We start from the raw sequence: 144179 nt of genomic DNA, 5'->3' as shown, positions 1-144179 counted from the left end.
TTTTTGCTTTTGTTTCTTTTGCCTTCGTGGATGTATCTTGCAAGAAGTTACTGTGGCCGAGTTCAAAAAGGGTGTTGCCTGTGTTCTTCTCTAGGATTGTGATGGAATCTTGTCTCACATTTAGATCTTTCATCCATTTTGAGTTTATCTTTGTGTATGGTGAAAGAGAGTGGTCTAGTTTCATTCTTCTGCATGTGGATGTCCAATTTTCCCAGCACCATTTATTGAAGAGACTGTCTTTCTTCCAATGGATAGTCTTTCCTCCTTTATCGAATATTAGTTGCCCATAAAGTTGAGGGTCCACTTCTGGATTCTCTATTCTGTTCCACTGATCTATGTGTCTGTTTTTGTGCCAGTACCACACTGTCTTGATGACCACAGCTTTGTAGTACAACCTGAAATCTGGCATTGTGATGCCCCCAGATATGGTTTTCTTTTTTAAAATTCCCCTGGCTATTCGGGGTCTTTTCTGATTCCACACAAATCTTAAAATAATTTGTTCTAACTCTCTGAAGAAAGTCCATGGTATTTTGATAGGGATTGCATTAAACGTGTATATTGCCCTGGGTAACATTGACATTTTCACAATATTAATTCTGCCAATCCATGAGCATGGAATATTTTTCCATCTCTTTGTGTCTTCCTCAATTTCTTTCAGAAGTGTTCTATAGTTTTGAGGGTATAGATCCTTTACATCTTTGGTTAGGTTTATTCCTAGGTATCTTATGCTTTTGGGTGCAATTGTAAATGGGATTGACTCCTTAATTTCTCTTTCTTCAGTCTCATTGTTAGTGTATAGAAATGCCACTGACTTCTGGGCATTGATTTTGTATCCTGCCACGCTACCGAATTGCTGTATGAGTTCTAGCAATCTTGGGGTGGAGACTTTTGGGTTTTCTATGTAGAGTATCATGTCATCGGCGAAGAGGGAGAGTTTGACTTCTTCTTTGTCAATTTGAATGCCTTTAATGTCTTTTTGTTGTCTGATTGCTGAGGCTAGGACTTCCAGTACTATGTTGAACAGCAGTGGTGAGAGTGGACATCCCTGTCTTGTTCCTGATCTTAGGGGAAAGGCTCCCAGTACTTCCCCATTGAGAATGATATTTGCTGTGGGCTTTTCATAGATGGCTTTTAAGATGTTGAGGAATGTTCCCTCTATCCCTACACTCTGAAGAGTTTTGATCAGGAATGAGTGAAGTAAGCCAGTCGGAGAAGGACAAACATTATATGTTCTCATTCATTTGGGGAATATAAATAATAGTGAAAGGGAATATAAGGGAAGGGGGAAGAAATGTGTGGGAAATATCAGAAAGGGAGACAGAACGTAAAGACTGCTAACTCTGGGAAACGAACTAGGGGTGGTAGAAGGGGAGGAGGGCGGGGGGTGGGAGTGAATGGGTGATGGGCACTGGGGGTTATTCTGTATGTTAGTAAATTGAACACCAATAAAAAATAAATAAAAAAAATAAAAAAAAATAAAAAATTTTTTTTTAAATTTTTATTTATTTATTTAAGAGAGAGAACAAGCAGAGAGACAGAGAGAGAGAGAGATAAATAGACTCCCCACTGAGCAGGGAGCCTTATACTGTAGTCTATCCCAGGACCTCAGGATCATGACCTGAGCTGAAGGCAGACACTTAGCCGACTGAGCCACATAGGTGCCCAACTGCAGTCATAATTATTGGTTCTCAGATAGAAATCTCCTGGAGAGGCTGAACTTCAGATTCCAAGAGCCCTCCACAGAGCTACAGAATTAGAATCTCTAGGGGATGGGCTTAGAGATATTTAATTAACCATGTTCCACCTCTCCCCCACCCTTCCTTAAGTTACTGATAAAGGTAATTTGATCACCCCTGCTTGAGAAACACTGTGGCAAATGCCTGACAAAAGTGTACGGCTTCCTGCCTTGTTAATTTTCCCCATTCTCCCTGGAGTGAGGTGGGATCTCATTGTGGTTTTGATTTGTATTTCCCTGATGGCAAGTGATGCAGAGCATTTTCTCATGTGCATGTTGGCCATGTCTATGTCTTCCTCTGTGAGATTTCTCTTCATGTCTTTTGCGCATTTCATGATTGGATTGTTTGTTTCTTTGGTGTTGAGTTTAAGAAGTTCTTTATAGATCTTGGAAACTAGCCCTTTATCTGATATGTCATTTGCAAATATCTTCTCCCATTCTGTAGGTTGTCTTTGAGTTTTGTTGACTGTATCCTTTGCTGTGCAGAAGCTTCTTATCTTGATGAAGTCCCAATAGTTCATTTTTGCTTTTGTTTCTTTTGCCTTCGTGGATGTATCTTGCAAGAAGTTACTGTGGCCAAGTTCAAAAAGGGTGTTGCCTGTGTTCTCCTCTAGGATTGTGATGGAATCTTGTCTCACATTTAGATCTTTCATCCATTTTGAGTTGATCTTTGTGTATGGTGAAAGAGAGTGGTCTAGTTTCATTCTTCTGCATGTGGATATCCAATTGTCTCAGCACCATTTATTGAAGAGACTGTCTTTCTTCCAATGGATAGTCTTTCCTCCTTTATCGAATATTAGTTAACCATAAAGTTGAGGGTCCACTTCTGGATTCTCTATTCTGTTCCACTGATCTATGTGTCTGTTTTTGTGCCAGTACCACACTGTCTTGATGACCACAGCTTTGTAGTACAACCTGAAATCTGGCATCGTGATGCCCCCAGATATGGTTTTCTTTTTTAAAATTCCCCTGGCTATTCGGGGTCTTTTCTGATTCCACACAAATCTTAAAATAATTTGTTCTACAAATGTTGGAGAGGATGCAGAGAAAAGGGAACCCTCTTACACTGTTGGTGGGAATGTGAACTGGTGCAGCCACTCTGGAAAACTGTGTGGAGGTTCCTCAAAGAGTTAAAAATAGACCTGCCCTACGACCCAGCAGTTGCACTGTTGGGGATTTACCCCAAAGATACAGATGCAATGAAATGCTGGGACACCTGCAACCCAATGTTTATAGCAGCAATGGCCACAATAGCCAAACTGTGGAAGGAGCCTCGGTGTCCATCGAAAGATGAGTGGATAAAGAAGATGTGGTTTATGTATACAATGGAATATTACTCAGCCATTAGAAACGACAAATACCCACCATTTGCTTCAACGTGGATGGAACTGGAGGGTATTATGCTGAGTGAAGTAAGACAATCGGAGAAGGACAAACATTATATGTTCTCATTCATTTGGGGTATATAAATAATAGTGAAAGGGGGGGATCCCTGGGTGGTGTAGCGGTTTGGCGCCTACCTTTGGCCCAGGGCGCGATCCTGGCGACCCGGGATCGAATCCCACATCGGGCTCCTGTGCATGGAGCCTGCTTCTCCCTCTGCCTGTGTCTCTGCCTCTCTCTCTCTCTCTCTCTGTGACTATCATAAATAAATAAATTTAAAAAAATAGTGAAAGGGAATATAAGGGAAGGGAGAAGAAATGTGTGGGAAATATCAGAAAGGGAGACAGAACATAAAGACTCCTAACTCTGGGAAACGAACTAGGGGTGGTGGAAGAGGAGGTGGGCGGGGGGTGGGGGTGACTGGGTGACAGGCACTGAGCGGGGCACTTGACGGGATGAGCACTGGGTGTTATTCTGTATGTTGGTAAATTGAACACCAATAAAAAATAAATTTATTTAAAAAAAGTGTACAGCTTGAGCTCTTTGACACTTGCATCTTTGTAAACAATACAACTTTAGCAGTCTAAAGCCAAAAGTATGAAGATCCAACTGTGGAATGTTAGGTTTTGGTGAGTTGGATGGTGGGGATATCTCCTCAGATAGCTCCTGATCAGCAGAGCTGGGCTCATTTGTAAGTCACTGGGAAGGAAGTTGTTTCTCCATCTTTCAATCCATATTTCTGTTGTCCAAATATCTGATTTGGGTGGTCCCTACAATGGTGATAAAATGGGGAGTTATGACATTTTGGGAAATGAGTCAGGAAATATTGACACATTTAATTCCATCTTAGAAGCACCATGCCTGTGTCTGGAGAGAACGTGATTTTATCATCTGCAACATACCATAGCAACCTGGAGAATATGAGGGAAGCAACTTGTCATGTCAAGCAGGAGGGACATGTTTATGGCTCATCTTTTGCCATGCGGTGACTAATTTCCTCATAGGCCAGCAAAAAAATAAGCCCAAACTGCATGACACTTAGTGGAAGAAAAAATTTTTTAAGATCTTATTTATTTATTAATGAGAGACACAGAAAGAAAGGCAGAGACATAGGCAGAGGGAGAGGCAGGCTCCCTCCAGGGAGCCTGATGCGGGACTCCATCCCAGGACCCGGGGATCATGCCCTGAGCCAAAGGCAGACGCTCAACCACTGAGCCAGTCAGGTTTCCAGTGGAGAAATTTTTTAAGTAAAAAGTTGTGACCCATTGATTTTATGTTTTTTTGTTCTGTAAATTGATACATTTATGCGTAATGAAGGGGCACCTCAGATCGACTCTAGAATTGGGTTGGAGAATCAGTTTTCCTGAGGAAACCTATTTTTTCCACACCTTGAAATTATGGCCAAAGAGTCCCTAAATGCATATTAATTAGTCTCTAAATCAATAGTAGAGTATGTGTTGGTGGGGTGGGCAGGGTTACATATAAAAATTATTAATGAGCTTTTTTCCAGTGACATAGAGTATTTTAAAGATGCTGGCTAAAATTAGGCAAAAAGAATTCCTAGGTGTGTGGTAAGTATAAGTGCTTATTTATTTGTTTGTTTGTTTATTATTTTCAGGAATTTTTTTAGTAGAAGTATTTAAATGGCATTACCTGAAATATCTAAGAGTACAGGAAAACAGCAGCTTTCATTTACATAGAATGAAGCATATTTTTTATATATTTTATATTATATATTTTATGTAACAAAATATATTACATTTTATACTTTATAGATTGTTTATTTGCCTATAACATATTTTACATTTCATATTTATATGTTGCATATTTTATATAAAATATGTTTTAATTTATATTAAAACAAATACAGGTATGTTTTAGAGTAGACAGCAAAGTTCAAATAAATATTTTAGGAAAAAACTTAGATTTCAATGAAATATTATTTTTGCAATGGATGTCCTAAGGATTCAGTCACTCAGATACTAAAACACAAAAAATAATTAACTTAAGTGAAAAATCACAAGACAAGTATAGTGCATGAACATAATTTTGTAGAAAAAGAAAAATATATATGTATCTCAGAAAATGGTTACCTTTCATGGTGGAATTGGGCAATTTGGATGATTTTTATTTTCTTTTATTTGCCATATTTTTATTTTTCATATTTTCCACTAAGAACATGTATATTACTTATATAATCATAAAAATATATAATTCTCTGCCAAATTTTCCATGTAGCTCTATATTTACTTAATTATATTTATAAATTTATTTTCTACATGATGTTGCAAGCTCCTGGTGAAACCATGAGCAGAGCTATTCAGGATTCAGCAACAATGACTACCAGGGGACACCACTTCCCATCTTTAGAGCTGCTATTATGCTCCCACTTATGATCTGGCTCTCAAGCTCTGTTTGCACTATTCCCAGCAAACACTCCTCCGGCTAAAAAAACACTCATGAATGCATGGCTTTTTCATCATATAGTAAGTAACTGATGTTAATTCCAAGGAACCTTGTGAAGCAGTCTTGGAAATATTTGCTCTAGCATTTCATAATAACAGTTCTCGATCTCTTTTAAGCTTTCCACACTGGGACGGACTGCAGAGTTCAAGGGTATCTCTCTCTTTGCAAAGTGTAAAAAATAGGAGCTCACCCAAAGAGTAAAATGAGTTAGTTGGAACCTCCAAAATTCTGGTGCTTGTTAGTCATGTCAAGTGCCATGTCTTGATTCTCTGCACCCGGAGAACTTGCTAGAAGTAGTGGCAATGGCCATATTTCACTAAAGCATTATGAGGAAGGTACCACCAGGGACAGCCTCCTGCTTTGGAAAAGATGGTTAAAATCAACTGGAAAAACAAATTCCTTTTTCCCTCCTCTTAAGACTTTGATTAAGAGTGTTTATTCTTGGATGATTTGGATTATGGGAAAAGGTATTTCAGATGTTGATGTGGGGCTGGATACAGAGATGCTGGCTTTCAGCTTAGGACAAAATTATACAATACACACTTTTGTAAGAGCTGCTTAATCCCTCCTAGTTAGGGATCTTGCTAACTAAAAGCAGACTTCCTTATTGATATTGATGACTAATGCCTTGGTAGTCATTACTTAACGTTTTTGTCTCAAAAAATTTTTTAGAACAACTGTTTTCAACAATTCTTTACAGTGGTATGATGGAGAGATGATTTCCTTCCATTTGGAAGGCATGAATCCAAGTACAAAAAGAGAGGTGAGTTTCCGGGAGGCAGACCAGTGGTCAGGCTTGACCGCTTAGAGAATAGCCCACCCCTTTCTCCCCAGGCACTCATTCATATTGTGCACACCTGCCCCACCCCAGCATGGTAGAGCAGAGTGCTTGCACACTGGCTGGAAGTTTGTGTAGTGTCAGCATCGCCACTGGAGCCTGATGCCAACTCTGTTTCAAGATCAGAGTCTCCCAAGAGGGGAGACGAAGACTGCTACCACTGGATACATGTGTTCTGTGAGAAGCTTCAAGTCTGTTGTGTGATGAATGTCCTTTCTTCAATCTCCTCAACTTGATTTTGACGTTGACATTACAGGTGAGTAAATTGAGGCTCAAGGAACTAAGGGAAGAGCCTGACATGTTTGTAGCTGACAGAAGTGAATTCAAGTTGAGTTGTTCTGCAGCCTGAGCTACTCCATGCTATCTTGTTTTTTTTCTTTTTTGTAATTTATTTTTTATTGGTGTTCAATTTGCTAACATACAGAATAACACCCAGTGCTCATCCCGTCAAGTGCCCCCCTCAGTGCCTGTCACCCATTTCACCCCCAACCCCCGCCCTCCTTCCCTTCCACCACCCCTAGTTCGTTTCCCAGAGTTACCTGCACCCCGATGTTTATAGCAGCAATGTCCACAATAGCCAAACTGTGGAAGGAGCCTCGGTGTCCATCGAAAGATGAATGGATAAAGAAGATGTGGTCTATGTATACTGTGGAATATTACTCAGCCATTAGAAATGACAAATACCCACCATTTGCTTCAACGTGGATGGAACTGGAGGGTATTATGCTGAGTGAAATAAGTCTATCTTGTTGTTTTTAATTTGACTTTTTAAAAAATATATTTTATTTATTTATTCATGAGAGACAGAGAGAGGCAGAGACACAGGCAGAGGGACAAGCAGGCTCCCTGCAGGGAGCCTGATGTGGAACTCGATCCCCGGACCCCAGGATCACGATCCGAGCTAAAGGCAGACACTCAGCCACTGAGCCACCCAGATGCCCCTTAATTTGCCTTTTAAAGAGAAATAAAAGGAAAACAGAGACGGATCAAGGCAAGAGAGGAGTTAACTGGGCAAGACAGTTGGTGTTCTTTTACACAAAGATTAAATTCTGAAGATTCTTCTTTGACCTTTGGAGAGGCTTAAACAAAGTTATGAGCAAATTGTTTGCAGCCATGCCCAAACTATGTACATATAGGACCCATGCAAGAATCTAAGCAGCAGGGCCATTTCCTCATCTGTACTTGAAATTGGCCCATCCATATCTCATGGTGCAAAGTTCTCCCAAGACCAAGCCTGGAACAGATTTGTTGATGACCAAGCACCAGGATTACTAGTACCATCACAATTGTTTTTACAAGCTCTGACCTTTGGGTAGGTGCAATAAGAAAGGCAGCCAGAACTTCTTCTCTACAACTTGAATGTGAAAACCATTAATTTGGTTCCTCTGGGCAAGTAGTCCTAATTGATCAAGACTCAAAAAATACAGTCTGGATTTTTTTTTTTCAGTTAATCAAATGTGCAAGTAATTAACTTTTCTTTATCGTAGAGCCAAAATAACTAGAGTGAGGGTGAACAGAAAATTTCAGTGATTCTGAGTAACTCAGCAAAACATAGTTCTCTGTGAGGATCAGAGAACCTGGGAGCAGGCACCCCAACATAGGTGCCCATATGTAACCTCCACAAACACAGCCACACAATTCTTTCATTTTTCAGGATCCTGTGTAGAAGCCACACGTGAAACATGGGTTCTGTTTAATACACCCCGGCTGTGGAAGCCAGTGCTGGGTATGAGGGGGACATATCCGTCCCTCTGGGCTATGGAATATAGAAAAAAGAAGCCAAAAGAGGCATGGGAGAGTTTCCTGCAGTGGGGGAAACTCTGAGAGGTAGGTAGAGGGAAAGAGCCCTATGCAAAGGTAAACTCTAGAATCAAGAGGAGACCAGACTAACTTTATCTTGACAAAGTTAAAGCCATAAAGCCTCTGACCCCCCAGGCATTCTAGTATATCCCCACTAGAGTATGATGACCACAATTGGAATTTAACATGGACACAATGTTTATCTAATCTATTGCCCATATTCCCATTTTTTTTCAATTTATCCAATACCATCACCTCTGTTTCTTTCCTGTGGCTCAGGATTTATTCCAGGATCATACCTTGCATTTAGTTGTGCTGTCCCATGAGCTTCTTTGAATCTGAAATAATTTCTCAGGACTTCTTGGTCTTTAATGACCCTTAAAGGTTTGAAGCAGATGGGCCACTCTGCAAAATGTTCCCGACTTCAGATTTGCTTGGAATTTCTCCATAATCAGAGTCCAGTTATGGACTTCTGACAGAGTACCACAGAGGCAACATTGTGTTCTCCTCAGTGCATTGTATCGGTAGACACACACAGCAGGTTGGCCTGTGCCAATGTTATTTCTACTGCAAGCAGACATATGAGCTCCATATGTGAGATTCGCAATCTCTACAAGAGGATGGCCCAAGACCTGGATCAAGAGCTGGAGAGAAACACCACCCACTATCACAGGAGATCCTCTTCCATCAGGACAGGGCCGCAAAAAGCTGGGTGGCAGCTGTGTCCAGCAAGGGAAAGTTCCAGCAGCTAAGGCAAGAAAATGATCCCAAAAGGCAGATGCTGGCCATCATGGAGGAACTGCCAGCCTTTCCTGACTGGTCCTCTTTCTCCTGCTGCTCTCCTCCTACAGAGGCTGGCAAGTGTGCGGGGGTCCCCGGGGTCATCATGCCCGCAAGAAGGAGAATGGTCCCACTGTGAGGGTGCAGGGATCCAGGTGGGACTGGACACAGGGCAGCCTTTGCCTGGAGTTCTGTGAATAATGTCTGATTGCTCTTTCTTGAGGGAAGCTACTATTATTTAATGCCATGACTGCTTTCATTGAAACTTCTGGTATAACTTAAGTTGGTATTTTTAAAATACAGATTCAGTGATATAATTCTCATGAATACATATTTCGTCATCATTGGACTCTGTGGAACTAGATAGTATTGCATTTTTATTAAAATGAAAGGTCCACTAGGACGTGCCATCATCTCAGTCTGACATGAGAAAGACACTTAAAACAATGAAGTCCGTTTCTGTGTCATGGAAGCTGTAAGAAGGAATTTTGATTTGTTTAGAAATTTTTAGGAGTGTAGCCCCACATTCTTTGATTATTTTAGGGGAGTTCAGATTTCCCAACCACCATTTCTTATTTTCTCATTTTTAAGTCTTTGTTGTTTTATTTTTTATTTTTTGCCTCTGTTTTTTTAAAATATTGTTTGTTCTTTAAATGTTTCTAATATTTAGGAGATAAAATAAAAGTTTCTCTTGATAAAAGTTCCCCCTTGATGGCAAATAAACACACACACATTCTCACACACGTACACACAGGAGGGAGCACAGCTCAAAGGTGACCCTGCAGTGGAAAGCTATGAAACCTCTTTCATTCATGATTTTATTTTATTTTATTTTATTTTATTTTATTTTATTTTATTATTATTTTTAAGATTTACTTATTCATGAGAGACACACACAGAGAGAGAGGCAGAGACACAAGCAGAGGGAGAAGCAGGCTCCATGCAGGGAGCCCGACATGGGACTCGATCCCGGGTCTCCAGGATCATGCCCTGGGCAGAAGTCATTCATGATTTTATTTGGGTCCTTTCTCTTTTCTTTTTGATCAATCTGGCTAGAGGTTTTATCAATTTTGTTAATTCTTTCAAATAACCAGCTCCCAGTTTCATTGATCCGTTCTGTTGTTTTGATTTCCCTAACCTTTATTTCAGATCTAATATGTATTATTTCTCCTCTCTTGTTGGATCGAAGCTTTATTTACTGTTCTTTTTCCAGCTCCTTTACTATGTGTCAGGTTAGGTTGTGTTTTTCCTGCTTCTTTTTAATTTTTAGAGATTTTATTTATTTATTTATTCATGAGAGACTCACAGAGAGAGGCAAAGACATAGGTAGAGGGAGAAGCTAGCTCCCTCCACGGTGCCTGATTCTGGACTTGGTCCCAGGACCCCAGGATCACAACCTGAGCTGAAGGCAGACATTCAACCACTGAGCCACCCAGGTGTCCCAAGACTTTTCCTGCTTCTTGAGGAAGACCTGTATTGCTCTATACTTCCCTCTTCTGACCACCTTTGCTGTGTCCCAAAGGTTTTGGACAGTTAGGTTTTCATTTTCATCTGCTTCCATGTATTTTTTTAAATTATTCTTTAATGTTCTGGTTGACTCATTCTTTCCTTAGAAGGTTGTTCTTTAACCTCCATGTATGTGTGGTCTTTCCAAACTTTTTCTTGTGGCTGACTTCAAGTTTCATCACATTGTGGTCTGAAATTATGCACAATATGTTCTCAATCTTTTTGTACTGGTCGAGGCCTGATTAGTGGTCAGGGGGCACATGTACCCTAATGTTTGTAGGAGCAATGTGCACAATAGCCAAAATACGGAAAGAGCCCAGATGTCCATTGACAGATAAATGGATAAAGAAGATGTGGTCTATATACATACAATGGAATATTACTCAGCCATCAAAAGGAATGAAATCCTGCCATTTGCAAGGATGTGGGTGGAGCTAGAGGATATTATGCTAAGTGAAATATGTCGAGCAAAGAAAGACAAATATCATATGATTTTAGTCATGTGTGAAATTTACGAAACAAAGCAGAAGAACGTTGGGGAAGGGAAGGAAAAATAAAAGAAGATGAAAATAGAGAGGGAGAAAAACCATAAGAGACTCTTAACCGTAGAGAACCAACTGAGGGTTACTGGAGGGGAGGGTGTAGGGAGGGATGGGGTAACTGGGTGATGGGCATGAAGGAGAGCATGTGATGGAATGAGCATTGGGTGTTGTATGCAACATTAAATCACTAAATTCTACCTCCTAAACTATTAATACACTATATGTTAACTAGCTTGAATTTAAATACAATCCAAAAAAAAAGAAGAAGAAGAAGAGAGAAAGAAGAAAAGCAGGCAGCACTCTGCATGGAGGGGATGCTGTGAACTGCTTGGCCAGAGAAAACCCAAGAGGACGTACAGCCTGTACTCTGAGTGCTGTGACCAATGGGTGGAGGCTGATTGGGGGCAGGGCTGCCTCTGTCTGGGGGCCACAGGAAGCAGCTCACTTGCAGGGGAGACAGACCTCAGGGGACACTGTATGATCTGGGTGATAAACCCAAACCTGAATATGTGCAAACTGTAAAGAGTTAGAGATTATGTAGGTTGGTACTTACGAGATAAAACTTTTAAAAATATATTTTTAAAACCACAGAAAAAAAAGAAAGGAAATAATAGGATAAAACAACAGAGGAGAGGAGAGGAGGACAGGACAGGAGAGGCACAGATACCAGCGATGAGGAAAGGCTCCTCCTGGCTTCTTTAAATTCCACTCCACAGATGGGATTTGGGAAAAGGCTACCATCCCAGAACATTCTCTGAGTCCTCTTTCTATGTATTTTCTTGCACTTGGTTATTTCAGTCCATAAAATATCCTGGACTTCTCTAAGGGTCAATACTTTTAATTTTATTTTACCTCTTCAGACCTGGTTTTTGAAGAATACTTTTTTTTTTTTTTTTTACCCCTTTTCGTCACTTTTAAAAGACCAGCCACTTGTAGTTGCAGAGTACCTCTGAAGGTATGTGATTTCACTGGAGAGACACCACTGCCCCCATACTCACACCTTGTCCACTGATGCTCTTCTGGCACCTTCCAGGATCTGCCTACTGGGCTGTGATGACAGGTGCCTTGTTCCCTTGTCAGTATTGGGTTCGGGGAACTGCCTCTCGTGGCAGAGTCCCAGGGGATGGACAAGAGGACTCTGAGCCTGGCTCTGCCACAGAGATACTAGGAAGCCACCCACTGTTTAAAGTGATAAAAGGAGGCAAAATGATCCCAAATACAAACTGCTCCATCCTCAGGGGCCTACTTCTGAAGATGTCTCACTGGAATGGGTACCTTCCACTGGACATGAGGGGAGGCACAGGCTGGAGATGGAGGGCCTCATGAGGGAAACAGACCAGGTCACTGTATCACCCTGTAGCAGAGTCATCCCCTTCCAGGAACACCTGCAGTAAACAAGGACAGGCTGGCCCCACAGAGTCCATGAAATTCTAACACCCTGGTTGTCCTAATAGATTTCTCCTGAGTTAGGACTTCTGGGGACAACCAGGGTCTCAACCCCCAGTGACCAGCCTGCCCACAGGAACCACACCAATGAGGGAGGGAGCCTCAGAGGAGGGAGATCCCTGGGACCTTTGCAGACAGGACCAGGAGTCCCAGCAGCAGAGGGAACATGAGATCGAGAATTGGCCTGGCCAGGGCAGGAGACCCTAACTCTCTGCCCTGACTTCTCTTGTCCTCAGAAAGGAATAGGGCCTGGCCCTGCCTTGACCCCCTAGGTTCCCTGGAGGACCCCGGGGGACGTGGGTGCCTCAGCTCCAGGCTGGTGCCTAAGCTCCAGGCACCTCCCCCAGTGCTTGTGTGACTGAGATCACGTTCTCCTTCAGAGCAGTTAGGGAGAACTGTTTTCAAGACCCTGCTGGGCTCCCCTCCCCCAACCAACTGACATGCCCTGGTTGCCTGGAACTTGTTTACTTTAGAGATGGAACTCTCCACAGGGTTCTGAGTGGGCAGTTGTGACCCACAGGACGCTGGCACTCGGAGCCAGAGCTATGGAGCTCTACACAGCCTTGGAGGGCCTGGCTTCGGCCACCGGATCCACTTTCCAGCTGGTCCTGGAGTGCCTGTGGCAAGCGCTGCTGGTGATTACTGGCAGCTGGGGACACAGCCCACGTGGCCCTGTGTTTCCCTGGGCCATGCTGCTGTGTACCGTGGGGCTGGTTTTCCTCGTGAAGAGACGACTCACTCCCCGAAGAGGGAAGGCCCTGGGCAGAAGCTGCTCTGACCCCCATGGAGTCTGTGGAGCCCCCAGTGAGAAGAGAGTGGCCACCACACAGACAGATGACGCCCACAGGCCTCCCAGGGGGGAGGTCAGTCCGCCCAGGTTACAAATCCTGTGCTTGTTGGCATTTAATAGAAACCTGGACACGCTGTTACTTTGGAACACTCTCAACTTTGTGAAGATGACACAGAAGAGACAACGTCTTCAACGTCCCCAAGTTCCTGGGGACAAACCCATCCTAAGATCCTCAAAGGAGGCTGGGGACCAACTGCCGAGCGAAGCCCAGAAGGACGTGAGGGAGAACGTTCACTTTCCAGAAAGTCCAGATCTGCTCCACAGTGAAATTTCGAGATGCAGGCAGAGAGGACAGGACAAGGAGCGAGAAGAAAGGCTGGAGCAGGGGGAGGCAGGCATGAAGCCGGTCCCGAGAGGTCCAGCCAGCCGGTCCCCACCCAGTGTAGACCCGGGCCTGCAGGCCGTCCCCTCGCCCCACCTCCCTGCGAAACTAGGGGGGGCCGAGAACAGGAGGGTCCAGCCAAAGAGAGAAGCAGGACGTGGTGATCACCCCGTCCAGCGGGCAGCCGTTGACCTGAAGGCTGGCCCTGACGGTGGCGGCCTCAGTGTGTCCCCTCGACGACCCAAAGGGGAGCCTGGGGACACAGCCACACAGCCCCGGGCAGAAAGGCCGGAGATCCCAGAGCTCGTCCGACAAATACACAGTCTCCAAACCCGGGAGGCCTCTTTGCAGGCACAAAATTCCCAGCTTGAGAGTCAGATTCAGCAGCTGAAGCTCACCCTTCAGAAGCAGGAGGACGAACAGGACCAACACACCCGGCAACTTCACCGCCAATTGTTTCAAGAGGAAGCTCAGTGCCTGGCGATAGAGAAGCGCCTGGCCGGCCTGTATAGAGACCTCAACTGCACCTACCAGGTTCGCAACCTCCACAAGAAGATCGCCCAGGACCTGGCTCAGGAGCTGGAGAGAACCACGGCCCACTATCACCAGGAGGTCCTCTTCCATCAGAACAGGGCCTCCAAAGGCTGGGAGGCAGCTGTGTCCAGGGAGAGAAAGTTCCAGCAGCTGAGGCAAGAGAATGCCCGCGAGAGGCAGAGGCTGGCCGTGTTGGAGAGGACCTGCCGGCCTTTCCCGACTGGCCCCCCTGCTCCTCCCGCAGCCCCCAGAGGCTGGCAAGTGTGCGGGGGGGCCCCGGGGTGGTCAGGCCCCCAGGAAGGAGGAAGGTCGCACTGGGAGGGCACAGGGATCCCGGGCCCCTGCGGGTGGGACGGGGCTCGGGGCAGCTGGGTCCCGAACAGCCACCCCCCCGGCACAGCCCCGGCCTGGAGTTCTGCGCACCAGGCCTGATGCCCTCTCTCCAGCGAGGCTGCTCTTGCTCAGCTCGGGCCACAGTCACGCTGAGCACGACAGCATTATGACCTTCCTGCTGTGCTGTGGCCCAGAGCTTGGTTACTAGTCTCCTAAGTACGTAGGTTCCCCATCGGATGCTTTAGAGTTCTATACTATAGGTGTGATATTTTGATTTTAATTAATCCACTATGACTTAAGTCAATATCCTCTTAAAATTGGCATGGATAGAGACGTTCAAAACAAGACCACTTCTGTGCACTAGAAGTAACTCAATATTGATGTGAATAAAATGTGGTTGGTTTTCAAAACAATGAGAGAAAAAAAACAAACACTCAAAATGTGTAAAATTGTTAGTGTAGTTATAGACTCCTGTTGGTAGTCCTGAAACTCATATTTTAGTCCTAAATTCAAATTTTGGTCCAAAATTCATAGTTTAGTCCTAAATTCATATTTTAGAGTTAAACTCATATTTTTGTCCTAAATTCATATTTTAGTCCTAAGCTTAAATTTTAGTCTCAAACTCATATTTTAGTGCTAAATTCATATTTTATTCCTAAACTCAAATTTTAGTTCAAAATTCATATTTTTGTCCTAAGCTTAAATTTTAGTCTCAAACTCATATTTTAGTCCTAAATTCATATTTTATTCCTAAACTCAAATTTTAGTTCAAAATTCATATTTTAGTTCTAAATTCATAGTTTTGCCCTAAATTCATATTTTAATCTTAAATTCACATTGTACTTCTACATTTTTATTTTTTTAGTCCAGAATTCATAGGATTAGTTCAGTCGTAAATTTATAGATAGGAAAACTTAAGAATTTACAATCATTTCTTTATTGTTCTGTAATTTCTTAAACTCTATTGTTTTGCTTAAGATATTGTTTGTTGTAAAAAAAAAAAAAAGATACCGTTTGTTGTTTCACATTGGTGAATTGGATGCAGTCCCAATTGCTAAGCTTTCTCCTCGTGGCAAACACACACTTCCCTGCCCCTGGGTGTGCACGTACACACCCTCTGATGCAGAATCTAGACACTCTCAGCTGCTCTGTGAGTCCCAGAAAATGTAAAACCAGAGTGGAAAATTATAAACATTGATTATTGATAAATAAATAATAGGAAAGGAAAACCGTGTGTGTTTACTGTGTGAATAGAGGACAGACTCCCGGATCTTATTCCCAGGGAGCAGAGGCCCTCGTGTCCCAGCACAGACCCCAAGCAGGAGCTCTCCCCCAACAAGGAGCAGAGGAGACAGAGGCCAGGGGACAGTCCCGAGCTGTGGCAGGGAGGAGGCCAGGACCCGGGAGGGGGGCCCCCGGCCTCCAGGAGCAGGGGTGCTGGTCCCAGCCCTGGGCCTGCAGGGAGGAGAGGGAGGTGGCCCCGCTGAGCCCCGTGGGGGGCTGTCCCAGGAACGGGGAGATGTGCCCCTCTGTCTTCCAGTCCCCCTGGCATGGCAGGAGCAGGGCAGCCACCCTGGGGCCGGGGAGAGCAGCAGGGGAGTCAGCCTCGGGCACAAAGCAGGCACACAGGGGTCCAGAGCGATTTGGAGAAGGACCAGCGCCCGGGACTCCGAGGATCCAATGTGTGCGTGTGTGTCACTGTCTCATCTGCGCCCACATGTGCAGTGAGCATCCAGCAGCTTCTCCGATGGCTTTGGCGCTGGTGGAGTGGGTGGGGTGCGTGTGGGATGGAAGCCACAACCCAGGGAGGCCCGTGGACCCCCAAGGTTTCCTCCTAGTGACTGGCGAAGCCCGGGAATCAAGAACAAGGCAATAAGGAGGAGGATTGTCTGCCCTGCAGAGAATTCCCAATGGGTGGTGGCTGGCGGGGTCAGGGGCCACACCCGGAGGGACATTCAGGCTGAGATGCAGGGGACAGGAGGTGGTCCGGGGCGGGGCGGGGAAGGCGACAGAGGCTCTAGGCAGAGAGCCCAGGAGTAGAGAGGCTGAGGGCTGTGCTCTTGGGGGGCAGGGTCAAGGAGAAGGGCCGCTGCACACACCTCTCCCCAATGCAGGGTAGAGACACCAGGGGAGGGTTTAGACCTGGGACAGGGGGTGCTGGCTGGGCACGTGTGTGATGTGTGTTCTACAGAGATCTCCCTGGATGTGGGGCCAGGGGAACCTGGGAGGGGGAGGGAGGGCTGGATTCTGGAAGGAGGCTGACTCTGGGCTCCTGCAGGAGGACAGACTGGGACCAAGGTTGGGCCGTTGGGGGGTCAGAGGAGAGGCAGGAAGAGAGACTCAGACCTTTTCTGAGAACCCCGTGTGTGGTCCGGGTGTCCCCACATCACCCTTAGCAAAATCTCTGCAGGGGGACCCTGGGGAAAGTCAGCAAGGCCTGTACCCATCCCCCTATGGGAGGCCTGGCCTCCAGGGAGGCGAGCGTGGAGTAGGCGTGTCCTCGTGGGCTCCCCCCAGGCCCCACCGTACCTGAAGGCCCCCGAGAGCCGGTGGTCTCACCTCCCAGCGGCCCCCACACGGGGACCCCAAGGGCAGCTTCCGGAGGGCTCCAACGAGGACCCCCAGGTGGGCACATGAACTCCCTCAGTAGAGCCGATGCTGCTACGCGTGGGAACCACGACAGTAAGAAATGTCCTCCTGCCAAGTCCCCCGCAGCAGAGGGGAGAGACTCAGGGACTGCAAGTGCTCGTGAAGGGGGCATGTGCACCCATCGCTGGGCTCTGGAACTGTCCCTGCTGCGGGTGGGGTGGGGAGCAGAGCAGGAGGGCTCCCTGCAGGAGGCGATCTCTGAGCTGAAGACTGAGGGTGAGCAGGACTTACCAGGTGTCTCCCACTTTAAAGAGCACAGGAATTTCCTGAAGACCTTGGGTATAGAAGGATTCTGATTCCTCGGGTCGTGGAGCTGAGACCCTGCACTCCCCGTGGGCTGTTTGTGCTGGGAGCAGACCTGGAGTGGCAGGGTCCTTAGATGAGGATGGTTCGGGAGCGGGGGACGCTGAAGGGAGCGGGGGCCTTTCTGGCAGAAAGCACAGCACAGGCCACAGTCAGGGCCCCTCACAGCCTCGTCTGGGTGAGCAAGGCCAGATGTGCAGTTAGCTCCCAGGAGCCGGGGGACTCCGAGCTGGGAGGGCAGGGGCAGGAGGCAATATAGACTCTGCCCCGTGCACCTGCGCCGTGCCCACTCAGCCTGCCCAGGGCCTGTCCTACACGGTCCGTCGCATCCCTCTAGAGAACTTGTCTCTTGAAACCACAAGCACCTGGAATCCTGGAATCCTGGGTGGCCTATGACCTTCATATCTTTTGAAAATCCTCTGTTGGAGAATTCAGCTATCACTGAGAAAGCAGTAAAACCATAGGACAGGGCAGCCCTGGTGGCCCAGCAGTTTAGCACCGTCTTCAGCCCGTGGTGTGATCCTGGGGTCCCGGGATCGAGTCCCATGTCGGGCTCCCTGCATGGAGCCTGCTTCTCCCTCTGACTGTGTCTCTGCCTCTCTCTCTTTCTCCCTGTGTCTGTCATGAATAAATAAATAAAATCTTTAAAAAATAAAAAAATAAAACCATAGGACAGATAAAGCCAGAATCCTGACACCTGGACCCTTGATCCAGCTTATCCTAGTCTCACAGAGGACCCGAGCTGAACCCCCTTTGAGGCTTCAGGAGTTTGAAGTCTGCACATGCACATGAAACTATCCTGTTGGTTATACCTCGTAGTAATGTCCTGAAGAGCAACCACTGTCTTCAGTGGGAGGCTCTGTCCAGAGACCCAGAGGCCACCAGAAGCCACATGGTGGGACAGCTCACAGGTTCAGGGGCCACACCCAGGCCCCTACCTTACAAGTAGAAGCACAGTGAGAAGCTTCCCTGTTTCTGAGATTCCAGGGCCTTCTCCTTCTGGGGTCCCCCCACTGTCCATTCCTCTCCTGGGGGCCATGAGGACATTGTTCGGCCCTGCTTCCAAACCTCCCCAGGCGACACAGCAGGGACCATGATGTAAGGGCTCAGCCTGGCCACTGACCCATCCTGCCCACAGTGGGCCCCTCCTGGGAGCAGGGCCTGGGCCTGGGTCTCCAAGCTGCCGTGTGTGCAGGGGGCACCTCCATCCTGGGTCAGCTCCTGGGAAGTGCCGCCACTGCCCTGGGGAGAAGGAGGTCTCAGGGGCAAGACCCAGGCCTCTGTCCCCAGCAAGGGCTCGCTGCATTTCTGACCCAGGTTCCTCCTGGGCCTTGGAATCCCAGGCCTGAGGCCCCTCCTGCCCAGAGCATCCTGGGGCTGAGTCTGGAAGGGGCTGCCTGGAAGGGGCTGCACACACCAGGAGTCCTCCTGCCTGAGCACGTCTGCAGGGCCAGGAGGGAAGAGGGGAGTTGGTCCTGGCAGGAGCCCCCAGCCTCTGGCTCCCAGGAATGGCACCCAGGCCTGAAGGAACCAGGGCCTCATTCAGCAGGTCCATGGAGCGCTCACCGACCCCCTGAGGGCACCTCTGCACCAGCCCCCCCCACTCCACCCCCCTGCACCAGCCCCTGAACAGCCACCTTGGCACAAACTCCCTCGTGCAATTTTATCTGTCCTCTCCATGGAGGCCCATTTAGGGTTGGCTTCACAGTTGAACTCTCTCCCCTGGCTCGGTTGCTGATGAAATTTCCAGGCTGAATCGTCAGGTCAGGCTGAACAAAACCTGACAGATGAGAGTATTTGTAGGATCGAAGCTCACAGGCACTTCTGTTCCCCACGCCTCCTAAATATCTCCTTTCAGGAACTTTTCTCCTTTCCAGTAATGACGATGCTGAGTTCTATTAACTAGCTTTCTGAGAAAGATGAAACTTGCAGGGCAGAGTATTTGTGGAATTAGAGAGATGCGGAAGGGCCCCAACTCCCAAGCACAGAACAGACTGTTCCACCACACATCCTGCTGGAATACAGCCAGTGAGATGTTCCCAGGTGTGGATCTCAGTGCCAAACCCCCCCCAGTCTTCAGGTTCATGACCTTAGAGTGAGGACACTAAATCCTGAGGCCCTGCAGTCCATTGACATAAAACTCCACCAGAACTCTGGCTTTGCCACCAAAGGCTAACCCCCCGGGAAGCTATGTGAGTGCCTGTGCCCTGAGTTAGGATTTGAAGGGTCCTCCATCCACTGCTAGGGTGACAAACCGAGTGGGCTCCGTCTCCCAGGACACATGGGAAGCACACCCTTCTAGAAGGGCAGGTTATTCCTACCCCTCCCAGAGCGACAAGGCTGCTCCAGGCTCCATCATGGACTCCAAAATATCAGATGAGGAGGAAAGGCTGCTGGTCACCCACAGGCCCTGTGTGCATTGACAGTGAATAGCCCAAACCCATGGATTGGCCTCTAGGGCCTTCATTTCTGGACCCTTGCTCTAGTGTAAAGCATCTGCTCAGGAGGTTTGCCCATTGCTAAGTGGGTTTGTTTGAATTCTCTTATTGATCTGTACAAGTTATCTATAAGTTCTGGATCCAAGTATTGTACTACTAATCATTGATCATGTTCTGGAAATTAGAAGAAATCATGTATTATAACAGAGCATTTCTATAGCTTTGCTTCAATGTATCCACCACGGAGCCCCAAGGGATGAGATGACAGTTGTCGCATGGAAGCTTCCTCTTGACACGGCGACTCAGGAGACCTGTCTACTGTCATATCATCAAAGTGACAGATGGTGCCGCACAGCAGCCAAGAGCCCTGGTCCCTCTGCACCTCTACTGCAGATCGCTGTGCCATGACGGGCTGCTGTAAAACTGGCCCTGACTTGTTAAAAGGCACACATTTCCCGAAGAGAACAGAAACTTAGTGTGGATAATGAATGTATCTGCCACAGGATATTTTTCACCTGAAAGAAATTTTCTAGTCTTTCAGACAAAGATGGTGGAAGTGGGGGGAACTGGTAGGGGATCCCCTTTCCACTGTCAGCCAACAGCTTTACAGGCTGGGCACCGGCTGACACTGGGCTGGGTGGGAAATGGGCCCCCATGTGAGGATCTGGAAGGGCTGCTGCTGGAAGTCTGGTCACAGTCTGCCCACCAGGAGGAGACCTTGAGGTCTGGAGGGCACTGGGGTGGGTCAGAGGACTCGTCACTCAGGCCCCACAAGCCAGCTGCACAGCTGGGATGAGACTCCAGATTTCCCAAGTCCAGAGTCTTCCTCACATCTTCCCTTTATGTAAATAACTTTGACTTTGCCAGATGAACCATACAAACTGCCACGTATTTTGTCTTTTTCTCCATCATACTCACGTCAGTAAGAGCATCGAACGACTGAGGAGCCCCATTTATAGAACAAATCAATCATAAGGAAATGAGTAGTAGGTGGTTCGATCCCATCCTGCAGAGACCTTTTGGTGCTGGTCCCACTCATCACTCCCTCTCAGTGTCTCCTCAAGACAGACAGACAGGGTGGCTCAAGGCCCAGCATCAGTCAGGACCTGAGGCCCAGAGGAGACTCACGGTATCAGGCCTCTTTCTCTTGTACGTTACTTACACCGTGGAGATAGCACAGTGTGTGTCCTTCACAGATGCTCTAATCACAAAGAGATAGATCAAAATATGGGAACTTGTCTCATCCAGCCTGGCCTTAGACGGCCAACTACTCTTACTTTCAGTTTTACCTGATTCCAAATACACAGCTCCTTAGGAACATAGGGAAGCTGTTCCCAGCCCCAAAATGTGGGATTTATCAATCATGTACTGTTTATTCTTGTGCAATCAGCAACATCATTTCTGGAAATGGACTTTTGAGACCGAATTAATCTGTGTCATTTTCCTAGCGGCAACTCTGCTTCTTTGGGCAAGTCCTCCTTTCATACCAAACTTGGGTTATGGGAAGTTTGGGTAAACAAAGCTCTTATGATTAATTAGTATCCAATTAGGCCAAGGTTTCATGTCTGTGGAAGTCAAGGCCTCTTTCTCCAACCTCTGGGAAGAATTAAGTAGATCAGGCCTCTGTTTAAAAGCAACGTTCATACTGGCTACCCACCCATTTAGCTGCTGTTAGTGGCTGGATGTCCACAGAAAGCTACTCAGTATTTTTGTTGGCCTTCGCTGCCAATGGAAGGTCAAGATTGGCCACCAGGGACCTAGGTCCTTCCTCTCTGTGTCTGCCTTGTAGGAGGTTCCCACATCATTGAGACACTTCATCCTGACCCAGAGGGAAGGTCATGACACTGCTCTCTGGGTGAAAGGTCATGACATTGTCCTTCCCATCATCAGCCTGTTTCAAATAACAAAGCGAGAGCCTCTGTACTGATAAGCATTTGTGCCTAGTTTATCCTTTCCAACTTTGTATTATGAAAATGTTCAAATATACAGAAAAAGTAAAAGAAAAAAAGAACGAACATTTGTATACTCTGTCATTATATTCACCAATTGTCCAAATTTTGTAGCACCATTTGAAAATGAGCTACACCATAAAGACTCCTGCATGTATCTCTGAAGAATAAGTACATTCTTTTTTTATTATTATTATTATTCATGGGACACAGAGAGAGACAGAGACCTAGAGAGACAGAGACACAGGCAGAGGGAGAAGCGGGCTCCATGCAGGGAGCCCGACGTGGGACTTGATCCTCGGTCTCCAGGATCAGGCCCTGGGCTCAAGGCGGCACTTAACTGCTCAACCACCTGGGCTGCCCAAATAAGTACATTCTTTAATAAAACCAAGTTAACATTATTACAAAGAAATTTTATATTTCTTTTAAGTTATTGATTTAATTGAAGTAAAATTGCTCAGAATGTTTCCTTCTTATCCTTTTAAAGTCTATAGGATCTGTAGTGATGCTTCTATTTCATTCCTGATGTGGTAAGTTATGTCTTCTCTCTCTTTTTCTGGATAACTCTAGTTAGATCAATCAATTTCATAGATTTTTTTTTTTCTCAGAGAAACAGCTGTGGGATTCTTTTTCTTTTTTAAAATTTGCATTTCATTGATTTCTCCTTTTATGTTTATTATTCCATCTTTTTTGAGAGGGTTAACTTTTTTCTTTTTTGTCATTTCTAACATCTTAAGGTAAAAGTGCAGATTTTTAAAAACTGTGTCCTAAAAATTTTAATATATGTGTTTTATTTTTTACTTAGTTCCAAATATTCTTAGTCCCCTTGTGATTTCTCCTCTGACCCATGGGTTCTCTAGAAGTATGTTGTTTAATCCTCAAATATTTGGGAGTTTTTGAACTATTTCACCATATCCTTCTTCAATACTTGTCATTGTCTTTTCTCCTTTTACATTAGTCGTTCTAATGCAGGTGAAGTACTGCTCATGGTGGTTTTGATTTGTATCTCCCAAAAGACTAATGAAGCTTAGCATGTTTTTATGTGCTTATTTCCCATTTATGTATCTTTTTATAGAAATGTCTATTCAGGAGCACCTGGGTGGCTCAGTGGTTGACTGTCTGTCATTGGCTAAGGTCATGATCCCAGGATCCTGGAATGGAGTCCCACATCAGAGTCCCCGCAGGGAGCCTACTTCTCCCTCTGCCTATGTATCTGCCTCTCTCTGTGTGTCTCTCATGAATAAATAAATAAAACCTTAAAAAAGAGAGAGAAAGAAAGAAATGTCTATTCACTGAGGTTCCTGGGTGGCTCAGTCAGTTAAGCACTGCCTTCAGCTCAAGGTCATAATCTCAGGGTCCTGAGATTAAGCCCTGCATTGGGTTCTCTCTGCTTGGTGGTGAGTCTGCTTTTCACCCTTGCTCTACCTCTGTGCTCGCTCGCTCTCTCAAATAAATAAATAAATAAAACCTTTTAAAAAAGTCTATTCACATCTTTTTTTTTAATTTATTTTTTATTGGTGTTCAATTTACTAACATACAGAATAACCCCCAGTGCCCGTCACCCATTCACTCCCACCCCCCGCCCTCCTCCCCTTCTACCACCCCTAGTTCGTTTCCCAGAGTTAGCAGTCTTTACGTTCTGTCTCCCTTTCTGATATTTCCCACACATTTCTTCTCCCTTCTCTTATATTCCCTTTCACTATTATTTATATTCACCAAATGAATGAGAACATATAATGTTTGTCCTTCTCCGACTGACTTACTTCACTCAGCATAATACCCTCCAGTTCCATCCACGTTGAAGCAAATGGTGGGTATTTGTCATTTCTAATAGCTGAGTAATATTCCATTGTATACATAAACCACATCTTCTTTATCCATTCATCTTTCGTTGGACACCGAGGCTCCTTCCACAGTTTGGCTATCGTGGCCATTGCTGCTATAAACATCGGGGTGCAGGTGTCCCGGCGTTTCATTGCATTTGTATCTTTGGGGTAAATCCCCAACAGTGCAATTGCTGGGTCGTAGGGCAGGTCTATTTTTAACTGTTTGAGGAACCTCCACACAGTTTTCCAGAGTGGCTGCACCAGTTCACATTCCTTTTTTAATTAAAGTTTGTGTTGCTGTACTGTTGATTTGCAAGTGTTCTTTGTATATTCTGGACACAAGTATTTTATCAGATATATGATATATGAATATTTCCTTCCATTCTTTGGGTTGTCTATCCACTTTCTTGATTTCATCCTTTGAAGCACAAACTTTTTAGTTTTGATGAAGTCCACTTTGTTTCATTCTTTTGTCTCTTGTGTTTTTTGATATTATATCTAAAAAAACTATTGCCTAATTCAAAATTACAAAACTGTCTTATATTTCTTTCTAAGAGTTTTATAACTTTAAATTATATCTAGTTCTAATTGTGAGCTAACTTTGGTGTGTGGTATAAGGAAAAGGCCCACCTTTATTCTTTTGCACGTAGACATCCAGTTGTCATTCATCATTATGCCAAGAAAACAAATTTTCTTCTAATATACAAATGAAAAACTTGATCATTCATCATTATGCCAAGAAAAAAATTTTTTCTAATATACAAATGAAAAACTTCTTAATTTTTTAAAACCATGGGACATTACCTCTAGAAGTCTGCTTATAAGTACTTAGTCCAAATGTCCTCAAACAGGTCAACTGATTTATCGAAGGCCATCCATGCACCAATTCTGGTTGGTGCACCCAGGATCTGCACCAACCTTGATCCTCATTGTGGTGGTATTTGGAGATGGGGCCTTTGGGAGCCAATTAGGTGCAGAGAGTGGAACCAAAGTGATGGGAATAATACTCTTATAAGAAGAAGCAGGAGATCTCTCTCTCTCTCTCTCTCTTCACCATGTGAAGACACAGTGAGGAGACCACCATCTATAAATCAAAAAGAGAGCTCTCCCCAAGAATCCAACTATCCTGGCACCCTAGTCTCAGACTTTCAAACTCCAAAATGATGACAAATAAATGTTTGTTGTTTATGCCACCCATTCTGTGGTCATTTGTTATGGCAGCCTAAACTGAGAGCCAGCTATGTAAAAATGGCTTTGCCTTTCTTAAAGCCTTTTTCCTTATCTATAAAATGGGATAACTACATTAACCCAAGGTTTGGGGAGGATTATTTAAAATGAGTTATATCAAGCCTTGAGTACACTGATGTGCTCGGTCAATGGAGCATAACTATGGCATGACCCAAGGGTGAGAGACATAGCTCGTGAGTTGGATGACAGACCTTCACTCACTTCTTAGCTCAGGGGAGCTCTTTCCTGAAGTGTGCACACACACACACACACACACACACACACAGGGGGGTTTCTAAAATCAGCAAGATCCCAGTCTTGGATGATAAAGCCTGAGGATTCCTAAGTCACACTCCCAACCTGGAGACATAGGTCAATAATCCTGAGACATAACATTTTAACCCTTCTTCTGCTCTCCCTGCTGGAGGGGCAGCCCAGGCAGTCCCACAAGGGGTGTAAATCTCTCTTCTGCTGCTCCACGTGGGCCATTTCCAACTCTGCCACATACATTCTCCTGTCTGTCCAGAGTCCCTTACTCACATGGCTGAGACCAGGCCCAAGCCATTATCCACCTGGTCTATTGTTATCACCTCTTAGTTGATGGCTGCACCCCCAGGTCCTCCCCAGTTTTTAAGTTACATCCCCACTTGAGCAACCTTCCAAAATCCATGTAAAGTGTGATCCTGATAGCTTCTGCTTTCAGAAGGCCCCACCTTCCATTTCTACCATTGAAGGTCATTATGGGACCATCATTCTGAGAGAGAAACTCGACAAGTTTATCAGGGGCTCCTTTTTCCTCTTAATTCAAAATCCAAGTTTTGTGGTATGTCTTTCAGGTGATCTACTCTGGCTGGTGTTGCAGCTCCACTGCTTGTCACCCCTCATGGAATTTCAGACTTTCCTCAAACTAAACTAGATGGACCCTCCTCATGCACCTAGCTATGCCCTGCCTCTGGGCCTTCCCTCGTCACTTTCCCTGCACCTAGTTTATCCTTACCACTCATCTTCACCCACATAGCACACATGCTATTGTCTCAGCTCAGGGTCTCCTGTTTTCAGAAGGTCCTTCTTGGGGCCCCACCAGACTTAAGTGCCCCTGTCGTGATCCCAGAGTTTGAGCCTTTGACAGGTCCTTACCAGCTGGCCAACTGCCTTATCAGAGGACAAGCTTCTTGTGCATTACTACTCACTGCAGCCTTAGACTTAGCACTGCACAGTCAGTTAGTACAATTCTTCTTAAATGTATGTTGGTAGGAGGGAGAATCTCAGTTTAGGAACTAGCTGGGTAGGAACTAGCTGGGTAGAAAGTAGACATGCTCACTATGTCAGAAGAACTGTTGAGTGGGCGAGAAGACAGCCAGGGGGACAGATCAAAGAGTCTCCTGGGAGAAAACTCAAACTGTGGGAGAGTTTCCAGTGACAAGCTGTTTTATGCCATTGTTTGTTGGACTGGTCACCTTCTACTTTCCAGAAATCTCAGATAAGAGCCTGGGAGAAGGAGGGGGTAAGGGACGGCCCTGGGAGGAAACTCATGGAATGGAAAAGCACTGCATGACTCCCAAGTTCTCTGAGGATAAAGGTTTTCCCGCTGGGTCATTCAGCCCACGCCACACATACCACATGCCCACACACGGCATGCACCCTCTGTTCCAGCACATTTCCAGCCAGGTTGCACAACCTCTCCAAGTCCCATTTTCTTGACTAGCATGGAGTGACCAACATAGAGCCTAGAACATAAGCTCTCATTAAATAGCATTATTGTTCTTTTTATTATTATTATCTTACTTTGAGGACCTAGAGGCATTGATGCTCACATGATGAGAATCATTATTTGTTATGCAACAGTGGAAGCAGGTGATTAATGTATGTGCATAGATATGCCCAGCCACTTGGTGTAACTGTAGGGAAAGGAACACCAAGACCACACCAAGGAAAGATCCTTTGAGGCACCTACATCAGTAAAAGCAGCATCTCATCTCTCTCCAGGAGGCTGCTGCTATGATAAAGTGTCCTTTTATCCAGGTCAGTACAAAATCCAATCCCCACTGATCTCTTTATGACAGTCTTTGGGGGAAGGCAGTGGTTGCTGCTATTTCTGCTGTCAGAAGACATGACTCTTCATCTCTACCATTAGGGATTATACATGGAGCTATGTCTGAGAGTGAATACTTAGTAAGCTCTGAGAACAAGAAACTGTGCCATAGAAATGCCAAAAATGGCATTCCACTTTCTCATCAACACTCCTATCACTGTATTAGCCAATTAAAAGGCAATTCCTGGCTTAAAGTGTGATTCTTGTCACCACTTTTCAAAATTTAATCTATTTCACAGAAAATCTTCTTTAAAGTAACAAGGAATTTCATTATAGGAAAATTCTTAAATTAAGTTATGCTGTACAGGGAAAAATAACACTATATGTCCTTCAGACAATGAAAAGAAAATTATTGCCCACATTTTCATTTTTTAATGGCATTTTGCTTTACTATTTCGTTGCTTTTTGACATCAGAAAAATTGTCCTTACTTAAAATTTAAAACAACTTCTTTGTCTATACAGAAATTCAAGAACAGATTCAAAACAACTTAGTCTTCTAATGGTTTGTTTGGTTCAGCCATCTGAATGCGATACTTGTGTTAAAGTTTAAGTTTGGTCATTTTATTTGGTCATATTAACTTAATAAATAAAAATACTGATTAATATTTTAGCTATTTTATTAAAGATATTACAAATGATTACTTTTTTAAAAGAAAAAATAAGATTATTTGAATAAATTCCGGCCAATAATCTATAAATTCTAATTGAATGAAAACATAGAAGTCTTTGCCAGATTATGTCATTGAAGGGAATAGCTGTGTTAATAGTTAATATTTATGAACATATATCATACTTTTACATAGAATTATTTTGTTTGTTTCTTATTTATTCCTCATAGCAATCCTATTAGATGAGTAGTATACACACTTGTTAGCATTTTATAGATATGAGAAGTGAGAGTTAAAAAGTTTAAGGAACATACCAAAACTTACAGGTAAAATAAATGTATTAAGTACCTATGTAATGTTCTAGTCATTGTGTTGAGCATTTAAACTTCCTCTTGCCTCCTTCCCTCCATGCCTTCCTACATCATACCTCATCCTTCCTTCCTTCTCTCTTTCATTCTAGCAAATATTTATTGAGGGACTACTATGTGCTGGGCATGTTTTCAAGCACTGGATGCTAGTGATGAACAAGACACACCCAAGGCCTTGCTTTCATGGCATTTATTCTTTTACAGAAGATGTCATATATATGTTTAAGTAAATCAATATGAACAAAGAAGATGGCAACAAATGCTGTAAATCAAGCATATAATGTTCATTGGTGCCTATTTTATGCTAATTAGTCAAGGCTAAGCTTTCTGAAATAGTGACAGTTGAAAGATAGGAAGAAACCATTGCAAGATAGGAAGAAAAAAATTCAGACAGGGAAGCCATGTTTAAACCTCTTAGTAACCTTATGAGATAAGAATTATTATTCCCATTGAAAAGAAAAATGGTTGGCCAAATATATTAAGATACCCAAAATTATAATCACGAAACCAGTATGCTGGCAGTGTTGGCATTAATCACAGACCTGTGTAATTTCAAAGTGTTGTTTTGGCCATAATACAAAACTACTGTCCATTTCATTGATTTGAGGATATCACACTTGTACATATACACACACATGCTACACAAATGAAGTGTACAGAAGGGGGTGGAGCACAGATATAGTTGTGCATACATAGGGACATGTGTTTACTTATATCTGTAGAAGTTAACGGATGCTTAGTTCTGTGTTAAGAATATTTGTAAAACTTTTAAGCATTCTTTACCTTGCATATATTCAAGTGGTTGACTGCCTCTTAGAGAAAATATCATGCATAGATCAAGCAAAAGATGCCAATATGACTGGAGCTATTAATAAAAAGAATAGGACTTGTACAGGAATAGCAAGTTAGCAATAAAATAATTTATTTACAAACACCTACCTTTACCTTCTTTGTAAGTCTTTTATATTATAAGCAAAAAAAGAGTGTAGTGCTCAATCACTTGCTTAAATATTTGTTTCTTGAGAGGAAATGCCTAAATCATTAGCTAAAGAAGGAAGAGTTCACTGTTCTCTTAGAAAAACAAAGCAACAGACCATTGGTATGTTCCTGGAGTTCAGAAATGTAAGGAAGGTTGGTCTGAAAGCATACGGTATAAAATTAAGGATCGAGAGCACTGTGCATGGCCATTCCAGGATTCAATCATTGCAAAGGCATTAACAAACATTGTATGAAGCATCACTTATTTCCGTTACCTCTCTGAATTTTTTTCACAAGTGGATATTGGCTGCCGGCAACAACCAGGCATTTTACATGGACTTCTGCCCATTGTTCTGTTTTGTCTGGAAAAACCTTTCCCATTCTTCTATTTTCCTCTCAGCTTATACTGAACATCTGTAGGAAGGGAAAAAAGCCAAGGTGTGCTGGTTCTCCTTTGTTGAAGGATATTTTATTTCTCTTTTTTTTTTTCAAAATTCAATCTGGGTCAAGATATATCATATGCATTTAGCATTTATACTTCTAAAGTTTGTAGAGAGAGGCGCCTGGGTGGTTCAGTGATTGAGCATCTGCCTTTGGCTCCAGTCATAATTCCAGGGTCCTGGGATCCCGTCCTGCATCTGGCTACCTTCAGGGATCCTGCTTTTCCTCCTGCCTATGTCTCTCACAATAAACAAATTCTTTAAAAAATATATTATTTTATTTTTAAAAATAAAGTTTGTGGGGAATCAGAGGAGGACCTATATAAGACAAAATATAACAGAAACCACCCTACCAGTTTGTTGTTGCTGTTACTATTTTTAGAATAGTTTAAGGTTCACAGCAAGCTTGAAGGGAAGATACAGAGATTTCCCATATACCCCGTGCCATTACGTATGCATAATCTTTCCCATCATCACCCCTACCACCAGGATAATACATTGGCCCCAAATGATGAATCTGCAGAGACATCATTATCAATCAAAGTCTGCAGTTTACATTCGAGTGCATTCTTGGTGTTTTACATTCTATAAGTTTTGGCAAAGTGCATAATGACATGTATCCATCATTATAGTATCATACAGAATAGTTTCACTGCCCTAAAAATCCTCTGCCTATCACCTATTTATCCTTCCTCCCCACTTGACCCCTGGCAGCCACTAATCTTTTTCTGGGTTTCCAGAGTTTTGCCTTTTCCATAAAGTCATACAGTTGGAATCATACATTATATAGGCTTTCCAGACTGGTTTTCTACACTTAGTGATATCCATGTAAGTTTCCTCCATGTCTTTTCATGGCTTGATAGCTTATTTCTTTTAAAAGCTGAGTAATATAGAATTTATCTACTCACCTATCAATGTCCACTCTGCTCACCTATCAAAGGACATCTTAAAAAAAAAAAGGACATCATAGTTGTTTCCAGGTTTTTGCAATTATGAATAAAACTGCTATAAACATTTCTGGGCAGATTTTTGTGTGGACATGAAATTTTCACCAGTTTGTTTTAAAATGTGGTTTTTATTATTATTCAGGTACCAAAACATCAGGAAATGATGGCTTTTACAAAGATAGGTTGTTATTTGTAGTTCCCAAGAAAGGTGGGCATGCCATGCCATGCAGGGTCACATGGGGAAGCACCAGGGTCTGTTAAGATGCAGAAAGAATGAGGGGAACACATGGGCAGAAGACTTCATTGTGGCGAGGTAAACAGACTAAGTAGGTTTAGGATTGGCTAGTTTGGATGGCTTCATTGGGCTCCGGGGTATAGGGACCATCTTCTGTTGTCTGGTGTCTGGCTCTGGGGATGATTAGGGCAGAGGAATATTGCCTCCTAAAATCTAAGAGCCAGATAGAGCAGGTGTTTGGAGTATGGGTTCTGCTCTCCACTGGTAGGTTTGCATATGAAAGGCACACTCCCAGGCAAATTCTTTGTTATCTGTAAGGATTTCCTAGCCCTGGGAGAGGCAGCCTCTCCCCAAATCAACAAGGCCCCATATGCCAGAATATCAAGAAAACAGAAAATAAGAGCATAAAACACAAAATGTAGCAACAAAATAAAATGAAAGTGTATTTGTTTTCTATTGCTTTATATCCAATGATCACAGACTCAGTGACTTAAAACAACAAGAGTCATCATTTCACATGATTCCAGTTAGGAGGGTAGGTGTATCCACAGGCCACCCTTGGGTCTACCTACAGGGACCTCTTGACAGGACAGGCAGCTCAAACATGGCTACTTGCTTCTCCCAGGCCAGCAGGAGCATGTCTCGCTTTGACTTCTTTCTAAGATCTTATGACCCAAAGAACATATCTGCTTAGGCAAAGCCTACCCAAAGGAATAGCTTTTTCATTAACTCAGGTGTTTAGGGACCTTAGCTGCAGCTGCAAAGGTCCACTCTGCAATGTACTGTCACACAATCACTGAATGATAGTCTCTTATATCCTCAGGTTTTACCCACACTCAAACTCAAAGATGTAGGTCAATGTGGATCATCTTAGAATTCTGCTTGCTACAGAAGAAAATTACTCCTTTGGAGGAAAAAAAATTTAAATGTGCTCAGGAATATTTTCTCCTTTCCATTTGAGATATATTCTGCATTTGAAATGAATTTGTCAGGGCACCTGGGTGGCTCAGTGGTTGAGCGTCTGCCTTCTGCTCAGGGTTTGATCCCGGGGTCCTGGGATCGAGTTCCACATCGGGCTCCCTGCAGGAAGCCTGCTTCTCCCTCTGCCTGTGTCTCTGCCTCTCTCTCTGTGTCTCTCATGAATAAATAAATAAAATCTTTAAAAAATTAAATGAAAAAAAAATAAAAAATAAGTAAAAAATAAAAAAATGAATTTGCTGAAAATGAGTATCAAGTAATATATGGTCTCTCAGCAGACAGAATGGACATTCCCTTTGAAAGATCACCTAATTCCCATGACTCATCTTTTGAGTCTGGCCTTAGAACCACCAAAAATACAAATATCCCAGAGGGTTGGTGATGGCCTTCAGAAAAGTTTACCTAATGGCATCTGAACATCAGTATCTAAGCAGCAGATTAAATGTTCTCCCTTAAGGGAGTTGGGTGCTGCTATGAATTAAATGTTTATCTCTCCCTCAAATTCATATGTTGAAGCCTAAGCCTCTCAATGTGATGCCATCAGAAAGTGGGGCCTTTGGGCAGTGATTACATCATGAGGTCCTTCTCTGCCACATGAGGTTACAGACTAGGAAGCAGGCCCTCACCAGACACTGGATCTGCTGGTGCCTTCATCTTGGACTTCCAGCCTCCAGAACTGTGAGAAATAAGTATTTGTTGTTTAACCCCCACCCCCATCCCACCCCCAGCTACAGTATTCTGCTGTAGCAGCCCAAGCTAAGACAGGTGTGAAAGGTGGACTTAATGGGACAGACATTGGATGGCACATGAAAGATGTGGTCTTCCCCCACTCTCTGAGGTTCCCATACATGCATCCTCAGATGCCCTAAATTATCCAAACTCTGGGATAATTTGATGGTCACACTGGGATGACTGCTGCTAAGAATACTCTAAAGGTGGTAAGAAAAAAAAAAATACGGAAGGAATGGGGAGCGGTAGCAGTCCGTGCCCACATTTGTTGTGCAGGAGATTTAGAGTTTCACTCTTTCTCAGCTCTGCTTCCAGAACTTGAGGGCCTCACTGTGACTGCTACATTCAAAGTGTGGAATGCTATTGTAGGTTATTTCTGAAACCTCCCATAAAGAACACTGGATGTGGTAGAAAAAAGCTGTGTTCACTTCCTGAGCATGTCTGAATGGCATTGTCCCCTTCCCTCCGTCCTTGAGCCCATCTGAGAGGCCATTTCATGATTAGTCTTAAATAATTGGGGGATATTAGGTCAATGCTGGGTTGAATCCAGAGGTCTAACAGGGTTGAATTCAATTGAAAAAGTTTTTATTGGTTCTGGAATTGTCAGACTAAACCAATGGTTCTCAATAGGGGATACTTTTGTCCCCAAGGGGACATTTAGCAATGTCTGGAGACATTTTGGGGTATCACAACTAGAGAGGTGTTCCTGGCATTAGTGGTGGAAGTCAGGGTGCTGCTAACACCCTACAGTGCACAAGATGGTCCTAGAGACAAAGAATTATCCAATCCAAAATGTCAATAGTGCCAAGGTTGGAAAACCTCAGGCTTAACCAAACCCCTGGGTCTTCCCAGCACTGTGTTACCCCCACCAGGGCAAAGCATATCCTCTGATGCAAGGGCATGAGAAGGCTGAGTTCCCAGAGCTACGGATGCTTCTGCCCCTCCTCATCCCCCTGCCCCAAGGAGGTGCAAATGCTCCCTGCTCCCCAGAGTTGGCTACCTAGGAGCCTACCAAGCAGAAAGCTCAAGACCATACATCTAGAACCCATCCCATTAGAGGAACTCCAGATAGGGCATAGACAAGGCTGAGCAGGGGACACCAGTACTACTTTCACCCCAGGTCTGCAGGTAGGAAGGAAGCAAGAGCCCAGAAGTTGAGCTGATTATCATCTTCTTTGGGACTGCATTTCCTGTCTGTTGGCAAATTCTGAATAAGCACGGTATACATTCCTGATTTGTACTTTCAGGAGAAAAAGCTACCGATCAGTCAAATGAACTGATAGAAGGGATTCTATAAAAGGAAAGAAAATGTACTTCTATGTTATGACAGAAGTGAGTCAATGCAGGAGGCCTAAGCTTGAATCCAACATGCCTTACAAACAACCTTATTCTGTACACTTGTGTTAGGCAAGAAAAGAAATAGGTAATATTTAACTTTGGGGAGGAGGGCGTGGGGAGATTGTAGACGGTGAGAGCACAGATCCTGAGTGTTTGCATTCATACACATCTCTGGGTAGGGGCAAGGCTCCTAGCTCTGTGACCTTGGGTGTGCTGTAGTGGCTTGCGTGATTCCTTATCAGCTGTGTGTCCTTGGACATGTTGCTTCACCTTTCTTTGCTTGTTTCCTTGTCTGTCGATTGGAGATAATGATAGTATGTATGCATAGGGTCATGGAGGGAAAGAAGGGAAATAATTTATAAGGTGCTTAGAACAGAACCTGACCTCTAGTTAAATGCTGTTGTCAATGTTGTGTTTTTTTTTTCCAACCATAACACCCTGTGTATCAATGATCTTTTTCCATTGCTGCCTACAATACAATGTCATAAAAATTCTGGCCCCAAATGCTGACTCTGGAGACAGTGCCTCATTCAGAACCAGCAGACACGGAGCTGTTATATCCCCTTTTCTGGGCTTTCTAAGCAGTCTGCACCTGTAAGGATTTTCATCAACAAAAGTGAAATGCAGAGGCCTTTGATTAGGCTGAGCCTTGCCAGAAATTCAATTCACTGGACTCTGGTCCAATGGATTTCATCAAGATAAAAACCTTCTGCATAGTGAAGGATACAATCAACAAAACTAAAAGGCTACCTACAGAATGGGAGAAGATATTTGCAAACGACACACCTAATAAAGGGTTAGTATCTAAAATCTGTGAAGAACTTATCATATTCAACACCCCCCCCCCAAAAAAAAAACAATAAAAAATCAGGTCAAGAAATGGGCAGAAAACATGAACAGACACTTTTCCAAAGGAGACATCCAGATGGCCACCAGACACATGAAAAGATGCTCAATATCACTCATCACCAGGGAAATACAAATCAAAACCACAATGAGATATCACATCACACCTGTCAGAATGGCTAAATTAACAACAGAAGAAATGACAAGTGTTGGTGAGGATGTGAAGAAAGTGGAGCCCTTCTGCAATAGCACTTTAGATGAGATTTTCCATCAAGGTTTTCATGGTTCCCAATAGATGGAGTGTCACTTTCTTTATTTGTGCTTCTTCTTCTTCCTGTTACTCTTGAGTATAGATTAATACTCTTGTTTTATTTGGGGGAAGGCTAGTGTTTGGAGAAGTTTCTAGGAGTGTGCAGATAGTGAGTGATATTCAAAGCCCCATTTAGCCATGGGGAGACAGAAGCCTGGGGAGGTGAGGCACTCATCCAAGGATTGGCCAGCCTGGTGTGGTGCAAGCAGGGCCCTCCACTCCCAGGCCAGTTAACCTCTGGACACACAGAAATGACAGGTTGATGGTGACCAGCCATTGGTTCTGCTCTCTTCTTGGTAAGAAGAAAAGTAGCCCCATGGGAATTGCTGAGAGTGGTTACGTACAAGCAGTGGAAAAAAAGCACAATTTCTTTCCCGCCCAGCCCATTCTGCAGGTCAGGTGCTGCCAGGACTGAGGACTGTCATCTTCCACCTTCTCAACCACATAAAACTAGGTTCCAATCTGTCTGCCTTCAAAATACTTGGTGCCTTCCCTCTTACTTCTATGTTTGTGGTCACATAGCCTCCTCTGCTGGTGGGAAGTGACAGGAGTTTGTCCAACAGGGAAAATGATGTACGTCCAGTTTCCACCTGGCACAGTTATTAACAGCACCCCTTTATTTTCAAAAACTCCCCAGTTTAGAAAATATTATCTTATTCATCTCATCACATTTAACATCTCCAGAAATTCTGCAGCTGGGATACATCTTGGAGTATGAACTTTGGGGATGTTAAGTGTGGCTATGGGGAGGACATGCTGAAGCCTGGATATCTCTACCTGAGTAAGATAACAGAACCAGTCCCTGCTCAGACTGTCCCATGTGAGCCTGGCTGTGGGACCATCCCTGACACCCCCTAGCCTTCTTTCCCTGTCCAGTATTAGTCCACTGATGTAGCCAGAGGTGGGTATACACATGCCAGGTACAGGGGGTTGGTTCCCACTAGTGAGAGAAGGATGGTAGGAAGGGCTGGGCACTAGGTGTTGCTCAGAATATGATGACTAAGGGGTTCCTGGGTGGTTCAATCAGTGAAGTGTCTTCCTTAGGCTCAGGTCATGATCTCAGGGTCCTGGGATTCAGAGCTAGGTCAGGTTCCCTGCTCAGCAGAGTCTGCTTCTCCCTCTGTCCCTCCCTCCACACTTGTGCTCTCTCTCTCTCTCTCTCACTCTTGCTCTCTCTGTCTCAAATAAATAAATAAAATAAAAAAGAATGTGATAACCAAAATTCCATGAGAAAAAGAAAAGAATGGGATCTCCGCCCTCAGGCAGACATGGTGATGGTGGTGGTAGGGAATTCTGATAGATCTCTGAGGTGTTTAGGGGAAGACTAAGCATGAGGTACATATATCATGCCTTGCAGATTCCATAGCTCAGCGCCTCAGTGGATTTACTGCAAGGCAGCTTGCATTAATATCGTACCATTAATATCCTTGCATGGCTGAAAATGGGCTCTAAATCTTTGAGATTTGGGTGGGACTTTAGGAGGTCCCTACATGGGAGCAGTGATAAACCAGCTCCTGCAGCAGCCGAGCCAGATTCCTGTCCAGAAAAAAAAGGGGGGGGCTTAAGTGGGCATTAGAGTGGTCTCTCCTCAAATGAGCCATCTAACTGCATGTGTACAAAGCAAGCGCCTCCTCCCAAATGCCCACTTCCATTAAGTACTTTCGTGAGCCTGACGCTCCATGGAATGAAAAGCTTTAAGCACATTTTAAATTTCAGATTCACTCCAACCTGTCTGAGGGGTGGGCAATGTCCACAAACACATGCTTCAGGAGAGATAGATGCAAGGAAATGGAGTGTTTGAGACAGAGCTGTCCAGGAAGGACAGGGGAGTCGGGCAAGCTTCCCCAAAGCCAATGCAAAGCCCTAAGGATTGGAAACAAATGGTATTTCCCCCAGCTAGAGATAATACAGCACTCAGTTGCTAGTAATTAGTGGGTATTTTGGGTACCATCCTTCCACTACCTGGCCAGACGAAGCCCCATGGGAGGCAGGGACCCTGTGTTCTGTATCACATATCTCCCTCACCTAGTTAAGGGCCTGGTACCTGGTATGCAGCAAGAGTACTGTGGGCTGGCTGCCTGGGTCCCACACATGGGCAGGAACTGATAGCTTTCCCCTGCCTACCTGGCCAGGTGTGTGCCCTCCAATGGAGTGGATATAGGGAGTGAATTCAGATGACCAGGGTCTCACTGGGGGCATGGTACAAAGGAATGTCTGGGAAGACCACATCACCAGTGCCAGATGGCCGAGGGGCCTGTGTGGACCGGGGCAGGAGCTTCCCTGCAGGGAACTGTCAGCCATTTGTGCAACCAGATTTGTCTAGCTGCATGTGGCAAGTAGCCCTGGAGATGACCAGAAATATTAGAACAGCAGGCCCTGAAGAGGACAAAGTTTCCGCGGAGATTAATGTGACACACCATGTGATAATCATGTAATATATAGTGTTACTAATGTAATATGTAATGTGTGCTAACGTGATATATTATCCACGTAATGTGTCATGTAATCACGTGATGGGTCATTAACATAGTATATAATGTGTATAAATGTAATGTGCTAACCACGGAATGTGGAGGTTGTTAGTATAATATGCAAGGTGTGTCACTGAGATATGTAATGGGTATTAGTATAATGGGTAATGTGCTTGTGCTTGTGTGTGCATGGGTGTGCATGCATGCATGTATGTGTGATTGGCTCCCATTTCACGTGGATGAATGAATCATGTAATATGAGATGAATGAATCATGTTATATGTAATGTGTTAATGTAAGATGTAATGGATATTAACAGAATGTGTACTATGTTGATGTAATATTGTTACTGTAATATGCAATGCATATTCATGTTATGTGTAATATGTAAATACTGGAATGTGGGACAGCCCGGGTGGCTCAGCGGTTTAGCACTGCCTTCAGCCCAGGGTGTGATCCTAGAGACCTGGGATTCAGTCCCACATTGGGCTCCCTGCATAGAACCTGCCTGTCTCTGTCTCTCTCTCTCTCTCTCTCCCCGTCTTTCATAAATAAATAAATAAATAAATAAATAAATAATAAAATCTTTTTAAAAATGTAAATACTGGAATGTGTAACCTGTTAATGCAATATGGGAAGTGTAATAGTATAATACAAAATGTGTATCGGTGTGATACGTAATGTGGTTAGTAGCATGAAAGGTAACGTCCATTGGATGTAGTTACAATGACTGAAGACCCAGCACATCCCAGATAACCTATCTGGCCCAGGTCTTTTCTCAAAGACTGGATGGGGACAAAGTCACAGCTGCAAGGTCTCAGGGAAAGACCTGGACTTTCCATAGCCAAGGGAAAGTCCACAGGATGTGAAATGGGAGCCAATCACACATACATGCATGCATGCACACCCATGCACACACAAGCACCATCATATTGTCAAGGAACAATAACTTGTCACTTACTTTTCTCTCTTTGATAAAAATTATTTTTCAGGGCTTTCAAAAAAATGAATACTTTAAAAGCCCTTTCAAAAGACTAGACTTTCTAGTTGTCTTCTAAAAGCAGAGGGAGGACATAGACAGGTGGTTGAGAGACAGTTGGACGAATAGATAGATGAGTGGATAGATAGATTGATAGATCAATCAAGATAGATAGATAGATAATAGATACCTTATTTATGTGTCTGTGACATGTGTGTGTCCTATGATTCCTCTTTATTAGGGTTCTCACCATCAGCATTACTGACATTTTGGGGGCAGGTAACCCTTTGCTGTGGGGGCTTCCTGTGCACTATAGGGAGTTGCCAACCTCCACCTCCTAAATGCCAGGAGTACTCCTCTGGCTGTGACAAACAAAAAGGTCTCTAGACAGTACCAATTGTCCCCTGTCAAATTAGTGGTCAATTAGTGGTCAAACTGAGTTGAGAACCCCTACTCTGCACTCTCAGGGAGAGCATAGCAACAACACATTTAGGAGCATAGACCCCAGAGATGGATTTTCCCGTTCAAATCCAGACTCCCTCTGGAGCAGCTTGAGATTTTGGGCAAATTAACCATTCTGTGCTTCGATGTCCTCATCTATAAAATGGGGCTGATGATCCCAGCTCCAACACCATACCCTGGCTCTCAGCACTCCATGAGTTAAAATGTGTAAAGCATGGGCTGCACACCCTGACACAGAGTAAGAACTTAGCTCTTGTTATTCTAAATCCCCAAAGAAACAGGAGAGGAAAGTTAAGTGTGTTCTGCATCCATAAACTACCAAGAATAAGGAGCATGGGAACAAGAAGATCCGGGCATGTACTTTGATTCTTAGCCAGAAACCCCTTGTGTCTGCAATCTGATGGAGTTCATGTGAAATGAAATCTTCCTTGAATTAGAACAGGATTTATGAAAACACTAATATTTCAACGACAAGAGAGTGCCTAGCAGACAATAGAGGTACAGCGCTTGGCAAATAGCTGATACTGTTCATGTTGAGTCTTTTGATCATTTTTTTTTAATAATTACTGGCATGGCATTTACTGCAGGGTTTTGTCTTTACCCAGACCTTTCTCCTACCCACTCTGGTGGAGGGCCTCCACCACTCTCCCCTGATAACTGTTAGCAGAGTCAGACACTGAGAGGAATCATCCTCAGCTATAGGATGGCTTCACGGCTTCATTTTTACTGGAAAATTGGAGAAGTCTGATAAGGTAAGAATGTGGGTTCTACGTTAAGGTCACGGCTTTCTTTTTCTGTTGCATTCTTGTGACTTTGCAAGGGAAAAGCCAGCATTTGGTGGATGCTGAGTGACAAGGAAAGCATCCCCAAGCCTGCGAGGTGGCTATGAAGTCACAGAATCCAGGCCTCCATGAGATGCACAGAGGTCTCCTTGGTGCTGACTCTACCTGTTTCAGACCCCAAGGATGAGAGAGGGCTCTGTGAATGCCCTGTCCCTGGGGAGGCTGAGTGACAGAAGCATAAAGGATTGTCTTCCTACACAGAGCCTTTACTTTCCATTTGGTACAAAATTACAACCCTCATTATTATCATTAGATAGGAGCAAACAGGATGTTGCAGGCTGTGTGTGTGTGTGTGTGTGTGTGTTTAAAAAAAAATACCCAAATTCCCCAATTAGTGATAAAAGCCTTGACTTTTCCTCGAATATACAATTCCTAGGAAGAATGAGGAGCTCATCAAAGGTCAATGTCACCGTCTGGACTCTGACTGACTTGGCAAGTAAAACATAAAGAATGCCGGTCTTTAATACAATCCACCGCTTTGGCATGTAGATGAAAATTAATTAAAAGGATGCAAAATTTATCCTTGTTGGCAAATCTGCTGGTGATCAACTTTGAAACTTTTGTGGCTCCTTTCTTTCCATTTATCACCATTTGTCATATTCTGCTTCCCATGTTTTTGGAAAGATGACCAGATGGAAAACAGGCTGCAGCCATCAGGCAGGTGAGAAACAGATGGAAGGGATAGAAACCAGAAAGCCCGTGGGCGAGGAGCCTGCCTGGTTCAGGCGCCAGGGCCCAGGTGGCTCCAGAGGACTGTCCCTATGCTGGTGGGAGCTTCACTCTGTTCCTGTCACATTATCCAGAATGGGCCACATGTCACCTTTAGCTAGGGAGAAGGGTGCCAGAGCCTTCAGAAAGGGAGGGCTGTGAGCTAGGGTAGGCCTCCGGCTGCAGGCAGAGCTTCCAGGTGAGTCAAGGTGAACTCACCGGTCTTGCTCAGGTATTTGAACCCTATCTGCTCCCTTCCATCTACTTGTCTACCTGTTGTCTTTTGTCTTTTCAAGAAAGAGAAATGGGGTGCTCTGTATCCCCACTTCTTTCCCGAGTGCCTTGGTGGTAAATATAGACATGCCCATTGAGTCACAGCAAGGCAAACATCAAAGGTGTCCCTCATACCTCTCAGTACCAGAAGCCCACCACGATGGCTCCTCCAAAGGCGAGCTCCTGGGTGTAGCACAAGGCAGTTTGCCTCACTCTCAGTGGGTCCCCGGCAAAGTCTTTCTGGATTTGATATCGTTACTTATCAATATCCCATTAGGAAGAATTGGCTCTGATGAAATGAAATTAGGGCCTTGTGTCTCAGGAAAAACATCTCTGAAATGCAAAACTGAAACTCAACTTCTCCTGTGGTGCCGGGTTTCTTCTCTCTCTACCCAGGGGCCAGATGCTTATGTCGCAGATCAGAAACAGTCTCAGGTCACACAGTGAATTGTTTTTCTTCGTGTCATTTCCTTCCTTTGAGTGGGGCAAGAGGTGCTTTCAGGTCTTCCGTGACCAAGGGGATGGCAGGATATAGGGCTGGGAGACACTGTTGGCGGAAATAGGGTGGAGACAAGAGAAGCAAGAAGGGACAGAGCCGCAGATCCAAGACGAAAGGGGAGGGTGGATGACGTGGACAGTGGGGGGCTCTAGAGGTGGTTGCAGGGTCACAGGGAGATGGTCCCCAGCCTTCTATTTGCAGGGGCAGATTTGAACTCTGAAAACCTTTGTCCAAACACCAGCTCTGTCCTTCCTAATTGTGGGCTCTTCGGTGAGTTACTTAGTCTCCTAAACCCCAGGCTTCCGCACCAGGCACTCCCAGGCCCAGAGGAGGACACCATGTCCTGGAAGCCCCTCGACCTTGCAGCTCCCAGCTGTGGCAGCAGCTGTCCTGTCATGATTACCAGTGTGAGGTTGGCCCTGAAACTCGAGGCAGAAAGAGATTCAAATTGGCTAATGCTAGCTAATCGGCTAACAATGCTCTTGCACTTAGACACAACTCTACTTTAACAAATTTGAAGAGCGGTATTTTCAGCTTTAGGCTTGTGTCTCATTGACAATTTGTAAGTTGTGGCCAAAGTGAGCAATGACATTGTTCTAAAAGGATAGAACTTCAAATCATGAAGTCAAAGTTTGAGAGGGGGCGGGTAGGAGGAGGAGAAGAGGGAGGAGGGAGAAGGAAAAAAAAAGGAGGAAGAAGAAGGGGGAGGAGAAGAAGAAAGAATAAAAGGAAGAAACACAGCTATAGCACTCAATCTGGGGTCAATTACTTTGCCTTCAGATTCATTAAATCTGGAGAGAACTGTGTAGAGATGCCCAAAGGAGAATGGCCGTTCCATGGAGAGCCAGATAAGAACCAGATGGTCAGCTTCCTCAGTTCGCCCTGCGGCTCATCTGGGGAGCCCTGTGTGCATGAGCACGTAGAGAGGCTGCAGCAGATGGGTGAGCACGAACACTGTGCCCAGTCGGCCAGTACAGGTCTACACGAGAGCCCAGCGCATCCAGTGCGTGCGTGCCCAGTAAGACACTGGGATCCTTCGAGGGGTTCTGTGGGAAAAGATTCTGGACAGCTGCGTTTGGGAAATGCAGCACACAGTTCCAGTGCTTATTAGCACATTAGAGGTTCTGGTAAGTCTCGAGGCTAATAGAGATACTGAGGAACCCCTGGGGACCCCCTGAGGAACTGGGATTCCTTGGTCGCACTTTGGGAATCACTGAACCACAATGCAGAAAGGTATCTCGTGTTCGTATACCACTTCGAAGTGTACAAAAAGTTTTCACCTGTTATAAGCTTATTATGACTTCTTCCCATCTCACAAAGGATGCTTCGTGACCCCTACACCTCCTGTTCCACAAAAAAAGAAACCGAAGTTCGGGTGTTTAAGTAACTTGTCAAGATCACTAGTGAGTAGGAAAGCCAGAGAAGGGCTCCGTCTCCTAACCTTTTTTTGCTGTTAGAAGAACAGATACAGGGTCACCCGGCGGGCTCAGTTGGTAAAGCATGTGATTCTTGATCTCTGGGATGTGAGTTCAAGCTCCACGTTAGGCATAGAGCTTACTTAAAAAAATAAAATAAGGGGACACCTAGGTGGCTCAGCAGTTGAACGTCTGCCTTGAGATCAGGACTTGATCCCGGAGTCCCAGGATCGAGTCCCACATCGGGCTCCCTGCATGGAGCCTGCATCTCCCTCTGCCTGTGTCTCTGCCTCTTTCTGTGTGTCCCTTATGAATAGATAAAATAAAATCTTAAGAAGAAAAGAAAAGAATGCATAAAGGTTAATACAAAGTGCCAGAAATGCCTCTGTTCCCAAAGGGTCCATCTGCTCTCCTGCTCACTTATCCAAGACATATTGCTCCCGGATGTTAAAAGACAGGGCCAATCTCTGAGGCCCCAGACACCATAAAAGGGGATTGGTCTAGTCTCTCAATGAGAAATGCCTAGCAGGGGTTAGTTGACTTTGATTCTTCTGTCAAAGTCTTACTTAATTGGCTTCCTCAGAATTATCACTGAACAAAGATAATGTTTGTAAACATGGATTTTTGGGTAGTGCTAGTAAGAGTCACTCAAGAAACACTTTTTCTCCTGTTAAATTACATACACCATATATTTCAAGAACTCACCATATATTTCTTTTTTTTTTTTTAATTTTTATTTATTTATGATAGTCACACGAGAGAGAGAGAGAGAGAGAGGCAGAGACACAGGCAGAGGGAGAAGCAGGCTCCATGCACCGGGAGCCCGACATGGGACTCGATCCTGGGTCTCCAGGATCGCGCCCTGGGCCAAAGGCAGGCGCCAAACCGCCGCGCCACCCAGGGATCCCTCACCATATATTTCAAGTGCAATTTACTCACATTACTTTTAGGGCAAGTTATTTGTATCAATTGAGTTGGTGCCAGGACCAAGGCCAGGGGCATATGCTAGGATGCATTCGCTCATCTCTACAATGATTCCACCACAAAGGTTTCACAATTCTGTTTTGTCAATGGAATAGCTCAGGCTGAGAAGAGATTAGCGTTTGTCCAAGATGACACAGTTAAAAATCAGAATTTGATCCAGGTCTGCCTGGTTTCTGCCTTAGCTTTTCACCCCTCACCACGCAGCCAGCGTCACACGGCTAAAGGGAAGATGAGCGGAGTCTGAGGTGCATCTTCCAGGAGCAAATGTGTACACAGGGTGTTTGGAAACCACCTTCCAATGTGTGCTCCATTTCCATTTCCTTATAAGAAAGATCTTGCTCTAATCTGTCAGATTGTGTCTCATCTGGGTCCCAGTGGTGTTTTCCTGGGAACCAACAGGAGACACAGTGTCCTTTGTACCCTGTGTCTGTGCTCAGTTGATGCTGCAGAAGGCTCCACAGCACCCCTGCCACCCCCATCCTACACGCCTCCAGCTCCTTGGACCTGTCACCTCTTTTAATAATTGGGATTCCACCTGTCATGATCAGAGCCCTGAAAAGCCAGCCTGGAGTTCTGAGGCCTTCAGCACACAAACTGGAGGGTCACAAGTCAAAGAAATCTGCTCTGGCAGAGTGTGCCAGACATTGTGTAAGATTCTGGGGGGGGGGGTGCATAAAGAGTCTCAGGGTAAGCAATTTTGATCATTTGGGGCTATTCTGTGGAGTAAGACCTTTCAAAGATTCTTTTAGAAGTTGGCAACCTGTTGAGACAAAGGTCCTAAGGAGACATCTTTAAATGTATTCTTAATGTCAGTGGAGGTGGAATTATTAGCTTCTCAAGCGGGGTTCTTAAATTTTAGAAATGCAAAACCACCTATGAGTTTGTTGCATATTCTTGGGCTGTACCTCAGGAGAGTCTGATTCATGACCTCTGAGGGAGGGCCCAGAACCCGGAGTCTTGACAGACACCCTGGGGGATTCTGAAGCAGAGGATGCTTGGCCGTGTTGGAGAGGTTTGATCAGTGCCCAACAAAGCCTCCAGACTTCTTTACCCACCATTGATGGTGGTGGGGGGTGGGGGCCACAATTTTTTTCCCCTCTGGGAAACAGGTATGAACCTTGGACACATTGTGTGTCCTGGGCTAAGCAGATGAATTTGCCATTCTTCTTACCGTTCTCCACTTCTTTCCTGCCTACTGTGGATTCAGGAAGCCCACTGCATCTCACATCCCAGGATTTAGTTACCAACGGCTTCCGATTGCAAGGTCTGATAGAAACTTGGTTGGCTCAAAAAGTCTGAAATATTTTGAGATAGAGACCCCTCTTTCTTCCACACACGAAGAATGCTGTGTCTTTCAATTGGAGCATGCATTTAGGAAAAAAAAAAAAAAAAAAAAGACAAAATAAAAGGGGCTGATTTTTTTTTTTGAGTGTGCATTTGCAATAGCTGGTGAGTCACATAGGAGCAATCTAAGAAATCTTTCTTCAAATGCCGTGTAAGTGTAGCCCAGCAGAAATACTCTACTCAGCAGTTTTCTGTATCAAGCATTCTCAAGCTTTGCTCCAAGAAACTAAACTGGTTAAATGACACATACTGCAGGGCAAGGGACTGAACCTACAAAGTCCAACCCTTTCTTTTCCATGTAATTGGTGCCCCCTAGTGGTGGAGAGGATTTTCCCTCATGCACGAGGTGGAGGGTCTCCGAAGCTGATCCAATCTGCTAACTCTGTCCCTTGAATTCAGGTTTTGCAGTTATGCCTCCAAGTACCTGTGAGACCACCAGGGACTGAGGACTGAGATCAGAGGCGGAAGACACCGCTGCTCTGTGGACACACTATGCGCTAAGCATTTCCCACCAGCAGTCTCATTATATCCTTCAAATCAGCAAGAGGTCTAAAGTCATTCTATTGGTAATTGGCAAAGCTAGGGTTTGAAGCAAGGTTGGCCTGACTCCCAAGCTCATGCCTTTTGCCAGCACACTGTAGAAGCAGCCAGAAGGGAAGGGATGGGATGGGCCTGCTGCCATCAGTACATCGTGGAGAGGGAGAGAAGCTCCACCACCTGGGCCTCTGCAGGTAACTTTTGGCCAAATCAAGCTGAAATGCAGGGTTTTCCCCTTTACAAGGCTCCTGATGCTTTCCCTAGCCCCTTCCTGAAATGAACTACAGACTGTACCAGAGAACCTGTGAATGGAGAGCCCCCAGGACTCAATTTCTCCTGAAATGTATACTCCTGAGAGCATTTTGTTTTCAGCACCTGCTGACTTGACATGGGTATTTTTCCCTCCTGCTAGAAAAAAAATCCACCCATAAAGAGATTTTTCCCTTATTTTCCTTCCCACATTGCTCATAACACACAATGAGTTATTCCTCAAATCCTACAGTAACCCCTTTGATGGTCTATGTCTGCAAGGGAAATTGATTTCACATTGAAACATATGCCCAGCCTCCTGCAGATTCTGGAGGCCACGTGTTATTGGACTTGAATTGTTGAATTGTAATTGGAACAGATTGGGAATCTGATAAAACATTTCACTCAACCCATCCTGATAGAAGGGGTGAGGACCAGGACATTTCACTCAATAATGTAGAAACTGGAGACTAAGTGGTGTGACAGCCTTAAACAATAGGAGCAAAAGTCCAAAGCTAAATGGCCTGTGTAAAACCTGAGGTTTGTTTGAAAGTCTTCATAAGTCTACTTCCATGAGTAAATTTAGTTTCAGGGGGAAAATGCTGGAAAGTAAGCTAGCGTCACTGTACTTTGATAAGACAGGCATATTGAGGCTGAGGACAACTTGGTACTTGTGCTAGGCTCTGCCTTGGAGGGTGCCAAGGAAAGCTGGCTGAGTCTATCTGCCCCAAGATGGGTGGAAGTCACAGAGGCTGAGAACACATAGATCCCACCTTCCCGAGGTCCAGAGCAGCCACAGGATACAGGGTCCTGCCTCGGGAAGCTACTGTGAAATCATACGCATCTGTGTAGCTGTTGTTCCTTTCAACAGCACAAGACATAGCTTTGCTGTAGGTAGTACTGTCTCTAGAAAGACATGCTGGCTTCTCGACACTAACAGACACATTTGGAAAGCCACGCCTTATCTTTAAAGGAGGTCAGACCCAACCAAGGATATAATTCTAAGGAGGCATTGAGAGAGGTTTTCTGCTGTGTATGTCAGAGTGGGAAAATCTGCACATGAAAGATTTGTCTTTCCTTCAGTTATATTTGTTGAAAGCCCAGTGGCTGTTGGGTGTTTAGAGGTGGCAAAGCTCATCCCACACCCAGAATGAGGGTCTATAGTGCAAACCAGACTAAGAAAAGATCTGGAAAAGATCTCACTGATTGACCAAACCCCAAGCTAAATTCCATACACATTCCTAAACCACAAACAGAGCCAGTATGAAGGACAAGACAAATTATCAACAGCAATGATAAATTAAAAAAAAAAAAGCACCACAACCACCAGTGGATTTGTTAGCTAGAATCAAAACTCAAAACTGTATTTTTAAAATCACTGGACATGGAATAAAATTAAGACACTAAAACATTCCTAGAACTATACAGGCACCAGTATGAGCTTATTTGGAACAAAAGCTCAGCACACAGAAGCTCAGAATATTTTGCCCTAAAGATCCCCAAGACATCATTAGGACACAGTAGCTGAATATCCACAAGAATCTAAACTGCATTCATTGCAGAGGACTAGCTTTTCCCTTTAAGTAACAAAATCACCCTTGCAGGGTCCTATGTGCTGGGGATTTAGATTCCAGTTTGCTTTTTAAAAAAATAAATTTATTTTTTATTGGTGTTCAATTTGCCAACGTATAGAATAACACCCAGTGCTCATCCCCTCAAGTGCCCCCCTCAGTGCCCGTCACCCAGTCACCCCCACCCCCCGCCCACCTCCCCTTCCACCACCCCTAGTTCGTTTCCCAGAGTTAGGAGTCTTTCATGTTCTGTCTCCCTTTCTGATATTTCCCACTTATTTTTTCTCCTTTCCTCTTTATTCTCTTTCACTATTTTTTATATTCCCCAAATGAATGAGTTTGCTTTAATGCTTCTAAACAAGATGTGTGTGGATGTGTTCATTGTTTGTATGGGATCCTCCAATCTCCCCATGAAGCATTTTTTATTTCTGTTCCCTGAGCTCACATCTGTAGTTCTCTGCATTGCCAGCCACCCACCACTCCTCCAAAATAAGTTTCCAGGAAACATCATCTTCCAAGAAGCCTGAAAAATTTTGTTTGTTTCACAAACAAAATTGCAATAGCATGGAGGAGTCCTTTTCCACCATGGGCATTCCTCGAAAATATTGTGGTTCTATTTGACCACCCCAATAAAATGAGTATTGCAATAAAATGAGTCAAATGAATTATTTGGTTTCCAAGAGCATATAAAAGTTACATTTGCATCCCACACTGTAGTCTATTAGGTGCGCAACACCTGTTTGTCTAAAAATGCAATGTGCGTACCTTAATTAAAAATATATGTTGTTAAAAAATAAATAAAAATATATATTGTTGCTAAAAAATGCTAACCATCATCTGAGCTTTCAGTGAGTCATAATCTCTTTGCTGATGCAGGGTCTGGCCCTGATGTTAATGGCTGCTCACTTACCAGGGTGCTTGCTGAGGGTTGGGGTGGGCACGGCAATTTCTTAAAATCAGGCAATGAAGGTTCCCACATAGACTGACTCTTCCTCTCATGAAAGATTTCTCTGTAACATGTGATGCTATTTGATAGCATTTACCCACAGCAGAACTTCTTTGAATATTGGAGTCGATCTTCTCAAAACCCATGGCTGTTTTTGTCAGCTAAGCTTATGTAATATTCTAAAACCTTTGTTCATTTCAACAATCCTCACAGTATCTCTACCAGTAGTAAGTTTCATCTCAGAAACCACTTTTTTGCTCATTCATAAGAAGCGGCTCCTCATCTGGTCAAGTCTTATCATGAGATTGCAGCAAGTCCTATCTTCAGGCTCCACTTCTCATTCTGGTTCTCTGGCTATTTCCACCACATCTTTAGTGACTTCCCCCACTGAAGTCTTGAACTCCTCAAAGTCATCCATGAGGGTGGGAATCAAATTTCTCCAAATTTGGGATGCCTGGGTGGCTCAGTGATTGAGCCTTTGGCTCAGGGCGTGATCCCAGGGTCCTGGGATCAAGTCCCACATCGGGCTCCCCGCAGGGAGCCTGCTTCTCCTTCTGCCTATGTCTGCCTTTCTCTGTTGTCTCTCATGAATAAATAAATAAAATCTTTTTAAAAATTTCTCCAAATTCCTGTGAATGTTATTTGACCACTTCCCATGAATCATGTATGTTCTTAATGGTATCTAAAATGCTAAATCCTTTCCAGAAGTTTTTCCATCTACTTTACTCAGATCGATCAGAGGAATTGCTGTGTATGGCAGCTATCACCTCACAAAATATATTTCTTAAATAATAAGACTTGAAAGTTGAAATTACTCCTTGATCCACGGGCTGCAGAATGCATGTTATGTTAGCTGATGTTAAAACAACATTAATCTCATTGTCCATCTCCATCAGAGCTCATGGGTGGGCAGGTACATTGGCAATGAGTAGTAGGTATCAATACTGGGCTTAAAATATTCAGTGAACCACGACACAAACAGTTGGACTGTCATCCACACTTTGTCATTCCATTTATAGAGCATGGGAAGAGTAGATTCAACATAAATTTTTAAGGGTCCTAGGATTTTCAGATTGGTCCATGTGCACTGGCTTCAACTTAATGTCACCAACTGCATTAGCCCTAACAAGAGAGTCAGCCTGGCTTTGAAAGTTTAAAGTCAAGCATTGACTTCTCATCTCCAGCTATGAAACTCCTAGATGGCTCTTCCGATAGGAAGCTCTTCTGTCCATACTGAAAATCTGTTGTTCAGTGTAGCCACCTCCATGGATTATCTTAGCTCGACCTTCTGGGTAACTTGCTTTGCAGCTTCTACATCAGCACTTGCTGCTTCACCTTGCACTTCTATGTTACGAAGATAGCTGCTTCCTTTAAATCTCATAAATCAAATTCTGCTAGCTTCCAACTTTTCTTCTGCAGCTTCCTCACCTCATTCAACCTTCACAGAAGTGAAGAGAGTTAGAGCCTTGCTCTGTATTAAGTTCTGGCTTAAGGGAATGTTATGGCTGGTTTGATCTTCCATCCAGATCACCAAAGCTTTCTCCGTATCAGCAGTAAGGCGGTTTCACTTTCGTATCATTCGTGTGTTCACTGGAGTAGCGCTTTTGTATCCTTTGGGAACTTTTCCTTTGCATTCGTGAATTGAATAACTATTTGGTGCAGAAGGCCTAGCTTTCGGCCTCTCTCAGCTTCTGAGATGCTTTCCTCACTAACCTTGATCATTTCTAGCTCTTGGTTTAAAGCGAGAGATGTGTGACTCTTCCTTTCACTTGAACACTTTGAGGCTCTTAAGGGCTATTAATTGATGCAATTTCTTTTTTTTTTAATTGATGTAATTTCAATATTGTTGTGTCTCAGGGAAGAGAGAGGCCTAAGGAGAGAGAGATTGGTGGGGGAATGGCAGTCAGAGAAGTCAGAACACACACAGCATTTATCAATTAAGCTCATTGTCTTGTATGGACACAGTTTGTGACACCCCTAAATAATTATGATAGCAACATCAAAGATCACCATAACAAATATAATCAAAATGAAAAAGTCAGAAATAGTGTAAGAATTACCAAAATGTGACACAGGACACAAAGTGAGCAAATGCTTTGGAAAAATGGCACCTACGAACTTGAACAACACAGGGTTGCCACAAACCTTCAATTTGCAATAAAAAAAAAAGGGAATATGTTTGTCCTTCTCTGACTGACTTACTTCACTCAGTGAAAGGGAATATAAGGGAAGGGAGAAGAAATGTGTGGGAAATATCAGAAAGGGAGACATAACGTAAAGACTGTTAACTCTGGGAAACGAACTAGGGGTGGTAGAAGGGGAGGAGGGCGGGGGGTGGGAGTGATTGGGTGACGGGCACTGGGGGTTATTCTGTATTTTGGTAAATTGAACACCAATAAAAAATAAAAATAAAAAGGGAATATGTACAATAAAGAGAATCACAATAAAATAAGATATGCTTGTTGTACTTTACAAAAAAACAAGAAAGGGCAAACATCAGTTATCTTCTTGTTGTGCCCTTCAACATGCTATTCACCTTCATTTCTCTAAAGTCACTGCTTGGTGATCAACTCACACAGACTGATGTTTTCATGTGAAATGGGCTGATAAATCAGGAGAATGAGTCTACTGGGGGCTTCCCAGGATGATCAGAAAGGGAGTCAAAGAGTCCTATAGCACACAGGTGAAGATTCACCAGAGAATGTGGTCATTACAGTGACACTATCTATGAAATTCTGACAGGAATACTTAAGCCATTCCTTTCTGCTTACCTCAAGTCTCAACTTCAATCTTCTCAATTCTAGAGGCCTTTCCCACCCCCACCTCCTCAACCCAATGCCCCAGTTTTCTTCCGAGAGCATAGAGCGGAACTGTTTCTGGAAACTCAGAAGAGAGATTCTTACTACATAGCTACGAAAATTATTGTAATTTCTTGAAGTCTGTGTTGGGAGACAGTATGGTCAATACTCTCTTTGTTTAAATAAGATAATGCAAATCAGATGCAGAATTTTTAAGCTTTTGAAAATGTCTAACATGCATGAGAGGTATTTGTGCAATGAAGCACTGTAAGAATTTTTATTGATGGCAGCTTTGCAATTAAGTGTGTGTTCACTAAATATGGAAGCAGATGAGAATTAACAATAAAAACTGTTCCAAGGGAGTTGCCATAGCACAAACTGAGTAGATTATACTGGGCTGGTGCTTTAGGTTTTGGCATGGGCAGCTTAATTATTTCAGAAGAATTTCCTTGATTTCTAAGGCTTGTCTGAAAAACACAACATTTCTTCAGATCTAATGATTTATGGATCCCCTGGTATGGGCAAAATATGTCTTTAGAACACCTCACTCAAGGTCCTAGTGTCTTATTACCCATTAGGTGGATTTTTGTTCACTAAGTGAAAGCCAAGACACTCAGATCTCCCAATTGAAGCCCCTCTGCTCCAGCTATCCCAAGTCTTTTGATATTTCCAACATGCTTTGCTGATTACTTGTTCTGCATCATTATTATTAAGTCATACTTCCCTCTCTCTGAAGAATATTCACCTGCCAGTTCTCCACAAATTCATTTTTTAACTTTAAGATTGAATAGAAAAGAGTTTTCAAAAAGTGTTCCTCCGTCTTCTCCCACATAATTTTACAATTCATTCTTTATCTACTGCCTCCAGAATTTACAGAAATAATTTACAAACTAAAATACTGATCTTCCATATGTCTTATTGAAAACTCCACCTCAAATTTTGCGTATTTCAACTGTCTAGTACTTTCTTGGCAAGCAAAGTCTGTGTCTTTTTAAAAATAAACCCATGTCAAGTATAATCTGGAATCAGAAAAGAAAGACCTATTGTGTTGGACATGACCTACCAATTACTTGAAGTCTTGATCGCTCCACTCTCATGTTGACTTCCAGGATCATGCATCATTGTCAACAACACACAACCCTTTTTTCATATTGCCCTTTTTAAAAAATCCATTCTCTAGACTCTACATCATCTCCAATTGCTGATCTATTCCTCTGGTATCTTTATATTACATCACAGCTACTCTGAAGAGTTGTGTAAATTCACTCTTCGCTTTCTCACTACCTATGCTCCCTCCAAACTACTCCATTCAGGATTTTGGAAATTACTCTGGTTAAGGTCTCTTCCATCTCACCAAGTCCAATGTTGATTCTCATACTGCACCTCATTAAAACTCTTCTCAATATTGGACATGATAATAACTCCCTCCTCTTTCATCTGACTTTCAGAGGACTATACTCTCCAGATTGTTTTCCCACCATCTCAATCTCAGTTCACTGGATGGTACTTCCTCCCCTTCCTGACCTTTGAGCACTCATAGTCCTGACTACATTACTTAGACTGTTCCTTTGAATTTACATCAGATCCTAACTTAAAACCTCTTAATCCTAGAAGCAATTCTCAATTGCCCCAATATCTCCATTTTCCTAAGAGCATATAGGACTTTGTTTCTGGACCACCTCTCTTTCATCTACACTTATTCTCCAGGTAATATTTTCCAGTTGCATACCTTTAATTACCATCTATATGTTGATGGCTCCCCAAATTACATTTCCATCTTCAACCTGAAACTGTAACAATACGCAAAAATTGGCTTCTTACAAAAGCATACCAGGCAATACAAGCTGAAAACTTGAGTAAATAAACATTGTTTTACATTAATATACATAGTGCCAGTGAACATTTTTTATTTTATTGAAATGCAATTAATAACATATATTATTGGTTTCAGAGGTAGAGTTCAGTGATTCATCAGTCTTATATAATACCCAGTGCTAATTACATCATGTGCCCTCCTTAATGCCCATCACCCAGGTATCCCATAGCCCCACCTCCCTCCCCTCCAGTACCCCTCAGTTTGTTTCCTAGAGTTCAGGGTCTCTTATGGTTTGCCTCCCTCTCAGATTTCATCTTATCTTTTCCTCTCTTCCCCTTTCTCCTTCCTCTGTTTTGTTTCTTAAATTCCACATATGAGTGAGATCATATGATAATTGTCTTTCTCTGACTGACTTATTTTGCTCAGCATAATACCCTCTAATTCCATCCACATCATTGCAAATGACAAGATTTCATTTTTGATGGCTGAGTAGTATTCCAGTGTGTGTGTGTGTGTGTGTGTGTGTGTGTGTGTGTGTGTGTGTATCACATCTTCTTAATCCATGCATCTGTTGATGAGCATCTGGTCTCTTTCCATAGTTTGGCTATTGTGGACATTGCTGCTATAAACATTGAGGTGAAGGTGCCCCTTTGGATCATTACATTTGTATCTTTGGGGTAAATACCCAGTAATGCAATTGCTGGGTCATATGGTAGCTCTATTTTCAACTTTTTGAGGAACCTCCATACTGTTTTCCAGAGTGTCTGTACCAGCTTGCATTCCCACCAAGAGTGTAAGAGGGTTCCCCTTTCTCTATATCCTCACCAACATCTGTCATTTCCTGACTTGTTAATTTTAGCCGTTCTGACTTGTGTGAGGCGGTATCTCATTGTGGCATCTCATTACCTAAACTCTTAATAGGGATTCAGCTGAAAATAAAGAAAATGCATTTAAATGTTCCTCAGAAGCGTTTTCTCAATGCATGGGTTTTAAAAGTTATTTATAATAGCATACAATACACTTAAATTGAAAGACATGGCCCACATTTCCCTGGCAGGAGTCCACCTAATGGATCAACCCTTGATAAACAAATGTATATCATATGTCAAGATGAATGCTGAATGCTATATGTATGAAGTGATGGACAATGGAAAGTCGATGAAGAATAGGGAGCGATGGAAAAATACAAGTTAAGAAATAAAATTATCTAAAGACCAATGAAACTTATTTGACTGCCAATTTTCTGCCTTGGTGGAATTATTTCTGAGAAGCCAAAATTAGCAGAGGAGATTTGAAAGGCATTAAGCAAGAAGTTCAGAATGAAATGCAAGAGACATGACTTCCAAGAGCTAGTAAATAATGATATATTTGCATTTTTAACTATTCCCCACCACCACCAAGGGTGTAATTGCTTCCATATAAAAGCTCCTTGATATCAACCCAAGACACTAAATTGTGTCTATTTACATGGATACTGATGATCTCATTGCTCAGAGCTTTAACTATTGGAAGAGCTGTACCAAGCTATCTCTGCTAAGCAAGACAAAGAAGATGTTTCCTGCAGAAGCATTGTTGAAAAAAGTAATTTGCCTTAAACAAAGAAGTAAAGTAAAAGTGGCCACATAACACATAATATTAATTATGTGTATATATATAAGTATATATAAATACATAATATAAATAACTATGAAAATGATTAATTCTGTTCTCCAAGTATTATTCCTCCCCTCTAGGCATATTGTTAATTTTTTTCCTGCTTCCTTAAGGCTCTACTTCACTATTTAAGAATTTCCAACCACTAATATCTAAGCATAAATGCTATATTCATCACTGCAGTATAACCAGATCTATTTTGAGTGCCAGATACCTTGTTAAGCATTTTTCATGTATTAGCTCATTATATAATTCTTACAATAAGCCTACAACTTAGGTATTTTCTTATTTCCCCTTTACAGATGAGGAAACTGAGACCTAAAGTAGTTAAGCAGTTTTCTTGTGGTCAGAATCCTCCAAGTGACAGAGTTTGGATTTAAACCCGTAGAGTCATGTCTCAGCACCTACAATCTCAATCACACATATGGTGAGAAGGCCTTTTGCTTGTTCAAGGAAGCAAAGTGAAGTCATCTATTTGGGGAGAAGCATGTTTATATATGATAGTCAACCCAGGGGCTCATGAGTCCATAGTAGCTTCTTATCATAGTTATCAGAGACTGTATTAAAGTCTTATTTTATGAATGAAACTGTGTTATCAGTCTTTCTCTCTCTCTCTTTGAGAAATGAAAAGGAAAAGAAAGAAGAAAGAAAAAAAAGAAAGAAAGAAAGAAAGAAAGAAAGAAAGAAAGAAAGAAAGAAAGAAAAGGAAGAAAAGGAAGAGAAAGAGAGAAAAGTTTATTAGAAGGAATTGCCTCATACAGTTATAGAGGTTAGTAAGTCCAAAACTGCCGTGTAGAAACACAGGAGAGGCAATTATGCAGATGAAGTCCAAAATCAGCCTTCTGTAGAATTTTCTCTTGCTCAGAAAGGCTGGTCTTTTTGTTCTATTCAGGCCCTCATCTGTTTGGATGAGGCCCACCCACATTATGGAGGTCAATCTTCTTTAGCCCAAGTTCATCAATTTAAATGTTTATCTCATACAAAAGAGCCTTTCAAGCTGACACATAAAATGAACCATCACAGGAATAGGACCTAGAGAGATTGAGTCAATAGTCCAAGGTTACATGACAAAGCCAACATCAGAACTAAAGTCTTCTGGTTCCCCCTCCCTTGAAACCATAAGAACCACCCTCGAGGGTATGGAGAGAGCAAAAGTGCCCTTTTCTTTAGCTCTGCTGCCAAATGGAAAGAACACAAAGGAGGTTTAATTCCTTCTTGTCAATTCTTTCATAGTTGATGCTTCAAGTAAAAGTTTTTATAGATAGCAATGGTCTGCTGCTTACTGCCTAGAAAAATGGAAACATAGGAACCACAGAACATGGCTTAAATTAGGTAAGGCATATGATTTTTCTAAGCTGTAGCACTTTTGTTTATGGGAATTGATGCTTGACCCCCTCTACTAAGAAAGATCTAGCCCACCAGAAACAGTAGGAGACAAACGGCATTTGAGCTCATCTGAAAATTGCACACAAATTGCTTCTTTTATCTTTTACTCTCCCTGGCTTCTTTCTAAATGATTCTTCTTGTCCTCCTGCCACATGCCACACTTTGCGACATTACCGAAGCAAGTGTCAAACATTGTGCTTGATGTAGTATTGGCCACCAACTCAGAAACGTATCATATTGCTCGAGGTTAAAGGCATTGTTCTATACACCTATACATGCAAGATATATGTATAGACATGAGCTGGAAAAACCTCAAGGCACAGACTCTGTTTGTGTAGAGATGATGTAACCAGGAGTCCGAGAACTGAAACGTTCAAGAGTTTATCCAAAGTCAACCATTTTTTTCCTTAAGATCTCCATTGCTGCATTATTTGCATGCTAGTAACTACTAAATGGAGCACTTTCTAGGTGCAAAACACTGCTGAGCACTTTCCAGGTATTGATTCCTTTCTCTCATACATCCCTCAGGTTGGTATGATTATGCCCAGTTTATAGATATGGCAACAGAGGTGCAAAGAGATTAAGTTACTAGCTCAGTGTTACCTCATGAGCAAAAGTTGGAGCCAGAAACTGATCTTCTCATCATCTACACTAGGGATTAGCAAACATTTCCTGTGAAGGGCCAGATAGTAAATATTTCAGGCTTTATGGGCCACACGTTCTCTGTTGCAACTTCTCAGCTCTGCTATTTTAGCAAGAAAACCATAGAAAACACGTGAATGAATGAGCATGGATGTGTTCCAGTAAGTCTTTTATGGACACTTGTGAGTCACACAAAACCAGCAGCTGCCTGGATCTGGCCCATGGGCTATGGTTTGCCAAACCTTCATCGAGACCATTGCAGGTTCTGGCTTGACAGAGAACTGCAGAATGAATCTAGGAATTTGGAGTGAAAATGTCATTTCTACCAAAGTTGTAATTATCAAGTAAAAGATTGGGAAAAAAAAAGATCTTATCTCCACTTAAAAGTAGTTTTACGTACTGGAGAACAGGCAGCCGTGATGTTGGGGGGGTTGTGTGTGGAGTAAAGTGACTTTTCCTTTGGACCTAAAGTTCCACTCACAGATGTTTGTGCTGGGAAAAGAAAGTGGAGGGGCTGGGCAGGAAATGGCAGCAGTATTCAGAAGGCAGGTGCAAGACAATGCTCTGGGTGAGAGTAAATGTTCTTTCTGGTTTTTCCCTTTCTTTCTCAGTTCTAGCAAGACCAATAGGAGAATGTCACCTTGATTTTCCTGCAGTGAGCAAAGTAAGCTTGAGATACTATAAAAGGTCAAGAGGGGGATGGAGGTACCTCTGGGTAGGCCCTCTACTTTCCGGGCAAAGAATCTAGTCAGTCTTTGGGTTTTGAAGCCCTGGGCTCACAGGAAGCAGTTGGGCTGCTATCATAGAAGAGAGGGACAATGGGAGACCTCTTATCCCAGTGGGCTAAGCATGAAAGGTTGAGACCCTCTGGGTCAAATTATGGTGTCTCATTAGCAGAGCTTAGCTCTGGGGCACATCATCCACCCCAGAAGATGCATAACAGTCTGGTCAGCAGCTACCCCACAGAGCCTTTCAGGTGAATGGAACCAAGGGTGAGCCCAAGCCATGTGACTGCCAGCACCAATTCAAGCCCAGCTCTGTGTGTGGAGTTGGATTCAGCTTGGCCCATTTGGATCAGGTCAACACCCAAGGCTCCTGGGCAATTTGCGGAGGAGACAGCCTCCAGGGGGAGATGTTGGACTTTCAGACAAGATGGCCCTTGAAGGGTGAATCCCTTTTTAGTCAGGAAAGAAAATGAATAGATGGGAAGTGTTTGCACTCAGCTCTGGGAAGCCTTCGCGGGGTTATCTGAGGACTAAGTGAGATCTGTATTTGGAGACTTCCTCGTGTGGCCTGACATGCCCCAGGGAACTAAAAACTGTTCACCTCCATGCCCCCCACCTGGACCTTCTCCGCCCATTAAGGAAAAGAGAGCCTCATATGCATTGTGTAGATTCATGCCTAGAGGTTCTGGGTTTAGAGAGGCTGGCCCTCGCTTACTGGGCCTCCTGCAGGGGCAGACCTGGGTGGACGGTTGGCAAGTCTGTCCTCTCTTTGCCCTCTGCTCCTCAGTGCTAGCCTTTAGCATTCCTTCTTGGAACACTGAACTCCTCCCCTCTGAACTCAGACATTTCCAAGCCCTTATGTCCTTGGGCCCCGGGACTCCCAGATTCCTAGCCAGATAAGAGAGCAGTTGGAAGTCCAGGTGAGGGGCTAGTTACCCAAGAGTAGGTGGACAGGACAGGGCACCTGTGGAGTGAGACCTCAAACATGGGGCTGGAGGAACTGTCCCTGGTGCCATGTGTAGCTGGGGAGAGGTAGTGCCCCTTTCTACAGGAGCTGCTCTCTCTGTTCTTATTGACTCCCTGGAGGGCTAGGGAGAAATTTCTGGTGTAAGGTCTGTCTCATTGACACTAATTCTGGTTATTGACAGTAGGAAACTAATAGAGTGAGAAGAGAAAATCAAAAGTAATACGCATTTGAAACTTTTTGAAATTGCTCATCATCTCTGCTTCATTACCAAGAAGCATAATCACAATCACTTGCAGTCACTAAGTGTCACAATTGTCTCTTTTTCCAGTGTCATGTATTCCTGAATCGACATCTCAAGACTTGTGGTTGCAGCTCTGACGAATGGGGCCATCTCTACAAGCTGCACACCCACTTTTGCATTATCTCTAGATGATCATTCTTGAAGGACTTACTTCTCTTAATCAAAGAAAAGACACTGCTCCCAAGAGGTGATGCTGGAGACCAGGAAGCAGCTCCCGGATCTCCTGTCAGCCTGGATCTTTCAGGTCACTGTCTTAGCATTTCTTTGTATTTTGACGTTTTGACTCCTGGGGCTTTGCCAACAGGGCTGGCCAATTCCTAGAGATAGTAAATGATTCACCTGCAAACACTTTCCATATGTAAGCCAACCAATACAGAGCTCATCCCTAACACCTCCTTTGCTGGGCTTTCATATTCCAGGCCACTACCTCCCAGCCCCGATCCTCCTGGGGTCAAGAACCAGACAAGTAGAGTCACCCTCTACACCCTAGAGCCCACCAAAATTATTCAAGCTAGCCAATCCTATGCCTGCTCACTCTGCTTCATCTGTTTCTTTCCCCACAATAAAGGGTCTTGCCCACATCTTTGTCCCTGTCCCTCTGCCTCCTGAGCAACCCCACTGCTTCCCATATGGCACTACATGGCATGGCCTGGCCTCTGCTGTTGGGAACTGTGAGTGACACACTGTCTTTTCGATGGTAGTCATCTGATCTGCTGGCTTATGTCATACTTGAATAATAATAAAATCTACATTTTAAAATAGTCACATCCCCAACAAATTCTGCAGATCCTCATGCTCCTGTAAAAGCTGAAAATGACCCAAACCTGCATGCGTTAAAGATGTTCTAGCACAAATGTGCAAAGGAAAGGCCTGGAGGGGGAGACGGGGGCTTCAGAGTTAGATTTTGGGTGGGGGTGGGAGGAGGCTGAGTTTGTCTCCCCTTCTGCTGTACAGCTTGGTGGTTACTCTACCTCTCTGAGCTTCAGATCCCTCAGCAAAAAGGAGGCTCAACAGAGCTTCAATTAAAAATTCTGAAAAAGATACCTCCAAAGTGTGTATTATGCAACAGGCACCCATAACGATTATTGTTGCTGGCAACATTCTTCTTCTACAATAATCGGTTACCCACATTTTTGTAACCACCAGACCAAATCTTATCTGAATGAAGATTGTCATTTTTTCCCTTTTCCTCAACTATTCTTTTTTTTAAGGTTTTTTTATGTATTTATTTGAGAGAGAGAGAGAGAGCACGAACAAGGGGAAGGGCAGAGGGACTGAGACAAGCGGACTCCCCACTGAGTGCAGAGCCAGACATGGGCTCAATCCCAGGACCCTGAGATCATGACCCATGCTGAAGTCAGACGCTTAACCAACTGAGCTACCCAGGTGTCCCCCTCAAGTATTCTTTTAAACATTTGATTTGAAAAAAATAAATAAATAAACATTTGATTTGCCTATGGCCATTAGAAAGGGTATAGGCCTCATTAATCGTTAAGGCTTCAAAACCTTTGGATTATGACTAGGGCCTAAAGCTGTGTGTTCCTAACTGGAAGAGTAGAAAACCTCTGCAGACAGACCCGAGCTTGAGAAGCACAGCATTAAACATTAAACACTGTCCAGAGGGGTGACTGGTTCATGCTGACAGAATCATAAACCCAACAAATGGGGGCCCTGACCCATCACGGTAACGCCTGAGGCTATACCCAACTAATCCAGGTTATGAACACAAATATGTAGAGGTATATGGAATCTAAAGGAGAGCACGAGAAAAAAACTTCTCCAAGAGAGATTCCAAGGATAGTTATAAAGTAGTTTTAAAGTAATTAGGATCATCTTGTAGATTTCAAAAACAAAAAAACGAAAACAAAACCCAAGGTGAAGCTTCTGAAAATAGACTGTTTTCTTCTGGATGCACTACTTTTATTAAATCAGCTTTCTGGACTAAAGAATTTATTCAGCCTCTGTATTATAAACCTCAAGTCTCCAGCATGACAAGGGACTAAATCAATAGCAAGTTTGGATTTGCTCATCCCCTACTGACACCCGCAGTCTCAGCTTTATGGGCGAGTGACCTATATGCTCACCCAGGGCCTGTGCTCAAAGACCTCCACACTTGATTTAATTCTCTGCTGTCTTGAAAGTCTTATATGCCTGCATTTTCATTTTGCTTTGAGCCCCTCAAACTATGTAGCCAATCCCGGATACCCCCCATGTACTGCCCAAGGGATAGAGAGTCCAACCCAGGCCGACAGCTGCCCTGGGAGGCTGCCTTGGGAACCGTGGATCAAGGTGCCCTGACAAGAGGCTGGCTATTCAGAGATCCACCTTCAGGTAGAAATATAATAAGTGAATTTAAAATCATTAAAAATTGAGCAGATACCAGCTTAGAAAAGATGAAGCATCCTATTTCAATTGAAAATACCAGAACAAAAGGAAAATGAAAAGCTTGCATTTTTTTTCAAACACTACCATCTGGCTGTTCTCTCATGTTTATCTTGGCATCTGATTCTTTATTTGGTAGCAAATTAATCTGGGTAGTGATCCCTATCTTCTGAGTGGCTGAAAGGGCTGATTTTATTACAAGAGGCTAATTCTTTGATGCCTGCAGCCTGTTGGATAGAGAGCAAGCAAAGCAAGTGCCTCCTGTTCTTTTTACAAGGTCAGTGGCCCAGAGAACTAATGTCTTGCATCTAAACAAACAACATAGGTGATTCCAGCCCCAAGCCCTTTCTCTTTGTCTGCGGCATTGGAAACAGCAAACAATCACTGGTAATCGTTGATCAGACAGGGAACAGACACAAAGGTAGCACCTTCTCATCCCTTTCCAAGGTCCTTGTTTCCTGGTCATGAGATGCCTCTAACCATCAGGTCCCCGTTGCTAAGATAACGAAGTTGGCTCTCTGATGCTCGCTTCCTCGGCGGGGTGCCTGACCATCCTTTCAACCTCCTCCTTGCCAAGCTCTGTACCCTGTCACCTCAGGACTCCACCTTCAGACACTCGTCCCTGGAAAACACTAGGCAAATAGCACAGCTGATGATGGATGACCTGGCAAAATGGCAATTGAGGAATATCTGCACTTCAGAAGAGACTTCCCCACGTGTAATCCACAGGTGTACTTCCACACATGACAAAAACATGATCCCAGAGTAAGATGGTCTGGGAGAAAGGCTGTTGAGATCTACTTAAAACAATATTCTATTTTGTCTAAATGTTTGAAAACTTACGTTATTGGAAGTAAGATGGTTTCTTTCACAGACTCAATACACAACTATCTCAATACATCTCCTTGCACGTGTTTTCCTAGCAACCGAAAGAAACGAGTGGGTCTCCACTCGGGGGTGGGGGGTGGCCTGGCTTCCCAAAGACACATCTCAATGACATTGGTGTATTTGCTCCACTGGTTTCTTATTTAAAATAAAAATAAGAAAATTAAACCTCTTTAGCAACCAGAAACGCAAAAGAATAAATGTTATTCCCAATCAAGTATTAAAGGAGGTCAGCATTAAACTAGAGTTAAGACAGTCTGGACTGACTTAACGTCTGGAGAGACTTTGAAATGGGTAGAAGGAAGGCTGAATGTCCTTTCCAGTGAGCCCACCTGGGTTGTCCCCGCCTTTCATTATCCTTGAACTCCCTTCTGGCTCCCTAAGTGACAGAAGGATGGCTGTAACTCAGTTGATTTCATCCATAAAACTCAAATGAATGGTGTCCAGTGGAAATGCAGTTAACCTTTGCTCTAGGAATATTAGACCATTTTCCTTTTATTTGTAAATTCATGATAGTGTCTTTGATGTCCTTGTTTGAACTGATTGTGGTATCTTGATGGTTCCCTCATTAGTAAATGAGTTAATTCTTTAACACGTGTTCATTTTTAAATTATATGGGAATCATTATTTTCTCCTTTCAAAAAACTCTCCTGTAACCAGATTCTTACTCAATAATCTAAGATGGTCATGACAAAGGCTCAGTTTCTTTTAAAGCTGGTGTGATTGTTTACATTTATCTGGAACATCTGTCCTTAGAGTTCAAAATCCTTCTAGAGGAGAAGTTCTCCAGATGCATCAGTGGACCAAGACCAAGACCAAGATGGGCTTGTTTGTTTTATGTTTGTCTTTATTTTTGTATTTGGAGTATACCCTTTATTGGATGGAAAAATACCCATCTATTTTCAATTTATTTCCAGTTTTTATGGGGAATGATACTGAATTTTATTGCCTTTTCAGCATTAGTGACAATATGGTGTTTCTATATGACTTTTTTAGTGTAGTAAGTGCATTAATAGAATTTCCTGATGTCAACGAAGGTCTCATTCCTGGATATAACTGATTTTTAATATTCAATTTATTTGTTTTGTTTAGGATTTTTCACATACTTGTAAGGAAAGTTTAATCTCTCTCTCTCTCTCTTTCTCTCTCTCTTTTGCATCTGTGAAGCTTTGGTATCTAGATTATAAGAATCTCACTGAGCAAGTTGAGGACTTCCAATTTTTTTCTAGGCTTGGAAGGAATTTGTATATAAAATTTTAACAATTAGTGGTTTATTCAGATCTTCTGCTTCTTCCTGAGTCAATTTTGGTAAATTAAAATTGTTAGAAAATTATCTAATATTCAAGTTTATTGGTTGGCATCATGGTCTCTAGTGATATTAGTGTGGTACTGGCACAAAAACAGACACATAGATCAATGGAACAGAATAGAGAACCCAGAAGTGGACCCTCAACTTTATGATCAACTAATATTCGATAAAGGAGGAAAGACTATCCACTGGAAGAAAGACAGTCTCTTCAATAAATGGTGCTGGGAAAATTGGACATCCACATGCAGAAGAATGAAACTAGACCACTCTCTTTCACCATACACAAAGATCAACTCAAAATGGATGAAAGATCTAAATGTGAGACAAGATTCCATCACAATCCTAGAGGAGAACACAGGCAACACCCTTTTGAACTTGGCCACAGTAACTTCTTGCAAGATACATCCACGAAGGCAAAAGAAACAAAAACAAAAATGAACTATTGGGACTTCATCAAGATAAGAAGCTTTTGCACAGCAAAGGATACAGTCAACAGAACTAAAAGACAACCTACAGAATGGGAGAAGATATTTGCAAATGAAGTTTCAGATAAAAGGCTAGTTTCCAAGATCTATAAAGAACTTATTAAACTCAACAGCAAAGAAACAAACAATCCAATCATGAAATGGGCAAAAGACATGAACAGAAATCTTAAAGAGGAAGACATAAACATGGCCAACACACACATGAGGAAATGCTCCGCATCTCTAGCCATCAGGGAAATACAAATCAAAACCACAAAGAGATACCACCTCACACCAGTGAGAATGGGGAAAATTAACAAGGCAGGAAACCACAAATGTTGGAGAGGATGCAGAGAAAAGGGAACCCTCTTAGACTGTTGGTGGGAATGTGAACTGGTGCAGCCACTCTGGAAAACTGTGTGGAGGTTCCTCAAAGAGTTAAAAATAGACCTGCCCTACAACCCAGCAATTGCACTGTTACCCCAAAGATGCAGATGCAATGAAACGCCGAGACACCTGCACCCCGATGTTTATAGCAGCAATGTCCACAATAGCCAAACTGTGGAAGGAGCCTCGGTGTCCATCGAAAGATGAATGGATAAAGAAGATGTGGTTTATGTATACAATGGAATATTACTCAGCCATTAGAAATGACAAATACCCACCATTTGCTTCAACGTGGATGGAACTGGAGGGTATTATGCTGAGTGAAATAAGTCAATCGGAGAAAGACAAACATTATATGGTCTTATTCATTTGGGGAATATAAATAATAGTGAAAGGGAATATAAGGGAAGGGAGAAGAAATGTGTGGGAAATATCAGAAAGGGAGACAGAACATGAAGACTCCTAACTCTGGGAAACGAACTAGGGGTGGTGGAAGGGGAGGAGGGCGGGGTGGGGGTGACTGGGTGATGGGCACTGAGGGGGGCACTTGACGGGATGAGCACTGGGGGTTATTCTGTATGTTGGCAAATTGGACACCAATAAAAAATAAATTTATTATTAAAAAAATGAATAAATAAAAATTTAAAAAATATTCACTATATCCTCTACTTATATATTCTTTATTATTCTTAAGATTGTTTCTTTATGTCCTATTTTTTTCCAAGATCATCTCACTCAGAGTTTGTCTGTCTTTTAACCTTTTCAGAAAACCAGTTTTCAGTTCTCTTAACCTTTCATCTTCTTTATTTTTATTTGTCTTCTTTCATTAATCTGAGGTTGTCTTTTATCTCTTGTTCATGGTATAGAATATAAGAGAACAACTCTGTGCTCCTTAAAATATTTCCTACTTGAAAAATTTCATTATGCAAACATGACACAAGTTCAAGGTCAACAAATATTTCAAAAAGGATTCTTGCTATTTTGATTGGTATTCAAGCACAGTTTGATGGAAATTATATATTCAGCCAGTGGTGGTTTCAACAGGACATGGATTACATTGGAAATGTCACCTGTAACAAGATAAATAGTAAATGCAGGGGGTACTAGATGAAACCATGAACACATATTCATTCTAACAGTATAAACACTTGTTTCCAAATTAATTTATTCAACATTCATACCGGAAGTATTTACGGAACACTGTCAGGATATTGACAGTTCACTGATAAATAATACCAAGGAGTCCCTGACCTCTTCAAGTCTGCAATATAGTAAAGGAAACAGATAATAAATAAGAAAATTAAAAATGTGTAATGCAATTTCAGAGAGACTTGGGTGTTCTGAAGAAAATAAATCAGAATAAAGAATGGAGGATGTTTTACATTCTCTCCTGATGTTGAAGGATATCTAGTAATGAATTTACTTTTATAGGTTTTATGGACTTTGTACATCATATCTCAGCAGAATCAATGAATATAGTAGTGGAGAAGGCAGTTGGAATCATTATAAAGTTCTATGAATTTTTGTGTATGGCCATACCACCCTGAATGCTTCCAATCTCGTCTGATCTTGGAAGTTCTATGAATTTTTTATAGACTAGGATAATTGTATGAAACCAATAGGCTTCTTGATTTTTGGATAAGAAAGCAAAATAAACATTAAAAAGCAGACTACTTTATCTACTTTGTGAAATATGTTGAGAGTTTCAGCTAAACATCTGAAGATCTAAAAGATTGCCAAAAGCACTGTAAATTGAGTAATGCCTAATCACTCTTCTTGCATCGTTGTTTGGAGGCCCCAGCAGAAGGGCATCATCTTTCAGCTGCAGTGACTTCTGCTAAAAATAGTCCTACAGGCCCCAGACCATATTTACTAGGCATAGCCTAGGTTTATCGGCCTAAACCATCTCCTCATTATCCCTTTTCTTCTGTGTTCTCTTCTGATTCTGTCACAAAGATATTTTCTGTGGGCAGTGATAGGGTTGATATATGTGCAAATTAAATACATAATACACAAAATATATCCTTCTACTAAAATTTTCTCCTTTTGAATATGAACACATGGGTATGTGTTCGTGGTTTCAAAATACATTTTGCCTAAATTCTTCACTTTTCCTTGAGGGATATTAAGCCAGATCTCAACTGACAAAATGAAGTTGGGCATATAAAGTATTACTGGTTAATTTAGTTAAAGAAATAAAACCAGATTTTCTAAAATTATGTAGGTAATTTAAGAAAAGTTTCCTCTCATTGTAACTGGATTGTTCAGGTACTGTCCCAATTATTTCAGAAACTGTTATTGCAAGTGTCTAGTCCTTTTTAGCCATAGTCATTTCTTTGTAATCGCAACTCAAATTTTATAGCAGGAAAACCAAACTGACATCCACATTGGAAGTAAAGAAAGACAGTTTCAGGAATCATTTATTTTTATTTGAGTCACAAATTTTAGCAACTATATAGAACTCAAAGAACTATAGGAGTTCCTCCTCCAAAGCACTTAAGCAGATGAAATGCAAAGAAAAAATAAGACAGAGACCTAGCCTTAACAATAAAACATTGTGAGTTTTTTTTTTCAAATAGACGACTGCTTTATTCCAACTTCCAACACCAAGGACAAAACTGGTTAGTACAAAATTAACAAACAGCAACAATAATTTGCCATCCCCAGCCAATACTTAGTATGCTGTCCCGAACCAGTGGTTTATTTTTGCTATCTTCAGGTAAAGGACCAGGCTGACAATGAAGTATTCTTCTGTCTCTTTATCCACACCAGCTCCACATGCACTTTGCCTTCTGAGTCCACAGTCAACACAGTAAGTCTGTCCCAAGAAGTTAGGACCATCAGAAGGCACAGAAGATCTCATGCATACAGGGGAACTGAGACACCCAACTTCTTCCATAAGTTGTTTGACATTTGTATCTCTCATTTTGAAAGAAGAAGTGGATGGATGGGTGGATGGATGGATGGATGGATGGATGATGGATGATGGGCTAAAAATAGATGGATGGATGAGTTGATCATTTAGAATGACTAATTTTGAATCACTGGAGAATAATGAATGATTTTTGTCAGTTTCTCCATCCAGTACATGCCTAAAATTATGAATGTGTTTTCTGAGTATCAACCTGAACCATGATTGTGAGCTACACATACTAAAAAACAAAACAAAAACAAAACAAAACAAAAAAGCCAAAACTGAATATTCCCTACCTTATGGGAGTTTATAACCAAATGGAGAAGCAAGTTATAAACCATATATGCCAAACCATAAAAATGGAAATCCAGTGAAAAATTATGAGACATAGACTTTGGGCACTGAAGGTATTCAAAGATTGGTGAAGTCTGTTCTTTAATTCAACATAATTGCCACTTGACTACTGATCCAGAGGGGAAGGAGAAAGTAAAGCAGATCAAAAATGGAATAAGTGGGTCAGACCCTCAGAACAGAAGGAAAGTCAAGATTGGAGTGGAATTGATATAGAAGCTCAGGCTTTTGAGCCCTTCTGAGTGTCATTCAGTTAAGTTGTGTTAATCCACTGTCAACTGTCCCAACATTCAAGCTTGATGTCTGTAATGGTTAGTTTTGTGTGTCAACTTGACAAAACTTATAGTACATAGCTATTTAATCAACTACTAACCTAAATGTTGCTAGGAAGGTATTTTTTAGATGTATTTACATCTACAAAATTGCTTAAGTAAAGAAAAGGAAATTATCCTCAATAATATGAAATGAGCCTTACCTAATTGAGGGCCTTATGAGTAAAAATTGAGATTTCTCAAAGGAGAAGAAATTTTGCCTCAAGACTGCAACATTAACTCCTGCTTGAGTTTCCAGCCTGCCAAGCTGACCTATAGATTCTGGACTTGCTAACCCAACATTACATGAACCAATTCCTTAAAATAAATCTTTTTAAGAAGTTTTTTTGAATAAAATTTCAAAAATCTGTATCTATTTATCCAGCCATCTAGCTAGTGATCTCTTATTGGTTCTATTTCTCTGGAGAACCCTGGTGATATACTGCTTCATTTCAATATAAACCAACTTCACTGGTGTGGGACAGAGATGGGATGTCTGTTGCAGTTTGATTTTTATGACAATTTTTATGGACATTTTCAGGACAATATGGGAAACTTGGTGATGATTTGATGGGGTTCTGGAATTAGGCAAAGCAGGTAAAATGATTTGAAATGAACCTACATGCATGGTCCTTCAGGGATACTTTCCACCCAACCTGCCTTGAGTTCTCAGTGTGATGATGTTTAGGGGAGAAGAAGCACATTCCTCTCCAACTCTTTCTACTCTCTCTGTTCTTTCTATAATGTAATTAAAGCTTTCTAATATCAGAGACTTAAATACTTGAAAGATTTTCTTAAGGGAAGGCAAGAAATGTAAAGCATTTCAATTTTAATTAAAAAGAAGAACCTCATTACATAAGTGAATAAACCCTGGTGCTGATAATTATCAATTCAAAAGAGCAAAAATGGTAATTTCTAGTTGGGAAATAAGTACCGGTTCACCCCCTTATTTAATCCATCAAATTTTAATTTTCTTCTTATTTATATAATTGAAGCATAGCTGCCAGCTTTGGGAATACAGAACTCCGTCCTTCTGCTTTGAAAGGAGGGGGCTTTCTTCTCAACTGTCACATAAGCAATTAAAGCCTCTGAACTGGGCTTTCTCAGATAGATTTTTCTCCTTTCCACTTACTCATCCTGCCAAAAATATGGAGGTTCATTAACCTCACACTGTTAGGAAACAGAGCTTATCACTGAGGAGTCTGGGCCGTGTTCCTTCTGTGTGCTGTGAATGAAGGATTGCTTTTTGTAAGGAAAGTGCTAGTCTAGGAGCCCCCACACCAGATGCCATCTGATTTCTTCCTTCTTTCATCATCTTGTGGCTCAGTTTCCCCACTCAGTATGATTAACGAAGCCACATAGGATCTCTAAATAATACCGTCCAATGGTGTAGCAATCAAATGTTGCCAAATAATGGGCATCGTGTTGGATTTCTTTTACTACAGTGTGGTATTGGAGACTTTGGGGCTCCTTCCTAGCAGAGAGCAGGGCCAGAGGGGAAGCCGCTGTGAGATCCACCAGCATCTCTCCAGCTTATTATGCTGAAGTACAGTAAAATTATCCTGAAAAACCATTTTAAGTAGCCAGCCTCTAGGGTTCCCAGATGCCATAACATTTGATAGCTGTGTTTTTAGCATTTGCATTATCTTTTCAGCTATTGAGATAATTAATGATACTCTATTTGAGCCCCATCAAGCTTTGGAAATGTTTCAAATGAAAACAATTTTTAATTTTTTTTCCTTCTCTTCCTCATTTTTCCTTTTCCCTTGCTTCCAGGTGGTAGTATCCTTCAGAGTAATATCTGACCAGCATCTAAGCATCCTCAGTCAAGTTTAATCAGAGTCTCAACAAAATATCAGGAAGGCAAACTGAGAAGGAGTATTTCAGACACTGAAGCATGAAATGTCAGCTAATCTCCCAGGGAGTGCTATAGTGACAAACCATACTTACCCTGGACACAATGTCTCTCTCTGCACTCACAGGAAGGTGAAGTTCTTCTGAGGTCAACCCTCTGGTCATGACACTTGGGCCATCTTGGACAAAATAGGATTCAAAGCTGAACTGTGGGTTATCATAAAGGAAGAGTAGAATTGCTGTTTCTTCAGCGTGGCTGGGGTTTCTCTATCTCAGCCCCTCTGACATTTGGGACCAGGTGACTTTTTGGGTTGGAGGACAGTCCTGTGTGTTGTAGATCGCTTAACAGCACTCCTGGCCTTCACCCCTAGATGTCAGTAGGACCCTCCCTAGCTATGACAATCAAAAATGTCCCCATCAAGATTAGGGTGAGGCAAAATCAGCCCTGGGCTAGAACCAGTGCCCTAGAAGGTGGCCTCAGGTTGACAGCATGTGGAAGACGTGGATCAGATATTATCATTGAATTCTAAATATGACATGTAATTAAAGCTAGAAACCACATTTTTCACATCTCCAAATACTCCTTTGTTGCCCTCTTTTATCATATCTACAGATGATAATCACACATCACTGTGACAATTGTCATTCTAAAATAGTGATGTTGACAGCATTTGCCTCGGACACAAGACACAGAGCTTGAAATCTCGTGCTCAGAGTGCACATGATGAGGATTTATGCTTTTTAGGAGAATGAGAAGGAATTAAGTGCAGTAAAATGAGCATAAAATAAAATTGGTCCACCATAGAAATAAATAATCTCACATTGCTTATTTCTTATATGATTATACCTGAAGTTATGTATGATTGTCAGTTAACTGATCCCTCTTTAAGGACAAAAATCTTCTTCTTCTCTCACATTCCCTGCCTGCAATACTATGTGGATACTACCAGGGATTGCTAACAGTAGCTGAAATGGAGAATTCTCTTCTGCCCATGTCTGCATGGTTCTCTCTGGGGTATATGGTTGGTTGTGGGAATTCAGTGCAGTAAAGGGTGATGCTACGCCTATCAAGGGAATGTTACTTCCTAAACCGTCACGTCCCATCAGCATCTGGATATCTATAATTATGCTTTTAAAAATTAAGCTGTGTAAAAGTTTTCCCCTGCTTCACAAAAAGTCAGTTGCCTATACTTATCTGCAGAGCTTGGGGTTTTTATGAACCTGCACTGGGGAAAGGCATCCACAAGATTATACTGTGTGTGTGAGGTGGGGAGGAAATGTCATATTCAATAAGAAAAGATAAAGTAGAGATTCAAATACCCCCCTAAGTTTCCATTCCAAAACCCCCAACACACGCCAACATACCTGTCCATCTATGTCACTTGCTTTCCTAGAAGGCCCTATGAACAGGGACAAGTATACTAATTACTGTTACCATTCAGAATATCATTCCCCAGAACCCTGGAGACCACAGCCCCTGTATGAGTGTTGCAAAACCTTTCTGGGCATGTGTGAGAAGACAGATCTGTCCTGTTGAGATCTGGAATGTATGTATCCTAGATGTATCCTAGGTGGATACATCCCAATATGTATCCTAGATGGAACATCAGGCAGACACCTGAGCCACACAGAGTCACTGCCAGCATCACACCTGGCCTTCATTTCCTTCCAACACCAAGGTCAAAGCCATAGCCGGACTACCTGGTGAACCTGGTATAGGTGAAGCTTGCGGAGGCCCCATGTGCCTTGGTATTGGGCCACAGGAGGCCCACTTCCCCTCCTATTGGAGTGGCTCTCAGCCAAAGGAGCAGTTTCCTGGTCTAATAAGACTGGAGAAAACCTAAAGTTGCTAGGTCAGACTCCTCACGTCAAAGGGAAGGGAACTGAGCTGGGATGTTTAAGGAATGTCCCGGAGCTAACAAATCCAGAGCAGATGGTGTTATTGAGAACCAAGACACCGGAGTCTACTGAGCATCCTTGGGCAAGGAGCTGTTCTGGGACCTGCTAGATGTACAAAGGAATATAAATTATGGACTGCACCAGGGAGCTGACAACAATCCTGAAAAAAATCACTACCAAGAGGAGATGCAAGAAAAACCAAGACAGTAATTGAAGAGAGAGATAAATCAGGAAGTCCTCAGCCGTGCCAAATAGAATTATATGTATGCCATTAAGTTGTGTTCAGGAGAGCTAGTTCAGATCTATTTCGGCTGAAGTGCTTGGGGAAAATTATAACAGACAAAATTAGATTTAAACTGGACCTTAAAGGGTGAACAGATGCAGAGAGAAAGAGAGAAACCCAGACAAGTCAAGAGCAAGATAGGGTGGGGAAAAAATACATAAGTCAGTATGCTGATGTGGAGGTACGGTCACGTAAGGAAGAATACTTGATATGGAGCAGAAAGTTCTGGGCTTAGATCCCATAGTTGGATTCACCCCCCCACACACACACAGACCCTCAGCTTCCTCCCTTGTGAGTGCAGGTAGTGGCCCCAGCAGACAGGACACAGTGAGACCATGTGAATGTCACTGAGATGGCAGCAGTTGGCTCTCTGTGCTTTGAGTCCCTGATTCCATGTCTGGGGGAGGTTCTGTGACCACCATGAGATTTCTGCAAGTATCCAGTGGTTTAAATGACTATCATCAATTTCCTGTCTCAAAATCCCTCTCCATATTCTTGTGCCTTTCCCATGACCGAGTTCTCTGCTCAGCACTGACCTGTCCCCGAAAGCAGTGTGCAGCATGGGACAGCAACCGGTGATGGGAGATGGGGTACCAGGAGGCAACGGGAACTATCTGTGAGTTATTGCACTGCAGGCTCTGAAGGACTACCTGTTTCACGTGTCTCTCCTAGCTTCTGGGGTTGCCCATCGACCATTGGCATTTCTTGACTTGGAGACACATGAACCCATCTCTCCCTTCATCATCCCATGGCCTTCTCCTTGTGTGTCTCTGTGTCTAAATTTCCTTGTTCTTAAAAAAGATATTAGTCATTGGATTAGGACCCACCTTAATCCAGTACGATCTCATTTTAACTTCATTTTACCTGCAAAGACCCTATTGCCAAATAAGGTCCCATTCACAAGTATGAAGGGTCAAGACTTGACCTTATCTTTCTGGTGGACACAATTCACTGTAATAAGGTCACTGTGAGTTATTTATTTTTTATTGTCTCAGATGGAATTGAACAACCCTGGCTGTGACCAAGTCAAAGTCTGGAGCCAGGGCTGTCGGTGGGAAGAGAAGACGTGAGCAGATAAAAACGTAATCCAAGGATGGAATGGATTGATCCGCTTGGTGTGAATTTGAACCAATGGAAAGAGAAAATGATGTAGATTTTGAGCCCTGTGTGTTTTTAAGTAAGCAAGCACGTGCTTCTTACTCGGTAAGTGCTCTGTAATCGTGACAGCTGCTGGTATGGTAGCATGTAAGTTCCATGAGTAGAGGTGCCATATTGTCCTGCATCCATCCCTGTGTGAGGCTTCCAACAAAAAGTCGGCAGAGTAGAGGAAGGGGAGGACCAAGCTAGGTTACAGAAGAGGGAGAGAGAAAGGATTTAGAAAAGGTGAGAATTTAGAACCATTTCTGGAGAAGGTTATGTCGTCTTCAGTGTCAATAATGCTTAGCACACATTTGTGATTCCCAAGAATCAACTATAACTAGTTCGAGCTCTCAGGCAGGTTATGTCCTATTCATTTGGTATTTGGGGTAGAAATAAATGAAGCAAACAGCGACAGAGCTCAGAAGCGGAAGTAGACAAGTAACAAGGAGTTTGGGAGTCTTTTGTCTCCAAACAGGAGCCCTCTCCTTCCCTTTGCTCACAAAAGACCTCTGGGCATTTGTACCAGGAACTTGCCCCGACTCATACAATTCGATGGATCAGGTGAAATGAACTTGAGCTATGGGCACTCTGTCCCCTGAAGGTCTTGCATGCCAATTGGATGCTGTGAAAACACCTCTTCATTATTCTGCCCCCCACTCCCAAACCTGAGAAACAGAAGTAATAAAGTCACTGTGAGTTATTCATTTTTTATTGCTTCAGATGAAATTGGACTGCGTATATACTTAGAGAATTCAGATTTTAATTGTGACTAATTACATTCAGACTCATAAAATAGCAAAACAACACCCAAGGCCAAATGGGAGGAAGATGGAGCTGCATTTCACAAAAGAGGATTTACCCTCCACTATGCTACTTGATGTCTGCCAGCCACATCTTATTACCTGGCAAAGACGTGTGGGGGTGGAGGCTTGGGGAGGAGGGCTTAATCAAGCCTGCTGTAGGAGAGTGAATAGACTTTCCTTCTAGTTTCCAAGGCATTCCAAGACTGAACTAGGCTTGTTTTTTTTTTTTTTTTCCTACAGAAAACACAAACTAAAAGAGACTAGTGAGTATACGCAGCTCTCTCACCTGTAGGGCATGAGTGCAGCCCAATAAGCCCACCAGTAGGAGAAGCCAGGGGAGTGTCCAGTGGGCAGGAAGAGGATTTGGATTACCTATTCAACCCTCTTCTTGGAGGTCTAGAACCACCATTGTCCCTGCCATGGGAGCTGCAACTTTTCAGGAATGGCCTAAAAGGGCAGCCCTGGTAGCTCAGGGGTTTAGCACCGCCTTCAGCCCAAGGTGTGATCCTGGAGACCCGGGATCGAGTCCCACGTTGGGCTCCCTGCATGAAGCCCGCTTCTCCCTCTGCCTGTGTCTCTGCTTCTATCTCTCTCTGTGTGTCTCTCGTGAATAAATAAATAAAATCTAAAAAAAAAAAAAGGAATGACCCAAGAAATTGTGGAGGCTTAGGCCAGTTGATTAATGTTCAGCAAGTCAAAAATACACACCCCTTGCTTGCTTTTGTGCAAAATGGCGTGGATAATTGTAGGGAATCAAATACAAATGAAATTTTCCCTCAAGAAGCTCAAAGTCTGGCAAGAAAATACATTCACACATTGCAAGTGGTAAATGCCATAGACAAGTACAAATTAAGGACTGTAGAAGTCTGTCTCTTGTCTTTCCAGAGCCAGGAACTCATTGGCTGAGAAATAACAGTGAGGTCAGGAGGGTGCTTACTTGCTAGTTAACCTAAAAAAGTTATTATCTCTAAAGAAAAGACTGCAACACTGGGATTCCAAATTGTTTGTAACCTTTTTAAGGGTTTTGTTCACTGCTGAGCCCATATAGCTAGAAGACACCTAGTACATAGTGACCCTCAATATAGAATAGTTGAGATATGAATTAAATTGTTCTTTAAGATGCTCACTGAAAAAGGAGTTTGTCGTCTGGAAGTGTAAGAAGCAGTTGTAAAATCCAGTCATAACCCCCTCACAGATGAAGATATTTATCAATGTTAATTGAATTTGATGTTTCACAAATGTCTCTATCCCTGGAGGAATGAGTGATGTGAACACTTTTTCTAACTTGGTGAAGACTGCCATGGTCGATTTATAATCAGATAGAACAATGCTCTATATTTAAAAAAAAAAATTAGAAAAAAACAGAAAATAACAAGTGTTGGCAAGAATATGGAGAAATCAGAACCTTTGTGCACTGCTGGAGTGAATATAAAATAGCACAGCTGTTGTGGAAAACAGCAGAGCCATTCCTCAAAAATCAGACACAGAATTCTTGCACGATCCAGGATTCTACTTCTGGATATATACTCAAAAGAATTGAAAGCAGTGTCTCAAAACTGAAATGAAAGAAAAAAAGCAAAATTAATGTCAGTGTTTGGAATTACATATAAATCTAGATTTAAAAAAAAATTTTATTTATTCATTTGAGAGAGAGAGAGAGACCATGAGCAGCGGTGGGGGAGTAACAGAGGGAGAAGCAGACTCCCCACTGAGCAGGAAGCTCGATGCAGGGGCTTAATCCCAGGACCCTGGGATCATGACTTGAGCCAAAGGCAGACACTTAAAGATCTGAGCCATTCAAGTGCTAGATTTTGAGATAAAAATAAGAGCAGATAAAAGTAGCCAGTCTTGGGAAGCTCTGAGACAGAAACTTCAAATCTTACATTAAGTAAAAAACTTCAATTTAACTGATAAAAGAAAGGAAACCAGTTAATGAGAGATGTCAACAGTTCATGTTTAGTTCAATAAAGTGCCGAGTCAGAGCTCATTGCTCTAATCAGTACTTCCAGTTCTACGAGGAACAGGAAACAACATGGGGCACACAGTTTTTCACAAAGTGTGTGTGTGTGAGTCTGTGTATGTGTGCTTATTTGAGGAGGAACATATGTGAATGCTTGTATTTAACATTTCCCAACTCTCATGTAATGCCCTCCTTAAAAAGCTGGAACTAGTTCCAATTTTTCCCTCCTTGAACTTTAGGGTCAGTATGCTTTATTGAAGGCAATTTAATGCCATGGGAAGAAAAAATTCACAATTCTGATCAATGAGGAATAGAGGGGGCCCTGAGGTAAATGCATGCAGCACAAACCAATGCTGAAAATGCTTCTTTTTTTCAAAAGATTGTGTTTGTTTGTTTGTTTGTTTGTTTGTTTGTTTGTTTATTGAGAGAGAGAGAGATTGAGAACAGGTGGGGGAGGGACAGAGGGAGAGGAAGAGAGAGTCTCAAGCAGACTCCATGCTGAGCACAGACCACAAGGTGGGGCTTGAACTCAAGACCGACCTTGAGATCACAACCTGGGCTGAAACCAACCAAGAATCAGACACTTAACCAACTGCATCAACCCACCACCTCTGAAAAACACTTCTTTAGAGTGCTGGCAGGAATCAGACAGATGCCAAGATGTGGGCACAGCTATGGAACCAACAATGGATATGGAAGCATCATCCATGGGCGGCAACCACTGGAGAGCCACATCTCCTCTAGGATGAGGGGACAGCAGAGAGAGAGGATACCAGCCACCCACAGAGACTTGTGACTGAGAGACAGTGGCCATTAGCCCAGGAATGCACCTGCTGCTGACCCGTGGCCTGAAGGAACACAAACACCCCAACCATTTTATCCCCAGTTTCCTCTGGGGCTTCATGGACCAAATCCCATGGAATGCCATAGACAAAGGGTTCCAGGGGGGGCCCTTCATAGAGGTCAGCTTCCTGGGGCTCTGAACATGATGGGAAAGAGTGGAAGTGGATCTGGACAGCCCCACACAGAATACCCAACACAGCATTACTCTCTTTTTTATCTAATGCCTCTAAAACTAGTTCATGATATATTATGTTTTAAAATACATTTTCCCCCACGTTTATGTTATAATTGTTTAACTTCAGTTTGTGTCTGCGAAGCCAAGGGATACCCAAATATCTGATTAGACACTCTTCCAGGTGTGTCCGTGAGGAAGTTTGAATTTGCTCTCAGACTGATGACAGCGGAGCTGGGAAATCAATCTCCTCCCACCCTTGGTGCTCTTGACTTCTCCTGAGGTTTTAGCTCGCAGACGAGACTGTGGGACTTCTCAGCCTCCATAATCATGTGAGCCAATGCTTTATAATTAATCTCTCTCCTCTCTCTCTTTCTATATATCTAGATAGAGAGATATACAGATAGATCTTGCTGGTCCTGTTCTAATATGGTATCGATGTATTTACTTAGGAGAAGGAAAATTGCTAAAAGTAAACTAAATAAGAGAATTGAGTCACTCAGTCATGACATAATTGTCCAGCATGCATCCTAAAGGACAAAGTATTCTAAATTGTTTAGGAATAAGAACTCTATAATGACTTGGTATCTGTGCTTACACAAAGTAGTTCATGGACATTTTAGCTTAATATATATATTATATTAATTATATATATTATATATATATAATTTAACCACAATCATGCTGTGTATTCATCATTTGCAGTCTTCACTTGCTCAGAATTTTCAGAGTTCCCTGCTGGCAGCCGAACTTCCATCTGGGAAACGTATGAGCCAGTCTATATCTCCCATGATGAGTTTCCAAGGAAGCATTATAATGAAAGAATGTGAGTTACTCATAATCAATGACTAAAGGAAGCAACGTTCTAAGGAGTCATGCACTGTCTTTGGCAAAGTGGGAAAGCATAAACTCACAGCAGGCACTCAACAAATGCCACGCTGAATGAATGAAGCCCTTTCTCACGGTAAAAGAGATAGGGATGGGGTCATTTTTGCTCAGTGAGTGGAGCTAAGGAAACAGAAGAGATCATCCGCCACATTATCTTAACATTCGTTCCATTCTTGTTCTTCACAGTTCACCTTCAGATCCAGGGGAATGCAGGGCATGGCCCCTCCAGAAACCCAGGCAAGATGCCCCCACAGATGATCTGTGGCCCAAGGCGAGATCCTTGGCTGATAGAAGAGCAAGTCTACTCCACATTCAAGAGTAGCTGTGGCTGAGATGAATCAGTGACACACTGGAGTCTGGGACCCCAGCCAGGGTTCTTCTTGGAGTTGTGAGCTCATTCAGCCTTTGAGAAGGGCCACCACTTATATACATGGTAAGGAGGAGACATCAGTTTCCTTTATGACCCCATCAGGTGGTACCGACACCCTTCTTCTATGTGTTTAAAATAATGGACCTTACGTCATGCCCTTGACAACGAAGATAAACATGTTAGGAATCCAAACATGATTCTAAATGCACATCCAGTGATGTGTGGCCCAGGTCCCAATAAGATTGAAGGATTCATTGCCCCAGCTCCCAGAGCCCTACTGCACGTGGCCCTCAGCTGTCAGCCCCTTTCCAAGTGGCCTCAGCTGAGGAGCTGCCTCACCCAGGAGGACATCCTCCTTCCAAGATGCCCTGCCTCCAGTGTTCACTTGATTTGGGATGCATAAGATTCAGGCTTGTTGCTCCAGCTCAGTACAGTTCTGAAAGGTCATCCCATCTTCTGATCTCCTGGGAGGGTTGGCCAAGGTTACCACTGACCCTGCATTGCATCTCAGCTCTGCCCCTTCCTAAATCCTGCTTCCCTCACTCTCCCTTCCACAGCTGTGGATCCAAAGACAGTCCCTGAAGAGTCCTGCATGCTAATCTCTGTCTCAGACTCTCAGTTCCCAGAGGACCCAACTTGCCGCAATTACCAACCCATTGGTTTACTCTTGCTCACTGCCCTTTTTTAAAAAATTAAAATGTAACACACATTTTGGATAGGGTACCCTACTTGGATGGGGTATGGTACCTAACTATCCAATTAAGTAATAATCTAGGTGTTGCTGTAAAGGTATTTTGTAGAAGTGATTAACACAATTAGTTGACTTTAAGTAAAGACTACCCTCAAGAATGTGGGTGGGCCTCACCCAATCAGTTGATGACCATACGAGGAGAAATTGATGTTTCCCCGGAGGAGAAAAAATTGTGCCTAAGAACTGCAACATCAACTCCTGCCTGAGTTTCAGTCTGCCAGCCTCCCCTGCAGATTTTGGACTTGCCAGCTCCACAGTCATGTGAGCCAAAACCTTAAAATAAATGTCTTGGTATATATATCCTTTTAGTTCTGTTTCTCTGGAAAACCTGACTTACATAGGTTTCCACCATGACTGGATTTTTTCTCTTTGTAGACTTGTCCTTTTTTGTATTTTATATATTTGGAGGTTATGTTATTAGTTACAAACAAATTTAAGATCATTTCATTTAAAGTTGCAATTTTTTTCAAGATTATATTTATTTGAGAGACAGGGCATGAACCCAGGGGAGGGGGAGATGGAGAAGGAGGAGCAGACTCATCGTGGAGCATGGAGCCCGATGCATGATCATCCCAGGACCCTGGGATCACGATCTGAGCCAAAGTCAGACACTTAACCAACTGAGCCACTCAGGTGCCCCAAGGTTGAAACTCTTTTTGCTCTGAAATGAACCACTTTTAGCTCTGACTTTGTAACTTTTGGTTTGCATAATATTTTTTCCCATCCTTTACTGGTTGATATATCTTATATATAAGATGTGTCTCTTATGAACAGGATGTTCAACTTTGCTTTATTTTATTATCTGGTCTGAGGAACTTAATATTTCAATTGAAATACTTAGTCTGTTTAAATATACTATAATTTAGGCTTAAATCTACCACTTTGCTATTTGTTTTCTATTTGCCCTGACTCTTCTATATTTCCTGTCCTTTCCTAAGATTTTTTGGATTTATGTAATAATTTATCATTATACTTCTTCTGTTAGCTTGTTAATTATACTAAAAAAATTGGAGGAGGCAGTATTTTCTTGGAGATTGATTACAACAGGTATTATTGACTTATTAAAGTGCTATTTTGGGGACATCTGGGCTCAGTGGTTGGACGTCTTGCCTCTAGGTCAGGTAGTGATCCCGGGGTCATGGGATTGAGTCCCACATCAGACTCCCCTCAGGGAGCCTGCTTCTCCCTCTGCCTATGTCTCTGTGTCTCTCATGAATGAATAAATAAAATCTTTTTTTTAAAAAAAAGTGCTATTTTTGTTGTCTATTTTAATTTTCTATTTTAGATCTCACAAAGTGATATTATTATTTATACAATTAGCATTCATCCAGATTTATGTGTATCCTTATCATTGCTCTTCATTATTTTTAATTCCTTTGTTTTGTTTCATTATACGTCATTTACTGTGATGAATGCACTACGTATGTTGCTTGTCCATCTGAAGATAGCCTTGCCAGGTAGTTCCCATTTCACAGTTTTGAGGGAATCAAGGCTGAGAATAAACAGCTTGATCACTGGGAGCATAAGCTTTGAAAGTCAGTAGACTCCACCACCTGTGGTCTTGAGTCATCTATCCCTGTAAGCTTCTCTTTATCTATCAAATGGCAGATACTAATAACAACAACGGCATCCACCTCATATTTCTAGTGTGAGCCTCTGATGAATTAAGGCACATTAAATGTTTAATGTCTGGCACATCGTATGTGCTCTACAAAGGTTGATCATGATGATGAGGAGCATCCTCTAATAGACACGTTGTGCACCATCACCGCTCCTGGGTTGTGCATCTCAGGGAAACTTGGCCCCCTTCAGCGCCTGGAGTGAAATGGCATTCAGCAATCCCTGAGAAAGATGTGACCATAGATCTGACTCAAGGGCGTCCAGGGTGACTATTCTGTATTGCCTTTATTCTCATAAAGCCCTTTTCCATTCTGAGATCTACAATCTGCCACGTTTTCTTCCAGGATTTTTATCAAGGCTGATTGTCAACATTTACATCTTTAATCCACCTGGTATTTACTTGAGGGTAATATATCAGAATACATATTTAAGTTTATCATATTAATGTCCTTATTCTGCTTCTGGAGTTTCTACTTCATTCCTTGTTCTAGTAGTCTGTGCCACCACCACCACCTGTTTTTAATTATATTAATATTAAACCATGTTTTTACATCTAGTACAACAAATATCACAAGTCAATCTTTTTCTATTTTGTTTCTGTTATCTTTTTTCAGCTCTACTCATGAATTTATTCTAGATGAATCTTAATTTTACTTGAACATGTTTCAATAAATCCCACTGGGAATTTAAATGCAATTACATTAACCCTATAAGTGAATGATTTTCATTTAATATATTCTTTTCTCATGTAGCTATCAGATTTTTTGGCTGCCTTCACCTTGTTTGCAAAATTCTTCATAAGTTCACTTAGGGTCTTCGTATTTTGTGTTACCATTGTAAAAGGGGAATTATTTCCATTAAATATTATACATAACTTTTTTCTGAATTTTAGAAAAGCCATTGTTGCTTATGAATTCCTTATGTGTCTAGCCACTTAATTTTAAAATTTGGGTGGGGGATCTTTCTAGACAGAGAATTATCATTCTCTAAAAATAATAAAAAGGTACATTTCTTCTCTTTCCAATGTTACATATCACACTATGTTGACTGAAATTTCTAGAACATTAGATGATAACAGTGGAGAAAACTTCCCTCCCTGGTTCTCGGTTTTAGTGGGGCATTTTATTTATTTATTTTTAAAACGTTTCTTTTTTAATTTATTTATTCATAGAGGCACACAGAGAGGCAGAGACACAGGCAGTGGGAGATGCAGGCACCATGCAGAGAGCCTGATGTGGGACTCCATCCAGGGTCTCCAGGATCACGCCCTAGGCTGCAGGCAGCACTAAACTGCTGTGCCACCAGGGCTGCCCTAGTGGGGCATTTTAATATCTCTATGGCAGGTATGGCTTTGGCTCTTAATTTCATGTATGTCCTCTATTAAGAGATAATGCTTACATTTCTGATTTTGCTGTTTCTTTTCTTCCTCTAACAAAAATGTCTAAACTAGTAATAGTAGTAGTAGTTCCAGCAGTTGCTAGTATATAATGAATACTCATCAATACTTAATACAGTAGATATTTAATACAGTCATCTCAAAATTTATAATGCAGGGTTGTATTATTCCCAGTTTAACAAAGAAATGGAAGTGTTAACTCATCTTGATCATGCATTTGCTAAGTGCATGGTTCAGCTTAGAACCCTGGTCTATAAGAGTTAAAGTGTGCCTTGAGGATTTTTTGTCATGCAGAGAGCTCATGGTCCCTATTCTGCATGTGCCCCCTCCTACATGGACTTCCCACCTGTCTCTGCTCAGCTCTGTGCCTCAGGAGGATAGCTTTTGTAAACTGTACTCCACTCCCTAGCCTCGTTTGCTGGCTGCCTTCTATTGGGTCTGGCCAACTAGGGTCACTGATACGACACTGGAAGATAAGGAGAAAGGTGATCATATTTCTTCCTTGACTCTCTCTCTCCCCACCCCAAAGTAAAAATTTTAGTAATAGTTGAGTCCACAGTAATAGCCCCTTTCCCATTGCTTAGCTGCCAGCACGACCTCTTCTCTTTCCCCCTCTGAATAAGGGGTAGCTTACCATGGGTGCTATCTCTAGGCGTCTCACCACCTTTGTATGTGTCCTTAGCTTTGCCAAGCTTGTTTCAAGCTGTCCCCTCACTAAAGTCTCTATCTAAAAAATCTGGTGGGGACCCTACTTATTCAGAGTTTCCACTTTTTCTAATTAAAAAATGTATCTTGTAAAACTCCAAGAAGTTAATTTAGGAGAAAAACCTAGATGACCTTGAGTTTAGCAATAACTTTTTAGGTCTATTTTTGAGTAATCCCTACACCCAACGTGGGGCTTGAACTCACAACTGAGGTCAAGAGTCTGATGCTTTACCAACTCAGCCAGCCAGATGCAATAACTTCTTAGATCTAAAAGCACAGTCAGTAAAAGAAAAAAATTAATATGTGGATTCCATTAAAATTAAAAACTTCTGTTTTGCAGATGACATTCTTCAAAAATGAACAAACAATCCTCTCTAAGGGAAAGTTTTTTCAAAGCACATGTTAGTAGAGGACTAGTATCCAAAATATACAAAGAACTCTTAAAAGTCAACAATAAGAAAACAAACAATTTAGAAATAAGCAGAAGAGCTGAACAGATACCTTACCAAATACTATATACAGATGGCAAATAAGTATATGAAAAGATGCTCTACGTGATTAGGGAATTGCAAATTAAAACAAGGAGCTACCTCTATTCACCTATTAGAATGCCAAAATGCAAAGCACTAACAACACCAGATGTGGGCTATGGAGCAAGAGAAACTCATATTCATTTCTGGTGTGAAAACAGAATCCTAGAGTGACTTTGAAAGTCAGTTTGGTGAGGCATCTGGGTGGCTCAGTTGGTTGAGTGTGTGCCTTTGGCTCATGATCTCAGGGGTCCTGGGATCAAGCCTTACATCAGGCTGCTTCTCCTTCTGCCCCTCCCCCTACTTATGTGCTTTCTCTCTGTGCTAAGTAAATAAATAAAATCTTTTTCAAAAAGACTCATTTTGGGGTTTTTTCTTACAAAATTAAATATGCCCTTACTATATATATGGCCTAATAATCATACTCCTTGGTATTTAGCAAAATGAGTTGAAAACCTATGTTCAGAGCAAAACCTGCACATGAATGTTTATTCATAACAGCAGCTTTATTTATAACTGCAAAAAAAATGAACTGTAAACCATGAAAAGACATAGAAGAACCTTAAATTCATGTTGATAAGTAAAAAACACCAATTTGAAAAGCTACATACTATATGATTCCTGCTGTAGGGAAGGAAAAATAATTTTCCCTCTACTCTTCTGAGTTCTTAGCTGAGACTCCTGCAGTAAAAGACAGATTAACAAGAAAAGAACAAAAATAAGTCTATTAACATTTCTGTCTCGTGTGCACCTGGGAGATACACAGGGAAAAATGGGCCCTCAGGAGACTTGATGCCGGGGCAAGGGGTGGGGGGTCTGAAAGTTCAGAACAGAGTGTGTCTGGGTGCAATGCCCACTTCTAAGCTCGTCTTCGGTGACGAGAGTCCCTCATCCCTGATGAAGGCACTCCCGGAGGGGATTGATGACAGTTGAGGTCTTTTTGCAGGATCTGACTTAAGGCAGATGATGGAGATCAGAATCTCTCCTGCACCTGCTGTTTTCAGATGTCTTCAGCTCAAAGTAATCAGTGTACCAAAGCAGCATATGTTAGAGTGGCATGTCCTGAAGTCCCTCAGTCACATTTTTGGGGCATCATATTCTGCTTCCCTTTACTATGAGATGACATTCTGGAAAATTCAAAGCTGTGGAGATAATAAAAGGATCAGAGACTTGGGAGGAGGGAAAGGTGAATACATGAAACACAGGGAGTTTTAGGACCGTGAAATCTGTAGGATGCTGTAATGGTGAATATGGGGCAATATATAGTTGTCCAAACCCACAGAAGGTACAACACCAGGAGTGAATCCTAATGTAAACTATGGACTGGAGTTAGTAACAGCGTATCAAGAGGCGCTCATCACTTAGAACGAATGAACGCCCCTAATGTAAGATGTTAATAGTAGAGAAGACTGCAGGAAGAGAAAGGATATGGAATCTCTCTGTACTTTCCACTCATTTTGGGGGGAGCACACCTAAAACTGCTCTAAAAAATAAAGTCTATTTTTTTTTAAATTTTTATTTATTTATGATAGAGAGAGAGAGAGAGGCAGAGACACAGGCAGAGGGAGAAGCAGGCTCCATGCACCGGGAGCCCGACGTGGGATTCGATCCTAGGTCTCCAGGATCGCGCCCTGGGCCAAAGGCAGGCGCCAAACCGCTGCGCCACCCAGGGATCCCTAAAGTCTATTAATTTTTTAAATGCATCCTCATTTTGAATGCATTTTCAGTAGAGATAATTGTGTAGCTTTTCCCTTCAACTGTAGACATGATATATTAAATTGATAGATTTCCTAGTGCAGTGTTGTTCTTACATTCCTGGAATAATTCTATTTGATCGTGTGGTATGTTCTCGTTTTTATTTAGCACTGAAATTGATTTGTTAGGATTTCATTTAGAATTCTTGCACCTACATTCATAAGTGAGAGTGTCTCATCTGCTATTTTTTTTTTAAGTTGAGCGGGTTTGGTGCTTTCTCAAGCATTGGTATCAAGTTAATATAACTTCATGAAAATAAATTGAGATTTAAATATAACTATAGATTAGGCATATGTGCTATATTATATACAGTAGAAAGTATTTTGTATAAAGCCACTTGACCTTGAAATCTTGAAGTGATTTAAAAATCTCTGAAAAAGACTTTTAGAAGCATGCATAGTCATTGGACTATTCAGGTTTCCTGCTTCTTTTCAAGTAAAGTTTTATAATTTACAGTTGGCCAGAAAAATGTGCTTTTCATAAAAATATCAAATTTATTTATAGAACATGTATTTTAAGGTTATCCTTATTTGTTTAGTTTTCTCTGAATCTGTACTCATATTTTTTTACTCCCACATTTGCGTATCTTTATTTGAATCCAATTCGTTTAATCAAAATAGTAAAAATTAAAAATGAATGCATGTCTGTTGTTGAGTTTCTCTTATTTATATAGCTAGCTTTCAGATTTATTAATCTATCAACTCAATAGCTTTCCCCTTTCCTGCTACGAGGGGAGGAAGGTCTCCTCCATTCTAGGTTCTCCAGCTGGGGTCTGTGAATTAGACTAGGCACAAGCAAATGAACAGGGGAGTGGGTAGTCAGTAACCCAAAGGTTAGATCTACAGAAAATGGGTTTGGGAACTTTTGGTCAGGGAGGCAATTTGTGGGAAGGTGACCATGAAAAGTATGGTAAACAGGAGTTGCTTAGGCGCACCTGGGTGGTTCAGTGATTGGAAGTCTGTCTTTGGCTCAGGTCGTGATCCAGGGATGGAGTCCCACCTTGGGCTCCTCATGGGGAGCCTGCTTTTCCCTCTGCCTGTGTCTCTGCCTCTCTCTGTGTGTCTCTCATGAATAAATAAAATCTTTTTAAAAAAAAAGAGTTGCTTAGTAAGATTTGTTCTGCACATTTAAATTGATGCCTTCTTTGTTCTTAAGTGTCCCTCTCTTCCAGGTACAGGAGAAGACACATCTCTACTAATGAAGATTTCCTTTGCAGAAGACAAACCTGTACCCTGTTTTCAGAGCTTTTCCTGTGTCTGCTTGTTCTCAGTGGCCTTCAGTTCAAAATAATCTCTATGCCAAAGATATATTTGGGGGTGGCATATTTTGGTACCCCTCACTGATAATTTTTTAATGAGATATGATTGACATACAACATCATATTAGTCTTAGGTATACAACATAATGATTTGATATACTGGCATATATACAAGTGAAATCATACTGTATTTGTCTTTCTCTGTCTGACTTACTTCAGTTAGCAGGATGCCCTCAAGGTCCATCCATGTTGTTGCAAATGTCAGGATTTACTTCTTTTTTTGTGACCAAATAGCATTCCAGTGTGTGTGTGAGTGTGTGTGTGTGTGTCTGTGTAGTTTTCTTTATCCATTAAGGATACAAGTCCCTTATAAGGTATATTATTTGCAAAATTTTTCTCCCATTCTGTGGAAGTTTTTTTCCCCACTGTCTTGATGGCATGCTTTGAAGCACAAAAGTGTTTCATTTTGATGATGCTAAGTTTATCTATTTCTGTTGTTGTTGCTTTTGCTTTTGGTGTCCTGTCTAAGCAATCACCAAATCCAAAGTCACAAAGATTTACACTTAGGTTTTCTTCTGAGGGTTTGATAGTGTTAGCTCCTCTATTTTGGTGTAGATCCACATTGACTATTTTTTTGCATATAACATGTGAGAGGGCTTGAACTCTACTTTTTTTCATGTGGACATCTACTTGTCCTGGAACCATTTGTTAAAAAGACTATTCTTTCCTCCATTGAATTGTCTTGGCACATAATTTTAACTATAGTTTGTCAGGGTTATTTATAAATGGTTTATAGTTAGAACTTTCATTTTCTAGTGAGCTAATGTTTGAAAAGTTTGCTTTTTATTCCCAAATGATTGAATTCTTTTAAATGTTTTACCAGTATTAATTTTTATCACATTGTGGTGAAAGGCTGTTATAGACAAATAAAATTTTATTAAAATCTTATAAACTATATGAGATACGTGTTTCAGTTAATATTTTTCAAAAACTTAGAAGAGTATATTGAATCCAATGTGGGAAACAAAGTCAAAAGAAAAAAATTAAAATTCCTTACTACCTACAGCCCATTGACAAGTCCTTGAAATAAGCAGAGCAACCTTCCTCTAGGATCTCAGCTGTGTCAATATTGACACTTTACTAAGGGCAAAAGATAATTTTAGCTTAACATTGTCCTGACCCCCCAAATCTTATAAGTTTGCTTTAACATAGAAAAATTCCTTTGGAAACTTCTTTTATCTCTACCCCCTAAGATCTATGTTAGTGATCATCCTCCAAGAGTATGCTCCATTGATATACATCTGAAGGGTCTCATGGCTAAGGTTTTATTAGACAATAATAATTGGCCTTTTCCTAACAATAGTCAACCCCCGCGAGATCCTGGAAACCTTGCTTCCAAAATTCCTTAGGGACTTACGCTATCCCTGATCCCCTCCAAACTTGAAAGTATATAATCATCTCACACAACTGCAGTGCACCTCTTTCTACCCATGTGGCCTATGTCCATGTGCTTTAATAAAACCTCCTTTTTTTTGCACCAAAGATGTCTCAAGAACATTTCCACATCAAAATCTTTGTAAGGTAAAATATTTAATATCTATTAATTAGAATCTTATTAATTACATTATTTAAATCCTCTACAACCTTTTATTTTGGTCTTGATTCATGAATATTGAGGATAACATGCTTCAAGTTCTCTGATTTCTTGTATTTCCAAATGCTTGTATGTTATTTATTGTAGAGATACACTTTTAATGCATTACATTTCATGACAATTTTATCTTCATTGTGATTTTTCCCTTGTGCATATAAAATGATCATCTTTGCAATATTCTATGCTTCTTCACCTTGGATTCTCCATTGTTATGCTTTCTTTGGTTTGTGTTTATTTGATATAACTTTTCACATACTTTAACTTTCAATTCTCTTGATTATTTTCTTATTGCATTAATCTTTTACTTCTAATAAGAAATATTAACATTGTTTATCAAATTCATCCATTTAAATTTATTTTTGTACATGATATATATTGTCATACCTGAAATTAATGATGATGATTAATAATAATAAGTAATAACCAGCAGCAGTTCAAGCATTGCTTGAACATTGTGAACCAGACACTAAGTACTTTTCAGCATTATTTAATTTATCCCTCAAATTAACCTTTGAATTAGGTTTAAAGTAACCCACCTTATAAGTGCAGAAATCAGCTTTAGGAAGTTGATGTTTTGTATCCTTGTTTCTTTGGCTTGCTCTTTTCTTGTTTTCTTTTTTTAAAGAATTGACTATTTTTAATGTTTCTTACTTCTAATAATTAAAAAGATGTACACATGTATTTTTAATTATCTAATAAGCTTCTTTGAATCTTAGGACATGCACTTGAAACAATATTTCATTACTATTGCCAAAGAAAGACAGTTTTTATTGATACTTCTTGATGTAAAAGTAGAAAATTAGCAACTTTGTATTTCCTTGCTCTTTTCCTACATCTAATTCTTAATTTTGGTTGCCAATAATTTGGAACTTAAAGGTGTGTGAGAGAGAGAGGGAGAGAGAGAAAAAGACTCCTTTCACTTTTATGAAAATTTAAAAAATATATGCACCCTGTGTTCAATTTTTTTCAATAATTATTACAATTTAAAAAATCCGAATGTTCTCTAATATATCTGCCATAATTTCCACATTCTCAAGTTTTTGCTTTGCTTTGATGCAATACATATTCAGTGTGTGGGGGGGTGTTTTCTCATGTTTTGTTGTTTATAAAGGGCACGGAAATGAACTGCATTCTAAAGCCTTGACTATTTGTTTTTGCTTTTACAGATGAAGAAAAACTTGTTTAGTCTAGATTCGTGGTTACAACCTTTCCCCTTTAAATCTCTGTAAATGGCACTCTTGTTTATATCTGATATTCATTACCATGGAAAAGTCTGAGACAAAGATTATTTTTCTTTATTTTAGGTAAATTGACTTTTTCTGCCTGAATACTTGGAGGATGTACTTTTTACTGAGATTTGTATGAATGTCACAAAATTGCATCTGGATGTTACTCTATTTATTCTGAAAATAGATAAAGCATTTTGATTAACAAACTTAAATTATTCAGATGAAAAGCATGCTATTTTATTTTAGCTTTGATGGTTACTTCTGTTCTATTTGCTACATTGAAACACACACCCACACCCATACACAGAGTTGATTTTATCAGTCTTATATTGTATCTGGGTTTTGAATGTTTCCTCCCTCCAAGATTATGTTCTATTTGAGCATTTACATGGTTTCAGTGTTACCTTTAGATCACTGATCATTTGGGGTTTCTTCTTATGTGAAATATAAATCCAATTTTACATTCTCATCAATGAATCTAGTGTTTGAATGCCATTTACGAGAAAATTCATAATTTTCCCAATGATTTAAGATGCAGCTTTTATAACATACAAATGTTCCATATTTTCTAGACTTTATACTCTGTTCCATTGGTCTGTCCACTCGTGAAACGTTTCCACATTGCTTTAATTGCAGAAGCTTAGTTAGTGGAATATTATAATACTTCAAGGGTGAAGACCCCTTTAGTTTCTTTTCAGAGAGTCCTTGGCTATTTTTCCATATTTTTAAAGAATCCATATGCACTTTAGAATCATATATCTAGCCCAAGGGAAAAATAAGCCAAGCTCGTTAGTATTTTTATTTTGATTGCATTCAGTTTTTACATCAATTCAGAAGAATGGACAGGTTTATAATGTTGTTTTGTTGTATCCCTGAACAAGGAGTATCTTCCTTATTATTCAAATCTGTTATATGTTTTTCAGGAGTGTCTTATACTCTTCCTCACTTTGTTTTTAACCGATTTCTTGTAACATTTAAGTATTTTTCTTTTCTTTCTTTCTTTTTTTCCCCCCTTGAATGTGGAATCTGCTTCTTCATTTGTCTTCTAATTTTTTAGGGTGATCAAAGTGCTTCGTGATGAGTAATATTCTTTTCTTTCTATAACGTAAGCCTTTTGCTACACTTCTTTCCTTCCCCCTTGGGCCTTCCTTCTGCCTCCTTCATCCCCGGAAGACTCTCAAGTCCAGTCTGATGGAGTTTTAAGCCTCCTCTTTTTAATCCCACACTAGCCAGTGCTCTGATCCCCGAGGTCTCAGACTTGTTCTCAACACCTCCCTACTCAAGAGGGGCCCCTCTTCTCCTGTGAGCACCTTCTCATTCCACCACTGTGATTGGGAACATATTGGACATACTATCCCCAAATATGGCACATTGACATGTTGCATATTTTAAACTGAAGGAGTTTGAGAAACACGCAGAAACAGGATGGTCACTCTGACCTTCAACCCCTCTCACCCCTCTTCTCTGAAACAGTTCATAGAGGCCTCACATAAGAGGTGCCCTCTGTGTACCTAGAAGGTACCCAGAGAAAAGGAGCATCATTATCTCCAAAAACAAAAGGACACCTGTTTGCTGCACTTACCCCATTCTCCTGAACCTGTCATATTCCTCCATGACTGTCCTGTCTTCCTCAGACCCAAGATAAAAATATATGGCTGTTTCCTCGACTTTTCATTTCTTTTGAAGGCTGCTCCATCATTTCAAACTTTATTAAAGAAATGTGTATACTTTTCTCTTGTTAAGCTGTCTCTGTCCGTTTAATTTTCTGACGCAGTCAGGCACCCTAAGAGGGTGAGGAAAATGTTTTCCTCCTCCGCCGCTGTTACACCGCAATCTTTCTCTGACATTCAACCTTTGCTTCTCTCTGCTGCAGCCTGAATTCTGAGCCTGGCTCTGCTGCTCAGAATGCTCTCCCCAATTACATTTGTAGTTTATATTATTCGTTTTCTCCTTGTTTTGTTGTAGGTAAGGATTACAGGTGACTCTCATAATCCTCGTTGTCCTGTGTGCTCTTTGAAGGATACGTGGAGAGATTCAGATTTAGGTAGCTGCTGTTTTGAGCCTGTGTTTGTTTGTTTGTTTGTTATGTTTTAGTCACAGAGAGAGAGAGGCAGAGACACAGGCAGAGGGAGAAGCAGGCTCCATGCACCGGGAGCCTGACGTAGGATTCGATCCTGGGTCTCCAGGATCGCGCCCTGGGCCAAAGGCAGGCGCCAAACCGCTGCGCCACCCAGGGATCCCTGAGCCTGTGTTTGTGTGTGTGTGTGTGTGTGTGTGTGTGTGTCTTTTGGGGTGGGGAGTGCTGCCTTCTGCTTTTTAATTTGGAAGAGCATACCATAAATGCTGGCTTTTGTTTATGATAGTGGTACAATTAAGTAACTACTATATCAACATTGAATAAAGGGAAACCAATAAATCTCAAATACTTTTCTCAACAATTAGGTTAGAAATTAGAGATTAATTTTCTGCAACCCATTGTTTTGTTTTTATTTCTTTTTAAGATTTTATGGGGAGGCAGAGTGAGAGTGAGAGAGTATCTCAAGCAGACCCCCCTGCTGAGCATGGAGCCTGATGTAGGGCTCTATCTCACCACCCTGAGATCATGACATGATCCAAAATCAAGAGTTGGACACTTAACTGACTGAGCCACCCAGACATACTTTTTTTGTTTCTAATTTAAATTTTCACAATAAGCTTAGCCCCATGAGAAACAAGAGTGATTCCTCCCCCCTGTTCACCCCTCCAATAAACTTCTAAACTAATTGGCACTGAGCTTCTCATTATCCTTGAAGAGAAAGAGAATGATCACATAACCTATCCGAGAGTCTGAATATATTTGTCAGTTAAATAACTCATTTGGACAACTGCCATGGAGATTAGGCCGGTATGTGAAATGATCATCAGTCTGTAACTCCAGCTGTGAGGTTCACAAAGAAACCAAGTAATAGCTGTATGTATATGGGATAAAACAAAATATGCATAACACTCTTTCTTATTACATATTCAAAATTAAGACATTTTTCCTCAAAGTAAAGCACTAAGAACTTTTCCTTTTTTTTTGGTCTGTCTATAGAGGAGGTAAGCTGGTGTTGAAAATTCTAAGATAGAAGAATCTTATTTTAAAAACAGCTCAACAAAACTTCAGTTAGGTTTTGTTGCAGATTGTTTATGAATTTTCTAGATGCCAATTTATTAAAGCAAATGAATCAATAAAGGAAACCTACTTTAGCTTTGTCCAATCAAAAGTGAGCTTAAGGGAAAGGCATTTGGCTATGTCAAATAAATTTCTATAAGGATGGAAGATTTTACAGATGGAAGCACCACTTTTTCTCAGAAAGTAATTACTACCTGTGGCCCTCTAATCATTATTTTCTTCAAACATGATCTTTCTTCATGACAAGTAAGTTTGAATTTGAATCATCACTGAGACATTATTATCCATACCACATTTAATCCATTAAACAAAATGACTCATGTTTTAGTTTTAAAAATCAATCAACTTAGATTCTGGGGATGTGCCAGAGCAAGATCCTCCCGCAGGTTCTGAATTCTTTTACTTAATGACATTGCATTATAAATTGGCCATTGTTTCTTTTCCTTTGTTCGTATGGTTGTCTGAGCACTTGGTGCTCAGCTGGTGTTTGCGTTTTGTATCTACACAGAGCTCAGGTGCTGAGATTACAAACCTTTTCCTCAGTGCTCCCTGCTGATTCCAGACGCTGGAGCCCACTCTCACTGCTACTATCTCTGCTCACAGTTCTCAACTGGAGGAGATTGAGAAGCTCCAGTGTTATATGGTACAGATGGTGGCTACACTTGTGAGCATAACATCTAGAGAAGTTGAATCAGTTATGTTGTACGTCTGGAGCCAATGTAACATTGTGGAATAGCTATACTCAAATAAAAAAATGAATAAAAAATAATAAAATAATTTAAAAACAAAAACCCTCTGCCTTGCTTCCCAGGGCCATTTTCTCTTGAATCCGTGTTTCACATGTCTTCCTGTCTCCAGCTCCCTCCTTCTGCCACCAGCATGCTGCCTTTTCCCCGATGGGCTCAGACTTTGGCTGACATTAAAACAAATCACCTACCTGAAATCACATTCAGTACAATAATGTCTCCACGCCTTTTAATTTTTCCAAGTTCTTCCAATTCAAGGTCCAGTGTCTTTCTGAAAATGAGAATATTCTGGGAACTAATTTCTGTCTCATCTATCAAGATTGAATGTGACAGTCTCTCTGTAATATTTAGTCTATTATGCTCTCACTTAATATGCTCACAGCTGCCAATGTTCATGTGTATCCTAATAGTTGGAATTAGAAATGCTTCCTTTAATATAACTCACTGCCCCCCCCCCCCCCCCCCCGTTAACAATCACTTACCACTCTAGATGAGAAAGTGGTCTTTAATCTGCACAAACTGGAGGCAGATTCCTGCCCTCTGGGCTCCTCAGGGACACGTGTTCATTCACTCCTTAGAGAGAAATATAGACATTTCTGTGTTCTATGTTCCAAACTTCTTTCAGCTGGCTTTATTTATAGGTCAGTTTACTGAACTCCTTAAATCACTGAGGCTAGGCTTTTTGATTTATCTATTTTGAGATTCCTGAAAATGAAAGAAAGAATTGTCAAATTTCATCCAATTTTTTGTCTCAGAAAAACTGCCCAGTAAATACAAAATTCGTATGTGGGCTAATCTCTCAATTGTCAAAGATATTTATTTTGTGCAATAATTAAGATCAATTCATGGATTTATAAGAAAATAGTATCGGGTTCAGCAAGAGAAAGAACTTTCTAACAGCCAGTGCTCTGGAGCATAAAGTAAATTGGTTGGGGGATTAATGAGCCCTGTGGAGCTGGGGGCTCAGCAGAGGTCATCTGGTCCCTGGCAATCCCAAAGATTCAAGCACAGTGTGAAGAATGTTAAACAAGATTGACTTTTACTTCCTATTCTGACATCTAAGACTGTAAGACAACCAAGCATACGACAAGTTATATAATGTTCCAGACAAACAAAACAAAAATACCATTTTCAAGACTATCCTCAGATGACTCATGTTGAGAAATCTAAAGTCTTGCATAAATATTTTCTTATTACACACTTGTGGCCTTAGGTTTATTATTCTTGCTGTGCCTCATCTCTCTTTCTGTCTTGTTAAAGTCTTCCTCATCATTTGAACCAAAGAGCAAGAACATAAAAGTCTTCCTCATTTCCTTTTCTGACACTCAGATGGAATGGAGAAGTGATGGAGGTGACAGTAGATTTATGATATACATAGCTTTATGATATGTTCACAAATGCCTTGATGACAAGATAGAAAGGGGAAAAGTGGATGTCTTGCTTGTCTTCTTTTTCTCATTATCACTAATGTTATGTTTTTAAGACATTTTAAGACAAATGTCTTAAAGTCTACAGGATTTAAACAACATAAAGGAGGATTTTCTATCCTCCATCCAGTTCTGACATGCTATGATGTTGTGGTTTTAAGGATTCTCATGATTTTGTGGACAATAGATTCATCACTGGCCAGGAAGCAGAGGCATTTGCCCTAATCTCTGTTGATCTTGCTCCCCAAAAAATGTCTTAATCAGCACAGTCAGACAGTATACTGGGTTGGATGAATTGTTGTCTTTTTAAATGTGGTACACCTAAGTTTTTATGCCCCCAGACTATTTCAGCAAATTTTTCGCCATCCTTTTTCCTCTATAAAGAACAAGGAGATTTAAAAAAAAGTTAATATGTTGGCATTTCCTTCCTTTTTAATAAGACAAAAATTAGCAATGAGTGAATGCTGGATTACTTTGTAGACTTTGTTTTTTCCTTCTTAGAATCTGGTGAAGGTTCTCAGGTTAAGGGAAATATTTAGAACTTCTGGTTTCAGTTCTGATACATAACAAGCTTGGAAATCACTCTATTCCCACAACAAGAAGCTGACCTCTTTCTTGGAAAATCAAAGACATTTCTTGGACTCATGAGAGAATTGAAGTTGCAAGGCAAACTGTGAACCCAAAATCTGGAGGGACACAGGCTAGGTCTGCTTACTTGGAGTGAAAGCCACTGGAGCCATATACTGGTAGGAACACTCAAAGGGTAACTTTGTTGAATTACTCAAAGCAATGTGAACTCACATGAGCAAGAAACCACACAGGGTGATAATCTGGGAAGGGCAGGGAGACATTCTTTCATGGGCTTTGCCTTCAGGAAACTCACAGGATCTCAAGATGAAGATGTGAGAGATCTACTCATGGCAATAGGAGGAAGGGAAAAGTAATCTTTGCAACATGTGTCCATAATAAAAGCCTTTGCTCCATTGGAAAAGACTTGACTAGAGCCATATTCATGTTAGGGAAAATTCATTCTTCCCATGACAGCAGAGTCTGAACTTCCTGTCTACTTGAATATGATATAAAAACAAAGCATAGTCAACAAGGATTATGGTTTTGAGGGAAAAGATTGGAAATGCTGCACTCAGAAAAGACTAGGGGCAGGTAAAAAATACCGTAGAGGAAATGTTTGTGAAAGTCACAACTCCATGACACAGACTCATTTACAGAAATAATTTGATTGATGAGATTGTACAATGTTTCTTCTCCTCTATACATTATCACCACACCAAAGGACTCCAGTATGGTAACAGTGGAGTACAGCTCAGAGAGCTGACCTGCCTTTTCCCTGGGGAAGCGTACTTAGGGAAGCCTGAGTCAAGAGCAGATACAAAGGGGATCCCTGGGTGGCGCAGTGGTTTAGCGCCTGCCTTTGGCCCAGGGCGCGATCCTGGAGACCTGGGATCGAATCCCACGTCAGGCTCCCGGTGCATGGAGCCTGCTTCTCCCTCTGCCTGTGTCTCTGCCTCTCTCTCTCTCTCTCTCTCTGTGACTATCATAAATAAATAAGAATTAAAAAATTTAAAAAAAAAAAAGAGCAGATACAAAGGATTGTAGAAGGGGAGAAGGATAAGGGGATGGGGTAACTGGGTGAGGGGCACTAAGGAGGGGACTTGATGGGATGAGCACTGGGTGTTATACTGTATGTTGGAAAATTTAATTTAAATAACATATATATTTTTAAAAAGCCAAGTTGAATTTTAATAACATTTTAAAAAAGAGAGAGACAAAATGGGGACACTATAGGAATTGGAGACCTCTGGTATCTACAGGACATGCTAAACAGCAAAACTCCCAACCAGATGACCATACATTTTCATACTCAATGCCCATTTACCTGAGTTCCTCTTACCTAATACAACATGCCTGACTTCCAACAAAAAAATTACAAGATATACCAAAGACAAAAAACAAAATAAAAAAAAGCCCCACAGTCTAGAGAGAAAAAACAAGCATCAGAACTAGACTCAGAAAAGACACACATGTTGGAATTATTAGGCAGAGATCTTAAAATAACTATTTAACATGTTAAAGGTCCTAATGGAGAAATTAGACAGTGTGCAAGAAGAGATGGGTAATGTAGGCAGAGAGATGGAAACTCTAAGAAAAAATCAGAAGGAAATACTAGAAATAAAAAGCACTAACAAAAATGAAGAACACCTCTGATGGGCTCATTAGTAGACTTGGCACAGTCGAGGAAATCACTGAGCTTGAAGACAGATCAATAACAGCTTTCCAAATGAAAAAGCAAAGACAAAAAGGGTGGAAATACAGAACAGAGCATTCAAGAACTGTAGGACAATTTCAAAAAGTATAACGTACATGTAATGAGAATATTGGAAGGAGAAGAGAAGATGATGGGGAAGGAATATTTGAAGTAACAATGGCCAAGAACTTCCCAAACATAATGAAAAGTACCAAATTACAGAGCCAGGAAACTCAGAGAACACAGAGCACTCAGTAGCAAACAAACATAACTAGGCGTATCAGACTCAAACAGCAGCAAACCACAGAAAATCTTGAAAGCAAGAGCTCTGGGTTTTGATAGAAATGTGTACTGACCGAGCTGTCTTGCTTCCTGGCCAAGAAATACTGGACTTTACCTGTTTTAAACATTGGTGGCTTTCTTTTATAACCGATGAAAGGATGCATGTAAAAAAGCTTCATTATGGATGTTACCTTCTTCCTTATATGAATGAAAATCAATGAGGTCATGTATATAAGAGGAAGCACTCTTTAATTGCAACATTCTGTGAATATGAAGAGTTACAATTTTTAACCAAATGCATCCACATGACTCTTCCAGAGACCTTGAAACAAGCTTTCTCAGCAAGGAGAATCTTGAGGTGTGTTTTGAATCACAAGGCATTACCTTAATGGATGGAAAATTAGATCTTATTTTTGGCTGAGATGGGAATGGAGCTGAAGTTCCCAAGGCAAAAGGCGACAGAAGGGTGAGATGCAGCTCATGAGATGGAGAGTTAGGGTGGGAGTAAACCAACTGAGGTGTTTTATCAGGAAGGAAATGCAGATACGTATTTCAATGTACATTGACCCTTGAACAATGCAGGGGTCAGGGGCACCAGTATTTTGTGCGGTTGAAAATCTGGATGTAACTTTTGATTCTCCCAAATATTAATTACTAGTAGTCTACTCTTGACTAGAAGCCTTACTGATAACATAAATCATCAATTAACATCTATTTCGTATGTTATATGAATTGTATACTGTTTTCTTACAAAAATTCCCAGGGAGGTATCTGAATCCAGGAATAATGCATTTTAATTTTTTTAAACTTACTAGAGCAAAAACATATCAGCAGCAAAAGAAATTGGAGAAATGAGTAAGTAAGAGTAATGAGTAAGTAAGAGAGGAAATAAAATAAGTACATTTGTATTAAGTATTAGAGCTTACAAAACACCGCATTTTATCATTTGGGTTTTGTAACTGAGGATATTTAGACTCCAATAAATTAAGAGATTTTCCCACTTTGCTTGACATCAATTATGGTTGAATAATTATTTTCCTTGCTTCTCTCTTTTTTTTTTCTTTTTTTTTTCTTTTTTTTTTTTTTTGCTTCTCTCTTTTTAACTCTGGACCAAAAAGCTCATGAAAATATTTTTCTATAAGGGTAGGAGGTAGTGGTGATAAACAGAGAAAATTTCCCTTGTAGATATTTTTTTCAATTTCAAGATAATATCCAAAGAATGAATGAATTATTTATATAACAGTTTATAAAATGCTTTTGTACAGTGATCTCATTTTATCTTTGTTCTCCTACCCATAAGGCAGCGGCAATTGTGCCCATTCTGTTGTAGATTAGGAGTCCAGGTGCAGCCCTGGTGCATCCACCACACACACACACCCCACAGCTATGGCATGCTAGGGCTGGGAGTCAGAGAATCTGAGTTTTGATTTCCAACCCGCCATAGTCGATTCAGGCTGCTTGCTACAAAGTACCATGCATCGGATGCCTTATCAACAGCAGGCATTTATTGCTCACGGCTCTGGAGGTTGAAAGTCTAAGATCAGAGTGACAGCATGGTCAGGGGCTAGTGATAATACTCTTCCTGTTGTGTCCTTACACTGTGGAGAAAGGGCATATGCACTCTCTGAAGTCACTTTGTGAGGGCACTGATCCCATTCACAAGGGCTCCACCCTCACAACCTAATCATCTCCCTTTATTATGGGGTTTGGACTTCAGAATTTTGAGAAGACACAAACATCCAGTCCTTTACACAACCCCACATTAGTTTTTATGTTGCTTTACTTGTATTTTTCCTTTGTGACTAGAATACTCCTCATTTTACCTTCACAACAGAAAAGTGATAGTTTTACCTTTAATCATTCTAACATGTAATTTCATCTGCTTATTGGACATCACTATCAAATCTATTTCTTCACTAACTCATGTTAGAAGGAAATCCTTTTAATTTAATTTTCCTTTCCAGCATGCTTGTAAAATCTGCCTTTAAAAAAAAGTGTTCAATAATCTTTGATGTATAATTTGCTTGAAGTTAAATAATCCCTGACTATTTTAGACATACTTACCAGAGGGTAAGGTAATTTCTGACAGCACCATTTTTCAATGCCACTAGATTACATTCCGCATTCCACCTCTGAGTCATTCAATCACCCTACGGTGCCTCTCAGGGGGCATCCTACCCAGCCCCGAATGAGAAGGAAAGTATTGGCATGTATTGATAGCAGATCTTAATATCTAGGGATGTTGATTATATGAATATGAAGTAGCTTATTAGCAAAAAGATTAGTAAATGGAAGCATTAACAGACATTTTGAATGTCACAATTTCCAATGGTGATGGGCAAAACTGATCGACGTTTATGTGGCATTAAACTGTGTTGCCAAATCTCCCTTTTTAAATGATAAACATTTGGCGAGCATTTCAGAGCTTATTAGCACTTTATTCATGTTATTTCCTTGATTGCCACAAATAAAATGCTGAAGTAGAGACCCGGTGGGAGGTTTGAGAGAGGACACTCACACAGAGTTGGGAACAGCCATAACGGGCACCCAGTATAAGGCACAAGGGCTTCCATTGTGCCAGGCCCTCCCTCCTCCTGGGTCATTCACTGGGAGCAGGGCAGCCCACTTCAGCGTGGTGCCTGCAAACAGACCTTCCTTTGACACAGAGCTATTTGGTGGCATTCTAGTCCATTTGCATATTTTACAAACTCTTGGTTTGTGTTCATAGTTAATCTTTTGTGGGACAAGGACTCATTTGAGGAATGATGCAAGCTACTGATCCATTCTTAGGCAGAGTCCATATACATCTTGCATTTTATATACAATTTCAGAAAGCTGCTTATTGCAAAATAGATTTCAACCATTTCATTTTAATTCACTTTTTTATTTGATGCCATTCTTCCCTGTTACAACCTCCCACTACCTTCACACCAGTCTAGAAATGGAACAGGAAAGGAATTTAAGTCAGGAGTTAATTATACTCAGTCCTCTGTGAAACTCTAATTCTAATATCTTAAACACCTACATTTAAGACCTGTTTAAACACACATGGAAAAGCTATAAAGAGAAATAATAATTCCCCAAAAAGCTATAGAGGAAATGAAAAACCTGGTTTATTGCTGTGAGTTATCCAAACAGGCCTGATTGACATGTCTATTTACCACATAATAATCTTTCCCATCCCTCTGCCTGTAGAGATGCATCCAGTGTATAAAATGAAGTCCCAGGAGTATTTCAGGCTAAAGAGAGACATGTGGCCTTCACAGGTATAGGTAAATATGTTATACATTACATACTAATGCATAACTAGTTTCTATGACATTTTTATCCTCTAGAAGACCAGCCTCAATAGCCTTCTGTATCTGTGTGAGGACGATAAACACTATAGTATTCCATAGCCAATCAGTGGAGTCTACAAGAGTGAAAAGATCTTACCTCTCCCTCAGGTAAATCTAATCTCTTCTTCTAAAGGCTGGAAGTTCCATTTGTCTTTTCCCAGGGTGAGAGCCTGAAGAAAGGTACCTGATAATGTCACCCTCCATGCAATTCTGGCCTGTTTACCAAGAGTCGAGGTTCACCCAAGAAAAAAGAGGTGAATGTTTATGTCAACTCATTCGACAGCCTAACTCAATGAATTCCCCTTCACTCTCAGAATGACCACCAGGCTTTGAATCAGCTGTTCATATTAAGTCAGATTTAAAGACTCTGTTTTCAAAGGAACACATTAACTAAGACAGTGGATTAGTAGATCAGGGTTTTTGCCTTGACCCCTTCGATCCTGAGTCACCACATCTTTTTATTAAATTAACAAGTTAGCATTGATTTGGAGTTTGTTGACAAGCAAGAATGTGGGAAGAGAATTAGAGCAGGCAAAAAAAAAAAAAAGAGAGAGAGAGAGAGGGAAGATATAATATCACTTAACCATCTGGAATTAGCATGCAAATTCTGATTTTATAATCTCACCTGCTGGGAGTAATTTAAAATTCTTAATGCTGATCAACAGGGATTTAATTTAAAGTCTTCCTTCCCCCAAAAAATCTAAATATGGGTGGGGTACCTCCTACCTTCATTTGAATACATCTGAAAGCAAAAAAGTATGACGTGACTCAAATAAATATGAGTTTGGAAGCTCCTACATACACACACACACACACACACACACACACACACATACACACACACAGCTGTTCTGTTCGGGTTATGCAGAATGACAAAAATAAGCAATTGATCCTTTAGGCACACTTAATTTAGGTCCCTCTGCTTTGAAAACTGCCTTAATTTTTTACGTCACATTTAGCAGGCAATCATCTATCACCCAGTCTAATAACGTTGGGTACATTTTATAATTAGCCATAAAAGAGATCTTTTTGCCAAGCTTGAAAATTAAGTTTGCACTTCAATATTGTACAGACTGTAAGCAGCCAGAAAGGGCCTTTCCTTGGTAGTTCACAGTGTGCATTTTCTGTTGCCTTGACAACTGTCTGGCTGTGGTTTCCATGCTTGGAGAATGAGCCTGATGCAACCCCTCAGAAATGATCATGAACACTAAGCAGACTGATACCAACAATGGCAAGTTTGGGGACATAAATATCAAAATACTGCCTACATTACATTCTACCAAAATTGCAAGGATGAAAGGGAGGGATGGGGAAAATGTTGCAATTTTGATCAATTCTAATTAAAAGAGAAAAGGGACAGGGTAAGGTCAGCACTTGGCCTTGCCATGAAGCAAGGGCTGATTGTATGGTGTGAACTGCACACAAGTTGTGAGACTCATTACGGCCTCTGATAGTTTGGGCAAAATATAATCAGTACACAGAATCCTGACATTTCACTATTCAAAGGCTAGACAGCCTAAGAGAAAATGAAAGTCTCTTGTTCTTTTGGTCACAAAGATCCTGGGCTCAGCCTGAAACTTGTTTGGGTTTGTTCCCTCTTTTGTCCTTCAAGGCAGTGAGCCTTTGTCATCTTGGGCTGGGACACCCTGACCCCATGCACAGTTCAGCAACCCATGGCTTCTCCTAACAGGGAGGGTTAACAAAGATTTCATTTCTCAATTTGAAATGTACACGCTATAATGTTGCTTTGAGAAGTTCCTGGAAGCATTTGAAATCATTGAGAGGCTCTGGGGTTTCTTGAAGTCTCATTGAGAAGTTACTCATTTTAAATAGGAAGCATGAAATCTAGTTTACCAACTTTCCCTGAGTTTTAATTCAAAATGCATAATAGCAACCTCACATATGCATATAACTTAACAGTTAATACTACAACTTTGCCCTCACAATCCTTCAAAGCCCTGTGGGTACTGCCATCCTCATTTTAGGGGTAAGGAAAGTGAGGCTGACGGCTAGTCAGAGTCTTATAGGAACCTGTTGGACTAGCTTTTGGGCTCATAATGAGGCTCCTTCTGGAGATGAGACCTTTACCCACAGAGATAGCCCCCCAGGGGCCATGTGTGCTTCCAAGCTCATTCAGGTTGTTGGCAGGATTACATTCCATGGGTTGTAGGATTAAATGCTGGCTGTTTGCCAGATGCCATTCCCTACTCATAAAGGCCATCCATGCTCTTTGTCTCTCTTCCTCCACCTTCAAACCAGCAATGACAGATCAAATCCTTTGCATGCTTTGAATCTCCCCAACCTCCCCTTCTGCAGCATCTCTCAGACTTTCTTTTCTGCACTTAAGGGCTAAGGCAATTACATTGAGCCCACTGGATAATCCATTATATAATCACCGTATTTTAAAGTCAGCTGATTAGCCCCCTTAAATCCATCTGTAAAATCCCTTCACAGCACTACCAAGATTGATGTTTGATTAAATAATCAGAGGATGGCATCTTCAGGACACAGCATTAGATATCTGTCTTATGCAGGAGATGAATGAGGTCAGGTAAGACTAGCACTGTTTCAGATATTTCCAGGCCAGACAAGAAAAGGATGCAGCACCTTGTCTTCTTGTCTTTGAGAGCCCTGTTTCCAGTTGCCCTGCTCTATGTAACTTCTAGGGAGAAGGTTGATTCTCAGCAGTACTTGGGCTTCTCTTTGGTTTGCACCAGAGCATAGAGATTTTTACTGCTAACAGTGAACCTGTTCTACCAATACTTTTTTCCCTAAACTTACATTTAAAAAAATCATGACAAAGTAAGGTTTATTCCAAGGACTCCATGGCTTAATACTCAAAAATCATTGAATACACTTACACATTAACAGAATAAAAAGGGAAAAAATATGATCAGCTCAATATATGCAGAAAAAGCATTTAACAAAAGTCAAGATCTATTTATGATTAAAAAAAAAAAACTTTTAGAAACCTAAGAACTGATCCTTAACCTGTGAGGATATGTAAAGCTTAAGTATTTTGTACTTGCCGGTGAAGTCTGAATGCTTTTACCCCCGCCCAACCATCAATGGACAAGGATGTCCTCTATCACCACCTCTATCCAATACTATATTTAATTCCTAGCCTATGTAATAAGAAGCACACAGATTGGAAAGACCTAGTAAGTGAGCTCACCCAGGTCACACCATACAAAGCCAACATACAAGGATCAACTTATATATACTAAAAATGAAACATTGGATTTTTTAAAAATTTTAATATTAGAATATAAAATATATATGTATAGGATCTGTATACTAAATACTACAAAATTCTGATAAAAAACAGACAATCTAAATAAATGGGGATATATGGTGTGGTTAAGAATTAGAAGACAATATTCTTACAATGTCAAGTCTCCTTAATTTGATCTATAGATTCAGGGCATCTCCAATCAAAATCTAAGAATTCTTTATTTGTAGCCATTGAAAAGTTAATTGTAAGATACATATAGAAAAGAAAGGGAACTAGAACAGTCAAAACAATGTTGGGAAAGGAAAACAAAGTTGGAGGACTCATACTACTTGATTTCAAGATTTACTATCAATCTACAAAAACTAAGACAGTATAATACCAACAAAATACAAGACGTAGAGATCAATGGAACAGAACTGATAGTCTAGAAATAGACCCACAAAAAACTAGTCAATTGATTTTGAACAAAGTTGCAAATGTAGAAATGTAGAAAGAATCATTTCCTCAACAAATGCTGCTGGACTTGGAGGACATCCATATGCAAAAAAAAAAGAAAAGTGTTAAACTAATTCCTCATGCTTTGTAGAAAATAAATTATAACTCAAAATGGACAACAGAGTCATTTAAATTACAAAACTATAAAATTTCTATAAGAAAATATAGGAACAAATTTTCATGACCTTTGGATAGGCAGTTTTTAATTTTAATAATGAACCACAATCCATAAAAGAAAAAAATAATTAATTAGACTTTGTCAAAATTAAAAACTTTTGCGCTGAAAAGGACACACTTAATATATTGAAAAGACAAGCCACAAACTAGAAAAAAATATTTGCAAATCACATTTCTGACAAAGGATTTGTATCCAGAATACATAAAGAACTCTCAAAACTCAAAAATAAGAAAATAGACCAACCCAATTTTTTTTAATGGACAAATGATCTATTAGGCATGTTGCCCATAATGGCATTTAAGCATATGAAAAATGATTAATATCATTGGTCACTAGGGAAATGTAAATAACACCACAGTATAATACCCTTATTCACCTATTAGAATGGCTAAAACCAAAAAACTTGACAAGACCATATGCCAGCAAGAATGCAGAGCAATTAGAACTATCTTACATCGCCAGTTTGCTGATGAGAAAGGAAAATGGTAAACATTTTTGCTAAACAGTCGAGCATTTTCTTAGTGTTAAATATACACCTACTACATGATTAGGAATTCCATGCCTACTTATTTACTCAACAAAAGGAAAACTTGCGTTCACATAAAGACCTATGGTGAATTTTTATAAAATTTTTATTCACCATTTCCAAAAGCTAGAAATAATCCATGTGACCTTCAAACAAAAATGGATAAACTATGGTAACACCCATACAATGAAATACTACTTAGGAAAAAGTAGAAACAAACTACTAATTGACCCAGCAACATGGATGAATCTTAAACCCATTTGCTGTGAGAAAGAAGCCCAGTCCCCAAAGCTACATATTATATGATTCTATTTATACAACGTCCTGGAAAAAGCCAAGCTATAGAGATGGAAAGCAGATCAGTGGTTGCCAGGAGTTGGATGATAGTAGGGGGAATGCAATTGTTCTCAATGGAACTGTGGCAGTCAACATATGACTATCCATTTGTCAAAAATCCATAAAACCATAAATCACAAAGAGCAAATTTGCTGTATGTAACTTATGCTTTTAAAAATCAACAAGCATGTTGTGTAGATGGGACACTCCAGAGGGAATGCACACTATGAGAAATGACTCTGTCACAAGTGAATCATGTAAGTTCACTGATCAGACTAGGGAGAGACAATCTATATATCTTTGGGATACATAGATCCCATAAATGTCTGCATGTCTATCTTTGGGAAATCTATTTTGACTGAATACTAAAAGGCTATAGACAGAACTGTATATGACACAGTAACTTATTTGGTAAATTTGTTTTCCTCTGGGGATATAGGTTAGCAATTTGAAACTACTTTATGTGTGTATTAGGACCAAACAAGCAAGGAGTGGACTACCTGTCATGAGAGTCTGATTTCTCAGTGTGAGAAAGAAGTTACAAATAAAGAGGAGGGTGGCTAGACTGCATCATGTGATTGCTGGACTGGACTCAGAAGTATCAATATAGACTAATGTTTTTATAAAATATAAATATACATACATGTACATATATGAAGAAATAAATATGAATACGCATGCATGTACAGGTTAACATAATACATATATTTTCTGGTTCTGTCTGCAGACCCGAAAGTAATGACACTACAGTCTAGAAATGAGCACATCCAGTGCCCAAATTTTGGTTCCTAAATCTATTTTGCAGTACAAGAAACCAGGGCTTATGGAGAAGTGGTTGATTCCACAGCTACAGCAAAGAATATGCAAGATGACTATGGAGGCTTTGTAATGCCAGAAAATGAGGATGTGCTCAAAAAAAGAGGATGAAAGTAGGCAACAATATAGGAGCCAAACTGAAAGAGCTCCCAGTAGCCAAATATGAAACAATTCAGCAACAAAATAAATAATTATAGTATTGGAATTTAACCCAAAGAATAAAATAAAAAAACTCTGAGTTCATACTGTTGCAAAAAATAATAATAACTGAATAAATAAATAAATGAGAGGGAAGGGATAATTCTTACTCCTGGAGAAATTTCAACTAGTAAAAGTAGAAAGAATGAGGAAAATAGAAAATCATCACTGGAACTGCACAATAAAGATCCACCAATAGTAGCTAGAATTAGTAAAATTTTTAAAAATAAATAGATTATTTTCATAGTCTCAAAGAATCTGCCTCAAATAAATATTTATTACTTCCAAAGAGAAAATGGTAAGTTTATAGAGGAGAATCCTAGCAGACACCACTCTAGGGTAGGGTCAAGGTTAATTCACCAGCAGTTAAGATAGATAGATATCATGTATGTACTTCCCACTGTCATGGGAGGCTCCATCACTCCTGTGATATTCATCCCCCAAATGCACAAGTTCAATCTAATCATGAGAAGCCAAATTTAAGGGACATTTCACAAAACAACAGACCATTACTTTCAAAGCGTCAAGGTCTTAAAAGTCAAGGAAAGACAGGAAATTGGTACAGATCAGAAGATACCAAGCAGACAGGACATCCTGGACTAGATCTCAAATAGAAAAGAGATATCAGTGGAAGCATTGGTAAAATCTGAATAAAGTCTTCTGTTTAGTTGACACCACTGTGCAAATGTTAATTTCTTAGGTATGAGCGTTGTACTATGGTTTTGTTAAATGTTAACATTAGCAGACACTGAATGATGGGGCTATAGGAACTCTGTACTATTTTTGAGATTCTTCTGCATGTCTAAGAGTATCTCAAAAGTTTTTAAAAAGGATATTGGTTAATTTTCACTATAAATGTCTTAATTTTTCAAGCTACTGATCTCCTGGGGAGATGCCTTCTCTTCTCAGAAGCCACATTGATTTTTTCCTGCTAGCCTACGGATACAGATTAATGCTATGGACAGATATATTTGTCTCTTTTTTGAGATTCTGTTATCCACTCAGTGCCCACATAGATCAGGTTCATCACTGCATAAACAAACACTCTCAACGTCCTGTCAGTTCCCTGGCTCCTACGTACAGTTCTCATGTTTTGAACAATGGTTCACCATTGATCCAATAGATGCTATTATGTCTCATGAATTCAGGCCAATTGTTCAGGAGTCATTCTATTAAAATGAGAAGGGATGAGTGAAGGAGGTTCAAAACTAATTTCAGAGGGACAACACAAAACTCACTTGATTTCAGGATTGCTGACTGTTACATGCTTATCACCTTGCCCCTGGCAAGCATAGCCTCCTTCCCCAAGCAGGGTGCCCCCAGGAGCTGACAGTCAGCATGGGCATAGACATCGGGCAATTTAAGTTGAATTGAGCTACAAGTAAAGATAATGAAAGCCTCCAGTAGGAAAGAATTTGCTCTTCCTGGCATAGAGGAAAGAGGTATCAGAGAGAGAAGGTCTGGTGGAGGGGCCAGTATTTGCGTTTGGTTGTGACACATCAATACAGTTTCTACAAAAAAAAGGAGGGAAGTGCATTTCAGAAGAGGGAAAACAGCGCTCACTTAACACTGATAGATTTGATGTTGGTTGTACACAGGGTGAGGAATAGTGAGAAATGCAGCTCATCGGATGTTTGGTGATCTCATGAAAAATGGTTATTCACCTCTCCAAAGGCATGGTCCTGATCATTTCATATTTAATAAGCTGCAAGGATTCTCAGAATCGTGTAACCCTATTGTTTTGTGAATACTAATGATGGTCCAGCAAACTGGTTCCCTGCTGCATTCAGAGCTCTGGAACCCATACTGGAGGTTGGACCCTCCCACAGGGACTGCAGCTCAGTCTGAGGTGGGGCTGCTGGGGAGAGAGATACAAAAGTCGGCCACCGTCACACATCACGTCTGAAACCATGAGAAATAGTTCTGAGCCCAGGAACACTTTCCTCAAATTGTCAGAATTCAATGCTCTCAGGGTGATTCCATTTAAATTCAATGCAAATCTTTTAATGTCTAAAGATATTAAATAAGAAACAGCAGTTTCTGGCTTAAGTGTCCTGCTGTTATCATCCTCATATTCTTGATAGATAAGAGGTAAACGACTCTGGGTTCTGAATAAATGTGGGGAGCTCAGAGGTGTTGCTTTATCAGCATTTGGCTGGCTTACTTGGTTTAAAGCAAGCCAAAATAATAATACATTCAGATGACGTGATTGTCCTTAAAATGGCATTACTATATTGAAGACAGAAACCAGGCTGTGCTTCCATCCTGTGGGATGAGAAGAGGTTTGGAATGTAATGCCTGGGTAGCCAACAACCCAAAATCTCTTAGGAATAGGAATGAGAAAGTCCATACACGATATGGAGTTATTTCCATTTTTGAGATAAGGAAAGGCAATAGACCTGAGTGGCATGTATTTATTTTTATCTGTTTTTCTCTACTAAAGTTAAGATTCTCTTACAAGGATAAGTGAGTCACACACATTCAGGATTTGTCAACACTGAATCCCTGGGAATATTTTCTGTAAGAACGGAGGTGCTGTATGTCCTGGTACTGAACTCCCAAGAACTTCTGACTTCCCATTTTTCCCCTGATTCTGCACGGGGGCCCCAGACCTTTCCTTTTCCTTCCTGTTTTATTTCCTGTGACCATGTCTTGATGATTGTTTTGGTTCCCTGTTCTCAACTTGGTTTCATCTTCACCATGCTGAGATAAATGCGTATCATGGAGATTAACTGACACATGTTAGTTAATTTGTAAAAGGAATAAATGTTGTGGAAACTAACATGTTTAATTTAACATCTTTTAAAAAAAGGGGGGGGCCATGAGAGAATCATGCAGTATTCACCTGAAAACATGGTTGAGTCTGAATATTTGGCCTGAAAAACAGAAAATTTTGGAAATAGTAAAGACCAATATCCTGTGGATTTTGTATTTCACAATGGAGTATGAATGCAAATGTATTTGAGAAACAAGTCACAGGCATTATCCATCCAGTTCTTGTTCCCAGTCAAAAGGAACTCAGAAGTTACTCTAATCAAATGCCTACATTTTGCAGAGACCAAAAGGAAAACCCAAAGACGTTAAGTGTTTTCCCCTATGTCCTGAGACCTGTTAAGGTCTCAGCCTCAGGCTTTAGGGCTTCTGATCTAAAGCTCTTTTATAACCAGTTCCCAAGTCAAAACACAAAATGTGAAAAATAAATGTTTAATTTAGCTAAATGGTGGCTTTTCTAGGAGGAAATTATGACAACTGAGTGATGTTTATTATAAAATGAGCCTGAGCCATTTCTTTCTTATTGAAGCATAATAATAATGATAATTTAAGTTATCTGAACCCTCCTGAGAAAACATGCTCATCTTTTTCTAAAAGCTGTATGGAGTGTACCATAAATTGCTTGTTTTTTGCTCTCACTCAGGAGTTTTCCTTTTTTTACTTTTCTCTTTCGAAAACTCAGAGCCACTTTCTTTTGCATCCCCTATCCTTAGAACCAACAAAAGTCTGGATAGCAGTAAGCCATATAGGATAATGAATAAAAATATACAAGGAAATTTTTGTTGTCACCACAAATATTGAACTGGACATATAGTTATAATCCCTACGATTAGGGCTATAGGAAGGGGCAACATGAGGAGGTTGTTTTGAAATGATGGAATGGTTCTGTGTCTTGATTTTAATAGTGGTTACATGACTCTATGCATTTGTCAAAGTTTATATGACTGTCCAGGAAATAGTAGATTTTATTGCACATACATTAGATAAACAGATGGATAGATGGATAGATAGATAGATCCCATGATTATATATGGTCAACTAGAGTTACTTTTTAAATGTTAAATTGTATTAGGGTAATGATCTCTCCATCTCTTAGACTTCTACCTCTCACATGGATGTTACTTGTGGGAAAAATTTTAATCCAGCATGGACCTTTTCTTAAACTTGGCCACCATTCCTCCAAGGTGCCCTGTATTTTTCTTGCCTCCACATCCTGATCATCTTTTCTCCTTATGCCTCTCATCTTTCTCACATTATGGCAGGTACCCCTTATCCTACCTTCCCTTCCCCACTGTCCATCACAATTTCTCCAAACTAGGAGTCTCAACCTCTCCAAGAAGCTTCCTCAGACCCCCACGGTTTATAAATTTCTTGGTCCTCCAGACTCGCATGACTTACCATCCTTATATTTTTGTCTATTGGTACTCCTGCACTGCCTTGTAATATATACCAATCATTATTTACTATATTCTTGTCATCTCACTCTTTGAGAATTTTATCTATACTTCCCTGGTTAGATAAACTATAACCCCTCCCTAGGGATGGATTCAGTGCTGTGCATATTATAATTGTGAATGGAGAACCAAAATGCCTAAGTGATTTGAAGGCTTGGAGTTAGACATGCCTGTATTTGAACATTCATGGGTAGGTGATCATCTTCATCTGTCAAGTGGGGTTAATAACAGGGTAGGATTGTCATGATGTTAAATGTGGTAACTTAAAATACCAACAGAGCAAATAGCACACAGCAAGTAGTAAGTTCATGGCTATTATTTATTCAACAAAGAATAACTAAGTAATTGCTGGGTGTCTGGGACATGGCAAACAAGCAAGCCAGATATAACCCCTGATTTTGTGAAGCATATCTTCTAGAGGGGAGGAAGCTCAAAAAATAAGTGATTTCTATTGTATTTTATTGAACCCCCAAGTCCTCAAGTCTTCTGTTATTATCCAAATATATGATGCCCACACTCATCTCACATATTGTGGGACATCCAGAGCTCTTTCAAATATTCTTGAAGATCCCTTGGGCATCTTACAGTCCTCTGGTCACCTCCCTTTCAATCCTTACTCCCACGGATTCCTGGCCCCCAGCTATGTCCCAGGCAAGATTGCAGCCTCTTCTGCTGCTCATTAAATATTGGAGGAAGATACTAAAACAATGTATAGAACAAAAGCCAATTTGAAACTAAGTGGCTGATGGCAGATTAAAGATGGCCAAATAGTTTTTGACATTCTTTCCCTGGACAGGTAGGGTCTCTTGCCCCTCACTAAATCTGAGTGGGAATGTGATGACTTTGACCAATACAATATGGTGGATGTGGTGCTGCACCTGATCCTCACCCAAAGCCAACAACTTCCACTTCCTGTCTGTTGTAGCGCTTGCTCTTGGAACCTGAGATACCATGCAAGACATCCTACTGACCTGCACGGAAAACCATGTGGAGAGGCTGTGAAACTTACAAGAGGAAGAGAATCATGCCTCCTCCAGCCTCCCTCCAGCATAGTCCAGCTGCCACCTGAATCCCATCAAGTGACTCCAGTCAGTGCCTCATGGAGCAGAAGAATCAGCAGACCTGCACGTTGAGACTATAATAAAATGGTTAAAAATTTTAGCTGTCAGCTTTGGGTGCTTTGTTTCCTAACATTACATAATCAGAGCAGCTGGTAGCATTGACACTTACTTCTTTTGATGATGACCAGCCCTCATCCTCTGGGTGTATATCCAGTTAGTTTTCTTCCTCTTTAAGCCCCTAAACTCCTTGGCCCAATATATAAAAACTAAAATTAAATCTGTTTCAACTACTCCTATTTCCGACTGGTTTGGTACCAGGTGCTCATCTGCACAAATACAAAGCTCCTCTGGGGTATCTCCTGAATCAATCTTGTCAACCTTGGTGAGACAATTCTAAAAGATTTGAAACAATAGCTCTTCTTTAACTGGTCCCACATCAAATTCTCTAGGAGGGACCCTCTCACCTCTAGGACATAACTCAAGAGGTGACTTAGATGGGTATTTCTCTAAGCTATCCAAATAAATGGACAATCTCAGTAAAACCAATATGCTTACTATAAAACATGGTTTTGTACTGCATCCACACAACTAGGTACCTGCTCATAAAATTCCTTCCAGAGAGTACTTTGGGATTACCAAATCTTTCCCACGAAGTATCAACCGAGGAGGACCATAAGGTATTTATATGCATCCTATATGGAATAAACGCGAGGAGCTTTGTTTATAATTCTTCAGATTACATTATTCTAGCTACTATGGTTTGATCAATTATGTATATCTAAAGAACTAGTGTCACATGCTGGTCACCTGCCTGGGATATACACACAAATGTGTAAACGGTAGAAGCCACAGCAGGTGAAAGGAGGATGGCTTGACCCCTTCCTTCTGGTCTTGGTGGGCAGGTTCTTAGCTGCCCCCTTCATCAGTTAGCCAATATTCAGTCCTGCATAACCTAGAGACATAACCCACACAGAAGGGCCAGAAGGGCCAGAACTTTTTCCTCCCAGAGCCTGCTGGGGGTTCCAGGCAGAACCTTGGTTCAGTCAATCTCTTTCATAGAAACTAAAGGACTACAGAAAAGGAGAAGACTGAATGTGAAATGTGCAGCCTACTTTGAGAGTGACCACAGCAGGACCAGGCCAGGTCAAGCAGAGGGCCATGGCCATAAACGTCTCCAGGCAAGACCCCATCAACATGAGTCAAATGTGATTTCAGGCCCAGGCCTGCCCCTTTCACCATGCATAATCTGCTCTGTATGTCATCCTTGTCATGAAGGAAGGATTTCCATTAACTCTTTATCACTCGCTTCAAAAGTTTGCAACCTCAAGCCAGTTCCCATCTAAGAGGTGCCTCCCAGGGACCTATATAATATGAAAACTGTCTGTCTTCATTCCTGCCCTAGTGCTGGCTTGGTACATAGTACTGTGTGCGATTCAATAAAAAATTTTAAAAAATCAAAAAAACAAACAAATAGGAAAAAAACCACATCAGGGCAGCTGACACAGGCCGTTTAGTCAAATAAATGTACTTTATTTTCAGCTAACTCAATTGCAAATAAAATGAAACAAGTAAGGGGTGTAACATCTAAAATTAAAAAAAAAAAAATGTTTTCCAAGGTCTGAGTTGGCTTCATAGGGCTACCTAAAAATACTTCCCGAAAAAGCACTCTTGATGCAGGTAAGTGGGGGTGATCATAGTCTCTTGATATCCACCTTCCTTCGGTCATTAAAGCAAAAGCAGAGCCACAACCACTTCTGTTTATAACTTTTAAATATAGGACAGAATATTTTAGCTTGTAGAAATTACCTGAGAATATGTGCATGAAGGGAAAATGAAATAAAAACTTGGGGCAACATTCGTAAAAAATCCAAGTGGACAGAAGAGTTCTTCCCAGACATAAGCAATTGCTTAAATCATCAAGGTAAGTGTGGATGCACTAACTCGTGGGGCTTTGTAAATCCAGAATCACTGTGTGTGTGGCTGTGAGGTGCCTAGAATGCATGAGGCACTACAGCACAGTGCTCTGGAGACAGTCTAGATGAAACCAAATACCGAGGTCACAACTTACCAGCTGTGAGGAAATCATAAGTGCCTGGGCCTCTGTTCTCTTAGCTTTCGAATTAGTTTAGAAAGAGAAAGTGTTGATCTGAGCATTAATGCAGAATAGTGCCTGGTGCAGAGTGAACACACAAGGCTATTAGCTATTACCAGTAAGAAATCTTTGGGTACAGCCCCTTGGGTTCAGATGGATGAGATATTATAATCTCATTTCCCAAGTGGCCTTGCTGAGCACCAGAGGATGTGGAGCCCTGGAAATAGGCAAACAGCCATGCTCCCCGGCTCCTGGCCTCTGGGCAGTCGCTGCCTCTGTGAGCCAATCAGTCAGTACACAGCCCTGAAGGTGTATATACATAGTATTATATATGCTAATTAATATATTATTAATGATGCAGGGGCATCATTTTAGCTCATATGCTATGCAGAGATGCAAACATTCTTCTTTTCTGCAATGGTTTTAGTCATCCTTAACAGCTGGAGAGAGTCATTAGGGGACAAGCTTTAAATCTGCCAAGGAAGTATCCCGCAAATTTTCTGCTTTAAACCCATGATATGGCTCCCACCCTTTTAGGTAAAGACTCCATTTTTCAGATTTTCACCTGCTTTGGGGGAGGCTGGTCTGATCCAGTGCTCGGGATGGAGTACAGAAAGTCCACTGGGACTTGTGCTGGGACTGACTGACCAGGCTAGCAGTCTTTGTCATTTGTGCTGTGCCATTTCTGACTCTTTGCAGTCTCATTATCTGGTCCCCAGCCTTTTGTCCCTACTGCCTATATGAATCAGCGCTCCAGGAACAGAGCTGCAGCTCCTTGTTCAGCCACAAGACTTCCAGATACTGAACATGGACACCCCTGGGTGGGTGGGGGGGGCATCCAAATGTCCTTCCAGCTTTCTCCCTCCATCACTCAGTCCTGACATGGATTTCAGCCTGGAAGGGCAGGGTCCTCTCCCTGCACATCTGTGTCCCACTACACTCCAGGAGGGAAAAGGGGTGTCCCTTCTCCTTTTCTGGTAGAGTTTCCTCTAATCCTTTCCTCTTTCCCCCAGGGCCAGTCCCTCAGGGTAGCCTCCATTTTCTGGGGAAGGTCCTCTCTGATCCAAACCCATCAGGCAAGATGTTGAAAGGGAGTCACCAAGGAGAACAAAGATGAAAATCCACTGCTTCGTATCCCATAGCCACAGTGTCCAAGGGTGTATGTGTGTGTGTGTGTGTGTGTGTGTGTGTGTAGAGTTGTTAAATAGTTGCTTTTCCACTTAAAATGAGCCATAACTTCTGAATACAAAGAAAAAGGAAAAAGAAAAAAAAAACTATAAGCATGTGTGGTGACAGATGTTGACTGGATTTAGTGATCATCATTTGGCAATGTATACAAGTATCAAATCATTACGCTGTACATCTAAAACTAAGATAATGCTGTATGTCAATTATACCTCAATAAGGAAGGAAGGAAGGAAGGAAGGAAGGAAGGAAGGAGGGAGGGAGGGAGGGAGGGAGGGAGGGAGGAAGAAGAGAAAGAAAGAGAAGAAGAAAGAAAGAAAGAAAGAAAGAAAGAAAGAAAGAAAGAAAGAAAGAAAGAAAGAAAGAAAGAAAGACAAGAAAAGAAGTTAGGGAAGGCACTCCTCATGGTGTGGTGCTGAGAAGCTACCAGGTAAAGGCCCTGGCAGGAGTTTCTTTGCAGAAAAGAGCTGGAAGCAAGGCTGAGAAGGAAGGTAGAGGCAGGGATGAGAGTCACAGGAAAGAAGAGCCTGTGGGAAATCCTAAGGGTTGTGGTGGGCTGCAGGGAAGGCGGCCAGTCTATGCTGAGTATAGAGATCAGATGGGAGGGTGGGAGGACAGCATGTGCCTGTGTGTGTCTAGGTCAGGGGTTGCAGGGAGCAATGAGCAGTTAGAAATGAAAAACAGGGTAGGTACGCTGGGGATATAGAGGTTGGGAGTTGACAAGTTGATGGCAGGGCTGGAGAGCCAGGCAGCAAAATTGAGATTCAGTGCATTGGGCGGAACGGAGTTCACACGATGGAAGCCTGCACAGGGGTGTGATGCTGTCCTTGCCTGAGGAAGGGTCTTCTCCACAGGGTTCCCGAGTAGTACTCAGGGGAAATCTAGAGTTCTGTCATTGGGTGACAGAGCCCTCTACATGGGAGAAGGCAGGACTCTGAGCTTACAGCCCTCAAAGTGTCATTGTGAGCATTATGTGCTGCCTTGACATCTGGTGAAGCCATGAGGGCCTTGAATAACCCAAGCCCCGGTTCCCCTCTTCATTCTGCTCTTGCACTAAAAGTCTCCAAGCCAAACCACCCTCCTCTTAGATCTTGCTCATCTCAGAGCAGAGGGTTTCAGTTCCTGCCAGCCTGCAAAACTATTCAAACAGCCAACCACAGCATCTTGGGAACCAGGGGTCTTGAAGGAAAAAAATAAAAATAAAAAGAGGACAAATTGTATTAGCCAGTTGGCTTAGCTATTTACAGTAGTGGCCCACAAACTGCCTGGACCATTTTCCTTGTTGAGATAAAGGTTTTGAGTACAGTCACTGCTGCATGGAGTCTTACTTATGTGTCCATAAATTGCACACATTTATTGTTGTAGTAACGTTTTGTGTATACTACAATATATTAAAACTTTAAGAGAGTAAGATAAAAATTATGATCATAAAAACTCTAATATTTTCTTCCTCCCTGTGGACCCCTAAGACCATGCAAGGTACTATTTATTCCAGATAGTCCAGTTCCCCATCCCAGGGGGAGGAAAAGACCTCTAGAATTTAGGTCATGTCATGTCAGCTCAGGAATTACTACCTCTAATTTCATGTTCATGTGGGAAGACAAGTGATTTCACTCAGAGATCCTGTTATCACTCCTGGGATGACACCTCAGGGAGCCTTGTCCCTCGATACAGCCTCAAGATCGCCTCTCAGATGCTTGGCCATAAAAAGACCAGAAGAAGCAGAAGGCCCCGGGAACAAGGAGGCAAGTGTGATGGTCACTCTGTCAGTAGAAATGTCAAAGTCCTCTCTCAGCGGTGTCATTTTGCTTAGCATTCTAGACTTTCTCCTTACAGATGTCATAAACATACTTAGTGCAATCATAAAAATGCCATTTGGATCAAAGTGACACACTGTCATCTCTCTGCCTGCATCTAAATGTTCAGATTATTACTCCCAAGCTGATGTAGAAGGCCAGGCAGCTGTGCTGCCAGGAATCTTTGCTCTCCCTCACCCTCCCACCGACAAGGCTACAGACCTACCATCCATCCATCTCTGCTTTCTTTCCTCTGCAGCCCAAAAGGCAAGACATTCTCTGCCACCCGTTATTCCCTTCCCAAACCATCCACTCCTTGTTTATTCTGAACCTCTCTCTCCCTCCCTGCCAGATCATTCTTACCAGTATACAAACTGATCCATCATGAAAAGGTACCTCCTAACCCCTCACCCACAGAACTCAGGCTTCTCCTTTCTTTGCTCCTCTTTTTTTTTTTTTTTAAGATTTTTTATTTATTCATGATAGACATAGAGAGAGAGGCAGAGATACAGGCAGAGAGAGAAGCAGGCTCCATGCAGGGAGCCTGATGCGGGACTTGATCCCAGGTCTCCAGGATCACGCCCTGGGCCAAAGGCAGGCGCTAAACCACTGAGCCGCCCAGGGATCCCCATTTGCTCCTCTTTGTTGTGAAGCAAGCTATACTTACAACTTTCTGTCTGAACCTAGTCACCTCACCACCCTTCTATCCTGGCCCTGTCCTCTATTCTCCCCGATACTCACATTATCTTGCCAAGGCCAGTAACCTGCCTCCTACCTCTATGCCATCCTCCCATCCAACCATTCAGCTGTATTTGGGATAGTTGACCACCTCCTTCTTCACAACATATGCCCCTCTCTTGAATTTCTGGTGCCGTGTCCCTCTGGCTTTCTCTCTGGGGCTCCTTCTCTGTCAGCTTTGCTGTTTCCTGCTCTTTCTCTATGCAACCTCTTGTGCATTGTCTTGGAAATTGACTTTAGTCTTGCCTCTCCATCTACTGTCCCTTCTTAGTCCCATACCACTTGGGTTCTCTCTAGTCCAAAAGTTGATCCTTGGCTCAGTCTTCTCTTTTGAGCCTCAGATTTGCATTAACAATTTCCTGCTTGATACTATCACTTGAACATCTAGCAGGTGATTCAAACTTAGTATGACCAAAACATCAGTCTGGTTTCTACCCTCCAGAGTCTATTTATCCCTGAGTTCCCTGTATATGACATCATTGCCCTCTGGATGACTAAACTAAAGATCCAGGAGTTCACCCTGTCCTCCTACTCTCTCGATCCAATCAGCCACCAAGCCCTACATATTAGTTTCTTGCTGTAAGAAAGTGTCACAAATTTGTGGCTCAAACAACACAAATTTATTATCTTACAGCTCTGTAGGTCAGAAGTCTGACATAAGTATCCCTGGGCAAAAGTGAAGGTGCTAGCAGGACCGTGCTCCTTTTTGGAATCTTTTTGGGAGAGCCATCTCCTTGTTCATTCAAGTTGTTGGCAGCATTGTCTTCCTTACAATGGTAGGATCAAGAACCCTTTTCCTACATGGCTGCCAGCTGAGAGCCTTTCTTGGTTTCTAGAGGTCACCCATCTTCCCTCCTTCCACCACCTTCTCACAGCCTTTCCCCATCTCCAAAACCACCAATGGTGGGTTAAGTTGCTCTTGTGCTCTGAATCTCTTCTTCTTCTATTGCATCTCTATGATTCAGCTGGGAAAGATACTTTGTTTTTAAGGGTCTGTTGGATTAAACCCACTTGGTAACCAGGGTAGCCTCCCCAACTCAAGGCCTGCACTCTTAATCACCTCCACGTAGTCCCCTGGACCATGTAGGGTGACAGTCACAGGTTCTGGTGAGTATACACACACATCTTCAGGGGCCATTATTCTGCTCACATCACATCTGTTCTGTACCCAGTGCATATATCCAATGGCTTCACATTTCTCTCTCTACCCCACCACCCTCAACCATACCACTATCCTCTGTCACTGGGCTGACCCAATGGTTAACTCACTGTCCTTTCTGCTTCTACCCTTAATCTTCCCCACAAAGTAGACAAATCTCTCATCTCCAGCCTAACCCTTCTCTGGCTTTGTTTTATTACTGAGACTCAAATTCAAATACAAAAAAGGCTTTTGTGATCTGCTCCCCTCTCTTACGCTGGAGGCTTCTCTTCCAGTGGCCCTAGTGCCTTCCTCTCCAGACTGTTGTACTTCCTGTTCTTGGAAGATTTTTAACCTTTCTTTAATTCTTTAAATGCTTGATTGTATCCCATCTTAGGCAGCAGACCAAATGCTGTCTTCCTCAGCACTACCTTCCCTAACCAACTTAATTCAAATCAGACCTCTGGTCTCACCCATCCCAATTATGATCACATTGCCCTGCTTACTTCCCACACAGTAATTATCACAATTCTATTTATTTTACCTTTTTAAATTTATATTCAACTTGTTTATTGTCTCTCTCTCCAAGTTGAACAAAATGGAGGGCAACCATTGTATCTACAGTGACATCCAGTCTCTCCAGTCAGTAGTTCAGGGCTTCATACTTGGCAGATGTGTGATAATTATCTGTTGACTGGCTGAATAAACAATGAATTATATGAGCACTCCTGAAACCTGAGAGGAAAATTCTCAGGAAGGCATTGATCCATGCCATCATTTTATTAGAGTAAATAGGGAAAAATAACTCTGATAATAACCGTGAATACCACCCAGATTCTGGAAAGCAGAAAACCAACAGAGAAAAAATATTGTTTCTGCCTTAAGAATTAAGAGCAGCTGAACTTTTTGCTTCGAGGTAAGCATACATGAGGTAGAGAACAAATTATGTCAGTCTGAGCTAGTTCAACTCCTGAAGATCCATGACGACTATTATCACAGTGATAGATGGGTCCTGCTCACCACAGGCACGAAATAAATTGTTATTGCCATGAGCTCTTGCTTGTCTGTGCTTAGTATACAGGGATGTGTTATGTGTGACCATCTGCAATCTTTTTTATTATTGACTTTTACAGTTTATATTGCCCTTCTAGAGATAATTTGTTCATTGCTTCAGAAAAAAGAACATATCTGTTTTATTCAAACAGTTAAGGTCTCTACTGCTTGGTTATTTGGCCTCCATCCCCACACACATCTTTTCTGAGACACCTTTATGGCTAGGTCACTTTTCATCTAAAATCTATTTCCATGATCTGTACTCCTTCCCTGACAAACATTTCAAAAGGTACAGCTTGATCTCCTTGCTACACATCTAAAGCAATAGCATTCAATTGGGGCAATATTATGCCATAGCAGACATTTGGTATTGTCTGGAAAAGTTGTTGGTTGTCACAGTGTGAGGGGGGAAAGGTGGTGGACTGGCATATGCCAAAGGCCAGGATGCTGCTAAACCTGCTACAATGCACGGGACATCTCTCTACAACAAAGAAGTGTCTGATTTAAAATCCCAGTGGTCCTGGGGTTGAGTAATCCTGTGCCAGAGAGGGAAAGAGCACATCTCCATCATGTGCTCAGTCTCTTCCTGGCAGCATAACAGGGAGTTGAGAGGGGCGCAAGATGTGCCACCCAAGCAAAGGTTCATTTGGCCCCTCAGAGATTCCTCTCTACAACTGACCTACAGATTAATATATTAGCCTAAACAATTTGTAATAGATTGCTGGACTTTATTTCAAAGCAATACATAGCAGTTGAAATCCACTTGATCTTCTCTGTGGTGTGTGGTGCCCCTGGCTGCTTCTTCCTCCCTGAAACCTGTCTTCCTTTTGTCTCAGGACACGTCTTCACTGGGTACCCCCCTCAACTACCTCCTTCCTGTCTCCTTTGTGAACTTCTGTCCTCCTACCCTCCCACAAACAGTGGCATCTCTTCATTTCACATCTCTTCCTAGACAATCACATTCACTGCCTATTTTTTTAAAGATTTTATTTATTTATTAATGAGAGACACACAGAGAGAGAGAGGCAGAGACACAGGCAGAGGGAGAAGCAGGCTCTATGCAGGGAGCCTGACGTGAGACTCGATCCCGGGTCTCCAGGATCAGGCCCTGGGCTGAAGGCAGCACTAAACCGCTGAGCCACCCGGGCTGCCCTCACTGTCTATTTTTATCCCTTCTTGTATGCTGGCAACCCTGGAAGTAGGTACCAGGACCAGATTGCTACTGGGCTCCTAACTTCACTGTCCATTTGCTTCCAGTTGTTTACGAGAATGTCCCCTGAGCATCTCAAATTCATTGTGTCTAACACAGAGCTGTTACTCTGCTTCCCATCCACAGTCTTGCTTTTTCTCCTCTTTATTGGTGAATGTATCACTGTCTACCCAAGACCCAACCATGGTGATCAGTCTTGGTTCTTCCCTTTCCCATAGAATAATTTTCAATCAGTACAACTCTGGGATTGAATCAGGTCATTGTTTCTCATTGATGCCTCTCCCATCCTTCTCCTCTCTTTGTCCTCACTGACTTTGCCTTTGCTCAAGTTAGCACCATTTTCCCCACAGCCACCAGAGCCTTCACCTAGTGGATCTTAGGGATTCTGTTTTTTCCTTTTCTCATTGGGGATCCTCTCGTCCACCAAAGTGACTCTTCTAAAATGAAAATTTGATAATTTAAACCAGCATCCCAATGTTTTATAGCAGCAATGTCCACAATAGTCAAACTGTGGAAGAAGCCTCAGTGTCTATCGGCAGATGACTGGATAAAGATGTGGTCTATGTATACAGTGGAATATTACTCAGCCATTAGAAATGATAAATACCCACCATTTGTTTCAACGTGGATGGAACTGGAAGGTATTATACTGAGTGAAGTAAGTCAATCGGAGAAGGACAAACATTACATGGTCTCATTCATTTGGGGAATATAAAAAATAGTGAAAGGGAATAAAGGGGAAAGGAGAGAAAATGAGTCGGAAATATCAGAGAAGGAGACAGAACATGAAAGACTCTTAACTCTGGGTAGCAAACAATGGGTGGTGGAAAGGGAAGTGGGTGGGGAAATGGGGTGACTGGGAGATGGGCACTGAGGGGGGCATTTGATGGGATGAGCATTGGGTGTTATGCTAGGTGTTGACAAAGTGAACTCCAATTAAAAAAATATACAAATAAATAAATAAGTAAATATTTAAAAAATAAAATAAAAAGTATTTTACCAAAAAAAATAATAAATCTACCACTTTAATACTTTAATGGCTCCTGTGTACTTGGCCTGCCAAGTACTGGCCCACCCAACCTGTCTCCCCAGACTTGATTCTCTCTGCATCTTTCCACACACCCAACATTTGAGTCCCACTGAGCTTCTTATATTTATCAACCTGTCTTGCCTATTTCTCACCTCATATCCTTTCCTTACTATGGTTTCTACTCAAAATTTTTACACACAGGGAGAGAGAGACTAGCTCTAAGACCCTTCCTGAACACTCTCTATCTTCCTTCCACTTACACAACTGAGCAGCCTCTCTTTGCGTCTTCACTGCTCTGGTGGATAACTCTGTCTCAAAGTCAATGGTTTATTGCACTTATTTGTATATCTTTATGTCTTCTTTTATACTCTATCCTCTTGAATGTCAAAGAGCCATGTTGTGTACTACATGTCTAGCAAACAGTGCAGTAGCAGGAACAGAGCTGGCACAATAATTATTTGTTGAGTTCATTAATGGGAAAAGCATCCACTTTGCTTGAAACACCTCTGTAATCCTTGGTGCAGCTAATCTTTGGGACTGAAATATCAACCACTCTGGTATGAAATCCAATTTGCCACAATCTTTTTTTGCATCATGAAAGTTTAATGTTCACAAGGCTTGAGGAAATTAAAATATAATAATACATTAATAGCCCTTCCTCATGGAAATAAAAGGCTGTGATAAACATTTATGTAAATCGATTTTCATCTTAAATCACCTCACTCTTTCCAATTACAAAGTCTCAGTGAAAGTCAATACCATACATCTTTCAGAGTTTCCTAACCATAAAGTAACTTGTAGTTGCCTACTTATTTATGCAAATAATTATTAGTTCCATGATCTATAGCAAATCTAAAAGCATCCAATGCCTATGAATGCTAATCGATTCAAAAGCTTACTTACATACCACTTCTCCATCCCCTCTCCCTCTGAATATAATGAACAATTTAACACAGGGAAGGATGGACTCTGATAATTTGTTCAAATATTCCTTTATGAATAAAATTTTAGTAATACCTTTGGACTATTCCATCAAAATATAACCAATGACTCAAATATATCAAAAGTCATAAAATTATCAATTTCATATCAGAAGCCTATTGACCAATGATAAGCATAAAAATGCAACACATTATAAAAGGAGAACTGATAGTGTGAAGGCCTTTCTTACCCATCACATAGCAAGCAGATAGACATATTCCTCAAGATTCTTAGGTTGCAAGTAGTAAGACCCTAACTCTGTCTAATGTAAACAAAGGCAGGGAAGAATTTATTAGAAAAATATCAAGACCTCACAGTATCTGTGAGGGAGATTACAGACTTGGGCTTGGAATCAAGAAGTAGGATGAGCAGCTCCAAGAGGCAAAAATGTAAGAATAGTAGGGCCATCCCACAATGGGAAGGATGTGATCAGGGGGTCTACAACATAAATGAATGAACTCCAACTATTTTTATTTTCTTCCCTTTGTTCAAAACTCACTTCTAAGGACAACATATCCAATTAGCTCCAGTTGGATCATACCCACCCTTTATGTAGAAGAGAGCAGAGCACTGAATTATAGTCTTAGTGAGCTTGGGCTGGCATAGCAGAATCCCACATACTGGTGGCTTAAACCACAGAAATGGATTTTCTCACAGCTCTGGAGCCTGGAAGCCTGAGATCAGGATGCCAGCATGCTTGGGTTCTGATGTGGAGCCTCCTCCTGGCTTGCAAACAGCCACCTTCTTGCTGTATCCTCACATGGCAGAAAGGGAGAGAGCTCTCTGGTCTCTCTTCTTATAAGGACATTAATCCCATCATGAAGGTTCCACCCTCATGACCTCATCATACCCTAGTCACCTCCGAAAGGTCCCACCTCCAAATACCATCCTATTAGCAATTAGACCTTCAACATACAAGTCTTAGGGAGACACAAACATTTAGTCCGTAGCAGTTCCTCCAGATTATAACCCATGAGGAAGAAGTAATTGTCCACAAAGGGCACGGGTCTGCCTAAATGGCCAGACAATAACATTAAATTAGTAAGTGAAATGACTTTGTATAGGTCATGATATAATTATGGAAGACGATGAAACATTGACAAATTTAATTGAATTAAGAATAGGGATTAATTGAGCTGGAATAATTTTAAAGCCAACTAAACTACATCAAACATAATCCTATGAATATGCAAATTGTTGAAATAAGCATCACTTCCTTTTCCCTGTTTGCTTTTTCCCCATTCATTAGTAGTTTCCCTAACAGAGAAGTAATGACTAGGCTTTAAAAGGTTAAGAAAAATAAATGAGGGCAAAAAATGAACACTGGTCACATCTTATATGTTATGCCTATTTTGAGATTTGGTGGGAAAAAATATGAATTCCTTTTGACAGCAAAGCACAGGCTCCAAGGGGCACAGTGAGTGGAGGGCACATTGCTGATCTCTTATGGGGGTCAGACACTATTCTAGGGCTTTATAGGTACTAATGCACAACAACCATATGAGGTAAGTACTATTGTAATCCTCATTTTACAAATTCCTTATGTTTGCAACATCAATTGGTTCCCTCTAGTAAAATCACACCCAGAGTAGAAATAAGCACTTGCATGTTGGGAGCTGGTAACGTGGCAGTGATCCAAGGGCCTGGTCAGGTATGATAGACATAGTGGGGAACTAAACAGATAACACCTCTGCCCTCATGGTTCTGGTGTTCTAGAAAGGAGACACATGATGGATAAGAGTGATAGGTAAATATATAGTATGTTTGGAAGTGATTAAGCTAAGTAGGGAAATTAACCATGGAAGCAGCATGAGAATTTGGGGGGAGGAAGGAGCAATCTTTTTTTTTTTTTGTATTTTTTTTATTAGAGTTCGATTTGCCAACATATAACACCCAGTGCTCATCCTGTAAAGTGCCCCCCTCAGTACCTGTCACCAGTCCCCCTGCCCACCTCCCTTTCCACTACCCCTTGTTCATTTCCCAGAGTTAGGAGTCTCTCATGTTTTGTCACCCTCTCTGATTTTTCCCACTCATTTTCTCTCCTTTCCCCTTTAATCCCTTTCACCATTTTTTATATTCCCTGAATGAATGAAACCATACAATGTTTGTCCTTCTCCGATTGACTTACTTCACTCAGCATAATACCCTCCAGTTCTATCCACATTGAAGCAAATGGTGGGTATTTGTCATTTCTTATGGCTAATATTCCATTGTATACATAGACCACATCTTCTTTATCCATTCATCTTTCCATGGACACCGAGGCTCCTTCCACAGTTTGACTATTGTGGACATTGTTGCTAGAAACATTGAGATGCAGGTGTCCTGCCATTTCACTACATCTGTATCTTTGGGGTAAATCCCCAGTAGTGCAATTGCTGGGTTGTAGGGTAGCTCTATTTTTAACTCTTTGAGGAACCTCGGCAATCAGACTACCAAAAGGAATAAAAGGCATTCAAATTGGCAAAGAAGAAGTCAAATTTTCCCTCTTTGCAGATGACATGATACTGTACGTAGAAAACCCAAAAGACTCCACCCCAAGATTGCTAGAACTCATATAGCAATTTGGCAATGTGGCAGGATACAAAATCAATGCCCAGAAATCAGGGGCATTTCTATACACTAACAATGAGACAGATGGATAACAGTATCATTCCTGTTGAGAACTGACCTGAACGGGACGTAGGGAACCATTTCTCAAAGAGACCACATGGGTGAATGTTTCGTGTTACAGGACACATTAACCTGGTAAGAAGCTGGAGGAAAATCAGCCCGCATCTTTCCCCTCCAACCACCTACTTCTGCACAGGGCTGGTATCAGAGATCAGCCATTCTGAAACTCTTTACTGCATGACTTATATATGTCTGGAGATTCTGCTTTGGGGTCCAACTAAAGCTTTTGATTCCATCAACAGAACACAACTTGAGTGCTGATATTAGCCTCTGGGGTTGGTGGTCATTTTGTATTTCTGCTTGAGCATCTTTCCACCAATATCAGAGTTAGATCAAGACAAGGTTTTCAGGCTTTTCTGCATTGATTGAGGGTGGGGGCGATCCCATGTCCTATGCCCTTCTCACAAACCTCCACTGCCTTGCCCAATCTAAAGGTTTTCTGGTTCAGCAGTTTTCTTTTCTCCTCAATTGGCAACTTTACTCCCTGCTGTATACATGATGACTCTAAATTCTTACTACCTTTTACCTTCAGGGCTCCCCAAAGGCTATTTTTCATAAATAAATTAAAAACCAAAATGGTGACATCTGAAAACAAAACAATCCCAACTGAACTCTCCCTGAGCTATTAATATAGCATTGCTTTGCCATCTAATGTCTGCTTTTCTGGAAGCATCAGATTCCCCTAAGGAGTCCTTGCATTTAAGCACTTAGAAGAAAATATCTTTTGCAGTTCAGAAGGTGCTCCTGAGCAATTGGCAACTACCAGGAAGATCCAATGACTCTAATATTATGATCAGTGGTGGGGTGAGCATACCAGAAAAGAAAGCAGGGCTTGATTGACCGCCAGTGATAAAATCCAGCCAACAAGGAGAATTGACAGGAAAATAAAGAAGCAGGAAGGGGGAAAGACACAGGAAAGTAAAGTGAGTGGTGAAGATGGGCAGGCAGCCTAGCAGCCGGGCAATCTGGCACAGCAACAATGTCATTGTCACCAGACACTGGACAGTGACTAACCATGGGTGGGAGCAAAGGTCTTCTCTGGTGTCTGCTCATGAGGCCTCAAATATCTTGGCTACTGACTGTGAGGGGTTGAATTATGCCCCCCAAATAGATATTTTGAAGCCTTAACCTCTGATCCGTGACCATGAGACCTTGTTTGAAAATAGTGTCTCTGCAGATATAATCAAGTTGAGGACACATGGGATTAGGCCCAAGTCCAGTGACTGGTGTGCTTATAAGGAGAGAAAGATATAGAGACACACAGACACACAAGGAAGAAGGTCATGTGTCAACGGAGACAGGGATTGAAGTGGTACGGCCACAAGCCAAGGGATCCCAAGGCTTGCTAGCAGCCACTAGAAACTGGAAAGGAAAGGAAGGACACACGTCTAGAGTCTTCAGAGAATATGTGGCCCTCAGGACACCTTGATCTTGGACCTCTGGCCTCCAAAAGTGTGAAAGAGGAAATTTCTGTTGTTTGAAGCTTCCCAGTTTGTGGCAATTTGTTACCAGCAGCCATAAAGTAACTAATACAGATAGCAGACTGATCCCAGGACAATGCCTCAATTTGAGCTAGACAGTAGCTGAGCTCACCTTCCAGATACAGAATGAATATCTGGTACAATTTTTTTTTCACCCACTTCCTATCTACACTTCCTACCTTTACTTGATCCAAGCAATGGACTATGAAGTTTCCAAAGTACATATTAAAGAAGAGATTGGGGATGCCTGGGTAGCTCAGTGGTTGAGCGTCTGCCTTCATTCAGCTCAGGGTGTGATCCTGGGGTTCTGGGATCAAGCCCTGCATTGGACTCCCTGCAGGGAGCCTGCTTATCCCTCTGCCTGTGTTTCTGCCTCTTTCTGTGTGTCTCTCATGAATAGATAAAATCTTTTAAAAAGAGAGAGAGAGAGAGAGAGAGAGAGATTGTATGAGAGATTAATAATCCACCATGGAGGTAATTTTTAAGAACTTCATTTTTCAGCTGCAATTTTAATATGTTAGGACTTTAAATTATCATTCAAGCATAAAGAGAGCTTGGAAAGCGTTGTAGGCTGGTGCCACATTTGCAAAAGTGTTTTCTCCTTAGAACAGGGTTTCTTAACTTCTGCATTGTTGGCATTTGAGGTTGTCATGGGGGACAGAGAGTTGCCCTAGCATTACAGGTTGTTGAGTAGCATCCTTGGCCTTTGTCCAATAGATGCCTATAGCGTCTTCCCCTCGGTCATGGCAATCAAAAAACATCTGATGGCCCAATATTCCCTAGGGAGAGGAGGCAAACTCATCCCTGGCTGAAAACCAGTTAGTATACTTACCCCATACCTGTCCTTTGCACTAATCACTTCAGTGAAGAGAGAAACATCTTTCGGCAGTTTTTCCAAAGAAGGAGTCCAGGATGACAAAGTGGATGCAAACTGATGTGACCTGGATCAGTGATACCATATAAGTACGGGCAATCCCAATGAATCAAAGGTGACTTAGCTGATCAGAAGAAGAGGGTTTGGGAAGGGTAAGGAAAACATTCAATGAGAGACAGAGACAAGCTCAGGCTTCAGTGCCCTAAGTATGCAGGAAGGCTGGTGCATGACCTTGATCAAGTGGCCCTTAGGAGTCTCACTCCAACTTGATGAAAATTCAAATGATCAAAAAGCAACACCAAATGGTCTCTGTGAAAGCAAGTTCTGAGAATGCCATACACCTTCTACATTCAAGTCAGTATCTGTCAGTCTACCCAGAGAGCTACATGGAGCATATCAAAATAACTGTTGTGCATGGCAACCTTGAGAAACTACTGAGAAGATTAAATTATCATTGATGTCAATTAAAAATAAAGTAAATTAAAAGTGCAACTCAGGTTTTAATGTTCTAGGGAATAAGAGGATTACCCTTCAGCTACATGGTCAAATAGTGAAATTCTGAATTTAGATATCAAGATATTTATTTAAGCAAACTCTTTCTCAGGAATCATGTATCAAGGTTAGTAAAGTTCCTAGCTTCTGAAACCATAGAAAGAATACTAAAATATTACTGGAGCAGGCATAGTAGCCTAAATATTCAGACCAAGCTCTCATAGAACCAAAAGAGACCCAAATTCTTTATGGATCAGAGGTGGAAGTTTGACTAGAGCATACACAATGGGCCTGGAGATCATGTAAAGCAGCTAACAATACATTTACTGCTCTAGGCAATGAGCGAGTAAGTTCCTCCCCATTAGAGTCCAAGTCCGTAAGACCTTAATCAAAAGTTTAAGAAAAAAACAAGAGATACTCGGCATCTATGTGGCTCAGTTGGATAAGCATCCAACCCTTGATTTCAGCTCAAATCAAATCTCAGGTTTGTGGGATCTAACATCGAGTAGAGCTCCATGCTCAGATGGGGGATCTGCTTGAGATTTTCTCTCTTCCTCTCCCTCTGCCTCTCCTCCTGTTCACATGTGCATGTGGGTGCTCTCTCTCTCTCAAATAAATAAATCTTTGTTTTAAAAAAAGAAAGAAAAACAGAAGATGCCATTGAGAACCTCCTATGAAACTACACGCCTCACTCAAACTATAAGGATTGGGTTTTACATCTCCAGACACGTCCCACCTGCTTCCCTCCTGGAGCACTCACAGCTCATGTTGTCAGCAGCATTTGTTGTGTGATTACATCTTCAAGCAAAGCTCTTTGTCTGACAGATTGGATATTTTAGGTATATTTTTTTTTCCTAAAGGATGTGAACTATTAAAAATGATCTCAGTAAAATATTATGCTTTATCAACTTTACCTTTTCTAACCTCAAAGGAGCCTTTAGGGCAATGTGCTCACAAACAGGCACCAAATCATGTTCCAAAGCAAGAGTCATAAGCCAGCCTGGCTGGGTCTCTGTGTCTTTTGCTCCTGGCTATTTCTTCTGGACTTGTGTTCCCCAACCTGTCTAGAAGCAGGTTGGTAGTTCATTAAGAATATGCAATTCCCTTCCTGTATAAGTGGGGGCCTAGAGTCAGACCCCTAGCTGGGGTCCAGGTGGCTCTGAGAATGTAGGAGCAGGAGCCAAGAGGCAGTTAGAACTTACTAACAGTCAACCCAAGAGCCAGTTCAGTGAGATGGAAGGAAGACACAGCAAGAGCAGGTGGAGAAGGCAGGGTGACAGAGCAGGATACAGAGCCTGGGGTCAGGCATTTCCTGAGGTGCCCAAGCATCACCAGAGTGGTGTTATGGATTAAATTGCATTCCCCTAAATTCACCTGCTGAAGAGCTAGCCCCTAGAACCTGAGAATGTGGCCTTATTTGGAAATAGGGTCTTTGCAGATGTAATTAGTTGAGGATTGGCCTTAATTCAATATGACTGGTGTCTTATAAAAAGGGGAAATTGAGACACAGACTCATACACCTTGTGCCTTGTGAAGATTGGACTTGTGTCTCCCTGAGCCAAGGAACTACCAGAAGCTAGAAGAGAAGTTGAAACAGACTCCTTCACAGCCCTCAAAAAACAAACCCTTCTTTCACATTAATCTTGGACCTCCAGCCTCCAATCTATGAGACAATACAGGTCTGTTGTTCAAGCCATCAAGTTTGAGGTGTTGTGTTACAGTGGCCCTAAATGCCAACATGGGTGGTATGCCTTATTGAGGGATTTGGCTGCTGCAAATCCCTGCTTGCTATGAGCAGAGGACAATTTTATTCCTTATTCTTTCCAGAACAACACAAGAAAACATTACTTATCTAATACCCCAAAGGAAACTTACTACAATCAAATGTTTTAATATTTGCCAAGTCTTTCTTTTTGAGACTTAGAGTTTTGATCACTTTATATCCAATAGTTTAAAGAGCATGGGAATATATCTGTGTGCCAATTTAAGTTACAGTTTGGGGCAAGAATAACATTTGATACTCCAAAACCACTTTTGTTCTGTTTTCATCTTTGAAATTTGTTTTAAAGGTCACATGGCAACTATTCCTCATTCTACAAGTTTTTCCAATAGGTTTTATGCCGAAACCAATAAAATTTTGACCTGAACTGACCCAACTATCTCTATCAACTATCTGTTTTGTACCCTTCTGTGGTTTGATAGATTAAAGGGTGTGTCAGAATGGTATGGAAGACAAAGTAATCACCAGGCAGAGAGCTTGGAGAAATTTAGATGGAATTTGCAAATTAAAGCAAATCTACCCCCGACCCCAATTCTTTCACCCTGACAAGGTAGATTTATGAAAAGAACCCAGCAAACTTCTACCTTGTACAGAACTAAATTTATATCTCAAATATTGGTGCCAGGGCCCAAAAATATATGCATTATCAACTCATAATATGAAGCCACAATAATCAGACTCTGGCTGTTCCCATTTAGCAGTAAAATACATACATTTAAGTGACAAAACGTCATTTGCTCAGAGATGTTAATTACATGATGATCTTAGGGGCAAGCATGTAAACAGTGGTTTGTTAGTGAAATCACAGCCTAACAATGTCACATAAAGGAGCCCAAACCTCAGAGGAAGACAGACATAGATCCACACTCCTCACTCATCTTTGTGCTATTAGATCTGCCATCCTTGCTAATTTTCAGAGTTCAAATTATCAGTCAGAGTTCAAATTATCTTTGTTGGTATCAAACAAGTTTCATTTGTCCTGGATTTATTTATAATCTTTCTGATGATAATTCAGAGAACAAGTCATCCCCACAGTGACAGCATAATTATCTCTATGCATAGACTTGGGGGTATTGTATTTGTGCTAATATTCGTATGTTGGGGAGAATGAGAAATTGAAAAGACTGAAGATTGTTTGAAATTTGCAAAGACTGAAATCGGTTTTTAAAAAAGGTGGGGCAACAAAGATACACACAAACTGATGCAAGTGACTGTTGATGTGGGTCAGAGGTTGGGGAGAGCCCTCTATCATCTCCACGATGCAGACCGATACAAGGCAGCCATTAAAACCAGCGACACAATTGCTCCAAACATTTCACAAGATGGAAACCCAGACTTGTCAGTTTCCCCCTCAAAAACAAATCTCTCTCCAGTACCTCTATTTCCATCTATAAACACTTTCATAACCCAAGTGACCCAGGCTTGGGACCTCCTTCATTAATTTCACTGAGCTCTCAGGTGATGGGGAAGACAGAAATCAGTCCCATGGAATGTGCTCTGAACCAGGACAGCAAATGCAGAAGGGTCCATGGGTCTGCAGACATGAGATGCCCCACCCAGCTCGAGAGTTGGGAAAGGCTTCTTTCAATATGTCCAATCACATACCAAAGACAGATTGCATTTCACCTTCTCAGAATTGGGGAGAAGTATGTGCACTTCATTCCTCATGTAAAGGAAGCTCCACTCAGCCTTTTGTCATTTTCATTAGAACAAATCCAATAAAGAGCAGTGAGAGCAAATGGGATTTTTTTTCTCCACTGAAATATAAGTGCCACAAGAGCAGAAGTATTTTCTACTTTGTCCACACTTGACAGTTACAGGTGCTCGATAAATTTTTGTCATGAATGAATGAATGGTTAATAACAAATGAATTTCATCCCTCTCCTTCCATGGCCAGTGTGAGCCAATAGTCCTGGGAGTGTGAATCTGTTGGGGAGACAGGAACAAGCCTGGGTGGGCTGAACCAAAGACAGTCCAGAAGGGAAGGGATAAATCTAAGAGCACTAATCAGCCTGAGTGATCATCTGCCTAAACCAGATCCTCCCACCCAGCTCTTATTGCTGATAAACTGGTCATTCATCCCTACAAGTCTGGCTCTGTGTATTTAGTTGGGTCAGAAATCATAAGGGCAAAAAAAGGGCATTACCTATTGATCCCCTATAGTCCTTACACTTGGTATATGGAATGGATCAAGGGCACTGGGTGTCAATATCTGGATATAAAGCAGGAACCTTGAGTAACGAAGGAGAGTTGGTGAGATTAAAGGTTGTGGTGCAATGGAGACAAGTAGCTACTGAGAACTGCTGCAAATGGCCACTGCTGTCCACTCCACCATCCTGCAGGGCCTGGGCTTGTGGCCAGCAGCTGGTATTCACAGGAACAGAGCTGCTCGTAAAAAAGGGGGAACCTTAACAGCCCCGCCCCTTCAAGCTGGCAACACAGGCCACACTCTGCAGATGGCTATGCTTGCTCTTGAACCGCAAGAGTGCAGCATGCCCAGGCATCCAGTGTTTTCTTGGCAACAGCGGTGGAACAATAATTACTGCTTTCTGGGTGATCTCAGCCAGGTCTGTAGGCAGGGATTCTAAATTATAATTAGCATGCTCTCTGTGTTTTGGGGAGCACTGGGATCCAGTTTGAGGATCCAGTTTCAAGTCGGTAGTGTGAGACTAAGGGAAGAGCAATGTCCCTGCCCCAAACTCCATCAGGCACAGAGAGGAAAATGAGTGGCTAATCTTTCCTTACCATGTGACTCCAGAGGCTTGAGTGTCATACCACCACTACTATTATCCCCATCACTTCCATCATCACCTCCACCACCATCACCATCACACCTTCACCATCTCCACCATCATGACTACCACCACCACCTCCATCACTTCTACCACCATCACCACCTCCATCACCTCCACTGTCACCACCACCACCATCTCACCTTCCTCATCTCCACCATCATGATGACCACCATCACTACCTCCACCATCTCACTGTCACCACTACCACCATCACCACCATACCTCCATCACCACCATCACCATCACCATCACACCTCCATCACGACCACCACCATCACCTCCACCATCATCATTATCACCATCTCTAACACAACCATCACCAGGTTCATTACCATCATCATCATCACCTCCACCACCACCTCCGTCACTTCCACCATCAATACTTCCATTACCACCACCATTATCACCATCATCACCTCCATCATCACCACTATAATCACCATCATTACCCCCAACAACACCACCACCTCTATCACCACAACTACCATCACCTCCATTGCTCATGTAGTTGTGTAGGCTGGCAAGACCAAAATCTGCGGAGTAGACCAGCAAGCTAGAGCCCAGGAGAAAACTTGCAGTTAAAATCCAAAAGCAATCTGCTGTAAAATTCTTTCTTGCTAGGGGAGATAAGTATCTTTTTCTTCAGGCCTTCAACTAATCGGATGAGGCCCATCCACACTACAGAGCATAATTTGTTTACACAAAGTCTATTATTGATCTAAATGTTAATCTTACCTAAAAAACACCTTCACAGCAACGTCCAGACTGATGTGTAACCAAGTATCTGGGTACTGTGACCCAGTCAAGTTGGCACATGTAATTAACCATCACACCATGCCAGAGAATGTGACATAATTGATAGGGGTGCAATGTGGGCCTCAACATTTCTAAAGGCCCCCAAGTTTCCTAAGTTGCATTCAAAGGTGAGCACCATGCTCTAAGAACACAGATTTTTGAAATGTTAACATAGATTTATGACCCCTCAGTTAAGGGTTCTTTGATTCACCAAAAACCAGTGTGAGGATCAGAGGGAAATCATCCCAAGACACCAGATTCCCCAGACATTTGCAATTCTGCAAGAGGGAGCAGAAGTAAGTCACTAAGTCACAGGACTTAAAATATGTGGTCATAAGATTTGGGAGCAACCACACCTTTGGGCAGAGCCAACCTTCAAAGGAGCCTGAGGACCATCAAACCCAAGACTCATGGGGGAAATGCAAAGATGCGAAGGAAGAGCTGCCACCACCTAGATTTTATGCTATGCAAGCAAATAACATTGTCCCAAATATGTCTCCAAAATGCATCCTCCAAAAAGAGACAATATATATAGGCTAAACAGTATCACAATTGACCTCTTGAAAAATAGATTTGTTGTTTTTTTGTGTTTTTTGTTTGTTTATTTGTTTGTTTGTTTTTGCCATGGAGTTAACTTCCTAGATCATGGTGCCCTGACATGGTGCCCATGCAAAGAAGAAGCCATGGTACGGTTTTTTCTCTGTCCACCAGCCGGCTTTCAGATCCAATGGAGCTTCCACTCCGTATATGGTATCAATAACACAGGTCAAGATTTAACCAGATATGATGTCCTAAGAGCCACATTTCACTTAAGATATCTCCGTAGGACTCAAGATTAGTTAGTGACATAAAGTCAGTTCTGTGATAATTCTGTGGCTCCCATGACCACCTTATACTCTTTAAAGTGGAGTATGAAAAATGGAACTAACTCGACTTTGACGTCCAAAGGCCTTAAGTCCATCATAATAGCTGGTGACTTGGTTTACACATGATTGTTGGAAAATCCCAGACTCTAATGAACACAAAAAGAAATGCAAGAGGGTGTTAATATCATTGAACACCAATTTAAAATTAGGAATTATGTGTAGACTTTGAACGTGAATTTCAAAGGGCAAGAATATTTAATTTTGGACTTTATTACTCTGGACACAAAATTAGTTGAACTTTAACTTGTAAGAATATTTAATATTTGGGGCTTTTAATTTCTTCCAGAAAATTTGTGCTGGGCCTTATGGCTGTTTAGACTATTCCAACTCTTGTCCTCCAGGCACTGGGAGCATTGGGCTTCTGTGCCTCTCTTGAACTTAGGCATTGCCAGGTTACTTACTTTGGCTATGACATGTGAACAGAAAAGACATTGTCTCTTACAAGTGAAAGCTTCAGGCACCAGTGTGTGCTTAGCTAAGCTTGGTGCTCCCTCTGACATATGGCCAGCAATATTCCAGATGGCGGCTGTTCTTCCAGTCAAGTATCAGGGTAAAGACCATAGTGAAGCAGAACAAAGCTTCAGCTGACCAGTGAAGTCCTCAGGAATAAACCTTCCCGTCATTAATCCACTGAGATCTGTGGATTGCTTGCTACTGCAGCATAACCTAGTCTATCCTACTAAATCAGAATTTAATAAAAGAAGGGCTTTATATTCAACTTGAGCCATCTCCAGATTGTTAACATTTTATTCCCAGATCATCTTAATGTTGACATTTAATCACATTGCAGAAGTTCTATTGGGCAATATGACTGGGGAAAAAATGCAAAGAAATAAAGAAAAGAATTCATTTCCAGCCTTAACTCCAGTGTGGCTCAATGTTAGCCTGAATATTTCACTACTTCAACCCAATTGACAGCTTCTGTGTATAAAATATATACTGGTCAGTGGCAGTTCCAGGAACATACCCCAAGGAGGAGTGGGCTGCTGGAAGCAGGAGCAGGGCTGGCCAGATGGACAGCTCACCAGAGCTGGGCAAGACACCCCTAGATGCAATGGTTAAGAGAACAAAAAGCACCAAGGTACTATTAGTTCCCCATCCCTCATATTTACACGTGGAGAGAATACTACTTGAATGATTCCTGGCCTCTTGTTCTGATCTCACTGACTGTTCACCATGGAGGAGCTCCTCTGTTGGCTTATGTTCCATGATTGTGTAAAGCTCATCTCTTAGAAGACCTAAGCAACAGGGATTCAATCTCTTTTTTTCCCCTCTCTACCTAGGACTCATGGGAGGCAGCAATAGGGTAAAATTTCTGACTTGGGGATCCCAAATTCACAGTTGAGAACTGCTCTAAAAAGCAGATGGGAGAAGGGATAAGCAGGGAGGCAACAAGCCCATCAGGAAAACGCATGAGCTACATCAAATGACCTCCCTTTGATGAGCAACAAAAATAATATTTTGGTCTCCATCTGTCTGCTTCTGTGTCTGCTTTCCTGTTGGTTCATAACTCTGGTGGCAAAGAGGGGATATAATTTATAAACCCCTAAAAATCCCATCAGTGTCTCCTCCTGCTAGGTGGCCATGTGAGCCCATATGGAAAACCAACAGCCATGATGTGGCACCAGTAGCAGTGGGGCATCCTTGTTGTGCCCAGGCCTTATGGTCGTGCCAGTTCCTTGTGGTTCCTGCTGGTACCAGCTGCTCACTAAGACCAAGGGGTCCCAAAAGGCCAGGGACTCTCTGGCAAACTTGCAGAGAGCTGCAAGGTAGCTGGTGGTGTGTGTGTGTGTGTGTGTGTGTGTGTGTGTGTGTGTGTCTGGGGATCCAGAGGGTGTAGTTACTATGGAGACATAAAGGATAGGAAAACTTCTCTGTCTTGGACAAAAGTGGCAGTCAAGAGAGAAGCAAGAAACCCTTACCCATTGTTAACCAGGGAAGGCATTTTGAAGGGAGTGAAGGCCAGAAATACTGCATGGTATTAATTAATTGCATCTTCAGAAAATATCTGGGAGCACCTGCGTAGCTCAATCAGTTAAGCCTCTGACTCTTGGTTTAGGCTCAGATCTCCATCTCAGGATCAGATCTCCACGCTCAGCATAGTCTGCTTGAGATTCTCTCTCTCTTCTGCCTCTGCCCTTCCCCCACTTGTGTAAACACACACACTCTCTGTCTCAAAATAAATAAATAAAATCATTTTTGAAAAAAGGAAGAAAATGTCTGTCATCCATTTAAATTCCATAACACTATTTGGGGTTCTTAACAAATTCTTGGCAATATTATTTAAATTTTTTAATAAGAAAAAGGTATGAAATAATGATATTCTTATCATCTTTCCTAACTTTTCCTTCCTTCTCCTACTAGCGCCAGTTCAGGCCTCTAGCACCATTCCTCTGACTTATTTGGTCCAAGCCATAATGCTGAAAGAGATCAGCATCCTCCCACTTCTCCATCCATGCCCAGTTTGAAAGGGGAGCAAGACTGCATGGTGGGGAGATGGGTGAGGGTGGTACCCAGCTGTAGCTCACCCTCTGTGTGTGCTCTGAGGGTCCCATGGCTGGACGGCTCCAGCCCCATCATCCACAGAAGAAAGAATCCCATGGGAGGAAATCCAGGAGCAGATAAAGACAGAGGCTTCCCCCTTGCACAGTGAAAAATTTTACAGTGATATCATTATATGTATATCTATCTATATCAATCTCCATAGATGTATACTATAAGCAGATTTTTAAGAAGCTACAGATTTAGAAAAAATATAAAATATTGAAAAGGTCTTATATACATTTTTACATCTAAAAAATGTAATAGAAAGTCAGTTTGCAGAAAAATCAATTCAAAGGAGCACCAAATATGAGAAGAAAGATACTCAAACTCAGTAGCAGAAGACAATGTGACATGACTTAAGATAGACAAATATTAGAAAACAAAAACCCTCGACAATGTTGAGGATGTGGAGAAACGAAAACTCTTTGACGTAGTCAATGGGAATGTGAATGGTTCCTCCTTCTAGAATGTAGTCCTGTAATACCTATGAAAATGCAGAGTCATATGCCCTGTAGCCCACCAATCCCAGTCTTAGGAAATTATCCCAGAGAATTAAAGATCAGCATATACAGATGCATGTATAGAAGGATGGTCCATAGAGCTCTGTTTCCATGACAAAACATGACAATCAAGTGAAAGTCCATTAAGAGACACGAAGAAGAATAAACTCTACTCGCTGTGGAATTTTATGCAGTTATTTTAAAAATGAGTTAGGGCATTAACAGCTGACGTGCACGAATGTCATGTGGCATTGCCAAGTGAGAAAAGCGAGATGTGTGGGTGTATAAAACGATTGCATTTAGAACAAAACAAAGACCATAAAACAACTGTATGTGTGTGTGTGTGTGTGTGTGTGTGTGTGTGTGGTGTATTTATATATGACTAAGTGAACACAGAAGAAGCACTGGAGGAGAGATGATGGGATGAGAAAGACAAGCCCAAAATGTTTTTCAAGTGCACTAAAAATATTACCACATCTGATCTAATTACCCTCACGTAGAATTACATATGTGTATATAGTTGCACAAAGAAAGGAGAGGATAAAAGAGAGAACCAGTATGTAAGCAGTGCTATTTCTAATGTGCTACAAAGGGTTGAAGGGTAATTAGCAGTATAACTAAACAATCATCTGCCAGTCTCCTTCAGACAAACAATTGTATGAAGTGTTCAGATGAATGAGGTAAGTAGCAAGTCTTTTTCTACAAGTATGTGGCCATTCAGAGCTTTTTTGTTATATGAAAGTAGGATTTGAAAGGATTATGCTTTTGAGGAATGGTCTACTGTGATGGTTCAAAGCATAGTATTTGAAATTCCAGCTCCAGGAGTGTAGTGTTAACACTTATTCTGAGCTTCAATTTCTTTTCTCTGAGAAATGGGCATAATGTCCACTTCTCATGCTTGCATAAGACTGCACATAAAAATGATGAATATGTTCTGTCTCCCTTTCTGATATTTCCCACACATTGCATAAAGACTCCTAACTCTGGGAAACGAATTAGGGGTGGTGGAAGAGGGGAAGGGCAGAGGGTGGGGGTGAATGGGTGACGGGCACTGAGGGGGGCACTTGACGGGATGAGCACTGGGTGTTATTCTGTATGTTGGTAAATTGAACACCAATAAAAAATACATTTATTATAAAAAAATAAAAAATAAATAATTTCAAACTGTGATTTAAAAAATGATGAATAAAAAAAAGAATTAAAAAATTTAAAAAAAGAATTTAAAAAAATGATGAATAAATGGTAGCTGTTGTTACTAGCCTGTGGGAGAAAAAGATAGATCCATATCCATCTACTTATGGAGAGATCTTTGATATGTTAATTGAGAGAAATAGTTTGGTAAAAACAAACAAAAATTCCCAAGTGTGTATAATTGCCTGGAAAACATTTATAGGAACAGGGAAAATAATCAGAGGAAGTGCATGCTGTTAACGTTAGGCCCCCAGAATCATGGAATGGAGAGTGGTCTTGGGGAAAGGATTCTTTAAAAAAAAAAAAAAACAAGCATGCATGACTTTTGCAATTTTTGAAAAGAAAGTCTAATGTTAAGACTTTGAATATTGCTAATTTTCAGTAACTCTTCGTTGGCATAGTAGCAATGAGTTTTGATAAGGTAAGAACCAGATTTAAGTTGGCTACGTCGTGCCTCTGTCAATTCCTTCTGGAAATGCATGAAATCATTATGCTGCAAATGACCCCGTGATTCTTGGGATCCAATTAGACTTCCGTCCAAGGACAACTTTCCATCCAGCCCTTTACAGATCTGAACTGATACTGCATCCATCCTTCTGTGGTCATCCTTAGGATGGCCCCTATCTTCAACTCCTTGAATGTCCCTAGCTTGGGCCACTTGTTCTGGCTAATGTTGGCACTGGGGCCAGACAACTTCCTGGGCTCCCAAGTGTTTCACTGGAATGTTAAGAAACAATTGTTATTATCATTTTTATGTAATTTTTTTAAAGATTTAGGCATTTTAATTCTTAGATGTTATGCATTAGTTGTTTTTTGTTTGTTTGTTTGTTTTACTTAATAATAGTTTCCAGAGGAGGACACAATGGGAAAAGCAATCATATGTCCTTCTCTGTGCCACAGAGAAGGTATTTATCACATCTGTATGTGCTGGCTTATCCTAGAGTCATAGAAATGGCCTTCCAGAGAATTTAGGTCTTGTCTCAGTCTCCCTCATGAGCAAAGGAGAAAAGTGGCCCTCTCAATTTCTTGGAACTTCACTTTTTAACATTTGAAAGTTTATTTTACAAAGTTTAATTTAGAAAATGTGAAGAAAAAAAGATCAGTGCCCATAATACTGCCATCTGTCCCTCCCAAAGGACATGTGACATTTAGGGTCCTAATGTAAGAAGCACATTGTAGAAAATTGATGGCAGAGCCAGCCTATCCTCATTGTTCCCAAAGCCACTGTGTGTGTGTCTCAATCCAATTATAGACAGAGCAAGCAACTCCAGACAAAAAGCAAGAATGGGGCCTGATCAATCAGAATTAATTTTACCTAAATGATATTTGAGATGCACCAATATGGCTTTGTGATTAGAGCCTGAAGCTGGCATCCTCCCTGCAGAGAATACTAATGCTGACATTCTAGTCCCTAGTGGCACTTGGCGTCATCACCAGCAACTGCCAACCCGCACCCCACAGTTCCCCCTGGAAAACCAGCTTGTCAAATGTCGGGAGCACTGTGATGAGTCTGCATGGATCCATTTAGAACTCCAGCTCCTTCTCATTCATATTCATCACAGTTGGTGTGAATTCACAAGTGATGGCGGCCTGTTTCTCTCAGTTCCTAATGCCTCTTAGAAATATGGGCATTTTTAACAAGTGCTTGCCTGATTGCAAAGCAAACACTCTGGGGTAATTTTTTCGGAAAAGAAAATACTTTATTAAAATAGGAAACTTCCAGCAGTTTTCCTGCTCATCTGTTCTTGTTCACTGTGTCACTATGCCAGCATCGTGTGGACAAACCACATGGGACGCATTGACTGCCTTCATAGCTCTTCCTGATGCAATGGCCATATTTTCGATGGAAAATAGTAGTTATTTCTTCAATACAAGAACCATCAAGGGCAGCATTCTATTGAGAGATTTAAGAAAAGTGGGAAAGGATGGGACCACTCTTCTCTCCCCTTCTCTCCGTGGAAAGACTGGTTTGATCTTGAGAAATTGTTAGAACAGCACAGGGAACTCCTAAAAAGAATAGCTGCCCCTTCTGTGGCTCAGCATCCATATCTGAGGCTGCCTGGAGAGTAGGAGAAGGTCCAGTTCTCCAGGGTACACCTGCCTACACCATTCACCATGTCACCACCTGCACAGACCAGCTCCTGAATTTCTGTACCTCAGTGTCCTCACGTCTAAAAGAGAGATGAGCATCATGACACCAACTTCATAAAGCTGGCATAAAGACCTAAATGCCCCCACAAAACCCTTAACACAGCACCTGGCATATTGTGTATGCTCAAGAGATACTAAATTTTATGATCATTACTAATAACATATTAAAGCTTTCCACTATTAGAACCTCCCACAGATCTTGCCTTTTTCCAGAATTTGTCATGGGTATTATATTTGACCAAAGATATACATTTATGAGATAGTTTCCAAGGAGTAGAGATGCGTGGTGTCCATAAAACATTTTTCTATAGGTCTTTCTTAGATGCCCACATAGCCTTGCCAGCTTCAAATGCAGTGGGTAGCTCATGTCTGCCCTGGAATATACAAACACTACACTGGGAGTTTACAGACCCAACGGTTCTGTGTGACTGTGTGACTTCTTGGCACAGAAAATCATTCAACCTGCTAATCTTAAGTTTCCTCAACAGCAAGATAAGCTTTACCGAACTATCTTGGAGATCCTGCCCAGGCAAAAATTCCAGTTCAACAATTTTATAACCCAAGTTTGGAGAATTTGTCTGCCATGTTTGCTCCTCTATTCCTAATCCCTGTCACAGAGAAGACATTAAGCATTTGTAGAGTAAAAACATGGATAACTAAATAATATCCACTTGAGAAAAAGAAATCCAATTTATCCCTTTCCGCTTGAAGAAAAAAAAAATTATTCATTGACTACATACTTCAACAAAAACTAATACTTCTGTCCATTTTATTGTGCTGCCTATGTATTGACTCTATAAAGCAATAAAAATAATGCCTTCTTAGGATTACAATAAGTAAATAAAGTTTAGCTTAGCAATGACATGTAGATTATGGGGGTAGTAAATGAAGTTAAAGTATTCTAGTGTCCTTATATTTTCTGGGAAAAGATCAGAGGCACTAACTTTTATCTGTCTGTAGTAAGTCAAAAGTGCATGTTTTACCTTTGATTGTATTTACTAAAAGAATAGTAATTGAATGTATTACTTCCTTTTTTTATAAGTATATTTTTTTATTGGAGTTCTATCTGCCAACATAGAGTATAACACCCAGTGCTCATCCTATCAAGTGCCCCCCTCAGTGCCTATCACCCAGTCACCCCATCCCCCACCCACTTCCCCTTCCACTACCCCTTGTTCATTTCCAGAGTTAAGAGTCTCTCATGTTTTGTATTACTTCTATAGTGCATTAGATGGTGATCTGCAAAATGATATGTCCACATCTTAATTCCTGGAACCTGAGAATGTGACCATATTTAGATAGAGTCTGCACAGATGTAATTAAGAATCTTGAAAGGAGATATTGTAGATTTCCCAGGTGCCCCCTAAATGCAATTATAGGTGTCCTTCTTAAAAACAGAGGAGAAGACAGACATGCAGAGAAGACTATGGGAAAACAGAGGCAGAGATTAGAGTGACTGTGTCACAAGCCAAGGAATGGCAACAGCCACCAGAAGCTGAAGAGGCAAAGAAGGATTCCCTCCTAGAACCCCCGGAGGAAGCATGGCCCTGCTGACTCCTTGACTTAATGCTTTTGGCCTCCAGAATTGTGGGAGAATAACTGTGAGAGAATAATTTCTGTTGTTTGAAGCCACCATGTTTTCGATAATTTATTACAGCAGCCCTAGGAAACTATTTCAACTTCCAAGCTCATAACGGAGAAAAGAACCTTTATGAACTAAAAAATAACTTTTCTTTATCATAGTCACAGAGGTGGCAAGGAATTTGTAATGCATAAAACCAACAATGGGTTTGTGTTCAGCATATATAAAGAACTCCCATAAATCAGTAAGAATAAAAACACAGCAAAATAAAAACATAAGTAAGAGACTTGAACAAAGTATACCCATGTGGCCAATAAATACATGAAATTTGACAGGAGAATACAAGATAAAACGATAAAACCACAGTGTGGAAGCACCACACACCTAGTAAAAAAGCAAAAATGAAAATGATGGATGATGCCAAGTGGTGATGAGGATCTAAGGCAATGGGCGCATGCACACAGCATGAATAGAAATGAAAATTGATGTAACCACTGTAGAAAACTATTTGTAATGATTTACTAATGGTCAACACAAATATCTGTGGCTAAGGTATCCTACTCTTAAGTGTATGCCAAATGTAAATGTGTGTCTGTTTACACCAAGAGAGAATGTTCTAGCATCATTATTCTTAGGATGCAAAACTAGCAACAATCCACAAATTTATAAACAGTAAATTGCAGTATAGTAATAAATACAAACAGTAATCAGAAAAAAATGCAAAAAGTATAGCTACATATAACAACATGGCATCTCAGAGACCTAATGAATGAGAGAAAACAGGTGAAAAAGAATGCATATTATATCTAATTTATCTATATGAAAACAATAAAACTAAATTACCATGTTAGGGACATATGCCTCAGAGGTAAAAGAATAAATCTCTGGAGAGATTTCTTTGGAAAGAGCACATGTGGAAGAGAAGTAATGAATAGCTATGAGTAAGAGCTGTCTTTCCCAGGTTCTCATTTTGTTTAAAAACATTTAGAAGATGCCTCTGGGAGGATAAATAAGACATGGATACCATGGTTGCTTCTGAAGATAGAAGTGGGGTTGCTGGGGGATACAGGTAGGAGAGAAACTTCATTGTGCCACATTTTTCAGTCTTGAATTTTGTACGATGTTCAAATAATTTTTTTAAAGAAAAAAATACTTCAAATAAAAGAATGGTGGATTGGAAGTCCAACATGGTGAAGGAGTAGGAGAGCTTGGGTTTGTCTGGTCCCAGGAATACAGCTGGAAAGCTATCAAATCATTCTGAATATCTAACAAACTCTACCATAGATCTAAGAAAAGAGGAGCTGCAACTCTACAAATAGAAAAGTGAGCACAAGGAATCCCTGGGTGGCTCAGCGGTTTAGCGTCTGCCTTTGGCCCAGGGCGTGATCCTGGAGTCCCAGGATCCCCCGTTGGGCTCCCTGCATGGAGCCTGCCTCTCCCTCTGCCTGTGTCTCTGCCTCTCTCTCTCTCTCTCTCTCTCTCTCTGTCTCATGAATAAATAAATTTTTTAAAAATCTTAAAAAAAAAAAAAAGAAAAGTGAGCACTTTCTGCAAAGTAAGAGGTGCAGAGAAGTGAATCCAAGACAAGGGGAGGGAGCCTCCATCATCTGGCTATAGGAAAGTGATAGGGCAGCGAGCACAAAATCAAAACTTTTACAAGTCTACTCCAGTGAGAGGCCTCCAGGCCTGAAAGGCGCTCAGGTAGCAGAGTAGGTGGGACGATGTGGTCTCAGGATCCGCAGGGTCACAGGGAGACTGGGGATGCCTGAGTGCGCAGAGCTCCCAGGCATCAGAGCAGGGAAGCCAGCTGCAATCAGTGAGCCCAGGGGTGGGGTCTTAGCTCGGGGTTGCCTTAAACCATGAACCACAGCACAGTTGGCACCACTGCTCTCTGATCAGGGACCCAGCAAGTGGCAGAACTGGTGAGACCCCCCCGCCTCCTCCCCAGGGAGGATCTGCATAGGTGCACTACAGGAGTCTCCAGCGTTTGGAGACCCGAAATGGAGTCCTGTGCCTGCGATAAAAACACTTGGTCACAGGCTGGGTGAGCATGGAGTAGAGACGGAGACCAAGAAGACAAGAATGATTGACTGCTTTTCCCTGAGGGTGCACAGAAGAGTAGGGCCCCGAGCTTTGGGGCTAGAGATTGGGGGGCTAGCATTCTCATTCTCATCTGTGAAAGCAGCACAGAAAGACTTCAGGGAACCAAAGCCACATAGAGCAATACGGAGCAGATAATTTAGCACGGCCACCTGGCAAGGGTAGTTCAATTCCGCCCGGGGCAAAGACACCTGAGAATCAGTGCAACAGACCCCTCCCCCAGAAGATAAGCAGGAACATCAGCTAAGATCAAGTTCACCGACCATAGAGAACTTCAAAACTCAAGTGCTAGGGGAAAATAGTATATAGAATT

At 41.6% G+C, this 144179-nt stretch overlaps 1 protein-coding gene and 2 long non-coding RNA genes across 4 annotated transcripts; 1 reads left to right on the top strand and 2 right to left on the bottom strand.

Annotated features, from left to right (window-relative positions):
- Nucleotides 1-15453: 15453 nt before the first annotated feature.
- Nucleotides 15454-19261, bottom strand: LOC140621668 (uncharacterized). The gene is made up of 2 exons (XM_072806965.1): nt 19125-19261; nt 15454-18105 (listed from the first exon to the last, which is right to left on the bottom strand). The coding sequence occupies exons 1-2, from the start codon at nt 19165-19167 to the stop codon at nt 16928-16930; spliced, it is 1221 nt and encodes a 406-aa protein (XP_072663066.1). The 5' UTR covers nt 19168-19261; the 3' UTR covers nt 15454-16927.
- Nucleotides 19262-77180: 57919 nt separating this feature from the next.
- On the top strand, nt 77181-78616 carry LOC140621347 (uncharacterized). The gene is made up of 3 exons (XR_012021061.1): nt 77181-77286; nt 77397-77643; nt 78138-78616. It is a non-coding gene; the product is annotated as an uncharacterized lncRNA (long non-coding RNA).
- Nucleotides 78617-83117: 4501 nt separating this feature from the next.
- LOC140621346 (uncharacterized) lies at nt 83118-128670 on the bottom strand. Of its 2 annotated transcripts, XR_012021060.1 has the most exons (5): nt 128417-128670; nt 126969-127134; nt 92861-93083; nt 92570-92649; nt 83118-83724 (listed from the first exon to the last, which is right to left on the bottom strand). It is a non-coding gene; the product is annotated as an uncharacterized lncRNA (long non-coding RNA). The 2 variants fall into 2 exon arrangements; XR_012021059.1 differs by lacking the exon at nt 92570-92649.
- Between the last annotated feature and the right edge of the window lie 15509 nt (nt 128671-144179).

Source organism: Canis lupus, chromosome 30 (assembly GCF_048164855.1).
Source record: "Canis lupus baileyi chromosome 30, mCanLup2.hap1, whole genome shotgun sequence".
Lineage (NCBI taxonomy): Eukaryota > Metazoa > Chordata > Mammalia > Carnivora > Canidae > Canis > Canis lupus.
The sequence above is the reverse complement of the archived record's forward strand: the minus strand, read 5'-3'. Positions and strand labels throughout refer to the sequence as shown.

Bases quoted from the DNA above. Each gene is read 5' to 3' on its own strand.
- LOC140621668 (XM_072806965.1), bottom strand. From the start codon at position 19,167: ATGGAGAGGACAGATAAAATTGCACGAGGGAGTTTGTGCCAAG. The intron at 18,106-19,124 runs GTGGCTGTTCAG...TATTCATGACAG, and splicing joins ACGAGGGAGTTTGTGCCAAG to ACACAGGGAGAAAGAGAGAG.